Source organism: Callorhinchus milii, unplaced genomic scaffold, assembly GCF_018977255.1.
Source record: "Callorhinchus milii isolate IMCB2004 unplaced genomic scaffold, IMCB_Cmil_1.0 Scaffold10, whole genome shotgun sequence".
In the NCBI taxonomy this organism is placed as follows: Eukaryota; Metazoa; Chordata; class Chondrichthyes; order Chimaeriformes; family Callorhinchidae; genus Callorhinchus; species Callorhinchus milii.
Window position 1 is genome coordinate 13,340,161 of NW_024704751.1, and position 130,713 is coordinate 13,470,873.

At 44.9% G+C, this 130,713-nt stretch overlaps 2 protein-coding genes across 2 annotated transcripts; one reads left to right on the forward strand and one right to left on the reverse strand.

Moving 5' to 3' along the window:
• Positions 1-8,981: 8,981 nt before the first annotated feature.
• ahdc1 (AT hook, DNA binding motif, containing 1) lies at positions 8,982-99,265 on the forward strand. Its single transcript, XM_042338847.1, has 6 exons — positions 8,982-9,067; positions 10,868-10,956; positions 83,970-84,007; positions 91,357-95,237; positions 97,813-98,201; positions 98,746-99,265. Exon 4 carries the CDS (start codon positions 91,419-91,421, stop codon positions 95,199-95,201), a length of 3,783 nt encoding a protein of 1,260 aa, XP_042194781.1. The 5' UTR covers positions 8,982-9,067; positions 10,868-10,956; positions 83,970-84,007; positions 91,357-91,418; the 3' UTR covers positions 95,202-95,237; positions 97,813-98,201; positions 98,746-99,265.
• Positions 99,266-108,657: 9,392 nt separating this feature from the next.
• Positions 108,658-129,734, reverse strand: LOC103179450 (S-adenosylmethionine decarboxylase proenzyme-like). The gene is made up of 9 exons (XM_007894745.2): positions 129,155-129,734; positions 124,500-124,586; positions 121,489-121,615; positions 118,748-118,850; positions 118,357-118,399; positions 116,046-116,190; positions 113,641-113,733; positions 111,324-111,479; positions 108,658-109,031 (listed from the first exon to the last, which is right to left on the reverse strand). The coding sequence occupies exons 1-9, from the start codon at positions 129,259-129,261 to the stop codon at positions 108,861-108,863; spliced, it is 1,032 nt and encodes a 343-aa protein (XP_007892936.1). The 5' UTR covers positions 129,262-129,734; the 3' UTR covers positions 108,658-108,860.
• Between the last annotated feature and the right edge of the window lie 979 nt (positions 129,735-130,713).

A 130,713-nucleotide genomic window follows, 5' to 3' on the forward strand; every position in this document is an offset into this window, starting at 1 on the left:
GTCCCAAACACAGCAATAAGATTCAACAACTTGCACTTACACAGCACCCTCCACGCAGGGTAGCATCTCAGAGCGTTTAACAGTGGTGGAGCCTGACTCCGACTAATTCATGGTTAATGGCCAATTATTGGCTCTCTATTGTCACCAAACATTGTATTGGGAGGTTGCACGTTGTATTTATCGCATTACTGTTTGAAGGAGGTTCCACATGAGATTAGCTTCTGCATTTATCTATCTTTAAATCCCACCTTAAACCCTCTCGGTCCTATGGTCATATCCCTATTGCCCCTTTGTTCGGAGTCTATCCCACAACTGTGAAAGAGACAAATCAGCAAGAATGTCTAATATGCCAGTGGTGTCAGAGATAGCTTGAATGAACTGGGCATTATTAATAGTACTAACAATTCATTTGATATATAGTGCCTTTCATATCAGGAAGATATCACAAAGCACTTTACAGGATTGCTGCAAAGTGTAGCGACTTGTATTTTGAGCTGAAAGCAGCAGCCAATTTGCACACAGCAATGTGACACAAAGTGAATGACCAATTTTTTGCTCCTTTCACTTTTTGAATTTCGTGGGATTTTTAACATCAACCCAAACAGGCAGACGGGACTTGGTTTAATATCTCGCCTAAAGAACGGCACCTCCAACCACGCAGTATTGCCTTGGAGTGTCAGCCTTGACTGATTTGCCGCGTTTCGCCCACAAAATATGCTGTCAATTCACTTTACAATATATTCTGTGAAGCGCTTTGAGCTGTCTCAAAGATGTAAAAAGGCATTATATCAAATCCAAGGATTATTTTTATTACTCCAGTGGTAAAGTAGACCCAGTTTAGAAAAGGTGCTTGCGAAAAGACTACTCAGTAGAAAAGGTATTGGACAATTAATGTTTTGATTCCTGATCTTAAGGAAAAAAGACAAGGTCTTGGACAAGAATTCGCCAACACCTCGGTGCTTAAATCTATTACCATCAACTCTGGGGGAAAACCTGTTTCTGAAAATAAAAACTGTGACAGTCATTTGATGCTACAGATAAAAGGCTTTTAAAAGTTGCAAGAGCACTTTTCATTCTGGAACAAGGCTGCTGTGTGCTTGTGGTGTCATTATTTCTGACAAATCGTGGCTCATTCTTTCATTAAAAGATTCAGTAGGGGGGTTCCAGGAGTTTCCGTGCAGCAAAGTTCACGATGAATGAATAGCAGACGGCAATGTCTCCATTTAAAATATCTTTTTTTACTCTGTATTCCAACGGCATTTGAGCTTTGAAAACCACAGCGCCAGTGACTTGCTGGTCTGTTAACAGTTAACTCGCATAAGGAACCATAAGGTACTTTATTCAACACGATTGCCCAGACCAGTGATTTGTAACCTTTGAATCTTTGACACTTTCAAAGCAAAACCACTAAGAAAAGGATAGGATGGGGGTTGGAGTGACTTCACAACGTTGCTCTCCAGAAAATTCCTGTAGCATTGCTTTATCAAGATTAGGCTTTTTAAGACTTTATCCGTGCCTAGAGATACCAGGTTTGGAGAGGACGAACAGTTATGTAATAATAATAATAATAATAAAGCAATCCCTGCATTTAATATCATGCCTTATCATATCTCAAAGCGCTTCACAGAATATACTGTAAAGCGAATTGACTGTACAGATATTTTGTGGGCGAAACGCGGCAGCCAATTGCGCACAGCAGTGTCCTACAAACAGTCGTGGATTGAGTGACTGCTTTTTTTTGTATCAAACACATTATTTTCTTCATAGTTAATGGAAAATATTTTTTATTACCTCCCTGATGGCTTTCACATCAATTCCGAGATTCGTGTTTGAGAGAAAGCTAGCCGGAAGCTATCTGCAGCTTGATTCCTTGTGTCGTGTTTAAGCTGTGAAACGCAGACTCGTGGAGCCACTTTAAGCTGGGGAAAATGGGAGAAGAACTCTCATTGCTTTGTTTGACAGCTCTGGGTGCCACAGCCTGTCCGACATTTATCAGAGTACCTTAAACTATTATAGTCTGACATTTGGCCTTCAGGATTTATCACAGCTGAGTTCGATCATGCTGTTCGCCAGTGACTTGGCTAAGCTGGATTCTGCGTGGTAACAGGAAAAGGACCCACTATTTACTATCCACCTCTTACCACTGATTTTCCTCATTCAGAGAATGTACTGCATCTCAAAATGTTGTTTGAAACAAATCACCGACAACTGTCAAGTTACTTGTCGAGTTGGTGGAATCCTGTAGCTCAGTGGTTAGAGCACTCGCCTCGCAAGCGAGAGGATCGGGTTTGATTCCCGGGCAGGGCGAAATGTTAGGCAAGTTTCCTTATTCCCCACGCCTCTGTTTATCTGGCAGTAAGTCAGAACCAGGGATAATAATCTCTTAAAAAAAAATGTAAATAATAATAGTCTGGTCACTCGATCCACGACTGTTTGTGGGTCACTGCTGTGCGCAATTGGCTGTTGCGTTTTACCCACAAAATATAAAGTCGATTCACTTACCAGTATATTCTGTGATGCTATCACTTTCACATTCATTGCTTACTGAAATCCTACTCATTTGCTTCCTCGAGCCAGTTGACTGGGTAAGCAGGTTTAATTTTTGCTCCTTATTTCAGTGGCTCAAATATATTCAAGAAACGGTAGAAATGATGAGAAATCCTGGAATCCGAAAACAGCCTCGACAGTAGAATGGGGACGAATCTGGTGTTCAACTCCCCCCCCCCCACCCCCCCCCACGTTGCTGGACTGAGAGCAAAAAGATGTGAATTCACGTGTTTAAGTTTTCAAGGAAATTGTCTAGATATTTGGTTAGGGCCTCTCCGTGAGAAGCATCTTGTGCGCTTGTGTTATTTCAAGGCAGATAGCTTGATTGCTTCAACCAAATTATATTTTGATCCAAGACAAGATCAAAACAAACTCAAAGGGATTTTTTTTGTGTGTGTCTCTACAAAACTATATTTGCGCCACGAGAAACCCACTGGGTATTTTAGATTCAGTTGTTCTCGCTGGCGGGTCTAAACAGATTACCACAACAACAACTTGCATTTATACAGCGCTCGACAGTGAGGGGTATGATGCCGAGCCGGGGAGAAGGGGGACGTGACCGTAGGCACGGTCGAATAGGATGGTCATCAGATGCAACCTGAAGGTGGGGAAGGAAGGGGCGAGTGGGAGGGATAGTGGAAGAGTGTTCCGGAATTGTGTGGCTGAAAGCACTACACAACTGCTTTGGAATGAAAACAGCATTGCTTTCTTCAGCCAGAAATGAAGCACTGTGATCTTGCTGCCTTGTCAATTAAGAGAGTCGCAATATAACCTGCATTTTGTCAATTTTCCTTCCATGCAGTCTGATACACTTTCGTTTGCAAACATCCTCTTCCCCAATCATTATTTCGTGAATGTCAACGACTGAAGGAATATTAGGGAGTCACCACTGTTGTGTGTGATTTCCTAGCACTTTGCGATGTACTGTACGACACATGACAAATCTTTCAGAGAATTGGCATTTATGTTTGAAGGCTGTGGTTGGATTTTCCTTTGATGGGGCCATAAATTTGCAACTACCACTGGAATAAATTCAAGCGTGTTTCGTTTGTAAAGACAAAAGTTTCAAAGCAAACGTATGCGCTGTGCTCAATCTTGAGAAGGTGAACTTGTTGCGCTTTCTATGCATTCAGAACTGGGGCAATTTCATCAACTTTGAAGTTCTGGGCTACCACGCAGGGTTTGAAACTTGAAAATCATACAGTCTCACCAAATATGGTAATCAGCATGAGTTTTGAAGGAAGGAAATAACCTGGCGTGTTACTGTTATGCGGCAACACATAGTACCAAATAGCTTTCTTCTCTAAAAAAATGGTCTACACTATGATCAAAGACATTTTGATTGGCGGATCGCTTTCCAGGGGTAACAATCCCTGAAAAAAATACCCTGGATTTTTTGGTCCTTTTCAATTCCCAGCAGACGCTGAAAAGGTGCGGCAGCCGACGGAAAAGATGCATTCATATTGATTGGGACAATCAATGAAAGTATATCAAGAGATTATCAACATCTCTTGATATACAGCACAAGATCAGACTAGATGAAGAGTCCCAATGTCCAGGCCTTGACAACCTTTCCTTAGCAACCTGTTCCGATCATTAATTATCCATCTGGTAAAGAAAAACTTCCTAGTATCTGTGCTGAACTTGTCCTTTGCAGCTCTAAACTCTTGTGGTGCTGCCTTAGTGCATCCAAAGCTACAGCTCTCCATTTACTTTCAGAATCCAATACAAAATGTTAACTCACACCAAACATATTCAATTAAATTTAATGAACACATTAAAATGAAATAAAATGTTTAAGAGTTTTTCTTTCCCAACAGAACTTCTGCCTTTAGGAGTTGGAAGAAGGCATTTAGCCAGTTCACTGTGTCACCCATATCTAAGCCTTGGCTCTTGCCAACCTGCGCCTAATACTTTCCGGAATTAGGTATGCAGGATGCAACCCTCCAGGGAAGAGATTGCGCATTCCATTCCAATAAACTATCTCTGGAATTCCCGCGTGTAGGTGGGATGCATGGAATTCTCAGCTTGGTTTGGATACTCTTAAGCACGGTAGTGGTCAGACACCCGGCTGACCCCCAAAAAATCATCTTGTTTTAGGACTCAATCAATCTGCCCCTTTTTTCTCCTCTTTCCACTCCAACATGAAACTCTTTGGTCAGTCAGTGATTGATTTAAGTCTCTGTTGAGAATGCTACAACTGAGTCAATATTTACTACACTAGGTGGCAGTCTATTCATAAGTCAACAAAAAACAAGCGCTCAGCAAGCTTGGGGCTACAATAGTTTTTAATTGTGTCCTGATTCCAGGCAAAATACCTCTGATGTATTCCCACACTACATTTTGCCACAATGTGGAAACAAACTCCTCAAATTAGTTTATAAATGATAAATCTTTAAGCATTAGAGCAAATATTGGCTTTGACAGCGACAATTGCATTCTAAATTAACAATCCTTACTGAGTCTAAGTAAGAAAAAAAANTCCAATACTTCAGGAATTGTTGCACATTAGTAAGAGCACTTGGTATTACAAATGCATCTTTTCTTCTTGTATGTACAGTGCTACATTCAAGCGTGTTTTCTTAACCAATGTGAGAAAACAACGCAATGTTTACCTTTGAAGAGATCTACATTCCTTTTGTTATGTGTCAATTCCAAACACAATATCTCACGTAGAGGGTTTGTGCTCTCAGCTGACTATAGAGCAGATACTGAGAAAGAGCAAGGAGGTGAACTGAAGATCGACTCATCCAGGAACACACTTGGTCTCTTGGGTCTTCACAGTGCTATTGGAAGACGTTTCGTTACAGGGTCCATCTGTCTCCCTTCTCCGTCTTTCATTTTAGAAAAAAAAGAGTAGAATTTATCAAAAAATATTATTGTGCTGAACTTTAACAAATGCAGCAGCAACAATAAATTACATTTGCTTACCACCTTTCACATGGGTAGGACATCCCAAGGTGCTGGACAGTTAGGGATTTGGACCTGAGCTGAGGGTTGGGATCAGGAGGGGTGGAATATTTCTGGAAAAATAGCCTTGAATGACCCACAGAAGGTGCGATGGTAAATATACTTACAATAAACAAATGTCTGGCCAAAGGTATGAAAATTCAACCCCTGAGGGTGCTTTGGGTTATTACATACATCATTTGGTAAATTTTGATTCACTGTTTCATTCACATTTACGGTGTTTCATTTTCTTCTCTTGTTCTTACAGATGTAAGTGGTGATTGTAGCATATTCATTGGAGCACTCGACCCACAAACAAGAGGACCTGGGTTCGATTCCCAGGCAGTGTGAGATGTTGGGCAACTTTCCTTACTCCATACGCCTGTTCACCTATCAATAAATAGGAATCTGGTTGTTTGTCAATTGGCGGATCGCTTTTCCGGGGCTCACAAACCCATCAAAAAGATAAATAAATAAAATAATAATAATGTGGTCACTCAATCCACAATTGTTTGTGGGACACTGCTATGCGCAATTGGCTGCCGCGTTTCACCCACAAACTACACAGTCAATTCACTTTACAGTGTATTCTGTGAAGTGCTTTGAGACGTCTCAAAGACCGATAAGGCACTATTTTTCATCAATTGCAAAGATTATTCTGATTATTAGTGTAAAAAATGAGAACCAAGATACATATTCGTCTTCCTTTGCGTTTTCTTTTTTGCAGTTAATCTCATTCTGTGCTGTTCTGGATGGAAGTGGCTATAACTCCCATTGTTTTTTTTTGGCACATTTCAGAATCGAGTACTTAGAGGTTATTGTGCTCTGTTCCTTCAAGGTGGCAAATTGATTGTTGTGGGTTTTTCTGCCCTAACAAATATGTGCATGCACATATATAAAAAAACAGTAATGTCATTTTAAATTCAAAATGAAATTGGATTAAACGTAAAATTAAACTCGACAATAACATTCTCGGCCTCTCTATCTCAAAGTCAAATCGTTACATCTCCTCCATCTCTAAGGCACTCGCCAGGAGATACATAATAGGTACATGAGCTTACGTCCATACATTACTACATAATAATCCCGACAATGTTGAAATCAAAATCCATCCAACGTATGACTCCTACTCTAAGTCTCCCATCCACCCATTACCCCTTAGTACCTCTAGATTGTGGAATTATTTGTCTCTTTTCCACTTTCCTCCCTCAAACAATCTATAGGCTTTAACGTGCAAACTTACGATCGTCCATCCTACTGGTTCTTGACTTATCTTATTTCACTGTAACTCTTTGTTCAGCTTTACTGCTGCACTGTTCTATGAACCCATCCCTCGCCTTTGTGGCCGAGCAACATGAAGCTAAGTATTTCCGATTGCGCTCATCATTAAACATTAGAAGTTCCGTGTAAAGATTTCGAATTTATAACCTGGTTCTCTCAAAGCCATTTCAACACCAACAACAAGTGGCGTTGAACATAACGCGCCTTTCACGTCGGGAGGATGTCCCCAGGCGCTGATTTCAGCTAGGGTTGCCAGCATCTGGTTGGATGTATTGTATTCTCGGAGGTGTCATCAGATGACGCAATTCCGTGTAAGTTCTGAGCTATTCCGAAACAAATTCACCGCGGAGCATTTCAAAAATCGTCCATTTAAAAAAAAAAAACGGTTCTGTTCCTATCGAGGGTGTAAAATGCTGGTGATCGCTCACGAGCCCGGGTTACATTCGGTCACTGTTGTGAAGTGAGACAACGCTGACTTTAAGGCCGTTAGATCTAAGTTGCAGAACTAGTTGACCAACAAGATGGTTGAGAGAGAGGGAGAAGTGCACGTTTCCTTGACATTTTCGACACGGGCTGGATTGTAGAATCTCCGAATGTGGATGGCTAATAATGATAATAATAATCCTTGCGTTTGATACGGCGCCTTATCACATCTTCGAGACGTCTCAAAGCGCTTCACAGAATATACTGTAAAGTGTAGTGCTTGTACATTTTGCGGGCGAAACAAATGAGAGGCTGGTACAGAGATGAATCCGATTCACGGTTCGATATTCGTGTTGAGAATTCCCTACGATTGTTCTCCCGGGTCGCCCACGGCAGCGTCTGTGCCATTAACCTCTAACTCCTCGAGACACCATGACAATGCTGGAGCGTTGGCGATGTTAATTTCAGCCCTGTTGACGGAATTGCGTGACAAACACACCACAATGGCTGCACGTCAGCTCCGGGAGTGACTCGGAATTCGACGGCTGGAAATTCAAGCGCTCCGAGGCACTGCCCCGCAAGTTGTCGTGACCGTTAACTCACTGGAGGACCCCGAGCATTGATTCTTTCACCCCGCTGCTCAATTCCACGCAGCAGGGAATTACTTGCTCCCAAAAAAAACACAGGGAATAATGCAGGATAAATTAGGTTCATTCGGGAGTTGTCTGCTGAACAGAAAAAAAAAGCCCTTAAGCTTTCCGTGTCACTTGGAGCAAAACAATGCTCGTGGGCACGAAGCTGTTGATGAATTTCCAATCTCGCCGTTTGTGGGGCTGTTGCCGCAAGAAATTTCGGGAGGGGAAATGTTTCTGAGGGAAACTACTCTGTAAATTGCTGTATTGGTATTAAGGTTTACTTGGAAGTTGCCGGCAGCCTATTGCTTGAATTTGCATCGAAAAATGATTAAGTGCGCGGTTTTCCTGCCGTTTGGTACTCAGTTAAAGAGTTCAACGGACTCGTAATAGCCGCTAGTAATGATCTGTGGCAGTCAATGGGACTTATTGTGGATCATGCCTTTGACAAACTGTGACGTTTAAGGAGACAAATGTAATTTTTTTCCCCCCAATATCCTTCTTTCTCTGTCCCTCTTTCCTTCCTCTTCTCTTCGCTCCCTCCATGTCCTTTCTTTGCCTCCTCCCTCAATTTCCCTTGCCCCGATCTTCCTCTTTTCGTATCTCCTTCCTTCTTCTGCTCTTCCGCACCCTCCCGTTCCTTCGCTTCTCTCCTTCCATTTCCTCTCCTTACCCCCCACCGTGGCCTCGCTTTCCCTCTCTCCGCCTCCTCTTCTTCTCTTTCCCTCCCTCCGTGTCCTTTCCTTGTCCCTCTCTGCCTCTCCCTCCCCCTTCCCTCTCTCTTCATCTTCCCCATCTTCCTCCCCCGCCCTCCTTCCCTCCATCCCCCTCCTCCTCTTTCCTTCCCCTCTTCCCCCTTCCTCTTTCTTCCCCCTTCTTCTTTCTTCCCCTCTCCTCTTTCCTTCCCCTCTTCCCCCTTCCCCTTTCTTCTTTCTTCCCCTCTTCCCTCCTCCATTCTTCCCCTCTTCCCCCTCCTCTTTCCTCCCCCTCTTCCCCCTCCTCTTTCCTTCCCCTCTTCCCTCCTCCCTCCTTTCCTCCCTCTTTCCCTCCAATTGACAGCGACACGTGCCTTGACATGGGGAGGGGAGGGGAGGGAGCGAGGGAGCAGTGCGCATGCGCTGGGGGCGGAGCGGGGGGCGGGGCGTGCGGTGTGGGGGGCGGGGCGACGCGGCGCATGCGCGGTGCGGGGGGAGACGGCTGCAACACTGTATCGGGAGGCTGGGGAGCAGCAGCAGGTAAGGGCTCACCCCCCACACCAACCCCCCCCCCCCCCACACACACCCCCCACCACCCACACCACCCCCCCACACACCAACCCCCCACACCACCCCCCACACACACCCCCCACCACCACCCCCCACACACCACCCCCACCCCCCCCACACACCACCCACACCCCCCCCACACACCAACCCCCACCACCCACACACCAACCCCCCCCCACACACCAACCCACACACACACCACCCCCCCCACCACCACCCCACACACCACCACCCTCCACACCACACACCACCCCACACACCACCCCCCCACACCACCACCCCCCACACCACCACCCCACACACACCCCACACCACCCACACCACCCCACACACCAACCCCCCCACACACCACCCCACACACACACCAACCCCCCCCACCACCCCACACACAAACCCCCCCACACCAACCCCCCCCACCACCCCACACACAAACCCCCCCACACCACCCCCCCCCCCACCACCACACCACCACCACCCCCCCCACCACCACCCCACACACAAACCCCCCCCCACCACCACCCCACACACACAAACCCCCCCACCACCACCCCCCCACACCAACCCCACCCCACACCAACCCCCCCACCACCCCACACACAAACCCCCCACACACACCAACCCCCCCCACCACCACCCCCCCACACACACACCCCCCACACCACCCCCCACCACCCCACACACAAACCCCCCACCACCCCACACACAAACCCCCCCACACACACCAACCCCCCCCCACCACCACCCCCCCACACACACACACCCCCACACCAACCCCCCCACACACACACACACCCACACACACTCACCACCCCCACACACCCTCCCCACACACACACTCACCACCCCCCACACCCCCTCCCCACACACACACACACCACCCCGGGGGGGGGGAACGGGACATGTGTGTGAGTGTCACTGTCATCCATAGGAAGGGGGAAAAAATACACAGCAGCAAAAGGGGGGGAAGGGAGGGTGAGTGGGGGGGTTCTCTCTCCAGGGTTTTTATTTATTTTTATTTATTGGTGTCACGTTATGGTATATAATATACAACATAGGTTTTTTTTATATAAAAAATAATCCTGGAGAGAAACGAACCCCTTTTTAATCCTCCTCCTCTGTTCCAGCTGCCCTTAGATATATATACCATGTATATATATATATACATATAGTATATACAATGTATATGTATATATAGTATAGATAACGTATGTGTATATAGTATATACAATGTATACATATATATTTAGTATATACAATGTATGTGTGTACATAATGTATGTATATATATTTAGTATATACAATGTGTGTGTATATATATTGTATATACAATGTGTGTATTATATATATATACATTTTATATATATGTGTGTGTGTATTTATTTAAGGGCAGTTAGAACAGAGAGCTATGTCAGTGTGGGCATCACCTTATATCTGTTGTTGGGGGAAAGAAAAATGAGCAGCTTTTCAATAGGAGAAAGGACGTTAAAATGGGCTGATTCCAGGGGTGGGGGGGGTTGAAAAAAAATTCTATCCATGTATGTGAATAATATATATATATGTGTGTGTGTGTGTATATGTTTTAAGTTTAAGAGCAGGGAGATGTTCGTGTGAGCCTTTTATCTGTGGGAGGGGGGAGAAATACAGCAGCAAAGGCGAAGGACTAGGAGGAGGGAGGGTACAATGCAATGGGTTTCTCTCTCCAGGGTTTTTTTTTAGACTATTTTAAATTATATATATATATATATATATGTGTTTATATATGTGTTTGAGGACAGCACAGCTAAAGCAGAGAGATGTCAGTGCGAGCACTGTATCCGTGGGAGGAAAAAGCAACAGCAGCAGAGGGATGGGAGAGGGAGGTTAGTTTGCAGGTTTTTTTTAATATATTTTACATTTTTTTTTAGAAAAAAATGATGTTTTAAGGGCAGTGAGACGTCAGTGCACATCACTGTAATCTGTGGGCGCAAAAAAAAATCACACACAGCAGCCAATGCAAAGGAGAAGGGGTTATTTTTTTTTAAAAAAAAGGGTTTAAGGTTTAATCTTAAGGGTTTAATTTTAATTCAGATTTTAAATTAATTAATGCATATATATATATATATGTGTGTGTGTGTGTGTGTTTGAGGGCAGCTGACAGTCAAGATGCAAATGATATTTTTTAAGGTGAAATGTGCCATCCCAGTAGGTATTTTGTGTTGAAAAAAAATGCCACAAGTCAAAGGGTTGGGTTAGTTATAGCGACCAGAGAGCTCCAGACACTGCAAATTCTCTCTCTCTCTCTCCCTCTCTTACACACTCCCCCTCTCCCCCCTCTTCCTTGCCTGTAATGGGTAGCAGATTTCACTGAGCTGGATCTCTCTCTCTCTCTCTCTCTCTCTCTCTCAATCTCTCTTCCCCCCCCCCCCAAAAAAAAAAAAAATTTATATATGAGAGGCGTAGGCTGCAGCTCCCCATCAGCTCAGCTCGATTTCCTCAATGTTATTACGTTTTGCAGCTTTGAAACTGCAATTACATAAAAGTTAAAAGACGCCATGTCTCTGAATGGTGACTTCCCATTCAATGCAGAGCTTCTCTTTCCACTCTGTCTCCCCCCCCACCCACCCACTCTGTCTCCCCCCACCCACCCACTCTGTCTCCCCCACCCACTCTGTGTCCCCCCCCACCCACCCACTCTGTCTCCACCCCCCCCTACACACCCACCCACTTTGTCTCCCCACACCCACCCTGTCTTCCCCACCCACCTCCTCTGTCTCTCCCTCTCCCTCTCCCCCACCCACTTCCTCTTTCCCCACCCCCTCCTTTTTCCCCACACCCCTCTTCTCCCCCACCCACAGCCTTTGTCTCTCCCAATCACCCCCCCCCTCCTCTCCCCCAGCCCCCTACAGTCCTCCCCTAACCACACACACACCCCCCACCCTGTGCTCCCCCCACCCCCAGCCACACCCACCTTCCCTCTCACCCACACCCACCCCCCCCCTCTCAGTGTGTTTCAGTGACACTGACCACAAACCCTTTTATGGGAGGCATAGAGTAAAACAAATGAAGCTATTCAAGCAACAGGACACTTCTGGCGTGATCATTTATACATGCAACTTTTCTGTGCGTGGGGGTGGGGGGGGGGGGGGAGGCAGTGGGGGAGAGGGGAAAGAAAGGGAGCGAGAGAGAGAATCGACTTAAAAATGCAGTGATCAAGCCTATAAGCTTTGAGCTTTACCTGCAAGGCTTGGCTCGCTTCGTGCTGTTTCAAGAAGGTGTTTTATTATGCGTGACAAACCGAAACAAGAAAAAAATATTCCAGTGAAACCCTGCAAACGGCAACCTTGCAGTATCCCAATGGCATCTCTCACCAGAAGCCGTCTCGTTTTGGTCACTCGGGGCCATATCTTTGCCTCCCCCTCTTCTCTCCCCCACCGCCTCATTCCCTCCCCGTGCTGTCAGGTTTGGCAGAACTTGACAAGATGGGAACCCTGAACAGGTTGGGGGAATTAGCAGCGATAGCATAAAAGCACGGACCTGGAGAGTGCTATAGACTAGAGTGTTGCTGGTGCATGCAGACAGCTACATAGGAAGCTGCAGTTGTAGTTGGGGAGATCTGAAGCTATTGCAGCAAAGTAAAGCATGTGAAGGTTGGGAAGGATTGTGGCCAATGCAGGGAAATGTTGACCCACACGTTAGGTTTCAGATGACTTTTGTTTCTTAACTAACCAGTTCTTCACACTAGTGTTGTCAGAACCTCTTAATTGTGTGCGGGGGATGGGGGTTGTGGTGGGATGGAGAAGAGGGGAAGGACTGGTAGTTTGCACTCTTTTCTCCCCCCCCCCCCCCCCCCCCCCCACCCTCCACGCACACCCACGACTCAACCAAGCAGCTATACTCTGTACATAGCGAATGGATCAATTCCAGCAGAATCAGTTACATGGAATGTTACATTCCCTCCATCCCCCTCCCTCGCACTCTCTGCCCACTCCCACCCCCCTCACTCTCTCTGCCCCCTCCCCCCCCCCCCCCCATCTTCCTTTGATCTGTAATTTAACTGGTGCATCGGAACGACCAGCAACACAGCTGGACTTCTCATTTTGTCCTTGCTGTACTTTGCATTACATTAGAAAGGTTCAGAATGGTGGCGTTCGTTTAGTGCTTCCAGGTAGGTTACTGAAGGTTACATGTCTTGACGGTCACTCACCACCACAGGATCTGAAAGAGTCCACAATATTTGTGCAAAGCGATGACACACAAGGGTTATGTGAGTTGAGACATTTCAGCCATTATTAGCAAAAGCAAAGCTTGAGTTCCACATTGATTGTGTGTGTGCAAAGATCTCTTGTCTGCTGCTGGTTGGTGATTTTTCAGGATATTCATTTTATTCCGGTGTTTTGCCCAGTAACTGTTCCAACTGAAAATCGAAGTGGAAATTAATTAAGCTGCAGCTTCCTCCATACGCTGTGTTTTTCTTCAGCTCGGATTTGTTCAGTGTGTTTTGTTGTTGAGAGGGGTGGTGGTGGGTGGGGGGAGAGGAAAATTCAGTAGATGGCTTTGTTTAAAGCAGCAAATGTACATTTTTTATTTCATTTTTAATTCTCAGCAGCACACTCCGGAGTATAATTGGAAAAACGTTTTAGTTTCGAGGCGTTTGGCCTTTTTGTGAAACACTGAAATGGGGGAATCGATTGATCGTGGTGGAATGATATAAAACTGTGCCAATCGGCTGCCGGGTTTTGCCCACAAAATATACAGTTCATTCACTTTACAGTATATGCTGCGATGCGCTTTGAGGCGTGATGAGGCGCTATATCAAATGCAAGGATTATTATTATCATCAGAATGTTGACCAGCTGGAGGATGCGTTTGGGTGTTGAGGGATCGCACTTTAACACGTAAACATTTGCTATCCATAATCAGCAATTTAGTCTGTTCAATTGAATATACCCAGTGTAAAGTTGAGCCCTTTTTGCATGCTTCCATCGCAGTCAAGATCAATCAGTTTTGTTAAGTAAAAATCTGAATTTTATTATGTTAAACTCTGAGAACAGTATGTGCACCAGCTTTGCCAGATGAACCAAATTGACTGCAGAACAGGGTTCGACATCGGCTGTGGTGAAGTCTGTGGTCTAGACTGTACTGGCTTCCTGACTGAGGGTGGAAAAATGTATACCAGGGGGCAGCATTCATAGAGGAAGCAAAATGTTTGTTTGTATTTATTTAACGGAATATCCAACGTCCAAAGCCAATCTCTCGACGGGACCAAATTATTATTTTTTTTTTGAAGGGATTATTGAGCCTGGAAAAGCGATCCGCCAATCGACTAAGAACTGGGTTCCTACTAACTGCTCGGTAACCAGAGAAGTTTGGAGTAAGGAAACTTGTCTAACGTTTCTCCCTGCTGGGGAATGGAAGCCAAGTCCTCCCACTTGCTAGACGAGTGCTCTAACCCCTAAGGTATAGATGCTTTGACTTGCAGTGTCCTCAGATGTTGTGGTGTGAGTCCATTCAGTCGGGCAGTTGCCAAACTGATAAGTGTGAGAGAGTCTCCTGCATCTGGCCAGTTGCAGAGAAACTATGGCAGAAAATCCTTTTTTAATTTAATTTAGGCAACGGTATATCAGTTGTAATATCAGAAAAGTGAGAAAATGAATTTCAAAGCAGTAAGAGGGTAATAATCCTTGCATTTGATATAGTGCCCTATTATGTCATAGAGAAGTCTCAAAGCACTTCCCAGAATATACTGTCAAATGGATTGACTGAATATTATGTGGGCAAAACGCAGCAGCCCATTGCGCACAGCAGTGTCCCACAAACAGGCGTGAATTCGGTGATATTATTATTTTAGAAGATTATTACCCCCCAGAAAGCGATCCGCCAATCAACTGACAGCCAGGTTCCTATTTACTGCTAGGTAAACTGAGTATAACAGTACCAACTTGCATTTGTATAGCACCCTTCACGTGGGGCAGCGTCTTGGGTAGAAACTGAGTTGAGACGGATCGAGTTGCCAATGGCTTTAGAAATTCACAGGTGTTTGTTTCTCTGTGTGCGTGGTGCAATTGATGATAAGGGAACGTTGCCTTGTTATTTATTTATTCTAAGTTTCCATGTTTGTGTGTTTCCTCTTTTGAGGGTGGGGGTGGTGGTGGGGGGGAGGTAAATTTGAATGCTGTTGGTATTAAAGTAAGCCCATTGTTCTGAAAGTCGTGCAGAGATGCAGGAACAAATTGTTCCTTTAATACTCCCACTGACTGAGTATGTAAATGTCCCAGGAACTGAACTGTAGTGCATCATTCCTCACACGTCCCCGCGCGGTACATGTGTCTGGATATCATTACATCAGCTCTCCACAGAGGAAGCTTTGGAGAGAAGAAAAGAATCTTGTTTTTACTTAAGTGGCGCTTTGAATTTTTTTTTTCCCCTGGAATTGTTTCTGGAGAAAATCTGCAAATAACACTGTGGCATATCTGGCTGGAACCACATGCAGTTGTGTGGGGGTGTGGAGGTGGGGGTGGGGGGGGGATGAGAACTATTCTTTCAGAGATGAATGGACTCTAATTGGGCTCCAATTCCAATCGAGTCCTATTCAGCGTTTGCCTGGTTCCAACTTCGAATGGACGCCGTTTTTCATTGCGCTCCTTTTTTTTTTGTTAAACCCTCCTTTATTCGTGTCCGTACGTGGAAAGTGGAAAGGTGGGGGAAGTTGCGTGGTGGAACATTAGCAGATGTTAATGGCATATGCACCCAGCTGGTGTAAAGCCAGCCTTGAGTGCTTTAGGCTTTTTCCCAATGGGTGGTCTTTTTTTTCCCCCATTCCTCCTGCTGCCTGGCCTAACCCACCTGATGTGCCTCCTAGTCCCCTCTCTCCGCGAGGCTCCGACTTGCACCTCACAAAGAACTTGACACAGCAGGAAAGTTCAGCTGGGAAGAAAGCTGTGACACCTTCTCGCCGAAATGAAACCGACTTAGGTAGGCGTCAGTCAACCGAATTCGCCCGTGTAAATATTTAACAACGGCAGCAACAAAATGACATGAATTTACACATTGCATTCCAATACAAAATTGCATTTAACAGGCCGCAGCGCACATTTCGGATACCATTTCAATGACCGCAGACTTCGAAACAATATGAAGATTGATTATTCGTGTTCGCGCTGTGCTGGGCAAAACATACGGTATCTCTCTTGTGAACGGGCCGAGGATTTCTGAATGCTTTCTGATACGTTGTAATTACGGTTGTAGCTTGATGTGTGCAACGTCAATAAATTATGTTATTCCGAGCAGCCACTGGTGACTCAGCAGGTTTTCGCGTCGTGTGGTGGTGGAACCAGGGAGGATTGGGTTTGAATTGCTAACTCGCTGATATCCCGCAATAGAACTTCTGTCAGATAATGTGTTGCAGCTTCTTGATGGCTCAGCAACTTTATCCGGTGAGTAGCTTAGCTGTACAGATCAGAGAGGTCTCCGGGTTGATTGCTTTGTATCGAGTTAGCTGATCTTTCAGATCGTGGTAGTTAAGAAAGGGAGAGTCATTTTTTTTTTTTTGCCCTCTCCCGATGCCAGTCCAAGTACAAAACACAACTCAAAATGACATTTGGATCGCGCCTTTCACGTCCCGAGGAGCTGGGTCCAAATCCCTGACTGTCCGGCCCGTTGGAATGTCCTCCCAACGTGGAATGCGCTGTACCGGTGTCATTTGTTGCTGCTGTTGTTGCTGACCGTTCAGAGATCCTCCTGCTGGTGGACATTGGACAAAGACAGGATTGGGTTTAACACTGATGTTCTTTGTGATCACACTGCAGGAACCTGGCTTTAATGATGCCAAATGATCCAGCCCCCGTGCAACTGGTTATAATAATAATAATAATATTCCAGGCATTTGATAGAGTGCCTTATGTTGTTGATAAGCAGGATATACTGTAACGTGAATTGACTTTATATTTTGTGGGCGAACCGCGGCAGCAGTGTCCCACAAACAGGTCCTGGATTGAGTGACCAAATTTTTTTTTTGAAGGGACTATTGCCCCGAGAAAGCGATCCGCCAATCGACTATCATCCGGGTTCCTACTTTTGCTCGGTAAACAGAGTGGAGTAAGGAAACTTGCCTCAGGTTTTGCCCTGCCTGGGAATCGAACCCAGGACCTCTCGCCTGCGAGGTGAGTGCTCTAACCAATACCCTACAGGACTCGAACTACCGGTCGACAGGCTGTTGCAGTGATTTCCCACCACATCCTGGGTCAGCCTTTATACTTCCTCTCTAAATCAACTTTCACTGAAATATCCATATTTTTGTGGAGAGAGAGAATTTCTTTTAATTTGCCGCTCCAGTTTCGCTGGGAGTAAAGTGTGTGAGGGAGGACAAAGTGATGACGAGAGGGCAGGGGGGAGTTGTGAATCTGGCAGCTCTCCACCCCCACCCCCCCTCCTCCCTCCCCCCTTCTTAAGTTCACGATATTGGCTGGAGCATAAATCTGGAGCTTGCAGCAGCAGATGGTTGGTGTTGAACGCTGAGACATTTATTTCAGCTCCAGGTCTCAGCACAGAGTTAGTTGTACGTGACTCCATTTTAAGCAGAATTTCTACAAGCTGAGCCCAGTGAGTGCGGTCTCTGTGGTTGCCAGCCTTTACCGTTCTCAACATTTTAAACCAATTTTCTGATCGTAATCTTACCCTGTTTTGCCCTTCACGCTTTTCCCCATTTCCCCCTTTTTTTCCCCTTTTCTTTTCCCCTCGTGCTGCTCCCCCCCCCCCCCCCCCCAACCCCCAATATGCAGAGCAGGAAATCTATCTCGCAAAGGTGGGTAGATTGCAGGTGTCATTCTTTGCTGGTGTCACTACTAATTTAGTGAGCCTGTTTAATTGAATGGAGGGAGAAGAGATTTTAATCTGCGTGTGTGCGAATGTGTACATTATACACATAATTTATATAATAACAACACTTGCATTTGATACAGCGCCTTATCACATTTTGCGATGTCTCAAAGCACTTCACAAAATATACTGTGAAGTGATTTGACTGTATATACACGGAGAGAGACAGTATATAGCTCTTGAGTTTTTTTTGACAATTTTCTGCTTACAACAACAGAAATTGCAGGCTTATGCGGTCTTCATTTTAGATACACTCAGAATTAACCTAAATTCCAATCTCAGTTTGTTCCTTATCTCGATGCTCAAATCCTCCTTTAGTATCAGAAAGGTTCCAAAAGTTTTTTTTCTTTCCGCGCTACTTTATATTTTCAAAGCTTTGTTTATAATCCTGTTAGCCACTCCGCCATGGTCTTTTCTTCCTTCCGCGTCAACTTGTGAAGACATTTGCAACTTCCTGCACACCACAGAATTTTTGTCAGTGTTCTGTCATTTTTTAAAATGCTTTAATTGCTTTTTATTATGACTGTAAAAATTAGTTTCACAAGAAACATGATTGCAGAAATGCATAATTTGTGGCAGTGAGTTACTTGAGGCACCTGGGTGGGTACTGATAAGCCGAGACCATCGATTTACCCTCAAGCATTTAAGTCTGATGTGCTGTGAATAAATATTTTTTTAATATAACTGGAGCTTTTGTTAAGGTTACAGCACTTTATGGAATCTGCATTGTGCAAGAACCTTGTAAAACAAGGTTAATAAAAAGAATCCGAGCCGTTAATAGAAAAACGCGCATTTTCATGCACGGCGGTATGAATTATTTCGTGCTTTATTGGATCTGAATAAATATTTTCCGAGCAGTCAGCTTGCACGTCCAGTAAAATGTTAAGCAGAGTCAGAGCTTTCAGTTGGACTTTGGCTGTGGGCAGTTCCTTGGTTGGGTTAAGAGCTATGACTGCAAATATTGGTACAATGGAGTTCTGTAGCGCAGTGGTTAAAGGACTCGCTTAGCAAGTGAGAGGACCTGGGCTCGATCCCTGGGAAGGTTGAAACGACAGGCAGGATTCCTTACTCCACACACACATGCCTCTGTTTACCTTGCAATTAGTGGGAACCTGGTCGTTAGTCGATTGGCGGCCTTTCCGGGGATAATAATCCCTTAAAAAAATAATTTGGTCATTCAATCCACGACTGTTTGTGGGACACTGCTATGCGCAATTGGCTGTCATGTTTCGCTCACAAAATATGCAGTCAATTCACTTTACAATATATTCAGTGAAATGTCTCGAAGACGTGATAAGGCACTTTGTCAAACACAAAGATTATTATTATTACAAGTTTGAGAAGAGTACTGTAGTCTTAAGCACCAGAGTTGACGATGTCCACTTTCACATTTTCAAACTACTGTGACCCTTCCATCCTTTATTTCCCACGTGTTTATGTGCTTGAATGTATTTCAATAGTGCATCGACTTTACAAGAGAATGGCTGGCTCTGAACACAGCAGTATTTCATAAATATAAAAGAGCTGTCACCCAATGCCATTATGTTTCATAGAATTGTTTTGAAATGTGGCGCCTCAACTTTTTTTTCAGGGCTTTTCATAAATACCTTGTATGCTTTAGATTTGCTGCCAGAAGAGATTTTTAAAAATATTTTCATGCATATATCTATATTAAAAAAAAGGGTATGAGCCTTTGGTCTTGACCTCTGAAAGGACCACTGCTCTTCAGGTATTCAGTGCTGGCAAATCATCCTCTAAATCTTGGCTACTGCACTCATCTACAAATACAGTCACTACATTTTGCAGTGAATCCTGCGAGACATTGTCCTTTTCGACCACCAACACCACAACTTGCATTTATATAGCACTCTTCACATGGGGCAATGTCTCGGAGCGCTTAGCACACAGGGCAGTGGAACTCTGGAACACTCTTCCCCCGCCCTCCACACCACGCCCTGCAAAAGGCTGTGGATGCTGGATCAATTAAAATTTTCGAGACTGAGCTTGATAGCTTTTAGGGTATCCCTGATAGGGTATCAGGAGATATGGAGCAAAGGAGTTGAGGTGCGGATCAGCCATGGTCTAATAGGATGGCAGAACAGGCTCGAGCCTCTATTTGTGTTCCTGTGTCCTGCCGTGAAAGGCACTCTGCCAAATGCAAGGATGATTATTTATGATCTGCATAGGACAGTGGGGGTGGGTGGTTCCTGTAGAAATTTTGACTAGTGAGCACAATCAGTGCATTTTAGGCCACACAGGAACTGAAAATAAGATGATAAGTAATCAGGTTAGTCCACAGCTTTTACTTGGCCTTTATTTTGGTCCTGATAATATTTGTGTTGTTGCAGAGGATTTTGAAGCAGCCAGAAGTGATTTATTGGTACTAGCCAGTCTAGGACCTTAATTCTCTTCCTCCCGGCATAATACTGGGCCAGAGTTCCAGTTTCCCCCCTAAACCTGAGTATCTGTGTCGGGGTGGGAGACGGGCAAACGTATTGTCGATTTAGTTACCTTATTTTATTTTGTTTTATTTTGCCAGGTTCTTGCTGTCAGGCAGCTGGTTGTCATAGTCAGGACTTGCTCTCGCCCACAGGCCAAAATTCTTAATGTTTGAAATTTATATTGAAGTCTTCTAGCAAAATGCTTGATGCTCAGGTGGACGCGTATTGCTAATATGTTGTGGATAACTGAGCAAAATAGCCACTTTCAGTGGATATGTAGCCTGGCTCAGTGGAAGCGCTCTCACCTCTGAGTCAGAAGATTGTGGGTTCAAACCCCACGTGGGGACTTGGAGTCACATTGGTATATCCTGTGAAGCGCTTTTGAGATGTCTGGATGACACGATAAGGAGCTATAACAAGTGCAAGGATTATTATTATTATTCTTTAGAATGCGTGCATAGATTCCGTTTGTGCCAGTTTGGGGAAAACAATTACGTGGGATAGAAATTAATGATTAATAATGACGCTTGCATTTAATACCAAACCTTTCATGCTGGGAGGATGTCTCAAAGTGCTTCACAGGATTTAGTGTAAACTGTGTGTGACTGTAAATGTATTTTGTAGGCAAATTTACGGCATTCTTACCTGGTAGTAAATCCATAAAGGCCCTCCCTGGGAAAATGTACCTCTGGATTCCATCATTGACTGTTGAACTGAAACACCACAGAATTACAAAGAATACCGAGAGGGCTTGAAATGCTGCTTTCTTATTAATCATTTACAAACCGAATAAGCAGCAGTTCCACACAGTTTGTGCTTCTATCGTTAATTAACTACATCGGAGGTAGAAACAGAACTTGCATTTGTAATGGCTGGCCCTGGTATTGGGAATCGGGACAAAGGCACAATATTAGTATCATGCCCTACGCTCGACTGCCACTTGCACATGTGTGAGCATATATTTGTAACGTGCCCGCAGGCAAAGTACACCTCTGTTCACCCTCTGCACTTCATTTTCTTTCATTCACTGTACCTCGGCTCACGAGCAGTGCAGGACAGCTACAGGGGAGTCCTGTGGCTCAGTGGTTAGAGCACTCGCTTTGCAAGTGAGAGACCTGAGTTCAATCCCAGGCAGAGGGCGAAACCTTGGGCAAGTTTCCTTACTCCACACAGAGCCTAATAATAATCCCTCCAAAAAAACAAAACAATAATAAATTGGTCATTTTCAATCTACGACTGTTTGTGGGACATTGCTGTGCGCAATTGGCTGCCGCGTTCGCCCACAAATATACAGTCAATTCACTTTACAGTGTGTTCTGTGAAGCGCTTTGGGACGTCCTCCTGACGTGAAAAGCGCTATATCAAAATGCAAGTATTATTATTATTATAGGTGTCAGCCTGGCTCACTCACGCCTCTCGAGTCAGAAGGTTCTGGGTTCGTGGAGACCTTTTGAGTTCCATAATCCAAGCTGATAGTCCAGTGCACTGCTGGGAGGAGGGGGTGTGAGGGGTAGCGCTGCATTGTCAGAGGTGCCGTCCTTTGCAGAAAATGTTAAACCCACATTTTGTCTGCCTTTTTAGGTGGGTGTTAGAGATCCCGTGGTTCTTTTCAAAGAGAGAAGGGACTTTCCCCCCCCCCCCCCCCTCCTGACGTCCTCCTGCCCAACAATAGTTCAGGCAGCAGAAGTGGTCATTAACCTTGTGGCTGTCTGTGGGCCGCTGCTGTGTGCAAATTTGCTCCCGCATTTGCCAACAAATACACGCACACTACACTTTATGGAAAAACTGAAGTACTTTTGAGAAGACCTTCTGACTCCTTTTTCATAAGATGCCGCATGAAATGCAAGTGTGTGGGTGGGCGTGGATGGGGTGGGGTGGTGGTGGTGGGGGGGCGGGCGGGCGGGGAGGAGTGTGGTTGGGTAGGTTCCCTGTTTTTAATTTAAATTTGTTTTGAAAAACTTGCCTGTAAATTCCTGCCAGTCAATTGGAACCAGACTTAAATAAGGAGCGAGACCTGAGATGAGCCCACTTCAGATTGGGTTCTGGGTGGCACAGAAGGTTCGCGTATTGTTCCTTCATATCTGGGACCCGAGTTCACATCCGAGCCAAGCTGGTAGGGTTGATTGGCTATCGGGAAAGACAGCTTAAGCAACGCGTCGATGCCTCATGCTGAGGCTGCTGGCAGCAGTCATTATGAGTACATTTGGTTGCCAGATTTGCGATTCCTAATTTTGCGCCCACAAAACATACGCCGTCCACTCACGTTACCGTATATCCTGTGAAGCGCTTTGAGACGTCTCGAAGACGCGATGAGGCGCTGTATCAACTACAAGGATTGTTGTTATTATTTATTTCCATTATGGCCGTGGCTGCTAATTAGTGGAGTTTGATGAGGCTGATCTGTAACAGGCAGAGGAGCTGCAGCTGAGATTGGAAATGTCATGTGGGTACAAATGCGCCTCTTTGGCACGACAGGGTGGTGCAATTTAGTGTCATTGGGTTCCTCCAGCTGCCCATGTCATTAAAATGCCATTCTTTCCCTTGTTGCACACACGAGGTAAGAGGCAAGGCAGGGTAGGTAAGGGGAATAGGACTAGGGGCTTGGGTGGAGTTTAAACACAGGACGGAACAGGCTGATTTTCATGCTGTGCAACTCTGTAAACCATGAATAAATGGAATACAAATCATTGCACAAAAGATTGCATGGTACATAAGGAACAATCTCTGGGCTCAAATCATCATCGGAGGCTCTTGCAAACACTAACCCTAATTGGCAGAGGTGTAAACCTCCTCTCCCTTTCCCCCAATCACTTCTCCCTAAACCCCCCTCTCCCTTTCCCCCTTCTGCCTCTTCCATATACTTTTTAAAAAAATGTTATCAGCCTTTTTGTGTGAACTATGTAAAAAACACATTTTGGTAATTATAATAATCCTTGCATTTGATACAGAGTCTTATCACGTCCTTGAGACGTCTCAAAGCGCTTTACAGGATACTAATAGCTCAGTACCAAATGCAATGGCAGTTTCAGCAAATGGTGTAACGTTTTTGCTGTCAGAAAAATATTTGTGGATGGCACCAGCAAGCTGTTTAACTGTCTGGGATCATCTCGCAGTACGCATTCTTTGGTGGTAACAGTCTATGAAGCCCTGTTGTGTTGGATTGAGAACCAGTCTCTTGCATAAAAGTTTTTATGTTTAATTCCTCCGTGATTCCAATGGTAATAGATGGTATTAAAAGGCTTGTGGATTGTCAGATGAACAATAACACTCAATTCTCGTCTCTCTCTCTCTTCCCCCCCCCCACCCACTTTAGCAGAGTATGTTTGGTACCTGTCTGCCGCTGTAAGCTTTCATGTGCAGAATGATAATGGCACAATGTTCCAATTACACCAGTGTCTCTCACTGGTTGCACTAAAAACACTGCGAGTCAAATTTAGCCGACCGCATAAAAAGTGCACAAAAGAACTGTTGGTCCTGTGGCTGGCTTTGTGGTGGAGGGCAAAAAACATGAACTAGCTGAGTCAGGAGTATTGAGTTTAGCCATTAAAGCTTTCTTGTTCTGTCTTAGACAATGGGAAAGTGTTTTTCTAAAAGTAAAATCAAGCTTCGGACGGAGCAGTGGCTCAGTCGTGGTTTATTGTGTTTAAAATAACAAATGGTTTTGATAGGGTAGCTACAGAGAATGGTGGGGGGGGGATCCAGAACAAGGGGACATCATTTTAAATTAGAGCAAGGCCATTTAGGAGTGAAATCAAGAAGCATTTTTTCATCCAAAGGGTAGTGGAAATCTGGACCTCTCTCCCCCAAATGGCTGGATCCATTCACATTTTCAAGACTGAGGTGGATAGATTTTTGTTAGGTCAGGGGATCAAGGGATATGGGGCAAAGGTGGGTAATTTCAGCTGAGGTACAGATCAGCCATGATGTACTAGAATGGCAGAACAGGCTCGAGGAGCTGAATGGCCTTCTCCTGGTCCTATGGTCTCTTTGTGACTTCCCTTCTCTCTGAGAACACAAACGGCACAATTGTACGTTTCTGTCGGGGGACATTCCAAAACATTAATTTTTTGCTGTGTGTGTATATGTATAGAATTATTATAGTTTCGATAATTATTTGGGGAGGACAAGTTTGCAGGGCTTATGGGGAGAAGCAGGGGAATGGGATTGATTTGGAAAAGCTCTTTTCAAAGAGCCAGCACAGACACAATGGGACCGAATGGCCTCCTCCTTTACTGTATAATTCTATGATTCTATATTTAGATTTTTAAAGACGAGAGGCCGGCCTCGTGTTTAAGTTCTGCTGCGCCCAACAGAATATGCCCAAGCAAACGCATTCCTTTAATTAATAGCAGCCGCACTAGATTTAGTGCACTTGTCCGTTCGCTCAGCGGTACTGCCCCAGATTAGCCACTGTGCACCTCAAAGTAACTCGTGGTGTGAAGCACTCCCAGATACTTTGACGGGATATGACGCTATCAATCCAGCGCAAATATTACATTGTAAACAATACTTCCCAATATACCAAAATTTGGAGGGCGGCGGGGGGGGTAAGAGCGGGGGAGTGGGACTAATTGGATGTCTCTTTCAAAGAGCTGGCACAGGCACGATGGCCCAAATTACCTTCTTCTGTATATAATATTCTATGATCCTTCATGTTCATTCACCCCATTGCCAAGTGGCATCAGCTTCACACTAAGACAGCAGTAGCCCCCCCACCCGCCCCACCCAGCCCCCCACAAAGCAACGCCTGTTAATGTGAGTGAACGTTCCCATCTTCGTGTCAAAGTGAAGTTAGACGACCGACCAAACCGCCCGTAAATCGCAGGCGGTTTCTATCATTTGATCCCTTTTGAAACGAAACTGTCTCGTTTGTTTTCCTTTTTTTTGATGGTGGGGGGCGTGCGGGGGGGAGCTGGGGGTTTCACACGGGCTCGTTATTTTAACTCGCACAGTTTAGAAAAAATTGTGGCGGTGAGGTCTTGTGGCTTCAAAAGCTTTTCCATTGCCTTGCTGTATTTTAATCAGGTTCAAATCAGATGAGTGGCTGTGGACTGCATTGTCAGCAACACTACAGCACTGTGACAATCTGGCCTCCGTTTTTTTTTGTGAAGAGATTGATTTCTGAGCCTAACGTGATGTATTGTTGGCTTCTCCTTCGGAACAGTTAGAGGCTGCGTTAAACAGATGTACAGCAAAGTGCCCGAGCCATTAGGGCTCGGAGGAGACATTTGAATTCAGGTTCAGACTCTTGATCTCCTTTACGTATCAAAAAATGTTCGCAGGGATTTTTCTCAGCACAGATCAGGCCCTGTAAAATAATGCAACATTACCTTTTATGAAACAAATCTGCAATGGAAGGAGGTTTCATTGAACAGGGATGTGGAACCGGGAAAAATACTGAAATCTGGATGAATTTGGATCTTCAAACTCTGTCAAGCAGCACGGCTGAAATGAAGGCAGAACCTCAGTCTTACTTATGATAATGATCCTAGCAATTGATATAATGGGAGGACATCTCAAAGCACTTCACGAGATGTTTCAGGAAAAGTGTAGTGAGTGTGTGTTTTGGGCAAACCCATCAGTTGATGAAATCAAATGGACTGGTGACACATCAACCGCAGGGCCAGCAGACAGCCCCCACCCCCACCTCTCCCCCCCCCCCCCGCCACCACCAAAATCCTGATCAATGCTTCCAACAACCTACTTGGAATAAGTGATCAAAAATTCGTCAGGTTTGCAAAGCAACATTCAGAGCAAATAGTGAACACACAGCATTTAAATGTTAGTCTCAGACGTTTCACATAACCCTCTTTGCAATTCCCGTCTCCCGTGCTTAAGCGTCCGCAAACATTGAGATGGGGATAAATGAGTGTGACTGTGTTGCTCGCACACTGTATGGTCAAGCCTGTCAATTTACAGAGCTTAAAACTAACTGCATCAGAGCAATCAAAATATATTTTGCAGCAAAGTCAATAAACTCTGCAGTCTGTTACCAGACCGGAGTCCAGCGAGTCAGTTAAACAACGTTAATGCGAACTGGAGATTTATTTATTTACATTTGTAGCATTTTACCACACACACTAACACCTGAAATAAAAGTGCAGTCAGTGGAGCTTGGCGGCAGGCTAAGGCTATTATGAGTGGTTCTGTCTTACACCCAGCTCTGAATTCTTCAGTATTGCCACAAGAAATGGCAACGTTATAAAAATAAAACTTGGTAGATTCTGAATTTTTAGATTTGTACCAATTTCAATGAGGTGCGTTACCATTGTTGACTTTGCACAATGTTAAAAGGTAATTTCTTGTGGCTTCCCAAATGCAATGAAATAGGAGTTGGTCTGAGTTGCACTTTATTACTTTTATACTTTTATAACACTTGTGATCGATGATGGTTCTGAATGTGTCGCATTGGATCTTGGTGTCAGTTTGGCTCAATTGGTAATGGTCTTTTTCCATTCATCTATCTCTGGACTTCCCACGTGTAGGTGAGATGCATGGAATTCTCAGCTTGGTTTGGGTACTCTTAAGCAACGGTGATGGGTTTCCGCATGTGTCAGACACCCGCTCTTCAAAAACCGAAAGTCCCAATAAACCCCCCGGTTTAAATTGGTCATTCACCTCCTTGCCGTTTGTGGGACGTTGTTGTGCGTTCACTTAGAAATACACAATCACCACACTAAACAAACAAGCAAAATGAAGCACTTTGAGACATTTTGCTATAAGGCAATATATCAAATGCAAGTTTTTAATATTGGATCATGCTGGATGGACATATGTTCTGAATGCTCTTTCGGAATTTGTTTGTATGTAGGTAAGTAAATAGCTGTGATTTCCATGAAGGTGCCAAAATGCAGTGAATCCGCTAATGATTAGTCTGTCGGGACAAATGGTGAATTGGAGAAAGTTTTCAATCCAATTCAACTGTTATTCGCAAGATAGATGACAGATTCTGTAAATGAGGGACTGTTAATTGATAGCTTGCAGAGATTGGGCACTGTATTTGTTACCTGTATTTACAGAGTTGTCTAATAATTATGGAATATGTTCCAAATGTTCCAGATCATGTATTATGAAAAGCGTCAGCCTGGCTCAGTTGGTAACCACTCTCTCCTCTCAGGCAGAAGGTTGTGGGTTCAAGTCCAGTTGGGGCTTTGAGCTCACACTTTAGGCTGATATTCCAATGCACACTGTAAAGTGAATTGACCTTATATTTGTGGGTGAAATTTTATGGCTGTTTGTGGGACATTACTGTGTTGGCTAGTACATTAGCCGAGGCTTTCCAAGTGAATCGTCTGAAGTGCTTCAAGATACCTCAAAGGCATTGTATCAAATGCAGATCTAATTTATTATTATTTCAGAGCAAAACATCTTTATTCTACATCATGTTCTTTGAATTCCTCAAAACAGGAAGGAATAGATGTGTTTGTGTGGTGTTACAGAATTACCTGTGGAAGAAGGAAATCAACGGAGATTACAAAGTATGTACATAATATCCTCTGCTAATGCCAGTGTGACTTCAGAGATTTGCTTTGCTGCTGGTCTCCTGGTTGGAGACTGAATCCAGTGGGATGCAGCCTTGACATTTCCAGAATTGTAAATAGTTTTTGAAACAAGCCAACAAAACAACAACAAATTACAGTTACACAGCGCCTTTCACGTCAAGATGACGTCCCAAGGTGCTGGACAGTCAGGGATCCGCAGACGAGCTGGTGGTTGCGATCGGGAGGATGGAGGGTAGGGGTAGGAGAGTGACCGAAGGCACGGTCAAAGAGGAGGGTCCTGAGATGGGGAGGCAAGGGAGGGGGCGATGCGGAGGGACTGTGGGATGGAGTTCCAGACATCAAACTTAGCGGCAAAGAATATCCAAGCAGGGGAGGCAACTGTGACAAGTTCAAACTGATTGACCACCCGAGGTTGACCAGTGAGGTGACACTGGTGCCGTCAAGTCAGCGTACCCTCACTCGATTTCCCCCTCCTCCGTGTCATCATCAATGAGCAGTTTCTCCCTCTGACCCAACGGAGCAGTTGATTTTTTTTTTAAAAATGACCAAAAAAAAGTCACCACTTCTCTGTAAACAAACGAATGCTCCGAAGACAAACTTGAAAACCCAGGCAAATGTTTTTTTTGTTGAAACTTGCCAAAGACCAATAAAGAGCATGCCTGTGCGTCATACCGAGGAATAGCCCTAGACTAGGTGAAGGACTGGGATGGCCTTATTTGCCTCAGTGCACTGTTCAAGGCCAGTTAACTCCAGCTGTTCAGTGTAACAAGCGCATGCTTGCAATACTCTGGTATCAATTATTTTCACCGAGTGCATTGGATGCCTTTTTTTTAAAAACACAAATTACATCGGGAAGACATGTCAACGACTGCCGGAATAGCGGAAGGCGAACTGGATGGAACCTGGGTCTTCCTTCGCCCAGCAGCAGCAACAACAACAACAACAAGATTACATTTGTATAGCGCCTTTCACGTCGGGAGGACCTCCCAAGGCGCTGCAGCAAATTCTTATGTTCTTCTATAACGTCTCGCCCACAAAATCTACAGTCAATTTACTTTACAGTGCATTCTGTGAAGCGCTTTGAGACGTCTCGAAGACGTGACAAGGCGCTGTATCAAATGCGAGGATTATCATGATTATAAGGCTGATTTGGAAAGAGCCACAACCCTATATATATATTTATATCACAGATTTCTGGTGGGCTTTATTTTCCCTGCAATCTATTACGCCACGTTTTTTACGACGCAACTCCCTGTTGTGCCAGCATGTTGAATTGTTTGCTTCTCCGGGGTATACATGACGTGTAGTGGGAGTCTGACTGACTGACGAGGAGCTCGCTGCAACAGTGCGAGTGAGAGTGAGTTTCAACCGAGCAGCCATTTTACAGAATAGTTGTGAACAAATTCGCTGTGGGTTTTTTTTTGCTGTATTTCTACAGGCACCTCTTGTGTCGTCAGGGCAACCGATGAGTACAGTACCATTTTGGGTTTTTGGCTTTGATTCAGGTTCAGAGCTGTGTGTGGTTAGAGCTTGATTTTTTTTTTGTTACTTGCACTTTGTGTTGTGGGTTGATTTGCTCGGCACCATCTGGTCTTGTTGCAGGAGAAACCGTGTCAAACCCCTGCAAAGGAGGTCCGTATTCTTTTTCGATAAAGCTTATGGTTTTTGCCGTTTGCACGCTTTGGATACCGTAAGAATAATTATCATATTTTATCAACCAACAACTCTGCAGAGGACACGGTCTTGCAACTGGAGGGGAAATGGGCCCACCTATTCTGCAGTGATTACCAGCGGGAAAGACAGTCGTTGTAAGACAAGTAACAGGAGTACACTGTAGAGGACTAATTATCTGTAGTGCCTGGGGAATGCAGGAGACAAGGACAAAGGTGAGGTCGAATTCGTAGAGTAAGCATTTTACATGCTGGAGACGTGCATTCAGATTGCGAGGGGTTGAAGTGCTCACAAGTTTCACAGACGCCTGTTCCAGTAATGGTGCCTCTTCCCTTCAGCAAGCTTTTAAGCCTCGGGACACCGCTGTGCGCAACTGTCTGCCACGTCTCGCCCACAAAATATCCAATCAATTCACTTTGAAGTATCTTCTGTGAAGCGCTTTGAGGCGCTCAAAGACGTGATCAGGCGCCATGTAAAATGCAAGCACTGCATTATAATTATTATCTCCCTCCGCACGTGCGGAAACAGTAAATTGCAAACAAACCGCTCAGGACATAAGATTGTACGGAATCACGGCAAATAAATCCTTAGAATTTGGTCTTAATTTGGATAGTTTTCTTTTCTTGGTTAAGAATGGCAGAACAAGTCATCCCGCATTTTAAGGCAGTGTTCCCATAAAAGACTCAAGATTAAGTGGAATTTCAGACCTAGGGTTTGTTAGGTGTCAGCTTGGCTCATTTGGTACCACACTCGCCCACGAGTCAAGGTTGTGGGTTCAAGCCCCACGTTGGATCTTTGAGCAAGCTCACTGTCCAGGGTGACACGTTGGATCTGAAAAGAGAGCGGAGTTTCATCTGGTGTTCTGGGAACATGGGAACAAGAGGAGGCTATTCAGCTCCTCGAGGCTGTTCTGCCATTCTATAAGGTCATGGCTGATTTGGATCTGAACTCCAAATCCTGGCCAACAATCCTCCAGATAAAATTGGGCATTCCCTTCATAGCTGTTTGTGGGGCATTGCTGTGTGCTAATTGGCCACCTTGTCTGTCTACAAAATACGATCATTGCATTTTACAGTCAATCCGTGAAACTGTTTGGGACATTAACAACCAGACGGGGAATTATATTTGAGCTGGAGGATTATTATTGTGTTATTACAGAGTTTATATAACCTTCTGAATGTTGTGAGTTTTTATTCATCTTTCAACATTTCTTGTCCCATCAGAGACATCTAAATGTGAGGGAGACGGCGTAATGGGCCAGGACTGAATGTTCTAGTGTAGAATTCAAGAATCTCACACTTCCCTTAACTCCTAGCAACGAACATGGAGCGTTCCAGAGAAGTGTTGCCTCGCTGCATAATTGCTTTACTCTGGCGCGGTAGTCTGCAAAGGGTTAATCTTTTGTGGTGCGTCCCCTAGTTTCAGTGGTGATTGCAACGGATTTACTGGATACTGTGACTGTAGCGAAGAGATGTCACAATGTAATCAGCAACTGCAGCCGTTTGTGTACACATATTTGTTTGTTGTTAATACCCTGACCTGATATTTAGAAAGCGTTTATAAATTGGACGAGACCAAACGGACTATAAAAGGACACATTTCTCATGAGGATAGCTTGGGCTTCTCAGAACGGAGCGGCAAATTCATGATATTGCATAATATTGTGCTTATTGATTTGCGTTCAATGCTTTATTGGCTATCCCTCTCCACCTCACTGTATTTCATGTGACTGCTATTATGCAAATGAAACGCAGGTTGACAGAACAAGCAGGCACCTTAAAGTGATGCATTAAAACCAATATCTCAAAGAAATTGAAGTAATGACTCTGTTCAGACATGTAATCTTCCAATTTGCACAATGTGGCGTTTAATTACGTACTAAGTTTTGAGCCACGTATTTGACCCACAGGAATTTGTAGGCGAAACGCCTTTCTGTGGGAAACAAAGCTTGTTTTTCCACCCACTGCCCCCACCTCCCCACCCCCCCGTTAATTTGCCAGGGGAACAAAAAAGTGTTTTATGTAGAATTTTCATGAAGATTATCCAATATATGTAATTCAGTAAAGTAAGTATTTGAAACTTTTACAAATAATAAAAGCCTTTGCAATTGATCACTAGTAACCTGGCAATTATTACACTGCTGGTAATAATTGTGTTTGTAATCATATTTCTGTGATGTGCTAACATTACCTTGATTTTTTTGATTATCTTTTTTTCCTGCCTTGATCTTCGTGACCTTTCTCCACAGGCATAAGGCACTGGACTTATTTTAAGAAGCAGCCTTGATGCCTTGATGGGGTGGGGGGTGGTAGGGTGTGTGCTCTGGAAGGGTGAGATCAATTGGGCCGAAGGGCCTTCTTCATCCGAACCAATCTTGTAATCTTGTCACTTCTAAAATAACTAAGGAATCTCATTTCTGCCGTCTCGATTTCCAGATCCTCTCACCCTTCTAAAAATCCCTTCACGTCCTGGCACCTCCCTACCTCTCTGACCTGCTTACTCCCCATTCCACCACCTGCCACCTCCGGTCAGCTGGCTCTGACCTCCTGCTTGTCCGTCGTCCCCTCTTCTCCATCATCGGCAGTCGTGCTTTCAGCCACTGTGCCCCCAAAGCTTTGGAAATCTCTCCCTCAATCCCTCTGCCTTGCCGCCTCCTTCCCCTCTTTTAGATAATGACAGAAGACCTTATAGTCACCTCCTCCTTCCCCCGGCTTGGCATCAGGCTCCGCCACTGTTAAGTGCTTCGAGACGTTGCCCTGTTGTTGTCGTCGGGGTGGGAATGAGGAGGGTAATCAGGAAACTTAACCAAATTGGTTTCCTTCACGTTTTTCTTTTTAGAGTCTCTACAGCTGCCGCTAAGCCTTATAAACACCTGCTAGAAAAAGGACAAATAGTTCCACATAATGGCACCTCGCAATTGGCAGAGCAATATCAGTTAATCTTATTAACACATTAACAAACATAAATCTAATTAACGGGATTAATGGGAATAAATTGTTAAACACAGTAGCCTTTGAAAGCGGAGCACTCGCTGCCAGATGAAAGGTGGAATGAAATAGAAACAGAATGTGCTGGAAATCCACAGCTGGCCAGTCAGTCAACAACACCACCAACAAAATTACATTTGTATAGCGCCTTTTACGTCGGAAGGTCGTCCCAAGGCGCTGGGAGTCAGTTGAAGGAGAGAAAGAGCTGTTCAATGTTTCAGGCAGAGCACTTCATCAATACTGAGACTTTGGGCTTGGGGAGCATGAATATAGGAACAATAAGTCTCGCCGTTTGATTTAGTGCCTTAAGAGGAGCGGTGCAGGAAAGAAGTAAGTCATGGTGGTGGTGGGGTGGGGGGGGAATTAACAGATGGATGTGGAGAGGCCTTTCTGAACATTGTGGAATGCTGTTAAATTAATTATTATTATCAATATTATTATTAATAAAGGAGAAAAGTGGATGAAACAGCAGTGAAAAGTTGGGAGGTAAAGGTATAATGTGGAACTAAAACGAGAGGGGTTGGCCTGAGGGATGGAGGAGACAGCTAAACTTCGAGAATGTCAAAGTATCTATCCAGGCTTGTGGGGCAAAGGGTGTCTGCAAAGAGATTGAGCTTCTGAAGGAGGAGAGGTTGGGAACGTGTTTACAAACAGAGGAGAAATGGTTATTAAGATGCTCTCCTTGTGTGATCAGTTCAGGACTTCCTAAACCACCTCCTTAATCCGTGCTCCCGAGTTACTTTCAGGTTACAAACAGCAACGCTATCAAAGACTGAGGCAGAAAGACTCACCTGGGCAATTAAGTTGACCTGGCCAACAATTCCCTCAGATAACATCGGTCATTCATTTTCATGGCTGCTCGTGGGATTAGCTGCGCAGAAATTGACTACAAAATACATTCACTCCACTTTACAGTTTTGCCCACAAAATATACAGTCAATTCACCGTACAGTATATTCTGTGAAGCTCTTCAAGACGTTGCGAAGATGTGATAAGGCGTTATATCAAATGCAAGAAATATTATTTTTATTATTATTACATAACTGTTTGTCCTCTCCAGACCTGGTATTATTATTATCCATTACCCGAATGGGATGAATATTGACCAATAGGTGTTTCAATCCGCTTTTGCCACTGCATCCATCTATCTTCAACCACTTGAGCTGTGTTTCTGAAGGGCTATTAGGCGTTCTTTGGAAAGGCTTGGAAAATGTTGACGGATATTGTTGAGTTTTATTCAACTTTTTTTTGATGTACGGCAGTTTTTTTTTNAAACAACATTTCCTATTTAGGCTAAATGGGTAACGCAAGCTCCACAGTACATTACGGTGGGCAGCGCTGTACAAATAAATGTTGCTTATAAATATTTCAGAAGTTGGCGAAGAAAGGTTTGAGGTTTTTATAGTCTGCTATATAAAAAAAATCTGAAATTTCCACTAAATTATTGACAATAGTAAAATGCTCTGTATAGAAATGTACTTACACTACGTTATTACTGTATATTTTTAAATTGTGACTTGTGGGGATTTTGAATCTGTAACAGACTCCTGTACATGAATTATAAATTAGTCAACAATAAATACTGTTCCTTTCATGTACCAGAGCCCTTTAACAGTGTGACTGATCCCATTAAGAGTGCACCTTATTTTGTGGCCCACACATTTTTGCTACATCAGGAGATTGCCAACATCAGAAGTCCCAAATTCCATACAGTCTTAGCCTGAAAGACCTCTTGCCTTATCATTTAAAATCGTGCAGAATTGTGGAAAATGCTTAATTTCCTTCTTCAACCGCGAAGCCTATTTTCCGCATTACTTAAAAAGATATATTAAATAATATATATTGGGGTATGGTATAGAGTTTGGGACACAAAATGTCATGCGACTGCCAAGATGGTGGGAGGTGAACTGGATTGACCTTGGTCTTCTTTTGCCCAACAAATTCTTACATTCTTATGAACCACCTTTCGAGTTGAGATTTGATTCAAGAAGTTTTTCACAATTTAGCACGATCTTAAATTGTAAGATGTAAAGGTGGAATTTCGGGCCTCACTCCAGCTTCAAATTGCATTTATATTAAAATTAATTTTAATATAAAATTAATATAAATGACTGTATATAATTTATATCAATTTAAAATCTATATAAAATATATATGACTGCTGTGCGCAATTGACTGACGCGTTCCGCCCACAAAGTATACAGTCAATCCTCTTGATTAGTCTACAACAGAGTTGAAAGCTTTGGGAACCTTAGATCCAAAGTCAGTCTCAACAATGCTCACGCACAGGTAAAAGGAATATCCCACTGAACCTTATTGCCCGCGGGAATATTTAAATAAAGTGCAAGAGATAAAAATAGCTGTTTGTCTTTCTTGAAAGGGCCAGCACTGGAGGCGAAACTCAGTTTGCATTTAACGTCAAGAATATTTTTTTTTGCAGTGTATCAATTGAAATCTCCCTCCCCCTCGCAAACCAACAACAAATTTGGACAAATGCACTTCTGGAACTGCCCGAAGTTTATTTGCTATTTGCTATTTGGTATCCTTCACGGGGGTAGCGTCTCAGAGCGCTAAGGCTCAAACTTACTCAACAAACACGGCTATTAAAGCAAGTTACCAATTCTCTTCACAGTATATTCTGCGAAGCGCTTTGAGACGTCTCAACGTTGTGATAAGGTGTTATATTAAATGCAAGGGTTATTATCATTAATCTGAAGACATCATTAGCGGGCGATCACCTACTCGATTGGAGGCGTGATTCGGAGTCTAATCCGAATGGCATACGCCTTGCTCTGCTGCTTCAGGTAGTGGATCCTGACCCGTGTTTGACTGCACACATCTCCGGAATAATTTATCTGAGCACTGTGTTCGAGCCTGTGATTACGCCGGCTTCTGTCATCTCTTCATGCTCGAGCGACCTTGGAAGAACGATGGGCGCCAGATGGGATCCTCACTATGGGCAGTGTATCCGAATGGGCTTTTTATTTTGACGCTTTTTCTGTGTTAGCTGGTTTCGGTCCCAAGTTATAACTTTCTCTCGCTTTCCCTATCATGTCAACGTGCCCTCCTCACTGTTTGCGGGGCTTGGTGAGGTGACAGGGATGAAGGCCTCATGTGTTAAGAGATCCAGTCAATGCGGTAATTAGTGAGTTTTCCCACTGATTCTGGCATCACCACTGGACAAGGGGTAGGCTGAGCCAGGCAGCATTGCAAGGTCAGAGACTCACCATAACAGGTGGTTTACATCTGTCTGCGCTTTTCAAGATAGTTTCCATCTCCACTGACGATGTTGGCCTTAAATGATACCTGTGTAGCTGCTTTTCTGCTGTTGCTGTGCAACAGAACAAGGCTGATTTCTGCAGCAATCCAGATCCTCTGTATAAGCACATTACAATACAAGTTTTTATGACCAGAAATGACTGACTTTATTGATCTTGGAGTTGCATTTCCGATGCTCCTAATGGGCTAAACGTGGAGTCCTGTAGCTCAGTGGTTAGAGCACTCGCTTTTGCAAGCGAGAGACCTGAGTTCAATTCCAGGCAGAGGGCGAAACCTTGGGCAAGTTTCCTTACTCCACACAGAGCCTAATAATAATCCCTCCAAAAAACCAAAAACAATAATTAAATTGGTCATTTTCAATCTACGACTGTTTGTGGGACATTGCTGTGCGCAATTGGCTGCCGCGTTCGCCCACAAATATACAGTCAATTCACTTTACAGTGTGTTCTGTGAAGCGCTTTGGGACGTCCTCCTGACGTGAAAAGCGCTATATCAAATGCAAGGATTATTATTATTATTATTATTATTATAGGCCAGTGATCAAACCTTCACAGTTACCAAACAGCTAAGTTGATTATAATCACAAGTGAGGTCCCCTCTCACCTGCATGTATTTTGTATATTATAAGTCAGATTTTACTGGACCCACGCTTGCTTTGAGCACAGTTCCACAGTGTTTGCCTGAACTGAATTAGGATGCTTTGAGGACTTTGTAATTTGGTGGAAAACATGATGTTATAATAATAATAATCCTTGCATTTGATATAGCGCCTTATCACATTTTTGAGACAACAACATTACATCTGTATAACGCCTTTCACGTCGGGAAGACGTCCCAAGGCACTGGATCATCTCAAAGTGCTTCACAGAATATACTGTCAAGTGAATTGACTGTATTTTGTGGGCAAAACAAGATAAAATCTTGCACAGAAGGGCTGGGAATGAGACTGGAGCTGTGCAGGCACATGTGCATTAGCATAGCTGCAGCCTAGTGTGCCAGAGACTCATCAAAGTGCTTGCTATTCCACAGAGTCATGGTGCAAAAATGTTCCCAACCTTTTTTTCAGGGTGGAGTAATGAGGTTTTTTTTTGCCCGGAGCTGGCTGCATGCTGAGTGTGCATGTGTATCAACCACTGGTAATTATTCCCAACTCTGAGATGTTCCCTATATATCTTCCCCCGAGTTGCGAGTGTGCACACTGAGCTCAGCACAGCCCTGTGGCACAGTCTGTGTCAAATCAGACATCAATATGGAAGCAATCGTATTTTTTTTACCCCAATCTTCCGATAAACTGCAGGCCTCGTCTTTGTTTCAGCAGAAACACATTGCTGTGACGTCTGTAGGTGTGAGAGACGTTTGTGTCCAGCAAGTGGTTTAAGTTGCATTTGATTATAGCGCCTTTCACTTCAGGAGGACGTCTCAAAACACTTCATAGAAATTTATTGCGAAGTGTGGGTGGGGGGGTGGGGTGGGTGGGTTTGTAACCAGAGTGCACACAGCAACATCTCGCAAACAGAATAAAGTGAAGGACCATTTCTATTTGGGGGACTTATAACCAGGATATTCAGAGAAACTCCCTTCTCTTTTTTGAACAGTGCCGTTGGTATCTTTTAACAGCCATCTGTTGGAGCTCCAGTTCGGTGCTCAGTGGGTGGGGGTGGGGAATGCTGGTATTGTCGGAGCTGCCGTCCCTTTCGATGAGACGTTAAAACTCCCACGGCACTATTCACATAGAGAAGGGAGTTTCTCCCAAGTGCCCTGGCTCCCAAAAATTGATCACACACCTCCTGCATGGTTGCTTGTGGGTCATCACTGTGCACACATTGACTGTAATGTTAACCCTCAAATATGCAGCCACTGCACAAAAACAGTGTGAAGCACTTTGCCATGAATTGGAATGATAATTCTCCGTGTCGGATTTTTACAGTATGTCTTATACCTTTGTCGGTCCGAATGCAGCACAGAGTTTAAGGCTTTGTTCTACCTGCTGCGTTATATTATCATTGCTTCTGCTTTAACCAAACACATTTTTTTTTCTCTCTCTCTTCAACGAAATAGCTGAAACCGGCCCAAATGTCCACAATTGCGTGGCTATAGTTCTGTGCACAAAAAGCATTCCTCTCTCCAACCTCGGTTGGAACCTGCTAGGAAATGCTAGGAACCTTGGCCTTTTTACCTGGGTTTGCCGGTCTAAAAATCAATGGGGATGATAACGGTTTGCATTGTGTAGATAAAGTGCTGATTAAATCAAATGAAACTTTGAAACAAAAGGGGGCGGAGGCATTTTGTAAGGGGATTGATTCATTTTAATTGCCCTTCGCAGACTGCGATGCGGCTAACCGTAGAGCTAGACTCTGCATTTAATAATCCTTGGATTTGATATAGCGCCTTTTCACATCTCCGAGACTTCTTTGGGACCAACCCCTGACGTGAAAGACGCTAGACAAATGTATTTTGTTGTTGTTGTTGTCTCAAAGTGCTTCGCAGAATATACTGTAAAGTCGAGTGACTGTACCTTCTGTGGGCGAAACGCAGCAGACACTTGCGCACGCACGGCAGTGTCCCACAGACAGTCGTGGATCGAGTGACCAAATCATCAAATGATTAACGGGAGCACTGAGCTCCGGATTACTGCATTTAAAATGAGTTTACGATGAGTACGAGAGGTGATAGTAGAGAAGGAGGGAAGGCAAAGTTCACAGGTTTGAATCCCAGGGCTGGCTGTCACTTACCTCTGCCAGTTCAGTGCTGATGGCTTTTAGCAGCTCTGTTCTGCCAGGCACTCAACTAAGATGCTGCTCAGAAATTATGCATCTCGCATCAGGTCTTTGGAAAACCTGACAGCCTCACAGCAGCTGACTGTACAGAGGAAGTGATGGGGGTTGGGGAGTAAGCTGCAGCCCTGACTGCCCCACCTCTCTCTTCAGCTGCGGGAGAAATTTGGTCTGTGTGCGCGCGTGCGTGTGTTTGAGCTGGATGTATATTTGTGTAAGGCACTTTGTTTAACTGAAGTTTGCATGCTTTGCCTGGTCTCTGTATAATGCAGAGTACATGTTGAATTAACACAAAAGTACATAAATACATGCAGATGCAGTACAGCGTATACAGTCTTCCAATAATAATGATAATAATAATCCTTGCATTTGGTACAGCGCCTTATCACGTCTTCGAGACGTCTCAAAGCCCTTCACAGAATATACTGTAAAGTGAATTGACTGAATATTTTGTGGGCGAAACATATTATTTGATAGAGAGAGACTCGATGTGTTAGGGTGATGTCACTCATTTGCAAGGCACAATCTCTGCCTGGCTTATTAGAACGTGGAAAATGCACTTCTGTTGATTTGACATGATATCTTCGAGCAAGTAAGGCAATTATATTGTCCAAAAAAAAAAGAATTGGGAATCTACATCCTCCTTGGAATCTCTGTGGGTTTGGAGAAATTGAGTGATGAGGGGTATTTTGTGTCGGAAGAAAGTTCAAACTCACCTTTCAGATGCGCTGTGACTATTGCCCAATGCTTGATCATTTTGTGCAGCAGAAGTCAGATTCTCAGTGTTCTCGAAATGATCTAACGACAGCAACTTTAAAACCGTGGGGACCCAAGTGTCTGTAACCCATCACCCGTTGTCGGTCTGCGTGCGGAGGGGTGGGGGGCGGGGGGTGAGACGGCTAGAGAAACCAGCTACTGGGAAAGTTGAGGGAGGAAGGATCCTGTTGTGGCTTTTCTTCCACGAAGCAATAGAAAAACTAGCGATGTTTCAGCAATCTGAGAAGTCATGACAGTCATTAAGTCAACCTGTTTGACAGTCACTGTGGTTGAGTTGCTGTTCTTCCTATACCAGCAAATGAGAATAAAATATTAATCCTTGCATTTGATACAGTGCCCTATCATGTCGTTGAGATGTCTCAAAGCTTCACAGAATATATTGTAAAGTGGATTGACTATGTATTTTGTGGACGAAACGCGGCAGCCAATTGCGCACAGCAGCGTTCCACAAACAGTCTATATATTTTTTAAAATGGCCGTAAACAGCCGCTGGTGACCTCTGAGCTCCTGGGATCTAAAGTCACCTCCCCCGAGGCCCCTGCTCTCATCTTTCGGGGCTTAACCCAGGGGTCTCCTCGGCTCCCGGGGGAGGGTTGGGTGGAAGGTCTCGAGGAACGAGTTCAGCAACCTGTGTCCCAGAGCATTGCCGGTTCGAATGCCTAGACACTTGCCTTTGGAGAGCTTATATTGTGAGCACAATGTAAAGTGCGGTATTGTTATATACCTTACTCTAATACTTTACTCCAATGCCAGTGAGTTTGTCTTTTATTTGCTAAAGTGTACATCCATTGTGTGCCTCGTCCCGCCACCCCCCACCGTTCAAAGTAATCATCTTGAGACATGTCTCTTTGACTGCGCTTTTAGTTGTAATAATAATCTCCTTGCATTTGATATAGTGCCTTATCACGTTGTTGAGACGTTTCGAAGCGCCAACATTGTTGAGGACTTTCAGAGGTCCTCCGCTGTCTAAATGTATATTGTATTGCGCTGATGCTGTTTGTGTGCTCAGATAAATCTAATTCAACTAAGAATCTCCCCAAAAGAATAAGCAGTGCCAGGATAATATATAGCCTGTGAACTCCTTGCTACAGCTTTGCTTTAATGTCAGATACCCACTATTGCATCGATATTTGTCAAAATAATGAATGAATGAATGTAGTACATCTCAAAGGCACAGCAGTTTGCAGTTGCCTTGTGTTCTGTAATGTACGCAGTATATATACATTTGAAAGCACTTTTGTGGCTCTGCTACTCTTTGAGTGTGTTTCTGAATGGTGTTTCTCTGAATAAGCAGGCTGCCAAGCTCAGGTGAGCAGATGGTGATGTCTACAATTAAAAGCAATTAATATATTGACGTTGAGTGATTAAAATCGGAGGTTTCATACCGGGCAAGTTGACGATGTCAGCATAAAAAATGCCCAGGTTCCTCCCACTTCCCTCAGACGAGACAGCGAAAGATCTTGTACCCCACCCTTTGTAAGGCTTCCGGTTCTAACACTACCTTTGTTGCAAAGCTGCTTTTCATGTTCCATTAATGCTGTGTACGGTATGCTCACTGCAGCACAGGTTCTAGTGGGTCCTGCTTTTTTCTCCCTTCCCCCCGCCCCACCCCCTCTCTCTCTCTCTCTTCATTCACACTCTCTCTCTCGACATTTTTTTCCCTTCCTCTGCGGAAACCCATCCACTCTTATTCTTTTTGTTCCACTGCAGTGTGGTTTCACGATGGCTGATTACTTTCCACTTCCTCGTCCATTAATGACTATTGTCTGTTGTAGTCTCCAGGTCAGTGGTTGGAGCACTCGCCTCGCAAGCGAGAGTACCTGGGTTTGATTCCCGAGCAGGGCAGAACCTTGGGCAAGTTTCCTTACGCCACACGCCTCTGTTTACCTAGCAGTAAGTAGGAACCCAGTGGTTAGTCGAAGTGGTAGATCGCTTTCCAGGGGTAATAATCCCTTAACAAAAATTTGATGACTCAATCCACGACTGTTTGTGGGACACTGCTGTGGCCAATTGGCAGCTGTGCTTCGTCCATAAATTATACAGTCAATTCACTTTTCAGTATATTCTGTGAAGCGCTTTTGAGATGTTCAATGATGTGATAAGGTGCTATAAGAAATGCAAGAATAATTATTATCGATGCCGTTTGGCCGATGAACCCCGACCGCAGAAGAGGCCATTGAATGTCGAGCCCGTGGGTGAAATTCCACTTGGGTCTCGATTTCAGTGAGTCCAGAATTTGGCAGATACTTGAACTTGAACTTCTTTGAAGCCGGCTGCTGTGAAGTTTGGTTAAAAAGAACTTGCAACAGAAAATGCTTCAGAATTATTTAAGGTATTTGCCAAATTCTAGATGAAATCTACGGTCTAGGAAGATAAAAGAAAGCTCGCCTCTGGCGATAATTTCTACCCTCTTATCCAAAACTGGCCCAGAACACTTTCAGGAGGTGTCTGGGTAGCAAACTGGAGCAGGGACTCTCGCTGATTTTCTCCTTCCTCACCCCGGGGGGCATTAAAGCCAATGCACGAGCACCCTCCACCCCGCTAACTGAAATCTGTTAACGTCAATAGATGATGGATTGAACCTGTGAACCTCCTAGTCCGTATGGCTCAACTATTCACTGATGTTTTAAAAAATCCTTGCATTTATTATAGCGCAGGATGCCTCAAAGCGCTTCCACGGTATTGACTGCGACTGTGCATTTGCAGATGAACACGGCAGCTAATATAGCACGGAGCTCATCAGCGGAAATTTAAAGGTCTTGGGTATTTTAATAAGACTGGAATTTATTCCCTGAACAAAAAAAAACTCTCTTCAGTTCTTTAAGTGCTGCAATTAAAACAGGAAGACAAAGTCTAACTAAAGCTAAAATGACGGAGCATTCACTGGTTGCAAAGGCAGCCAAAGCAGTATTGATGGGGCTGCTGGAGAGAGTAATGTGGGACTGACTGCCTGACTATAACACGAGCTGTTTCAATGATGGTGTCAGACTATTGTGCATTGAGGCACAAGTGTTGGGGCTTTTTTTTTCCCCGCTGCATCAGCAATCATCCGTTCTGAGCATTTTCAGGCTCTCCGTAGGGTTCCCGGCTAAATACAGCACTTTCATTAGTTGTAGAATTCTGCAGCACACTGCAAACGGGTGCTTTTTACGCAGCTGCAAAATTGAGCGCTGACTCCGTTAGCAGAAAGGATCTGGAAGAATAATAGGGTAGGTTTATCCCCCGCCTTCTAGGAAACAAATTGTTCAAATAACTAATGGAAATGGAGGGTCTGACTGGTAGGATCTACAGCCGGAGTGATTCAGCCTCTCACTATTTATCTGCAACACAAGCTTTTGTTCTCCACCAGTTTGTCAGGGAATAGCTGTGGATGGTATTTAGGTGGGAAAAGCGCATCTGACACAGTAAATGTTGGTTAACCTGGGCTGCTTGTTTTAGAGAGAGGTGGAAGAAATTTTAGCTACTTGCAGGTGTTTTTTTTAAAAACCACAAAAAACATTTAAAAACTCCTCCCGAAATTAACCCTGCAGACACACGGTCACTGCACTCAGCAATTCCCCCTCTGCGAAGCGCTTTGAGAAGTTTCGATGGAGTGGCATCAAAAAATGCAAGGAGCAGGGCCCTTAGTGTTTTTTTTTGCAAACGCCCGAATGATTAAGAAGTGGCAAGAAATCTTTGCTTCCTGCTCTGGGACATGAAATTTGCTGCAATAAGCAGGACATGGACAGAGCTGAGAGCCCTCCATCGATCACCACAGTGTCATTTGGACACCTCAGCCTGTAGGCAGCAGACAGACTGCGGGCTGGCTTTCTCTTAACTGTATCCTCAGTCAGGTCTCCCTCCGCCCGCGACTGAGCATCAGTCTCCAGTGCAATCATGCCATGCTTCACCGCAAGAGCAAGCCGCATTTAAAGGGTTAACTCGCGCCCTATGCTTAGCTGTTGGCTATCTTCGTGAGGTGTCGCTCATTCGCAACTCTTGTCTGTGACTGAGGGCTGACTCACAGCTCGGGCCTGAGGATGTTAACTTGAAGAGGTTCAATACCCAGAATCGTATATTTTTTAAGCAGTGGCCTGTTTAACCATTTCCCCTTTCACTCGTGTCACCCTCTCTGTTGACTGGTTTTAGACCATGGTGAGCGAACTTCCCGGAATCCCTTCGCCTCGCCTCCTTCGAGGCCTGTCTCTAGACCTTCCTCCTTGACCATTGCTTGGGTCATCCAACCACCTCCACCTCTCCTTGCCGTCCACTCCACTTGAGTCCAACCCACAGCTCAAGTACAAACCCTTGACTGTCCAGCACCTTGGAACATCCTCCTGACTTGAAAGGTTCCGGGGGTGGAGGAGGGAGGAAGATAGGGAGGGAAGGAGACTTGCCTGCTGCTTGAAAGGCCGTGGTGAGAGTAAAGATTTGTAAACTAAGTTGTCGTCCAAATTCAGTCGGTTTCCACGGCTGCTCTGCTTTGCTCTGAGACACGACAGCTGCCTCACTCAGTGATCTGGGAACTCGCTCCCACAAAGTTCAGGAAGAGTGGGTGGATCAGTGGTCCCGATCACACATTCCTGAAATGGAAAGCGAGAGAGAACATCAGAACATAAGCACATAAGAATTTGCTGGGAAAAAGAAGACCAAGGTCCGACTAGTTCACCTCCTACCATCCTGGCAGTCGCTTGACATGTCATATCCCAAACTATGTACTGTATCCCCAGATATTATTTTCGAGCAGAAATCTATCTTAATTTGTTCTTGAAACAAACGGCATTTTCTGCTTCCACCGTCTGTCTCCCTAAGGAGCCTGTTCCATAAGTTTGGAATAACGCTCACTGAAGTAGTGTTTCCGCAGCTTTGTTCTGAATTTACCCCTCCCTCCCGCGCCCCCCCCCCCCCCCCCCCCCCCATCCCCCTTCATTCGCAGGCCAAGTCCTCTGGTTCTTGCAGTCCAGTGCAAGATAAAACAGAACAAGAGAAAACGAGAATCTTCACAAAAGATGGGAGCTGGGAAGAATTTGTTGCCAGTGATTTGTCTTTTCTTCTTGAAAAGCCCACTGCCTTGCCCGCACTTCCCATTCGGAGAAGGAGTAGAGTTTCCTTCACACGCAGGCTCTCTGCTTCCTTCCTTTTGTTTAATTGACTGCGGAGTAATGCGGTAAACTTATTCAATAAGCTTCAGTCTTTTAAAGGCGAGTCGTGCTAATGCGGAGCAACAGAGTACTGAGCTAAGCAGTTGTAGGATATTTTTGCGCCTGTTTTTATTCTGTTTGCAGTTCATTCCTCACCCCCACCGTCCCTCCTTAAATACATGTTCCTTGCAGCAAAATAAGATTCCCCACAAAAGTGAGCCATGGAGCAAATTGTAAATTTTGGTTTCAACAATAACAACATTTACACAGCGCCTTTCACGTCAGGAGGACGTCCAAAGCCGCTGGACAGTCAGGGACCCACACCCGAGCTGGTGGTTGGGATCCGGATGGGTGGAGGGCAGGTGTGGGTAGGGGTAGAAGGCTGACCGAAGGCGCAGTCGAAGAGGAGGGTCTTGAGACAAGTCCTGAAGGCGGCAGAGGAGGGGGCGAGGCGGGAGCAGAGAGGCTGAAGGCCAATGAAACACAAAGAAGAGTGAAACATTTTCAAGATTTTTGGCTTTTATCTCTCGTCCCCCGCCTCGCCCCCCCACCCCCCAAACACATTTTTTCCTCCTTCCCCAAACGATACCTTGCTGCACACAGTTCCAATAAGCCAGACTGTCCCTGAGCAGAACCAGGTGGTTGGCTGTTTCAGGCTGGCCTATATATAACGGGTGTTAATGGAAACCTGCTTTGGTGCTTGAGGCGTTGTGTGGCTCAAGACATTCCAAGATTGCTGAATGCAGCCACTGTTACAAGAAGCAATGAACAAAAGAAAGCAAATGGCCAAAAAAAGGGATGGAGGATAGTGGAGGGTGTGGGGCGATTGAAACCAGGACCAGGATAGATAATAATAATGATAATACCTTGCATTTGAAACAGCGCCTTATCAGGTCTTCGGATCGTCTCAAAACACTTCATAGTATATACTGTAAAAGTGAATTGACTGTATATTTTGTGGGCGAAACGCGGCAGCCAATTGCGCACAGTAGTGTCCCACAAACATATCGTGGGTTGAGCGACCGCATTTTTTTTGTGTGGGAAGTCGTTGGTTTAAGATATTTTCAGTAAGTAGCAACTCAGTTATCAGAGAGTAAAGGGTGATATTGGCAAGTGTGTTATTGGATTGTAGGCGGAAAACAGAATTTTCCAACACAGTGGATAACAGCCCTTTGCACCCTATGCTCTTTTGTGGGGGAAATATACCCCAACAGAAGTCTTGAGTTGAGTTGCAATGCAACATTAAGCCACAGCCTATCTGTCCCTTTCAGGTGCTGTTACAACAGCTGTGTTTTTCCAGCGTTTCCTAAGCTTTGATCGTTAGTTATGTTTCTTCACAACTCTGATGTGCAGTTGCCACCTTAAAGTACGTTTTGATTTTTTTCCCTTTTTTCTTTTGTTTTAAAAAAAACCTTTGTTTCCATCCTAACTCGCGCATTTAATATAACGCCTTATCACGCCAGCGAAATGTCTCAAACGCTTCACAGGATTTACTGTACAGTGTAACGACTGCGTGTGTAGATTTGAAGGCGAACGGGGCAGCCAACGTGCACACAGCAATATCCCATCCACAGCCACTAATTGAATGGACAATTTTGTCTGGGGATTATTGGCCATGTTTTACGTGAAATAACAGATGTTGGGGGCGAATGAGAGGTTGTGATTCAATTGGTTGGCGTCTTCGGACTTCACAAACCAGTCCAGCTTCGTTCTCACACTTTATAATATGGCTGGAACACCTGGATTGAATTGCAGCTTCATTGTGGAGTCCTCTTAAGCGTATTGGTTAGAGCACTCGCCTCGCAAGTGAGAGGATCTCGGTTTGATTCCCGGGCAGGGTGAAATGTTGGGCAAGTTTCCTTACTCCCCACGCCTCTGTTTACCCAGCAGTAAGTAGGAAGTTAGTCAATTGGCGGATCCAGGGGGGTAATAATCCTTCACAAAATAGATTTAAAAAAATGATTTGGTCACTCAATCCACGACTGTTTGTGGGGACACTGCTGTGTTCAATTGGCTGCCGCGTTTCACCCACAAAATATACAGTGAATACACTTTACGATATATTCTGTGAAGCGCTTTGAGACGTCTCGACGAGGTGATAAAGCGCTGTGTCAAATGCAAGGATTATTATTATAATATGGTCGGAACCCCTGGATTGAATTGGAGCTTCATAGCTATCTCCCAAGTAGCAATTTGTCTGTATGTCTGTCAATAAGTTACCCAGGCTTTTTATCCCTGAGACTGGCATTTTCCAAAATAAAACACACACAAATCCAAGCTCGAATTGTTTCGTCAAAGTGTGACATTGTGCTTGTGTGTGTGTTTTTTTTAAATAAAATTTAAAAAAAAACTCCGAGCCCTAATTAGTTTGAGGATTGTAAATTTTTTTTTGGAACCTGGCAAATAAAACGGGTGTTGTGACACAATAACGAGCAAATATTTTCTGTGCAAACATCAGCAGTGTTACAGTACAAATGTTAAGAGCTGGGTTTCATTGACGTTGCAGTGTTTTATACACACGCACACTCACACACACACACACACACACACACAAAGGAAAAATAAAGCTTTGAGCACATAGAGCTGTATGTCAGCAACAGCTGTTGCTCCCAGTTGACAACCACCATTCCCAGTCTCACTCATTTTATTTTGTGCACAGGATTATTTTTCTCGTGCATCGCCCCTCTAAAGCAAGTCTACAACGTTAGGTTATTTGCCTGTATATCTGTTTCTGGCAGGGCTGATGATCGGACACGTTTTCTCTCCGCTGCCTGTGCAATGGTGGCAAATGTGCGCGCGCGTGTGTGTGTGTGTGTGTGTGTGCACCATTCAGGTTCACTGAGTATTAACCACAGCCCCGAATCCAAATTCGGCGAATGGAACTGTCGTGTATGTCACATCCGCGCACACATAGTGGATGCACACCAAGTGCTGTTTGCTGGCCAAGACTGGAAAGAGTTGTTAGTCTCTAATGATCGAGCAGCTTTCTTGCTCACAAGTAGTTGGGGATGTTAGGTACTGAGTGAGGGTAGGGGGGGGGGTGGGGAGGGGGTTGGCACGTGACTTCTGCACAGCAGGAAGCTGTCAGCAGAGAGAGACCTGGCTTTTAGCCAAGGAAACCAGCAAACATGAAAGCCAATTCAAGGCTTTAAACGACAACCTGATATAATAAAAATGTAACGGCTAATTGGACGAAAATGGGCACCTGTGGAGAGATGGGCTATTTGTGATTCTGGTCACCCTTTCTGCAGCGTGCCTGGCGTTCTCCTTCTCGTGTGAGATACGGTGGAAGGCGCAGGTTTAGGGAAACAGGATTTAAGAGCAAGGCAGGAGGATTGCAAGCGTGCAATGTGTGCAGAATGTTCAACATATGTCCTTTTGGGTAGGCTTGGCAGGAAAGGATTTTCTCTCTCTCCCCCTCTCTCTCTCTCTCTCTCCATCTCTTTCTCTCTTTCTCTCTCTCTCTCTCTCTGAGCACATGATGAAGATCATTAGGAATTTCCTGTAAAGGGAAGCACGGTTTGCAGGCCAGAAAGCTGTTGTTAAGAGCGACGAAGGGTTTTTACAATGCCTGCGCCCTGTTTGCACCTAAAAGGCCAGGTTTGCACACAAAGTAAGACACCCTCCTCTTTAATTTGCAGGAGCGTCCTCTTGAAATGCACTTCCCAACCCACACAGGTGTTCATCAACCTGTCCCCTGTCTGTACCGGAAGCTGCTGAATAAATCTTAAATCTGTTGGGTTTTAAAATTGCAGGTTCAAGTTGTCCACAGGGCCCACTGTAATGCAGCGAATCAATACTTTTTAACTTAAGTCTTTATTGTCATTAAAACAATATTCCGATATCAAGCAAGGATGAGTTTCGCAGAAGGCATGTTCCAGCAGTCAAGATGTTAACCAACTGGACAATTCTCAGGGTAGGGCGAAAGGGACGAGAAAGAGTCGACAATCTCGCCAGTGCAGTGCTGTGGAAGGCTGTATTGTCAGAGGTGTTGTCCTATAGAATCTGATGTTAAACCCAGGTCCCGTCTGTGCCTATTCAGGAGAACATCAAAGATCCCATGGTAGCTATTCTGAAAGAGAAGGCAGTTTCTCTCTCTCGGTATCCTGGCCAACAATCCCCGCTCCCTGCAACCCCACCACCACCACCACCGAGCCAAAGCAGTCGTTGACTTCACAGCTGTTTGTGGGACATGGCTGTGCGCAAATTTACAGTAAAATCTTGCGAAGTGCTTTGAGGCGTCTCGACGACGCGATAAGGCGCTGATATCAAGGATTCTCCTTGTCTCACCATCAGCGGAGTTAAAAGGCTAAATTGTGGTCGGAATGGAGCTGCCGAGAAGCCGATTGGCGCACAGTGTTGGCATGAAGTGAATGAGCAAAAGGTGCAGAGGGTTAGCCTGTATCATAAATCGTAGCTCAGTTCAATTCAGTTGGGAGAGTTGGAAAGAGACTGCGGAAGCCTTTACATAACATCTTCTGTTGTAGCTCACTGGCAGCTGTACAGAAAGCGAGTTGTAATGAAGTGGTACCTATTTTTTTATATATACACATGTTAACATGGTTTCTCTGTACTGTTTAGAGTTATGAGCGCTGGATGATTTATTGGGGGTAACAAACTATTGCTGAGCATTGCGAAAGGGCTAGTGAACGTGAACTGCATTTAAAGGGAGTGTGTGGTTCAGATTGCATTCTTCCCCTTGTCCATTACCCCACCCACACATACACATGCCCGCGCGCACACACACACCCGCACACACACACACACGCGCGCACACGTACACGCACCACACACACACTTTCTAATATTTGTAACCCAAAGTGGCTTGAAAAATCTGAGCAGAATTACAGACTCGCACCTCCCTTGGTCAAATTTTAAAACGTGAAGTTCGTTTCGGACATGCTTTTGCCAGCGTTAAATCTTCCAAAAGGTGAACAGCCCAATTTTCATCTGTCTTTTGAAACCACTGAGGTATACGTGAAAATTTGGTGGGATTAGGTAGGGTTTTTGGGGGGGTGGGGGGGGTGAAATTGGTTATTATGCAAGCAACTACAGTCTCTTTTGGAAAATAAAATTCAGCGTTTGTTTTTGAATCCCCAAATTTAAAAAAACAAGTGGCTGATCCGCGCTGTACCAGATGAAAGGGATTTTTTTGTATTATTCGGAGCTGGTCTGTCGAATGTTTGGCTGAATGCTTTCTCCTTGTAAACTACTGATATTTACCTAGAAAAACACAGTCACTGCACCTGACAGCAATTACTTGTGAAACACTTAGAGATATTTTGACATAATAGATGCCAAGTCAAATGCAAGGAGTATTACAAATAGTGTCATGCGCAATAATGGGTTAAAGAGTCCTCTTTCTTGGCACACGCATATTCTATATATTATTTTAGGTGTACACTATCATCGCTCTTAAAGTTTTACCTTGTAAGTTGAGCCTTTGCGGAACACCTGCTCGTTCAACCTGTTTTATATTTATTTGGCCATGGTGGGTGGGGGAAGGGGGCGAGACGGGAAAGACATTTCACACAGTATTGAGGCTTTGGAATTGGAACGATTGTGAAAGGGACCTGAATAGGTGGTTGTTAGCGAAGCTTCATCTCCAATATGTGTCTCGGTAAAGCACTGGGAAATTGAATAATTTCATAGAAATTAATAGCACGGACTAAGGCTGTGCAGCTCATTGTGTCTGCTCTTTCAGAGAGCGAACCGTTCAGTATCGTTCACCTCCCTTTCCCACAACCTCCCCACTCCCCTACCCACCCCACCCCCCCCCCCCCCCCCACCATACACAAATTATTTCAGCGGTCAGAGTCTTTCATAGATTGTACAGTAAATCAGTAAGTCCTGTGCTGTGTGTGTATATATAATATATATATAGGAACAGGAATAGGCCATTCAGCCCCTCCAGCCTGTTCCACCCATCTATTAGATCATGGCTGATCTGTAGTACCTCCACTAAAAAAAAATGTTTCAGCTAAAGTGTTTCGAGACGTCCTCCCGGTGTGAAAGGCACTATATCAGACGCGAGGAAGATTATTATTATTACGACATGGTTTGGGGGGGGGGGGGCGAGAAGATATTGACCCCTGATCGTGGCTGCTTTTCTCCACTTGGGTAGCCACAATGTTTTTTTTCCTGGCTTGCCAGCTGACTTCATTGTGGGCTGGTTTCCCAGGCAGAACGGTCCCAGTTGTGATGTATTATTCAAAGGAGTTTTTTTCACTCCCATATATTTTTTTAAAAAAAAGGGTCTGCCATCTGTGAACAACTTCGGGAATTGTTTTTTCAGCCCAAAGGAAAAGGGTTAACGGTGTTGAGAGAAAGCGAGAGAGTGAGAGAGACGGCATGACTCTTTTCGAACATTGGGTGTCAGAAATCTGGTGATTTTCAGCTTGTAGTATTGCAATAATAACCCTTGCAATTTGATATAGCTAGCACCTTATCACGCCATTGAAATATCTCGAAGGGCTTCATAGGATGTACAGGATATCAAGTGAATTGACTGTGTATTTTGTAGGCGAAACAGCAATGAGCGAAAGAGGCTGTGTTTTTCTGCCTTCCATCAGTGTCTGCAGAAGAAACATTTAGATGGGTTTCCCGGCATTTCTTTTAAATAAAAGCACACACGCTATATATGCACCAGAAATTATACGTTATTAAGATATCTTGGTTGCATGATTCCGCCCTGCGTTCTCTTAATAGGAACAATATTTTTCAAACTAACACAGTACTCTTGGTAATTGGTCCCACCTGAGCAGTGATTGTGTTTGGTGTCGCCTCCTGTTGAGTTTGCCCTTCCTCAGCAAAGAGTGGCTGAGATTATTGGACGGACAGACCGTTCTGCTGGTGCAATGTCAAAGGCGTCAGGAACCTCAAACAGCCTCACGCCTTGTTGAGGTCTCACTTGCAGCTGTCTGAAGGGCACAGCATTTAATGCTCGCTCAATGCAAGGTAAGATTGCGATATTTGAGAAATAACTTCTCGGGATGAAATGAGGTCCAGGTGAGTGGAAGCCTGCGGTGGAAGATAAGAGGATCACCGTAAATGCTGATCATTTGATGCATCAGAATCCCATAAACATGTTTTTTTGATCAGTGACCGGTTGTTACAGAGAGGTAGCTTTTATTTATGACCAGCTTGGCCCAAAATCCTACTGAGCGAGTAAAAGTAGCAAGAGTGAGTTCTACAGAGAGGAAGAATTCACTGGTATCATAAAAATAATAATGATAATCCTTGCATAGTCACTACACTTCACAGTGAAATCCTGTGAGGCGCTTTGAGACATCTCAACAGCAACAACAAAAATAATCCTTGCATTTCATATAGCGCTTTTCACGTCTTCTAGACGTCTCAAAGCGCTTCACAGGATATACTGTAAAGTGAATTGACTGTACATTTTGTGGGCGAAACGCGGCAGCCAACTGCGCACAGCAGCGTCCCACAAATAGTCATGCATTGAAGTGACCGATTTATTATTTTTTTTCTTGAGGGATTATTATCAGGCGTGTGGAGTAAGGGAAACTTGCCCAAGGTTTCGCCCTGCCGGGAATCAAACCCAGGTCTCTCGCTTGCAAGGCGAGTGATCTAACTACTGAGCTGCAGGGTTCCACACACGGGAGTCGTGTAGATATACTGTAAAGCGACTTGGTAACTTGCTTTAAGGGCCGTGTTTGTTAACTAAGTTTGAGCCTCAGTGCTCTGAGACTGTAGCCCCATGAAGGACACACTAAATGAATGCAAGCCGTTGTGGTTTGTGTAAATCTGACAAATAGTAATAAACTTCGGACAGTTTCGGAAGCGCATTTGTCCTAATTCGTTGTTGGTTTGCGAGGGGGAGGGAGATTTCAATTGATACGCTGCAAAAAAATATTCTTGACGTTTAATCAAACTGAGTTTCGCCTCCAGTGCTGGGCCTTTCAAGAAAGACAAACAGCTATTTTTATCTCTTGCACTTTATTTAAATATTCCCGCGGGCAATAAAGTTCAGTGGCATATTCCTTGTACCTGTGTAGGAGCATTGTTGAGACCGACTTTAAATCTGAGGTTCCCAAAGCTTTTCACTCTGTTGTAGACTGATCCATACAGAATTAGTTGCTATCAACATCTCCATTATTGTTGCATATGACTACTAGGAAGGTAGAAGGCGAACTGGTCTTTTCCTTCTAGCAATTCTTATGTTCCTGATGGCGGCTCTATCTAATATTTATCATTCATTGCAAACTTCGAGAGAAAAATGAATACTTTTTTGGGGGCGACGTTCCACTGAACTGGCTGATTTCAGGAGGTAGATTGTTGGGTTTATCTGTTTATTAAAAGTTCAGGGAGCAGAAAGTTGCATTAACCTTAAAATCCCATACCTTACCTGTCTGTGCCTCTTGCATTCACTGTCATTAGGATTTGCAAAGATTCCAATTTGTTGGGAGGATTAGGAAGCCAGGCAAATTGGTCCTTTGGCCTTTCACCTCTGCTACATGGGTTTCAGTCCAACTCGCATTGAAGGGATGCAATCTCTCGTCTCTCTATGCCAGCTTTGAAATGGCTTTGGATCATCTCAACTCTGTTACCAGTGGGTGCTTGTCCAACGCACAGAATGGCTTGTAACTTGGCCACCTCAGTTATAGGCCTTGAATGGTTACTGAGTGAGAAATGCCCAGTTTGTCCTAAAATTGGGATTCAAGCCATATTATTGTGCACAGTAAAGAGTACACTATACATTGCAGTTGAGCCAGACTAATAATAATAGCAATATATGCATTTTATATAGCACCTTATTGCCTGGCCCACAAAACGAACAGTCAATTCACTTTGCAGTATATTCTGTGAAGCGCTTTGAGACTTCTCGAAGACGTGATAAGGTGCTATATCAAATGCAAGGATTATTATTTATTATATCATCCCCAACATCTCAAAGCTCTTCACAGGTTTTTATTGTCAAGCGTAGTGTTTTATTTGGGAGGGCCTGTTGGCCAGGAGAGAGAAACTCCCTTGCCTTTTCAAATAGTGCTGTGGGCTCTTTAACGTCCACCTGAGTAGACCTCTGTTCGAGCGTCTCACCCGAAGGACTCCACCTCCAGCAATGTCGCACACACCCAGCGCTGCACTGGAGCGTCAATTTAGACTGTATAAGTTCCAAGTCCTGAGGTGGGGCTTGGACCCACAACCTTCTGACTCAGAGGTGAGCGTGGCTCCAAATGAGCCAGCATTCTGAGCTTGTGGTGGGTTTGCGTGTATGAGCTATAAGCCAGTAGTGGATTAAAGATCCTGCTCAGTGCCAGGAAAGATATTTGTGCATTGCACATTTGAAGAGAAAAGTTAGTTGATCTCAACCCATTCCTACATTCATCCTTTTTGAGAAAGGTCCCAATTTGGAAATGGAAATGCTCGTCAAATCACAAGTTGGGTGACCACACGTGCGCTATAATAAGAGACATAATTAAAAGCTTGTTGCCGTGTGTCATTTTAGTAATTGAATATTCTGGCTGTTAATAAGATGATTTATTGAACATTCGAATACAGTAAATCTTTGAAAAGGGTTGATTACATTTGCATTTAGGAATGTGTGAGTATTTGTGACGTCAGGTGAAGCTCAGTGTGTTGATTACTCAGGTTAATTCGTCAACCAACCAACGCGTTGTTGGAGATGGGTTTTCAGGGTTTGTATTGCAGTGTTACTGCGTTTGGAGAAGGATTCCAACCTCTGTTCCTTTCGAGGGCTCTTTAAGGTGTATATTCAATGATAGCTTTCAAAAGGTACTTAAAAAGCAAACATTTGCAGGTCTATGGGGTAAGAGCGGGAAGAGTGTGACTAGTCGGTAGCTCTTTCAAAGAACCAGCACAGGTGCGATGGGCCAAATGGCCTCCTTCTCTGCTTTAAGATTCCCTGATTCTATGAATGAAGTTGAAACAGTGAGTTGGGAGAGAAGGGGCACAGGTGAAACGGCAAACTGGATTAAAATTGCAACTGGGGATATTGTGTGCGTTTTGATTTGCTCCTGTTCCTCAGCAGTAGTTGCAGTCAGTGCCTATTCTGTATTCAGTTCTGTCATCCCCACAGCTCAGCTTCTCCTGAGCAGCAGTTCAGTCGCTAGTCTTTTTGTGTAGTCTAGTGTAGAGCGTCCTTATCATTCCAAATTCTTTGCCATTGTGCGCACACATTTCTGGTACTTCTTTGGCTAACCAAATACCTTCATGTACAAGAAACACATCACTGATTTCCCTCAGCCAAGTGCCAACACCCTTCTCTAACCCTGTTCCCCCACCATGTAAATATATACACACACACATACATATTGCTGGCAGTAAACGCAGCAGGGCCTATATGTAGACTGACGAGAAATCTTGCCTTAAGACATTAGGCTGTATTTGTATCTCACCACTAATTGCCACACATTTTACAGATCGCGAAATGAGACGTCCAGATTAGTGTACTCTGCTCCTAATAGGGTGAAGGCACAACTGTCAAAATTAATCAGAATCGGGAGGTGGCTGAATGGGAGCAAGCGATTGATTTAATGTGGGATGACCTTTAGTGCATGTCATTGCGAGGAACCTTTTCATATTGATGGGAACTTGATAGGGGGGGAACTGCATGATTGTCCCAGGAAATTTCAAATTGGGTTTAAAGTAAAAGTACGATGCATCTATGAAGCTACACCCGCGCGCGTGCGCGTGTGTGTATGTGTTCCAAACGCTCTGATGCTACCCGGCGCGAGAGGCGCTATACAAACACAAGTTGTTGTTGTTTTTGCGGATTTTTGAAGAACTCGTGAAATTATTTTTTGCGTCATAGTGATTGCTTGGATCTTTTCTGTTTGGTCTGCCGGATCTCTGACACACGCGGAAACCCATCACTGTGCTTAAGATCTTAATTTAGTACACAGCGCTGCCTCAAAAGACAATTAAGAATTTTCCCAGGGAGCCAACAGCAGTTAATGTCTGAAATAAACCCTGGTGCAAACTTCAATAAACACTCAGTACTCCAACTGCAGCTTACAGTCGAGGCAATAAATATTAAAGGGGATTTAGATCTATGTCTTAACAGCTGCATGGTTGGAGAAGCACACTATCTCTCTGCAGGTTTACTGACCCATTTCCATTTCCAATGCCAGTTGTATCTTAGCAACTAGAATCGTCCCTACAGAGAAAAACACAGGCTCGGTGCTGTTCGAGTCTAAGTAGTGTACAGCGAGTCTGTCAAGGTTATGCTTATTTTGAAGAGAATGGGTGTAATGGCAATTTTATAAGAGTAAGTAATGAGCGCAGTTGATACTCGAGTATCTGTTGAATATTTTCCCAACATATGAAAAGTGGGGGTCGGGGGGGGGGGGGGGAGGAGAGGGGAGGGCTTGTTGTGTAGCTTATAAATGTGTCAATCGATTTCACACTTGCATTTCAGGGCACCGTGTATGACATCTGGAGTCAATTTAGCCGTCTTTTAAGTGTGGGTTACATTAAAACGCATGGACTGTGGCTTGCAGGAAACAGTGTAATCTGCTCGTGACATCATAGGCTTTTTTGAGCCTTTGCTGGGTAATTGCCATTTCTGCCGAGGACTCAGTGCGTGGCTGGCTGTCTGTCTGTCTGTCTGTCTGTCTCTCTCTCTCTGTGTGTCTGTCTGTCTGTGTATGTGTGTCTGTCTGTCTGTGTATGTGTGTCTGTCTGTCTGTGTGCGTGTGCCCGGGCAGAGGGGAGGAGTGCTGTTTGCGGGGCTGTGCTGGGGAGAGTGGAGTGGAATGCCATCGAGCAGTTCACGAAATAATACACTAAACGTATTAAAGGCTAAAGAGGAATCCGCAGCTCACAGCTCTCCCCCTGCAGGGCTGGAATCCTCGTCCACATGACTTGGCATCTGACTGAACGCGAATCCCTCCCTCGCTCCCTCCCTCCCTCGCTCGCTCGCTCCCTCGCCGGCTGGCTGGGCAGGCTGGAGGGGGTGGAGAAAGTGGGGAGGTAGGGGGTGGGTGGTGGGGGGGGGGGGTTATTTTTAATATTTGAGGTGCGACTGGTGCAGGCGGTTTCCCAGTGAGGATTCTGACCCCGCGTTGCCGTGGCGACGGGATCCAAAGCAGGGTTGGCGATGTCAGAGGAATAAAAGCTGCATTTACGGAATATTGATTGAAAGGGCTGCGCACAGTAACCCTCTTATGCACCGCAGCCCCCCGAAATGTCTAGACATTCTGAGAGCGATTGCATTCAGCGTCGCTGTGGTTTGCTGACGCTGAGGCCCACAAACTGCCTGTGTTGTCATGTCTGCCTTGACAGTGTGGGTGTCGCTGTGTGCAAGTGACACTGTGTATGTGAGACGCTGTGTATGTGTGTGTGTGTGTGTGTCTGCTCAGAGAGTGGGTTCATGAATTCCTAGGTCTGTGTGTTCATATGTCTCCACTCCCTTGGGTTAATAATAATAATAATCCTTGCATTTGATATAGCGCTGTTCACGTCTTCTCGACGTCTCAAAGCGCTTCACAGAATATACTGTAAAGTGAATTGACTGTATATTTGTGGGTGAAACGCGGCGGCCAATTGCGCACAGCAGCGTCCCACACACAGTCGTGGATTGAAAATGACCAATTTATTATTGTTTTGTTTTGGAGGGATTATTATTAGGCATTGGGTTGGGTGTTACGGGCGGGCGGGCGGTGGGGGGAACTGGACAGGACGATGTTTGTTTGGGGTCAGCCTGTCTTTTATCACTGCTAGATTTGATTACTTGACGGTGAGCTGAGAGCGAGTATTAAATTGCTGTTAGCTCACCGGAAATAAACTGATAGAGTCGAGAAGAGCCTGGTTTTAATTGCTCTCAACTTCTCCATTCATCGTGAACAAACAAACAGTCCTGTTTTCCCACTGACCGCAGAATGTCACATACATGTTTCTGGCAGCTCCAGTTCCCATTGAAACATCCTTTCAGTCCACTGCCCTCTGCAGCTTAACGCAGAATGCATCTTGGTCAACATTAACATGTGTTTCTGTTGTGTTTGCTCATTATCTTTATATACAGTATAATCATTTATATTTCGGGTGGGGTGGGGGGGGCGGCGGAGGAGAGGTTGGGGGTGTGGTGCTCGTGATTTGGGGGTGGGAGGGGGTTTAATACCGTTTCACGTCTACGTAGCGTTTGGGAATTAACAACGTCAACTTGAGTTTTATATTGCGCTCCTGATGTAGGTTGATGTCTTCAGAGCACTTCGAACAACAACAGCAACAACTTGCATTTACATGGCCCGCGGGGCAGCACTTACTCAGAATGACGGATTCTAATGCCGGCGGGGAGTGAGGGGGAGTTTTTAAGGTGGGATTTGAAGACGAAAGAGGGGCCAAGGTGGAGTTGGAGGCAGAGGGCTGGGGGGGTGCTGCAATGAGTAAAGGCTCGGCCAACGATGGTGGAGTGATGGGTAAGGAGGTGGGGGTGAGGGGGGGCAGATCCTACAGGTGAGTGGGTACGTGTAGATCGAGAGCTGTCAGGGTATGAATGAGGCCAGAGGACCTTGCGAGTAAGGCATCGAGTGAGGAGTTCAGGGTAACTCTGCTTCGGAACACTTTGCAGAAATGGTTGAAGAAAAAAGTAAATTGCGTGCAGTCGTGGGACGGAACAAGAGAGGCACATGCGTTTAAACCTGAATATATTTGACCTGTAATAATCCTTGCATTTTGATACAGCGCCTTATCGCGCCATTCGAGGCGTCTCAAAGCGCTTCGCAGAATATACTGTAAAATGAATCGACTCTAGATTTTGTGGGCGAAACCCGGCAGCCGATTGCGCACAGAAGTGTCTCCACAAACAGTCGTGGATTGAGTGACCAATTTTTTTTCCAGGGATTGTTACTCCGGAAAAGCGATCCGACAATCGACTAACTGGGTTCCTACTTACTGCTGAGTAAACCGAGGCGTGTGGAGTAAGGAAACTTGCCTAACATTTTGCCCTGCCCAGGAATCAAACCCAGGTCCTCTCGCTTGCGAGGCGAGTGCTCTGACCACTGAGCTACAGGTCTCCATCTGTAATTGAAGGGTTAAGAGGTTTGGACCCTTAAGGACTTGATAGCAATTTCAGATGGGCTGTGGTTATTAGCAGTGAAAGACAGACCTGCTATTGTTCACCTGACCTGTGCAGGTATCTCTGAGGAACAAATGGGAGACTTGTTTCTCCAGTTCTCCCACCCAGTCCTTGTGTGTTTATCCACAGGTTTGTACTTGTTCCTTTTACAGTCACAAATTAGTCTTTTAGGTGATCTCCCTCTCTCTCTCTCTCTCTCTCTCTCTCTCTCAGTCCATGAAGAGTGTTTTGCTTTGAAATAATGCTACGAATGCCAACCATAATAATAATATTAATCCTCGCGTTTGATATAGCGCCTTATCACGTCGTTGAGAATATAACTGTAAAGAATATACTGGAAAGTGAATTGACAGCATATTTTCTGGACGAAATGCGGCAGCCAGTTGCACACAGTAGTGTCCCACAAACAGTTGTGGATTGGGTTGACTAATTTTTAATTTATTTTATCTTGAAGGGATTATTATCCCCAGGAAAGCGATCAGCCAATCGACTAACAACTGGGTTTCTACTTACTGCTAGGTAAACAGAGGTGTGTGGAGTAAGGCAACTTGCCCAACGTTTCGCCCTGCCGGGAATCGAAACTAAGTCTGCGAGGCGAGTGCTCTAACCACTGAGCTACAGGACCCCACAGAATAGCAGCAACAACAACAACTTGCATTTATATCGCGCCCCTCACTCGGGGTAGCGTCTCGGAGCGTAGAATAGAGAACAGCACGAAGAATAGCATGGAAGCACAGTTCCTCCTACTCTGTTTGAGTTGTGGAAAGAAGCAGCGAGGTACAATTAGCATTTTTCTGACTTGGTTTCTCTCTGATCTCTCTATCTTTTTTCTTTCTCTCTTTCTCTCGCTCTCTGCGTTGTGTCTCGCTGCTTCTCTTGATGCCTGTCGTGTCTCTGGACATAACAATGAATGTGATTAGCTGAACGAAATCCCCCTGGTGAAAATAGCCCACCTCTCATTCTCTCTCTCTCTATCTCTTTCGCTCGCATCACTGTGCAGTGAGTGGCATTGAGCACCAACACACACCAGCTCGCTAGATCATGAAATGCTCATGTCATCTCACCCAGAACCTTTGATGTTTCTTCTAATGCATCAAATGCATTGAGATCCGAGCTGCAGCACACCCATATCATGAGTTTCGAAGGGAGCGAATGGGAATTTACACAAATTACCTTCAGTGTAATAACACCCGCCCGTATTCAGGGTTTTATTGGAAAGTCGAACATTCTTGGTTAAAGTGCTTTGCTTTTAACCAGCGTTTTCTTGATATAAACGTCACTTTTCGATTGCTTTTCTAAAGGAAAATTGCCCATCGCTGCGAAGGGAGTTAATTAACTATTTGCCTTCAGGAGCCTCTGTGCCGGGCTGTCAGTTGATTGTGTTCTGAGGCCCTCGCTCACTTGCTTTCAAAACAACAACAACTTGTATCTATATAGCGCCTTTATGTACGAGAGGTAGTGCACTGGAACACTTTTCCCTTGTGGCATTTTTAGCCCCGCCTTTGATCATGGGAGACATTTCTCTATTAATGTCTACCATCACCAAAACAGCCTTCACTTTCGGAGCTTGGCTGTTTCGGGACATGGAAAGTGTTTTACTTTACCAGCGATCCGATCCGTCCCTTTGATTCAGCGCCTTTGAATCCGGGAGGACCTCTCCAAAGGTGTCACAAGGAAGTCCTGTGACTGTGTTTTGCAGCAGTTTGTGTTTGTATTGCAAAATGCCCCGTCGCAGTAAAATCCTACAAAGAGGCATCTTTCCGACATGAAAGGTCCTGTATCAAATGCAAGGATTATTATTATTATTGTTAATACTTTTTGAGAGTTGTCTGTTATTTGCAGCTTACCAAAGCCGTGAACGCAGATGGTCTTTTGCACTCATTTTGGTCTTTTACAAGTTGTGATAATGTCGCTCTGTCTATTGGTTCAACAACTGAAACACGTGGAAGAATGATGGTAATTGTATTGAGAAACTACTTAATTGTATCCAGGACAAGTGTTTAACTGTATTTAGACGTCCAGAGGATCAGTGCGTGCGAGAGTGTGTGAGCGCCATCATTTTCACAGCAGGTAATGATCCGTCGCCATGTTCGGTTGTGGCAGCTTCTGCAACATGGATGGAGTGAGGAGGTGAAATGCATCTCTGACAGCTTGTTTCAACTCCTCAGTCGTTTCGTATCGCTGGATGGGGTAAGAGGACTTTGTGGACAACCTGTACATCTTGCAGCCATATTTCAATAAGCCAGGAATGTGTTACTCTATCCCGAGTTGACTAAGCTGCATATTTATGAGGTGGAGTTAAGTCTGTTTTTACAGAGCTAAAAGATAACTCGTAAGACTATTTTAAATCTGCAGAGATCGGATTATTTATTTTACGTGGTGGATTCCCAGTGGGATTAATTGGCATGCAGAAGAGTAAGCAGTCTCCTGAGGTTGTATTAACATGCAGACACACTGGCCCCGGGTCTCAGTCGACTGATGTACACCATAAAAGCATTGTGTTTAGACCACACGTAATGAGGTACGTTTGCAGAAGCGTAAGGTCTGAAAAGTGTGCAGGAGTTTTTGCATCAAATAGGCCACCTGAGGTGTGTGCAAGGTAGCTAACTGGAGGCACGAGATGCATTTGAGTCTTGTCCTCGTGTTCACATCCCACCATGGCCTTCCCTTACAATACCGCTATCACCGCCTGTAACCCTCTGCCCAGCAAACACTAGCTTACGTGCGGAGTAAAGAAACTTGCCTAAGGTTTCGCCCCGCCCGGGAATCAAACCCGGGTCCTCTCGCTTGTGAGGCGAGCGCTCTAACCACTCCCCTAAATATATTTTCGCCCACAAAATATGCAGCCAATTTACTTTACAGTATATCCCGTGAAGCGCTTTCAGACATCTCGAAGGCGTGATAAGGGCTGTATCAAATGCGAGGATTATTTATTATTTTTACAGTACAGGACTTCTCTTCTAAGAACCTCCAATTGTGGCATGGGTGGGGTGGGGAGAGGAAACTGAGAAAGCACAGTTGTCCCCACCCTCTCCCTCCCCCCCCCCAAACCCCCTATCCTTGCTTTCCTTTCAAAGGAACGAGCTGTGTTTATTCACTATCGAGACAGCCGTGGGCAAAGGCTGACATCTAGAGTTGTGCCAGAAAAGGCAGGGGTGGGGGCTGGGTTTACTTTTAATTTTTTTTAAAAAGTGTCATTAAAGAGAGACGCTCTTTACGTAGACGGATTGACTATTTCATCTATTTTATTTAATTATGTTTTTTCTCCCCCCTCCCGTTCTTGTTTATTTTCTTCCTTCTTTGTGTCTGTTTCGGAGAGATGCACCATTTTCCCCTGGGTCTCCCCATCAATGCTCTGCTCTCTCTCCGACTGCCGGGAGGTGTAATAATGAGGCCTTGGATGTTGCATCTTGGCGATTTTTCCCCCCCTCTCTCTCTCTATCTCTCTCTCTCTCTCACACACTGCAATGCCGCAGCTGATACCAGGAGCACTGGCATGAAATGTGAGACATCGTTGGGGGTCTGTGATGTTTCGCACACCGATGTGCTTTACCTTAGTAAACCCTCCATTGCACACCTCCCTGAGTGTTTTGGGAAGGGCTCCGTTGCTGCTCACTCCTTCTGGGTTTAACAATAGAAGACTTGCATTCAGACTGCAGCTCCAGGCAGACAGGCAGGAGTTTAATGTTCGGTTTGGCAAGTGGTTGCAACTCGCTCGATAGCGAGCTCTGTTTTATTTGTGTCCCTTGGCAAATGTGTTTTTTGGTGGCAACGCTCGCCTTTTCCCCTTTTTTTAATAACGAGGCATTAAGCGTAAGAGGAATGCGCTTTTCTTTTAAAAATAATTGTTTGTGAGATTGTTTTATGGATCAATTATCTGAACAGACACAAAATCACCCTTTAATTAGGGAACAAAACATGCGTTCGCCTACAAAATACACAATTACACTTCAGTGTATCCTAGAGAAGCACTTTGAGGCATCTTGATGACGTGATAAAACACTATATCAAGACCTGGATTTGGTACATACATTAACCCATCTCCATGTATTAAATATACATAATATACTGTAGGGTTTTGTGGCCAAAGTACTTGAATTTTAGGCAAAGGAATTTGATCTTCAGTATGTTTCACACTGTAATCTTCCTTCAAAGAACTTTCAAGACTGAGCATGACTCCTTCAGCCATAGAGAGGGGAATGTCAACAGTCGGAGTAGGTTATTAAGAAGGATAGGCAAGCAGAGGCCAGGACACTGGAGTCATTTAAGTAATGGCTGGATTCTATAATGGGAAGACAGCGGGATTAGGGGCAAGTTGGAGAGATGAGATCAAATGGACCGAAGAGCCTTTTTCATCCCAAACCTCTCTCTCCGTCCCCCGTCCCCCCCTCTCTCTCTCTCTCTCTCTCTCTCTCGTGATTTCAGCTGCAAAATAAGCTGTCTCTCCGATCACTGGGGATGCATGTAGTTACAGCTCACTGCTTTTGCACTGATGAGAACAGTTGTAATTGAAAAGGTGAAGCATTCCAGTTGGTAACTATCGGAAGGATCATTTGTTAGTAAACAGAATCCGCACTCTCTCTCTTTCTCTCCACCCCCACCCCCCCCCACCCTCCCACTTCCCTCCCAACCCCCCTCCCTCCCCACAACCCGGATCCGAATGGCTGATGCAGCAATTGGGAATCGCACAAGATGACAGTTTCCGCAACACAATTTTTAATCGATCAAAAAAAAAAGCAAACCGTCAGCAAACCTTGGTTAGAACATCTCTGTGCGCAATTGGGCTGCTGCGTTTGCCTACAAACACATAGTCACTCGCTCCACTTCACAGTGAATCACGTGAAGTGCTTTGCGAAGTCCTCCCGATGTGAGAGACTCCTTATATACACCAAACGCAAGGATTAATATTAATCCCCTGTCCGCTACGCAGAGTTTGATGCACTACTGATCTTTGAATCTCTGTCCCTCCTCTCCCCTACACACCTCCAAAAATGCATTGAATAATGGTTGAAAGTATGCGCTGGACAAATACTCCCTGCTCTCTCCCCCCCTCCCCCCCAAAAAAAAAGCGTGTGGGGAGAGAGGGCAGAGTATAGTGAGCCTGAGGCAGAGGAGTGGGACTGAATGAGCTCACAGAGATAGGATGAGATAAGGCTGCAGAGGTAGGCCAGCCAACGCATCTTCCTTCCAAGACATCATTTCGTTAACGGCTCTCATTCTCGCTCAATTAGGATTAATTTCATTACGTTTTTAATCTACATTATCTGATTCCCTAATTGTTTTTAAATCCCAAATTGAATCTCCCCTTCCCTCTCCTCCCACCCCACCTTTTTTTTGCTAAATAACATGTCAGTCGTCAGAGAACAGTTATCAAATTTCAGGTAATTCTCTAGTAAATTAAGTTCTTTAGGTCGTACAATGATCAAACCTGAACTCTGCCCCCTCAGCCTGTGGTCGGATCAATACATTTTAGTATTGCAATCCGGAACGCTAGTTCTGGCAATGCCGGATGATATTCTCTTTCAGTCCACGCTCAATAAGGCTTGTGGAGTCCTGTAGCATATTGGTTGGAGCACTCGCCTCGCAAGCGAGAGGACCTGGGTTTGATTCTGTAGGGTAGGGTGAAACGTTAGGAAGGTTTCTTTACTCCAGGCGCCTCGGTTTACCTTAGCAGCAAGTAGGAACCCAGTTGTTGTAGTGAATCCATACTCGTTTTCCCGTGTCCTTCCTTTATTTTAAGCACTTTGGGACGTCCCCCTGACCTGAAAGGCGTTATACAAATGTTAATTTGTATTGTATTGTGCTTAATGAGTTAAACAGAGATCAATAACGTGACACCCCGTAAGACATGCAATTCAGCGCATGCAAAAAATTCAGGTTATTTCGGATTTAAAGCTGGTTTGTTTATTGGCGATCTGTATTTTATAGAGACGTTTCCTAGGAAGGGGGAGTGAACGAATGGTCAGGCTGTGAAAATACGCTTGTATTTTGTTAGAGGAGGAAACCATTGCAAAGTAAAGCAACTTACGAAAAAGCTTAAAGGTCAACCATTCATTTTGTTGCGTTCCCCCCTGGCCCCCATAACCCCGCGTCTTATCATAACCTCTGTTGTCAAATATTATGAAAAGCTAGCAAAAAGCTAAGCTTTCCATTGTTCTGAAGGTCTTGATGTCACTGAGATGCTTGGACTAACGAGAATTGGCTGCCAAGCTTTTGAAGACGGATTAAAATCATTCAGTGTGAGAAATAGGGCGGGCGGCAACTTGTAAACATTTGTGTTTTTGCAGCGTTTCTGACGTACAAAGAGCTTTGAGCTCGAGCCCCCTGTAAAGTACTTTCCGCCCAATGCTTTGTTTGAAACTTCGTATGGGGCGGCTGAACTCTGAGCGGGAGCCCCGAGACAACACATGTTTCCAATGATAGCGGGTCGCAACTTTTAGGGAGTTTTCGAGCAAACAGTGTGCCTCGGAACAGCAAGCACCAGGTTCTCTGCTGGCTGCCAGGGTGAGTTCACCCTCCGCAGGATGTTCAGTCCACAGTGGATGGAGGCTTCTGCAACGCAACCCGAGGCAAATAATTGATGATAATAATCCTTGCATTTGATAGTCCGCCTCGTCGCCTCTTCGAGTCGTCTCAAAGCGCTTCACGGAAAGTGAATCGCTGTTGCAACGAAAGGGAGAAAACTGTTCCGTTAAAATTCCGCCTGGAAGCTTTCAGGTGACGTGTGCCACAGTAATTTCCAGCGGAGTCTGAAGTATTTCGTCCCTCGTCCCTCAGACCAGTTCACTTGCACCTCACTCGAAGTATGTTAAGCGTTTCACCTTCAAAGGAAAGTAAGGATTTTGAGCATATTTAGAAGATGCCGCGGAAAACAAGTCCCATAATAATTTTTATTTGTTAATTTTGTGGCCCTATGTACTTATTATCTCGGGATACAGTATATAGTTTGGGCACACGACATGTCAAGCGACTTCCAGGTTGGTGGATGGCAAACTAGGTGGACCTCGGTCTTCTTTCGCCCAGCAAATTCTTATGTTCTTATAATCTGAGGAAATTGAGATTTGTAAACCAGGAGGTAGGAGTGAATAGTAATAAAGTAATATACTTGGATGTGTGTTGCCTGGGTGAAATTTAAGTAATGTATCCTGAACTCTATCCGAGAGTACACACAGCTGGAGAGAAAATTCCACCCAGGTCACACTTTCCTCTATTTCTCTAGCCTTTCAGAGTGTCCAGAATTTGGCAAATTCTTCTTAAATGTAGCCTCAATTTTCAAGCGAGTTTCCTGTAAGTTTCCTTTAAGTACTAAAAGAAAAACTGACTTCGAACTTAAAGCTGAACTCAACAATTTGCCAAATTCGGCGCGCTCTGAAATGCTACATTAATAGAGTAATATTAATAATAACCCTTGTATTTTGATCCAACGCCTTATCACGCCTTCAAGACATCTCAAAGCTCTTCACAGAATGTACTGTAAAGGGAACTGACAGTATATTTTGTGGGCGAAACGCGGCAGCCAATTGGGTGGAGTAAATCTGGGCCCCGGTGGAATTTCTCTCATTGTCTCTTTACTTCGCTGTTTAGAACGCTTTTGAATGAATGCATGTCTTTAGCTGGGTGTTTGGGGATGGGGATCACATTCTCACAAGTCTAACCAATACCCACTGCTTCCTGTCTGTCGTGGATCTCGATTTCATCCTTTTCCACCTGGTGACGCTCCCGAGACAGATTGTTGGAACGCAATGCCCGCTGTCGCTCCCTGGAGGGACACACGCTGCTTGCCCCTAGTTCCAGAGAGTATTCGGCGCAGGTTGCCATTGGCTGAGCGGTTAGAGTTACCCGTGCGGCCTCGAAATCTGGAGACTGTTTTCGGGCAAATGGCACCAGTGTTGAGCTTGGCTGGAACCTGGTTGAACGTACCATTGAAGAAAAACACGGATGGGGTGGGTGTTTGTTCGGTTCGTATTAGTAACGAGTGCCTGAGTTTAAACGTGCGCAGGGCGATCTGCGAGGAATAAAGAAAAAACTGTGTGTGTTATTGCACAGTTGCAACTTGAACGCCGGTTGGTTGTCATTATGATTATTGGTGGTATCCCAAATGAGCTTTGGCGGTGACCTCGCGAAGCTTCCTGTGCGCAGGCAGCCGTTTACCGTACATTAATGCCCGCGCTGTCAGGCAACTGGGTTGTTCCCTTTGATTAATCTGCCCGCTAATGAGCATTAATACTAATTAATTACCGCTTCCTATCAAACGCTGAGCTCTTGGGCAGCGCAGTGTTGCTCTGTGTTTCTTTCCCGTGCCTTGCATTGTATTTAAATTCACTTATGGTATTACTGTATGCACTAAATGTATAAAATAACTTGTATTGAAACAAAGCGGGTGGGGTGAGTGGGGTGGGGGGGTGGGGTGCACAGGCGGGAGGGAGGGTGGGCGGGAGGGAGGGAGGGAGGGAGGGAGAGTGGGCAGACAGACCTGCCCTGCCCTACCCTGCCCGGGAACCACATGAAGACACTTCACCAGAGCGATCAGGGTACAAAGCAAGACTGTGTGTACAACTTCATGCATCATAGCCCATTGCCACGCATCAATGCCTCTGCATATGTCATTATGTTGGGTTGCTGAAAGATGGGCGGGGGGTGGGGGGGGGTGGGTAGGAGAATGTGGGGTGGGGGGGAGAGAGAGTAAGTGGGGGGAGGGTTCGATTTCCCTTTGCTGAAATCGCCCCATTTTCTGAGGGAGGGTGGAAATATCGATGGGGGGGGGGGGGGGAATCACTCTCCAGTTTATCCCCAATGAAAAACAATGCGTGCGCAGTATTTTTGGGGGGAATGTGCACGACAGCATTTGTGCAGCAAACAGCACATATGGCATATAGCAAGCCCGAGCTCCATGCTGAATTATTTATTCCCGTTTGACTGTACTTTATTGTAGTCGAAACACAGAGCATTTGGTAGGGGAAAAAAAGCGGGGGTGTGGGGGTGGGGGGGGGGAACGACTGGTTCAGGTTGTTAAAATCCAAGGCCTAACAGAATGCAGATGTGACTTAAAACATTGTACTTTGCATGTTACTGTAGCTTGGCGCGTATAATGCGGAGGTTGGGTTGAAATGTCACAACGTTACAGGAAACTAATTCAATCTTCTGTTTCAGAAAAAGCTCCTCGTTACTTTAAGGGTTAATCTTTACACCGTAACAACAGTCTGTCTGTGTGCATCTCGTTGGCCGCTCTCGTGTATTTTTTTTTTAAAAAAGGAGTCATAAACGCCTTGTTTTCAGTGTTTCGAGCCAGATTAAGCGGCGTACCGTTACACTCCAGTGCCCCGTTTGCGAAACCTGCGGCAAGTTCGGGGAACGCCGTTAAAACAATGGCCCTCGCATTTGATGTCAGCGGCTTTCATGTCGGGAGGACGCTCTCAAAGCACTTTGCAGGCTGCGCTGTAAAGTGGAGCGACTGTGTGTTTTGCGGGCAGACTCTCGGCAGCCGATTGGCGCACAGCGACATTCCCCACAAACACGGCCCTGACTTGGAATGACCAGTTGCGTCCTGCGCACACTTTGATCATTACTGTGGTTAGCAACGACCTGCTTAGGAAACGGGGGCAGCGGAACCCGCTCTCGCTCACACTCAGCGCAGTCACACTTGCACAGCGTTTCTCACATCGGGAAACCAGGGTGTAAGTGCGAACAGTTCCCTGACCGAATGCAGACTGTATTAGCAGCTCGTCACGTCGAGCACGTTTCCTGAGACGAGTGGTCTGCACGCAAACGAGGGTCTTTGCATCGCGAGACCGCCCGAGAGAGCAGCAACCGCAAACTCGCTGAGGGCGGCCTCCTCTCTCCAGTGGCTTCTCCCAACATTCACGGGCGAAACAACGAAGCAGCTCGCGTAATGCAAAAAAAAACCTTAAAAATGCAAATGTGTGATATGGGATACTGCGCTCAGCCCCTTGGCCACTGCAACGAGGAGCTGGAATTGCAAACCTTGGTCTCTCTCTCCCTCTCTCTCTCTCCATTTCACTGCGTTTACTTTACTTTCCTGCTGGAAGCAGAGTCACGCTTGTTCCTACGGTACGAGCAGCCCGCTCTCTGGAACACCATTCCCAGATCGTCCCGCCTCGCTCCCTCCGCTCTTTTAAGGTGCATTCTCAAAATGTACCTCTCTCTCTCTCTGTCTCTCTGTCTCTCTCTCGCTCTCTCGCTCTCTCTATCAATTACCTGCCAAAACAATATGTTGGTCCAAACAGATTCCCCGTCGAAACATTGGGTGTGATATCTGTGAAAGATCACAGCCCAGCTCAGGAATACGGCAATAGCAGTAATAAAGTTGGTGAATATTTTCATGATGATGTATAAGCTTTCATTCGATTGGACTATGCTAGGCAAGATTACAGCGGGAGCAGCCTTGCTTGCGCTGTGTTTCCCAGCACACAGTCAATCCAAATAAATCTCTGCCCATATCCTACAGCTCCCACAGTGACCGTGGATCCATCATTTGATGGATTAATGGATTTTCGTGGCTGACACGGTGTCAGCCTGACTCTGTTCGTAGAACCTCTTGCCTCCGAGTTAGAAGGTTGTGGGTTCAAACCCACGTCGGGACTTTGAAGCCGCAAGATCCAGGCTGACACTTCAACACAGTGCTGGGGGAGCGCTGTTTGATGAAGTTGTCGCCATTCAGATGAGACTTTAAACCCAAGGTCCCCATCCGTGCCTACTTGGATGGGTGTTAAAGATCCCATGACCCAACTCCAAAAGAGAGGGGAATTTCTCCGGATGTCCTGGCCAACAATTCCCCCCCCTCTCCCCCACCCAGGTAAAACTTAGCACTCACTTCATGGCTGTTTGAGGGATGGGACGGATTATTGCTGTGTGCACAAATCGGCAACCACATTCGCCTACAAAACACAGTGTTGCTTACTTCACAGGAAGATCTTGAGGCGGTCTTGTCGACGCGATAAGGCTCCACCACCACCGTAAAAACAACAACTTGCATTTATACAGCGCCCTTCAAGCCAGACGGAGTCTCGGAGCGCTTAGGTGAGATTACAGCAATCAATTGCAAGGATTAATTGATATTGTTGGCAGCCGTACCGGAACTGATGTGATTGACTATGCCTTCTCTCTCCCACCCCTGAACCCCCCCCCCCCCACCCCGTTGGTGTGAGCTGTCATCACAATTCCACTGCAGGTTCAGAGTTTAAGCGGCAGGGGGCGCAGCTCATGCAGACGACAACAACACGGGCAGCGAGTTCACTGCCCGGTGCCCAGAAAACGCCAGTTCAGTTTTGTAACGTTAATGCGGAGGACTGCTTGCACGGTGTTTGTGTGTGTGGCCGGAGGCGAGGCTGGCCCTGAGGTGCTGGCAGCTCAGGGTTCCACTCAGGACGCAGCGCTGGCTTCTCCAGAGGCTCCGTATTGCACCGCCAAACCGTGCCGCCCAACGCGGACCGTGCAAAGGGAGCGTTGGTTCGTCCTAAACCATCTCTCCAAAACGGGGACGAGCACTTTTGGACAGATTGGTTATATCCGTCAAGCGCACCGGGGCACTGCCCCGCGTGAAAGGCGCTATATAAATGCAAGTTGTTGTTGTTGAGCGAGAATGGGATGGAGTAGAGAGAGGGTATTAGAATGGGTGTTGTGTAAAGGTCGGCACGGATTGGTGGACCCGAATGGCCTTTTTCTATCCCGTAACTCGCAATCCAGAAAGTAATCCAGACCCGGATTTTACACTGAAACGTGTCGCGATACTTGATAAAACTTTGCGAGTGTCCGTTCTTCCTCTGTGTAGCCGGCAATCTTATCAGCATCGTTCTTTTTAATAAAAAAAAATTAAAAACTTAGTAATATCCAATTTCTTTCACATTGACGGAGGGACCCTTTGCACGCTTCACTGCCTCTCAGGGCCTTTATGCCCTTTTACTCCATCACTTGCCATTAGTCAATCGAGCGAAATGTGCTCCCAACTACTTGTTCCGTTCAGTTGGCGGGCAGGGCAGTAAGTTAGCTGGATTCTAATTAAAAAAATAAATCTTAAATAGTACGTGCAGTATTACACAGTACCGTTGAGGGGAGGAAGGCCCGAAACCCAATCTCAAAGCTCCAGATATTGTTCATAAACTGCTGGAGCTCCACTGTCCTGGTTTATGACATTATCTGAGTGTCTCGATTGGGTTACAGTGCTTTCAAACCCTCCCAGGTATCTGTTATTCTTTCTGTAATCATCAAAACATTGGCTTGATGACAGCTTGGTGCCTCCAGTACGCTCACAGCTGGACTGTACGCTACCTGTGTAATCCATTCTGCGTTCAGCTGGATTTGGGATTTGAACAAAATGGCTTTTTGAGAACTGCTCGCAGTCAAGAGTGCCGTACGGTGTTTGCCGAGCGAGTTCCTGTTTCCCGTTTCGCCCACAAAAATACACAGTCAATTCACTTCACACTATGTTCTGAGGAGCGCTTTGTGTCGTATCAAAGACGTGATGACAATAATAATAATAATCCAGCGTCTTATCGCGTCTTCGAGACGTCTCAAAGCGCTTCACAGAATATACTGTAATGCGAATTGACTGTATGCGTTGTGAGCGAAACAGGCGCTATATCACATGCAAGCAATATTATTGTCTTGTGTGTGTATTTATGAGTGTGTGTGTGTGTTTGTGTGTGCGTGTGTATGTTTACGTGTGTGTGTTTATTTGTTGATCGTATTTGTGTTGCATTGTAATGATAATCACGTAACAGCCTCCGTTTGCGATCTCTAGGCTCAGGCGAACGAGAAGCAGAGATCACTTTGCCATAGGCTCCCCTCCCTCCCCCCCCCCCCCCCCCCACCCCAACCCCCTCCCCATCTGCTCAGATTTCTGTTGCCATTGCAACATTGCTGTTCTCGCCCCACGCACACACGCACGCACAGCGGCAGACTGTCGGGAGGGCATTACCACGTGCTTGGGCTTCTTCAAGCACATCAACAATAAATTAAACAAACTGGGAATTGGAGGGAGTTGAAAGTTGGTTGCGATTTCTGGAGGATTTTTTTTTATATATATATATATAAATAAAAATCTTCAACCAGCGTGCCTTCAATCAATCGCCTCTTGCACACATGCTGAGCCTCTGTGGCAGTATAGAAGCGAATCTCCAGCATAATTCAGCAATGTCCTCATTATTGGAGCAGCTGGTTTGCTTGTAACCTGAAGTCACATTGCAACTCGCCTCTCTCTTCATCAGCCGGGTTAGCCTGGCCCCAACGGGATCAGTTTTGATCCAGAACTGGCACAGTTATTGCTGTGCGAAGAAACCGTACAACCGGCTGCCGCGTTTGCCTGCAAAGCAAAACAGGCACCGGACACAAATAATGATAATAATATCGATGATAATAATCCTTGCGTTTGATACAGTGCCTTGATCACGTCATTGAGACGTCTCAAAGCCCTTCACAGGGTATACTGTATTTCGTGGGCGAAACGCGGCAGCCAATTGCGCACAGCAGTGTCCCACAAACAGTGAGTGACCAAGTTATTATTATTTTTTTGAGAGGATTATTACCCCCGGAACTGTACCCTGGGAAGTGCTTTTAGATATCCTCCTTCCATGGAAAGTGCTGTATCAATGGAACTGTTATTAGCTACGGTCACCCGACATCCTTCAGTATTTTTGTACGGCAGACAAGAGGGAAGTTTTAATAATAATAATGTGTATCTTTACATTTAACGTAGCACCTTTCATGTCGAGCGGAAGTCTTGAGGGGCTTCACAGGATTATATTGTAAGGTGTAGTGACTGTGTTTCTGTCTGTCAGTCATGAATCAATGGTGGGCTTGCCTTGATCACAATGTGTCGCTTTTAAATTTAGTGTGGATCTTCATTAACAAATGGCTGGTGACAACAGGAAAACATCCTCAATTAATCCACAAATTGCACAAAATGTCGCCCTCTCTTCTCTTCCACCGCCTCTCCTCTCATGGTTCTGCCCTTGCCTGTCCGCTCCACTTTGTATCCACCAACGGCTTCTCCTCCAGCCCTCGCCTAGTCATGTGCGGTGTTCCTCAGGGCTCTGTCCTTGGCCCTCTCCTCTTTCATATTGACGCACTTGCACCTAGCAACGACCCACAAACAGGCACGCAGTGAACGACCAATTTTTATTTGGGGGTGTTAACGGCCGGGAAACTTTTGTTCGATCGGCCAAGAAAGAATGCATTGGGGCTTCAAAACCCTTAATTTAGTGGACCAGAACAATATAGTTTTCCTTTTGTGTGTTGCATGTCTGTTGTTCCTGTACATGGCGCGCACAAGGACACAGGATTGTGAGCGTCTGAAAGAGTGTCGGCTCAGAGATCAAAGCAGGGCTTTTCAGAACCGAAGGCAGAGAGCGTACGGTGCAGTACAATAGCCCAAAACAGCTGGAGAAAGATTGAGTTGGAGACATCCCTCGTCCATTACTGTTCCTGAATTTCTGTGCCAGATCCTTTGCTCCCCACTCCCTCACACTCTCAACCCCCTACGATTTCCACGTGCTGGCAGTTTTGTAATTGATTCACTGTGTCTGGGTGCAGGCATGCAGACGCCTCTTGTTTGCGCACAGGTGAGCATTTCCGGCGACTGAGCCTTTTGTCACAACTGAACCTTGCTAAGTGTTGAAATAACCTGCGCGCAATTAAAAACGACAGAGCGTAATCTCTTGTTAACAGCAAATAAACCTAATACGGATCTCGTGGAGGGGAGAGAACTTTGGTTACGCCATAGAGACAAGGTATTTAACAATAATAATAATAATTACATTTCCTTTTAATCCTGCGGGAGTTAACTGCAGGTTTTACGTATAGGAATTAAATCTCTTTTGCTTGAGCTGGAGTGGACAGGTGAATGGTATTTGAGTGCGATGTCTTTGTGACGTACCCGCTATTTCACAATGTCCTAACGAGATGTTAGACATTCATGTGTTAAGTTAGGATATTAGCTAAAAATATCTATGGTCAAAAGGGTGTCCACTCATTTGCAATCTATTGACTGGGAAAGTTTGACTTTGCTTTGAAACCTTGGCATGCTTAAAAAGGTGACAAAATTAGTTGGCACAAGGGACGTGACTGTAATAAATAATCCTTGCATATGAAGTTGCGCCTCATCACGTCGTTGAGACGTCCCAAAGCGCTTTACGGAGTATATTGTAAAATGGATTGACTGTGTGTTTTGTGGGCGAAATGCGGCAGCCAAGAGCGCACGGCAGCGTCCCACAAACAGCCGTGGATTGAATGACCACATTTTGGGGTGGGGTGGGGGTGAGGGATTATTGCCCCCTGGGAATCGAACCCTGGTCCTCTGGCTTGCGGGGCGATCGAGCTAACCCCTGCGCCAGGTTTCTGGCTAAAAGGGGTGGTGGGGGGGGGGGGAGAGGCAAGGCAGGCTAGGAAGGAGCAGAGAAGGAGTTTCAAAGGTTCATTTTTTGCCCTCGAGGCTTAAAGATTATATTTTAAAGTTTGCCGTCAACCCATAAAACGCTGCTCTGAGTATGAATTACAAAGTGTATCTGGCAAAACAGACGGGTCCCATTTTCTTATTCAGAAAAAAAAGGTCCGACTTCAAGAAGGGAAGGGAGTCGGGGGGGGGTGGGGGGAGGTGGGGGGTTGGGGGAATTAAACCTCGGCGCTGTATTCTCAAAGGTGTATGGAATTACATACTTACTCCCAAAGTAGTGTACAGATATTAAACTATTAATGGACTCTTTTGTTCGTGAACATGTTGCGTGTTTGAATGCTTTGTACAAGAGAACTGAGGTTTTGTGTGTTGTGTGCTCTGCATGTCATCTTCAATAACATCAACTCACCCACACTCTCAGGCAGGCGATGGGGACTGGAGGCAGCCAACAGTATGTGGCACAGCCTTACAGCTTCTCCACCCCACCCCCTACCCTCCACATGCCTCCCCTCCCCAGGAGGACCACAGGCTACCAATCCACACAGCTCTGGCTTCCCACACATGTGACTGCGGAGGAGGTGGAGGGGGGGGGTGGGGGGAGAGAGAGAGAGAGAGCTCTGAATCCCAATTCAGTCGTGCAAATTGATGCTGTCGGCCTCTTGAATTATTGCAACAAGCAACAGAAGAGTTGGACTGGGCATATCTCGCTATCTGTGGAGCATCATGTCAGAATTGATGCTCTTTCATAGTCACAGGCTCCAGTCTCTCTCTCTCTCTCTCTCTCTCTCACTCTCTGGGTTGTGATGGTGTTGAGATGCAATGGTTGCTTTGACAGTACATTGATCAACTGGGTGTGGGCACAACATCATTAATCCTTTTTTAAAAAAAAACACCCACAAATGTAACTTTGCGACCTTGCGATCTGCTTTAACCCTTTCTCAGTTGACACAGCACTGAATTGGTATGACGGTGCTTGAGTCGAAATGTTTTGCTTTTAGGTTATGTGAATATTTGGGGATTCCAAAGGTACTCAATCCCTCCGCCTCCCACCCTCCTCCTTCCCCATCTTCAGGTCTCCGCTGAAGGCCATCCTCTTCGACTGTGCCTACGGTTATCTCCCCCCCCCGCCCCCGCTCTCGGCCTCGGGCTCCGCCATTGTCAAGCGCTCTGGGATGCTATCCCGTGTGATGGACACTATGTGAATGCAAGTTGTTGTTGATTTATTTGAAGGTCTTAATAAACCAAGATTATTAATAAATGAGAGTTTATTAAGGAGCTGTAACTTGAACTCCCTCCCAGGCATTTGTTTATATGAAGCACATTTTCATGTCATTTATTATTTGGATGTGTATTGCCTCCTTTAGCTCCAGAGGTTTGCCATTGGCATGCCTGGTTCTCCTAACTTTCACCATATATAATGTGTAATATATAATAATCCTTGCATTTGATATTCCACCTTGTTCCGATTTTACTGTGAAGGGTTTAACCCCAATCACCAATTGATGTTACATTCCAAACTCTCTCTGAGTGGAGAGGGCGGATGGATCGAGGGGGGGATATCACAAGAGAAATTATGTAAGAATATCAAAGTTCTGTGTCTGCTGGGTTATCTCCCCACAAATACAAGAGTGGTCGGATCTCATCCTTCCAGAACCTCCCCTCCTTCCATCACAGCACTGAGCTGTTCTTTAATCGAAGCCCAGTGTCCTGGGCTGAACCACAATTCCTGGCAACCTGTTCCACTTGTTAATTAGCTCTCCGGGTGAAGAAAATCTTCCCAGGATGTGCGTCCTGAAAATTAGCAACTGGAAACCCGTTTCCTGTTGTTCTACGGTCTCGGTACATCCCAAAGTATCGCTTTGGATTCACTTTTTTCCCCCCATCCTCTCTTTGATATTTCGGATCCATTTTAAAGATGCGAAACAAAACGGGCGTTCGAAACAACAACAGCTACAACATGCGTTTGTATCGTGTCGCTCACGCAGAGTTGCGTCTCGGAGCGCTTGACAGTGGGGGAGCCTGGCAACCGAGCCGGTGCGTGGGTACGTGTGACTGTAAGCGCAGTCGAAGAGGAAGGTCTTCAGGCACGACCTGAAGATGGGAAAGGAAGGGGCAAGGCAGAGGGATCACATTTCTGGGAGTTAATGGATTCCCGGCCAGCCAGCCAGCTGACATATTGGCAAGTTGTCTGTCCTTGATGCGGCATTGTGTGAATTCTCTGTGGCAAGAATGACAGAGCCCCTTTAAGAAGCCTGGAGTCAGTGTTCTTTAAGTGAGTCATTGAAAAACAAATAATTAAATGTGACTGCCTTAACCACATCCATTTCTGTTGGGCTAATTTTAAGCATTGATGCCCTTGCAATAATTGGCTAAAGGGTCGGAACTAAATATTTAACCCTGTCCCATCTGGAGCTCTCTTCTGATGACTTGTGATGCCGTCCGCGGCTGTGTGACTGAATGGGGAGGCTGAAAGCGCACATCAATGAATAATCCCACTCTGTATGCCTTGTCTGAAATGACTTCATCGTCCATTGCCTCGTTTGTTGTTGCATCGCATTTGTGTGACAGATTGTAGCGGGAAGTTTATTATTAGAAGCTGTTTCGAGGGGGATAGAGCCTTTTTTTTTTGTCAGCCTTTGTCCCATTTTCAGGGTGAAAGCGATGGGAAGGGATGGATTGTTAACGTTAGGTGCTGCAGGAATGTGGTGTGAGATGCTGTCATGCCCTTCTGTTTTTTGTGTGGTCTGTGTGAGCCGTGTGTGCATTTTAATGGCTGTGTCTTAGGAACAACAACAGGAAAATTGTGGTGTTTTTAAAATGTTGGCAGTGCTCAGCGACCTAAAATTAAAAGCATACCCTACCTCTGGGAGAGTGGATAGAGGTGGGGGAGGCTAGGCAAGGCTAGGACTTTAATTGCAGTCTTTTCCTGCCTGTCTGGCTCCAATGTCACATAACAAATATCACATGCAGGGAAAAAAAATGCATTTAAAAAAAATCCCAGGTTTGTACTAATTGATGGAGGTGCAATGTGAGTGTGCTGCAGTGACTGAGAGTGTGTGTGTGTGTGTGTGAGTGGGTGTGAGTGTAGGTGGGGGGCGTTGCAGTGTGATTAATCTGTCTAAAAGCCCGTGTGGAATTTTGTAGTTGTGAAACACAGTCTCTTTAACACTGGCCATTGCATGAGTTCAGAGTTTCTTTCTCCCAGAAGGGGAAATAAAACAGAGACAGACCCAGGCTCCTCACAGAAACCACAGTCAGTCTTTCTCGCCTCTAACCAATGTACTTTTTCTCTCTTTTTTTTTAAAAAAAAAACCACAGAATTCTCCTCTGTAATACTTTGTAGAGCCAGATGGCTGGGATCTTAATGATCACCCTTTCGTGCCAGTGTGTTTTTTTTTCACAGAACAGAACAAATAGTACTGTAGCTCAAGGTAATGAAACCTTTAAAAATATATATTTTTGCAATACCTTTTGTTAGTGGGCCTGATTGCTGATTATTGGATTGTCATGAAGCGGTTGCAAGGTTTTTTTGACATGTTAAGCAAGAGAGAGAGTGTGTGTGTGTGTGTGAGGGAGGTTAGGTAAATAGTGAATTGTATTTAGAATCTGCTACATGCAGTACACAGATAAATAATGGATTTAGATCTATATTTTGGTGAGTGCGGCAATGCAGGAAATTGATCTCAGATGTCTTATTGATGTGCTTTGAATGAATCCTTTTATTTTACTCCTTAAGTTTTTATGCCAAACTGCATTCTATTCCCCCATCCTGACCGACCTTAATTCCCACCTCCTCTTCTGTTTCTCCTTCGAGTCTCGGCTTTCTCCATCCAAGGGGGGAGTTAGTTGGTTAGTGAGTGAGTGAGTGAGTTAGGTTGGGTTGTGAGTGAGCTTAGCTTGCCTGGATGATCACACTTGCCAACGCAGATCCATCATGTTCAGTGAAAATTGCTCCCTGCAAAGGGGAAAACACACACTGCACACATCCTTGCTGTCCTCTGCTGTCCACTGACGTGCCTGGCTGATAGACCAGCCAGTCTGGCTCATCGGCAGGACTTAGGGAGGGGGCAGACCAGTCACTGGGAGCAGGGGTTCACATTTGGCGTACAAAAATACACAGTCAATCCACTTTACAATGTATTCTGTGAAGCGCCTGTCTTGTGTAGCGAGAGAGAGAGAGAGAGAGAACAGTCAGGGTCTGTGTTGTTCAGCTAGCTAGCTTAGCTGGCTGTCTTGCGGAGGGGAATGATGGAAAATATCCCGGCTCCTGTGTGTTCCAGCACCGCTGTGATGATTGAGGAGACGCTGCACGTCAGAAAACCTTGCAGGGCAGCGATTTTTTAACTTGCAGAACAAATGGATCGGGGAGAAGGTAATAATTAATATACAAGCGAGAGAGAAACAGCACAGCACAGGCCGAGCGAGCCTTGTATTCAGACAGCGAGCAGTTTTCTGCTGTGTCTAGTGACAAGACTTACATAACCAGAACCACCTATAGCACACCAGAGGACAAAGAGAGAGAGAGAGAGAGCAAGAGAAGGGGAGAAAAATTCACTTTTTTTAAAAAAGAAAAACACTCTCTTCCCCCTCCCCAGTATTGAATGGTTAAAGCAGAGAGACATGTAAACCAGCTACACAGTGCAGCACTCACTCGCTCGCTCGCTCACTCACTCACTCAGTGTCTCGTCCAGGCTGTAAAATGTCACGGCTGCATGTTTTCACAGATGTTTTCACAGGGTTAAAACTAATCAGCTGAGAAAAGGTTAGTTGCTGCGCTTTCTATGATATATGTTTCAAAGCATTTTGTTTCTCCTTTATTTTGCCATGAAAGTATCCTCATTATTCTTCCCCCCACCCACCCCCACATCCACCCACCACCACCCCCTTCGCCCCCACTCCCCGTTTGCTGTTCCCATCATTTTTTTTAAACAAAATGCACAATTTAAAAAAAAACATTTTTAAAAAGATTTTTTTTGCCCCCTCTAACCCCCACCCCCCCACCTCGCTCGCTTGTTTCAACCCTTATGCGTGTATGTGTGTGTGGGGTTTTGTTTTCTCTCTGAAGACGGTGACCAAAACTCAACCGCCTCCACCAAGCAATTCTGGAAGCATTGACTGATCTGCTCATAAAAAGTCCGCGCCTTAACCCTTTGAATAATGAATTTGCTTTGCAGCTTTCCAAGCGTGTTCCGAGCTGCATAAGTTGTGCGCTGCAAAGTGCTGACACAGAACGTTAGTTATTGCAGAACACAACCCAGGAAAGATTGCCTCTTTGCAATATTTCAGTGATACGATTTTTCAATCTTGTGGGAGGGAGGCAGAGAGAGAGCGAGAGAGAGAGGGGGGGGCGCGAGGAAGGATGGGGGGTGGGGAGAGAGAGGCAGAAAGTGAGAGAGAGGGAGTTGGGGGAAGCTTCATGTGTAAGGGGTTTATTGCTAGGTGTTTGATGCAGAGACGTTCAGAGCTTTTACAGGCTGCATATTGAACATTAGAAGCATTTGCGAACCTTAATCAATTCACTAATGCCATTCCACATTACAAGCTGTTTGGGAATTTAACAGACAATTGTATTTGCGGATGTGGTACGCGATGAGAAGATTTATCTGTGGAGTTGGAATTGTGGCTCTATGCAACAAGAGTTAGTCATAGACCGTATCCTTGCCTGGACTCCTTTGGTGGTTGGGTGGGGAGGGGGGCATGAAATACAGTATTAAAAATTGCCGGAGCTTCAATAATCAAAGGACAAGTCACGTACTGTTTGAATTGAAGCTAAGCTGAGCTCATGAACCTCTTTGTGAATGTGATGGAGCTTTGATAATGCGCCGGGTCCCCAGTGACAGAAAGAAAGATTCCCCCTCTTAGTCAGGTATTGTGTGCAGTTTGTCAGTACCATTAGTTACTACTCTGGCTTTGTTCCGGGAACAGAACATTAATTTAACGCCCGCCTCCACTCCAATTTTTACATTTGTGAATCCGGGATCTCGAGAGATTATTCTTCCTGGCTCCGCGAGCACGTGCATGCCTTGTAAGATACCTGACGGAGAGGGTTTTCCTCCGGTTGGGACGTTTGTGACCTGTTTGAAAGCGACACGGAAGTTAGCACGCAACAACGACATCAACTCGCATTTATATAGCGCCCTTCAACACGGAGCGCTCACCCTAACCTCCCTCTCCTTGCTGGTGGCAAGCAGTGGGTTGCTTCTATGGATAAAAAGCGGAGCTGATATGTATGCTCTGGTGAGGGCGCACGTCCAAAACAACGGCACGATAGACAAGATGCTGGGCCATCTTCTCCGACCACCGCCCACAACAACTTGCACTTATATAGCACCCCTCACGCAGGGTAGAAGAGAAGCGTTCCACTGGTGGGCCAGCCCGTTGCTAGACGACATGACCTTTACAGTTGGGACCGAAACGGTTTAGGAGCGAAGTTACATTGCCTCCCGCTTGCGGAGAGCGACGGGAAGTTTGCACTCTCTGCCCCCCCCCATCCCCCCACCCCCGGAAAAAAAAAATGCACGAGGAGAATCCAGTGAAGGATCCAAAGGCAGAGCCGGACGGTCGGGTGGATACCCGGGAAGTAGAATCCTGAAGAATAGGACGAAAGGTTGGAAAAGTGGCAATTGAGGATGTAGGTACACGGAGCCCAGGGCACTATCTCATAGGTTTGCATTGCTGCGACATGGTGTTTCGGATACTGTGGCACTTAATAATCCTTGCGTTTGATGCATCTCACGTCGTTGAGACATCTCCGAGCGCTTCACAGAATATACTGCAAAGTGAATTGACTGTGGGCCACGCGTGGCGGTCGACGGCGTGCAGCAGCGTCCCACAAACGGTCGCGGATTGAGTGACCGAGTTATAATTATTTTTTTTTGCGCTCGTGCGCGTACGTTCCTAATTATAACAAGCGCGGCAGGAGATCACGCGATGGGACCTCATTGCTGGTGGTGCTTCCGTTTGCTTCAGTCTCCGGGGTTTGAAGGGGGAAAGGGAGTAGGATCAGGCTCCAGTTTATACACAGAATATACCGTGTATATTGTACTAACCGTGTAGCCCGGTGTTGGCTTGGAGCGGGAGGTGGGGAGAGGGGGGAGAACAATAGAATACCACATCCAAGGTGCACTCAACCTGACAGACAGGAGCAGAACCCACCAGAGGGCACTGCGGTAATCTCTGGCACAGCAGGCACTTCCTTCTCTTACCATTTAATCTTGAACAAGGGAAGAAGCCAGACTCTGCGTTAAGAGCAATCACTGGGTTTACTTTCTCCCCACCCACCCGCGCCCCCACCACACACACAAGCGCACCCCTCCCTCTCCATCCTTAGGGCCCCAAGCTTTTTGACCTCGGCTTTCTCAGCCGGCCACCCCTTTTTGGAGCCGTGTTTGGCGGCTGAAGTTACTCTCGGCTGTTCAAATAAACAAACACACAAAAAGAAGTCGCGTCGCAGAGCTCCGCGCTGAGGTTGCAGTCTGGAACCGTTCAAATAACCATGGCAACCCCAATTCCAGTTCCAATTGCAAGGCCGTTTGGTCTTTGAGGGTAGGAAGAGACCCTTGGTTGCACGCGGGGCTGAAAGGGTTTGGATATGAGTGGTTTGGCAGCGTTCCTGAGGTCCCTGGGCATGTAACATAATACTTGTTGATGGCTTATCAGCAGACACCAGGGTAGCAGTGTTGTACACTCCCACAAGCGAACGGCTTGATGATTGTTGAGCTGCTATTATTATTCAGCCTCACTCCCTCCCTCCCTCGCTCGCACACAGTGCCAAACCCCCAACATTCTTCCCCGCTGGACGTCAACTCCCTTCAGCTCCAGCTCACGAGCAGAGGGAAGGGCGGGAACAAGTTTCAAACACATGACCCATCGCCACTGACTACCTCCTTTACTTCCGACTCGAACAGTTTCCACGCCCTGGAAAGAAGGAAAATAAACAAGCAAAAGACCCCACCCCACCCGGCTGCATCACCCCTGGTGTTTTTATTTTGGTCAGTCAGGTGTCTGCCACGTGCCGAAACCCATTACTGTGCTTAAGAGTATCCAAACCAAGCGGAGCATTCCATGGCTTCCACCTACACATGGAGATCCCAGAGGTAGAATGGATGTTGGAATGGAATGTGCTCTCTCTCTCTCTCTCTCTGCCCGGAGCGACGCATCCTGCTTACCTAATTCCAGAGAGTATTAGGTGCAGGTTGGCAAGAGCCAGGACTTGAGGGGGAGCCCAGAGTGTGCTTTGAGGGTAACTGCTGGAGTCCAATCGGCTAATAGCCCACAGCTTGCCCATTGCGAGGTCAGACCTCACATTCTAAATGTTCGCTGTCCATGGTCACATTTCAGCAAACGCACAGACGTGATGGGCTGTTTGGCCCTATTTCCCTCACGGTATCATTCTGTGACTTGTCAGCCAATGCTGTTTCGTTAACGCTGGATACCACAGCGCTTTGTTGTCGTAGGCAAGCGATTATTGAAATAAAAATGAGCAAAAGCAAGCTTTTAGGTATGAAACTTCTCTTAAACAAGCCATAGTACCCACCGAGGGAAGATCATATCAACGAGTATATCTGAGTGTCAATAATAGATGCCTCCAGCTTTTTTCCTCAGTGTTTGTTTGCACAGCCTAATGTTACTGCCTTGTGTAACACAGTGATTGTTATCATAATATCTGTACAATGTAGGTACAAAGGTAAATATTGACGTGACGGTGAGTTGTAAGGGAGTGTTACAAGAAGGATTTCTTATTGGGTGCGGGAAAGAGCACCGTGAGCTTTCTAGTTTAAATATTAAAGTGTGTGAATCGAAAATTAAGGCACTATATCAAATGCGAGTTTATTATCATTATTATTATTATTATTCTCTTCATATTTGATATCTCGCCTTACCATGTCAAGGAGTCCTGTAGCTACAGTGGTTAGAGCGCTCGCCTCACAAGCGAGAGACTTGGTTCGATTCCCGGCAGGTGAAACCTTGGGCAAGTTTCCTTACTCCACACGCCTGATAATAATAATAATAATAATAATCCTTGCATTTGATATAGCGCTTTTCACGTCGGGAGGACGTCCCAAAGCGCTTCACAGAACACACTGTAAAGTGAATTGACTGTATATTTGTGGGTGAACGCGGCAGCCAATTGCGCACAGCAATGTCCCACAAACAGACGTAGATTGAAAATGACCAATTTATTATTGTTTTTGGTTTTGGAGGGATTATTATTAGGCTCTGTGTGGAGTAAGGAAACTTGCCCAAGGTTTCGCCCTCTGCCTGGAATTGAACTCAGGTCTCTCACTTGCAAAGCGAGTGCTCTAACCACTGAGCTACAGGACTCCACTGTAATCCCTCAAGAAAAAAACAGTAAAAATTGGTCACTTCAATCCACGACTGTTTGTGGGGACGCCGCTGTGCACAATTGGCTGCCGCGTTTCACCCACAAATATACAGTCAGTTCACTTTACAGTATATGCTGTGAAGCGCTTTGAGACATCGAAAAAAGATGTGAAAAGCGCTATATCAAATACAAGGATTATTTTTGTTGTTGTCGTTGAGATGTCTCGAAGCGCCTCACAGGATTTCACTGTGAAGTGTAGTGACTGTGGTTGTGTATTTTGTAGGCAGCCGCTCTTTGCACACAGCAAATGTTCCACAAACAGCCATGAAGTGCATGAGCAATTTTATTTTATCTGGGGGATTTTTGAGTCGTGCCACAGGATCTTTAACGTCCACCTGAGCAAGCAGATGGGACCTCAGTTTAACGTCTCTTCCAAAGGATGGCACCTCCGACCATACCGAGCTTCACTGGGGGAGGTGTGGGAGCAGGAGGGGTGACCCTTTGACAGTCAATTAAATAGTTTAGTTAAAATAATCCATCCTTGATCCATCTTAGACCATAAACAGAATTGGTCCTTATGTAAACCACCTTGAAGTAACTTTGACAGCTGTGTTGAGAATTCAGACTTGAACAAACATACTAAAACTCTCTCTCTCTGTGTCTTTCTTTATTCCTTAGGAATGTCTTGAACAAGAGGAGCAATGTCACAGCTAAAGGTAGGTGTCTATGGCCTCTCAGCCACACCTCTGCTTCCACATTTAGTGCTTTAGTGAGAGTTGCCGTGACATTGGTAAACAAATGAAACCCCACCTTTAGCAGTTGTTTGTTCAGATGCACAATAAGTTTAGGCTCTTTACAGACTGAGAAACTGTTATGAAGTTACAAACCAAACTATCCACTAGGTCTCAGTTTTCACAGATATTATTATTATTATATTTCTGCTTGACATCTGAGGGTAAATAGACACAAATATGTACTTAACGACAGACCACACTCAATTGACCTTGCTGCTTAAGTTGTTCAATTGGGTTCCTTAAAGCCACCACAAGTAGTAAAACTGCAGTCACCTCCGAGGGATGCGAGTATATTTAATTCTATCCTGCCTTACTTTGTTAGGCTTCCGACACCTTTGCATCGGTAAACACTGTAAGTCTGACACCAAATATCAGAGCCGATGCCAAAATACATATCAAGTCAGAAAGTTGTGTGACTTTATTCCAGATGTTTTCAATGTTAATGCCTTATTCAAATTTTAAAAAAATAATAAAGCATTAACTTTTATTATATTGATCAATGAAATTTGGACTGAAAATAGTATTTATTAACACAAAATACACAGTATACAATATATTCTATGAAGCAATTTGAGACATTTCAACGACGTGATAAGGTGCAATATCAAATACAAGGGTAATTATTATTATTATTTGTTCAAGGAGGCACGTTTTTAAACCAGTTACATTATTATTTGACTTGAGAGCTCTCTATATATATATATATATAAAATGTAAGGATTATTATATATCATCTATTATTAGATGTCTCCTGTTTGGGAGAGAGGGAGAGAGTCTTATTTCAGATGCATTTTCCCATCTCTCCAGTCCATAAAGATAATTAAATCTATAAATAATGGAAACATTAGCTTTGAAAGATGTACAAGTGGCGTAAAAATGAAATACTTCGGCTTTTGGGCCCTTCTCCCCATCGCGGGAAAGCGATTGAGCGAGAGGAGAGAGTGCGATCGGTGAATCAATGTATCATAGACCCAGGACGTCTGATCGTTGCCGAATTTCCAATTTACCACCAGTCGTGTCTGCTTTTAGTTGATCAGCGCATTAATCAAAGCTACCCAACAAACGAGAGGCAAAACAGAAAGCAACTGCGACAGAATGCGAGATGGTGATTGGATAAATTGGGCATCGCACTTCAGCATTTAAAGCAATGAAGCATCCATTGGCATCCCACTCGAGCGTTTTAAATGAAATTTTAAATGAAATGGACCGTTGTTTTCGCTCAATGAAACGTAGACCTAAAATCGTATTGTGCCTTTGAGAGGCCGATGGCTTGGCGTACAACTGCACTCACTGCTTGAGGTTGGCCAGTACAGAGTTGGGCGATCTCATCCATCCCAGCAGTAGGAACGCTGCAATTGCCCTGAGCATTGATGGGAGACAGAGTGACCGAGGTCTTGTTCCGATCCAGTGACTCACGACGCAATGTGCTAATTTGGGTTGGGCACAAGTGGGCATGACCTCCCCCCGACTACCAAAGCCTTCCCATCATGGGATTACTGTTCATGGGACACTGCTGTGTGCAATTGGCTGCCGCGGTTCGCCCAGAAAATACACAGTCAATCCAATTCGCAATATATTCTGTGAAGCGCTTTGAGACGTCTGAACGACGTGCTAAGGGGCTATATCGAATGCAACGATTATTTACTACCTGCAGATAATCCCAGACACAAATTCCCATCACCTCCATGGAAACATTTCAAGTAAAGAATCCAATTTGGGCGAATTCCTAAAAACGTATTTTGTATTAAAATATTATTTAATATTAAATATACTTTTATATTAAATACTACGATTCTACTCACTCCTCTCTCCTTCCACCCACCCAGAACCTCTCCCAACACAAACCTATATGAAAAAATCACATCTTCATGAAGGAAGGTTAGATCCAAGTCAATGGAGAAATAATCATCTTGGAAATTTAGGAGCAACGTGACACTTGGTGATGAATTAAAGTAACTTACAACTTTTAATTGCAGCTTTGCAAAGAGAATGCAATAGGTGATTTGTCCTTCACTTCCGATCTCTGTGTTTTGATCTCTCCACCTTCTGTTAGTAGTATCCATGCTCATGTAATACACAGTCACAGACGCACGATCAATTCACGTTACAGTGTATTCTGTGAAGCATTTTGAAACGCCTCGAAGACATGAAAAGGCGTTAAATCAAATGTAAGGATTATTATTATTATTATTTCCCAAGTTTGAAGACTATCCACTGATATCAGCCGAGCTGGTGACTTTTAAAGTCTCTCGCTAGTTTGGCCTCGAGCTAAGATAAGATAAGGCCGGTGACACTTCAGTAAGCTTGCCTGCTACCGGCTGGCAGATTTCTTTCTGCTCTTGACTTGAACCCCTGAACGGAGCACGTCTCTCTGGCAGGACACTGCAGTTTTCTTCCCTCCGGGGAGAGCAAAAGGCTGAGAAAAGGTCTGGAATGCTAACCTCATTCAGCTTGCACTGCTGGAGTTGCCCCCCAGAGCGGCATTGACGATGGAATGAGGACCAGCTCTTGGCCTTTTTTTGCTTGGCATTGTTGAATTGCGTTGGGTCAGTCACAGCCCAGTTTCCCACCGGGGATGAGTCTGCAGCTGAAAAAGTCAGCACAGATAACAATAACGTGGAAAGCTCCCATCCGAGAGCTCGGTGACTCAGCCGCAGGTTTCAGACATGGAGAGTTACACAGGAGCAGCAGAGAGTTTGCTTCTGAGGCGAGAGTTGTTGGGAGCAGATCGATGGAAGTTCCTCTTCTCCCATTTGACCTGAGCTGTACCCAAACTGGGCACGCTTGAGGCCCGGGCAATTTATAAGCCTGAGTGAGAGCTGGTGTGGACTGAATGGGTTGAACAACCTCTCACTGAGCTGTTAATTTCTATGATTCGGTGAAGCAGCATCTCAAGCCTGATAACCAGTGGAGAAGAATTATCAGAAGGTGGAGGGTGCTGTATAACCAGCAGACATCCAGTCAAGTTTCACCCTTATACTCGTTCGATAGCTGCCGTTTATGAAAACCCTGATTCAATCTTTTCCGAACTAATTGCTTGGTGACATGGGCAGTTTTCTCCAGGAATCCGCATAATTTTTTTTCTCGCCTCCTTATCGGATGTGTTGTAATTTGCAAGAAGATAGATACGAAGATCGATACCGTAACTGCCGCCAGTGACCTTGTGCAATGAGGCGTGAGTTTCGGTCCTCGTTTCCACGCGTAATGAGTTCTTGGTTTTGGACCGCCTGTTAAGGAGAGACACTTGAGCGAAGTCTAGGCACCTACCCACAGAGAGAGGGGAGAAATTGGAGGAGACATCATCTGAGCAACTGTCACACGTCCCCCTCTGTGAGCAGGTTATCTGACTGCACTTGTGTCTAGAAAATAACATCCCACGTGGATCGAAATGACACCTAGAGCAGGATAAACAGTGGGAAGCAATTTTTTGTTCAGTCGAGAAAGACTCCAGGTTAAAAAAAAGGTGGCTCCTGTAAGGTTTTCTCGAGACTTCCTCAGGAAGATTTCTGAGGTTCAAGGCTGCCGGAAATACGGCACCAATTCAGACCGTTCCCGTTCGGAATGACTTCAACCCGCTATTCACACAGTCGGCCCATTATGACGTCTCTTAGCACACATTGTGATGTCTGTGCCACTCTCACATTCAGTATACCATCGTCACGTCACGGTGTATTAAAGTAAGAATTTATTTCGCCCACAAATTACACAGTCACTCCACTTTCAGTATATCCTGTGAAGCGCTTTGAGACATCTCAAAGACGTGATAAGGCGCTATATCAAATGCAAGGATTATTATCATGATTATTTTGTGTGCGAGGTAACAGAACAGAAATGCTTTGTTTTGGGAGATCTCTGTTTTTCTCTCCCACTGTAAGTTCTATTTCCTGCCAGCCGGCTCTGACAATCCTTGTTCAACAAACCTCCGCTCATTTGGCCAAGACAGTCTCTTACTTGACTCCTCTGCCTTGCTGTCCATCATTCTGTTGCTTGCAGACATCTTGTCTGTCTCTAGGCTCTTAAAAGCTCTCTGGAGTCTCTGCTGTTTTTTTCACCCCCTTCTCTCCACCTCCATCACCACCCCGCACCCACCCCCCGCACCCCCCCCCCTTCAGAGACTGAAGACGCAAAAATAAAATGAAAGCGAAAGATTCTGAAGGAAATCCTGGGAGAGAAGGAATAGACTGAGAGGATTTTTTTTAATATATATAGTGTGTATCGTGCTCCCCAACAATAGTTCATTTAATATTCCACCCTTTCAACAGGAGTTTTTCTTTAAACCCCTTTCAATTGAATCCTCACACGGGTCTGGCTGGTGTTGTGAGATGACGATTGATGCCTCCGCATTGACGGAGAATGAAGAGAAGAGAAGAAGGAGCTGTGTAGTATCCCCAGTGTGTGGGTGTTTGTCACTGATGCAGATGTCAATGAACATAATAATAGTAATGATCTTTGCATTTGTTGCAGCAATTTTTATCACGTCTTCGAGACGTCTCAAAGCGCTTCATCGAATGTACTGTAACGTGAATCGACTGTATATTTTGCGGGTGAAAAGCAGCAGCCAATTGCGCACAGCAGCGTCCCACAAACAGTCGTGGATCGATTGGCCAAATGTTTTTTTAAGGGATTATTACCCCCAGAAAAGCGATCCGACAATCGACTAACAACCGGGTTCCCGCTTACTGCTCGGTAAACAGAGGCGTGTGGAGTAGGGAAATTTGCCCAGTGTTTCGCCCCGCCGGGAATCGAACCCAGGTCCCCTCGCTTGTGAGGCCAGTGCTCTTAACCACTGAGTTAAAGGACTCCAAAATAATGTCAATCTTCGATGCATAGCAGGGAGGGGACAGAGTGTGCTGACATTGTCCCTTCATGGCACACACCCAGTTGAGTTGCTTTTCTATCAGAGACTTCCCTTTCCCTCGGAGCTATGAGGGTTTCCAGAGCTGGATTCCTTCATGACGGGAGAAGGACACAGCTGCATCGCTTCTGCTCTCGCATGTCGGCCCCTGGGTGGTCCTCAACTGATGTGGTGGGAACTGTGGTTCCATTTTTTTTCGGTCCCTTCAACCTTAAACTATCCCCCAACGTTCCTTAATTCCCAGAGTGTGGTGTGACCCCTGTCTGCCTTCTTTACTAAGAAATGCTTCGGATAACGTGCTTTCTACGCAGAGAAAGATCTGAAGTGAAGGAAAAGGATTATTCACCAAACTCGTAGGGTCTGTCCCGCTCTTTTGTTTCCAGGTTCTTTGTAGTTTCAGTTGACTTGGAATAATTGGTTCAAAGTATAACTAAGGTGATGAACCGCAGCCAAATTACACGTCGCATCAACGGGGAGGACACATTTTCTGTGAGAACATAGTTTCACACCGAATTGGAACAATTTTACACAAGTGAAGCGTGTTTTTCCTGTTGCCTTAGGGGACACACTATTATCGCTAGGCAAGTGTTTGAGAAGGAACAAAACATTTTCACGTACAGCAGTGCCTAATGCAGAAGCATTTGAGTTTGGATCGCTGAACTTATTCAAAAAGGTTCCAAACCAGGCGGGGCAACAGGAGTGAAAGTTACACAGATAGGAATAGGCCGATGTGGTCAAATACTCAACGTGACCCAACGTATTCCCTTATTAATGGGTGGCGAGTAACAAGTTTCCTTACAATTGGGGCTGGGGAGGTGACAGGCTAAAGGTGAAGAGTTGAGACTAGTTGGATATTTTGGACTTTTACTTGGTGGAATAATAAATAACCTTTGCATTTGATGTAGCACCTTTCACGCCGGGAGGACGTCTCAAAGCGCTTCATGGGATTTACCGTGTAGTGTGGAGACCGTGAATTTTGCTGGCAAATGGGCTGGATGGTCACCTCCGTTTCCTTTTCTCTGTTTTAATTATTGACAGTCAGGGACTCTTTATACAGAACTTTCCCTCGGGTGACTCAATATGCGTTCGGTCGATTGCACAAGGCTTGCGGAAGGAGCAAGCAAATTCATACGGTTAATTTCCATTCCTCCGTTCAACATCTCCATACCACAGGAGCATATCGGGTGAACAGTGAAACTTGTTCTGCCTGGGGTCGATGGTCTTCTGATAAATCATATTTCATCTAAAATTGTTCTATTAAATTAGTTTTGAAAATGGAAGTCAGTTACTCTGATAATGGCATCAAATTAACACCACAGGGTTTTTCCTCTTGACGTGTTGTACCTAAAATACCACAATATATGATCAAACGTGCTTCACTTTCTTTCGGCTGAATAAATAAAAATTAAACTCCGGGGATTTAAGCCATAATCAGATAAACAATCCAGATTTGTGCTTTCGTAGATTTTATTTGGTTTGTGCAATACTCTATTGGTTAACCCAATACTGTACAAGATATTCTGTTTTTTCTCTCTCAGTTAAGAAGCGTTTATATTTGCCACCCCAGCATAGCTTAAGTTATTTGTGCTGCATAAAATCGGTGTACATATAAGAGTGCCATATAAGATCAAATTCAGGTAATTTAAAGCAACAAAACAAAAAGCCGTGTCCTTTATTTTATTTTATTTTTAATTTGTTTTAATCTTAGGTACTTCCATAAACTATAGGAGCTCACAAACCAACACCTACCTACCTATTCCAATGCTGCTAACATTAACACTCAAAGTGTAAACCATTTCAACTGCACTAAAGGAGAACACACATTTCACCGGCCCTAATAAAACAATGTCTTCTCCTAAGGAACCTTGTAATGGCTCTGAAGATACCGAAGGTGTTCCTTTACCCAATGGGTCTCTAGGTGTAAAAGATGGTCAGTGTTCAAATGCATACACTTATAATGAACCAGATACTATGATTCAAATGGATTCGGTTGGTATTTGTCAGACTAGAGAAACAAAAAGCTATTGTAAGGAGGAAAATCTTAAGTCAGACATAAACTCAGACCAGACCAGCACTGGTAGAGCTGAAAAAGATGGAGTGCCAAAAGGAAAAATGGCCACTGATACACTCCATAGAAGTTTTCCAAATGCTACTACATTGGGAACTGGGAAAAGAAACTTAAACAGCATTGTGGCATTGCTGAAAAAGAAATGCGGCAATGGCAAAAGTAATTTGAATCCCGTAGTAACCTTAAGAGATATCATGAAAGACTTAAACCTCTTGTCTGATATGCAAAATAATGGCATCAAGCTCAGTTGTGGTACCCTTAAAATTGACTCCAGCGTCTTGCAAAGTAATGGAAGCAAAGTAGCAAAAAATGAAAAGACAGGATTACAGTATAGTTTCTTTTCTTCAGTTGTGCTTGCTAGCAGCATTAGAAGCCCAGAGGAAAGCCTGTGTGTAAGATCTAAACCTCAGATGGCGGGCAGAAGGCAAGCAATGGATAGGACGCAAAGGAAGGAGAACGCTGATCGTTGCGAACACAGGGACGTGGGGTTTGAGAAGTTTGATCCGGCCGCCTCCGATTCCAAAATCCAAGCTCTCATCTCGTCGGCGGTATCGTCCAACAGTAGCTTCTTCGAAAACGCGTCTTCGCTGTACGGCGTGTCGGAGCGCAGACACGACCTCAACTGCGGCGGCTCTAAAGCAGGGCTCCTCAAGCACGCTCAGAATGAGGCGGGGGAGATTAACGCCGGGCTGCTTCTGTCCGAAACCACGTGCAAGAAATACGCGCTAAGGAAAAAGACTCTCATACAGTACAACCAGGAGAACAGCTTCGAGCAGATCGATTGGGCGGCATTTTGCAAGGATGAGCCGAATACCTCAACGTCGACCGAAAGATGCCAGGATTACGCCGTGGCCTCTCGATTGCACCTCAAAAGCAGCCTGTTCGACAAGAACCTGAAATCGAAATGCAAAGGGAGTCGGAAGATGTTGGTTAAAATCGCGAAACTCAATCTCCAGAAGTACCTGGTCCACACGGAACGAAAGTCAAAACTGTGCCAAAAGCTTTTAACGCCCAACAATCTGGGCGCTGGCGTCCGAATCCACTCGCTCCCTGTGCCCGGGCAAAGTGTTGCGGCGGCGCCACCCGTGAAGAAGGGGAGGCGAAGCAAGGTAATGGTCTTGCCCACGGGCGAGATGCCCGTAGTCATCAAAAGGAAACGGGGACGGCCAAGAAAGGTGCTGCCGGAAGGGACCAGCGAAACCCCCAACCACGTCAAACGAAAGCCGAGGCATCACAAACTGTCTCCGCCACAGCCCTCCTACATTGCTGGCTCCAACGACAGTGCGACAGACTATGCAGATGTTTTGTCCAAATTGGCCTTTTTAACGAAACAAAGCCTGATCCTCGGCAGGTGCTCACCGCCCAGGTGTTGGTCGCCCAGCGACCCTGGTTCCTTCCACAGGTCGGCATCCATCCATCAGGACATGTCTCAGTTCTACCGGACTCTAGCCGGCACCCGCAGGAGGGGGGGGAAAGCGGGCTGTCCGAGGGGCAGGCAGATAGGCCAGCTGACCGAATCGTCCACCTTCAGCGACTTCTTCGAGGGCATCGGCAAGAAGAAAAGGATATTCTTGGGCGAGACCAAACTGCATGCGCGCAAATGCAAGTGGGGGACGGAGATGAGAGAGAAGCCCGTGCAGAGGAGGAAACCGTACAAACGTGCAACTCCCTTTCCGGAGCAAGGACGCTTTCAAGGCGTGAACCCCGACAATTCGGAATGGGCGAGGCAAGGGGATAGTTGCTGGACGGCCAACCAAGGGTATCCTTCAAAGCAGCAAGTCAGGAATGGTCTGTATCCATCCTACAGTCACCTGGGCATGTCCACGCAGTCCTTTCCTACCACTGTGTGGGAGTCGAGTTCCGCGTCCAGAAACGGCTACTTGATGGGTCGTCTATCTTCCGGCCAAAGCAACGTCGCTCAGCAAAGTCCCGGGTGCATCGCTGGCTATTTTCGCTCTCTCCTCGACTCAGACGATTCTTCGGATTTGATGGATCTGTCCTTCTCCCAGGCCGGGCAAGAGTCGTGCAGCATCGCCGGGGGTTACGGAGTCAATAACTCGACACAAACCCAAACCTCGAGGCAAGCCACGCATTACCAGGACGGCTTCGACAAAACCAGCTCTCCCAGTTGCTCTGGCGGCCAGCAGCACATAAATCAAATGGGACAGACGTACCCACAGATGATCCCAGATAATTCCGACGCTGTGGATTTTGGTTCTTCTTACTCGTCGGACACTGAAACTTTCCAAAGAATCGCTCCTCAATCATCTCTATCTAGACACGCTGCGCTGTCGTGTCAGCAGGCCGCGGATAGCTACTGTCAGTACAGCAGCTACAGAGCCAAAACCCAGAGCTTCAGCAGCTCGGAGGTAATACAGCCGCCGAGAGAGTACCCTGCTCTCGACTTTCTGGGCAACCGAGATTGTACATATGGGTACGACTCAAGCAATAATGGTACGTCCGCCCAAGGCACTTCTACTGATAACACGTACAGCCAGCGTGGAATAGGTACGAGCCTACACTTTAACAAGGCCTCGTCTTCATTCAATTCTTTCAGAGCAGACCGCAGTCCTCACGCTTTGCACGCGTCCTTGACCTGCGAAGGTTACTCGGACGCCATTTGTTCCATGGATCACGTGTCTCAGAAGTACTTCAGTTCTTTACAGTCGGCAGCGGCGGCGGGCGATCCCACCAGGATGGCATTTGCCCGGGGCCTTCAGCTGAGCTGCAAGTCGGGCTTTAACCTTTGCGATGGGAACATGGGGTGTTTTGGCCACCATTACACCCCAGTGTTGGACTATCACCTGAATGAGTCGAAGGACATCTTGGACATTTCAAACTACACGCCTCAAAAGGCAAAGCAGAGGCCGTTTCCGGAGGCTTTTGCCGATTCCTCGTCCCACTTTAGCACCTCTTTCGACAACTCCGAAGCTGCCGTCAACGCAGGCGGTAACCTGGGAACTGAAGAAAAATCCAGTCTCTCGAGTCTGGAGAAACTAATGATGGACTGGGATGAAACAACGCCTCTTGACAGAACGATGCCCAAAGTTGGTGCCAGGCGTCAGTGGAACCATCACATCCCTTTCCCCAGTGATTCGAAAACTACCTACGGAAGGCGTAGGAGAGTTGACATCTCCAGCCCGTCTCATTTGGTTTTCCCTTCATCTCCTCCCTTTCCCGCTAGAAAGGCGACAACGCCAAGGCAGCCCAGGAACACCAGAAGCCCCTGCGCGTCCAATAAAAAAGAACAGTCGGCCAGGAAATCAAAGCTGTCACAGAGATCTCAAGGCACGAATCCTGTATTCTCCGAGAGCTCAGAATGCAGTTTGGATTATGGCTACGGCGGAGAGAACAGCAGGCAGACAATTCTCTCTCACCCCCAAAACTTCAACCCTCAGAAAAGCGATCAGAAAGAATATTGTAGCATGTTTTCTGCCGGTTGTACTACACCCATGCCCGATGACAATTTTCCTCAAAGGTTCCCTGGTAATGATATTCAAGAGGCTGTTTCTATGTTCCCAGACTTGAAGCCGTCAGCGTTAGAAACAGAAACCTTCCAAAGCCCTTCACGGCAACTCTCTGCCCAAACGCTACAACACTCGATCAGTCAAGACCAAGAGAGATTGCTGTCTGACAGCCCGGACCTTTTTAGTTTGCCGACCTCAGGATACGTCGAGAATCTACCGTCGAACGAAGGGAAGAAGCACCCAGCTTTTTACGACTCGTTGGATAATAGCACAGGGTCGGACATTGCTCAAAGCAGCGTGGTACCCAACAGAGATTTGCCCTTGTCCCAACTCCAATATGAAACTGATAGTGCGTCTGCTTTGGAAACGAACACAAGGTATTTGCAGAATTCTGCTCCTTACGGCTCGCTGGATGAGAACAGGAAGGAAGCTGAAATGTCGCTGTTAGGAATGCAAGGAAGGAACAACATCCCCAGTATCGCCTCCCAGATCATCCACCTGAACGCCGTAGCACAAATAGACAAAGAAACGCAGAAACTCGGGTTAGATCACGGCGGTTCTGCTTACGCTGCTGCCGTGGCAAACGCCTCGCCCGCCTCCAGCGATTCCTCATTACACGTGGACAATAATTATAGTGACGTACAAGGAAACCATAGACAGGCAACACTGGGTTTACTACTCGACCAAAATCTGCATGAGGTGTACACAGGAGGTGCTTCGCAGTGACTCCTAACAGCAATGCAGGAAAGCCAATGCAAATAGGTAAGGGATCACCCGGTTTGACCCACAGCCAGCAAAAAAAAATGTTTCTCATTCTCAATGATAAAATCCGCCTTGTGCTCGTTTCGCTCCCCAAAAGTTGTGTCAAGGCCCAGTTGCTTTGCTTTGTAAATCTATCTCGGTTCTGGTGATCATTCGTGTGTGCACAAGTTCCACTGCTGATTTACTGTATCGTGTGTGTGTGTGTGTGTGTGTGCGAGGGAATTTGTTCTCTTCCACTTACCATTGGTAGGTGAAAGAGAACAGACTGCATCACGGTGTCTATCATAGGATTGGGGCACTTTATTTCCTGCGTAACCACTATCATATGCAGTTCATTCTTGGTCAAGCTAGGTGGTGTCAGCTAGACTCCAGCAGTCACCCCCAAGCAACACTCCCCCAGGCCTTGGGTCTTGCCAACCTACGCCTAAACCCTTCCGGAATTAGGTGAGCAGGATGCTTCCCTCCAGGGAAAGAGTATACATTCTATTCCAACAATCTTATCTCTGGGATTTCCATGGGATGCATGAAAATCTCTGTTTGGTTTGGATATTCCGCATTGGTCAGACACTCAAACAAATCATCCCACTCCTGTAACCCTGCAAGCCAAAGCCCTCACGGGTCAGGCGGTGCTAACTGGACGAGCAGCGGGAAAGCTTACCAGACAGGGATATTAATGGCAAGCTGTGCTGTTTTAGCTGGTTAGACTCTAGCAGTACCCCAACGCACACTCTTGAGCATGGCAATGGGTTACTGCGTGTGTCAGACACCCGGCTGACCAAAAAAATGGTCAAGTGTATGTTGAACTGCACCCTCTCTGTTCATAATGATGACGCCCTACCCCCCACCCAAACTAACTGAACCTTGCCAAGACTTTACATCTTTGTCATGTGGCTAAATTGAATGACAACTTATCTTTAAAACCTTAAGATAGATCTTAAATTCCCGATAATACAGAACACTAATCTTGTAATTACCGGATTGCGATGATCTCAGTGACTACCCCGTTATTGCGTACGAATACTTTGCAGATTATGTGAGGATTATTTTAGACGTCTGGGTTTATGAAAATATTTTTGATGGAAAGAAAAAAATGAACAAATTAGCACCGACAAACATTATTTAAAAAAAAAAGCATTATTGCCTCATTCTCCTTCTAACGCTGTAAGATGTCTCATGAATAAACAGCTATTGTGCTTTACTGAAGTATACCATAAATTTCTAAATGCTGAGGAATCCGGAAACTCCGACCTTTCAATTTGGCAGTCGAATATGCCAAGAAGGCAAAAAAAAANGAATGTCTGGGAGATTCACATTTACTTTTTGTAAATTAATTTTACATTTAAATGTTTTTAGTATAAAACGAGTGGCATTCAATGGATGTGAAGGTGTAATTCTGTGGAGCGTTGGGCCTCTTCCATTCTGAATGTTAGTTCACAAAGTGGCACATTGCAGCTTTCTGCGAGGCCATGGAGGGAGAGGCGCTGATTGAAAGCAAGTTGCTTCACTGCAGGGAGTGCACATGATAACACTGAAGGCTGACTCAACTGGCGCGCAGCCAGAAACTGCCTCGAACAGACTGCATGTCCAACCCTCAGGGTTCCTGTGTGACCTGTGGGGCGTGAGGAGGGGGAGAGACAGAAATCATGCTCCAAATTGCTGGCCGGTCTGTCTCCAGGGATAATGTAACCAACTACAATCAACTTAGTGATCTTAAAACCCTCATCGGTGAGACTGACAGGGAAATTTGGGGGTATATCTCTTCACCCAGTGTTCAAAGCGCAACACTGACTGACAACTGATTCATTTCTAATTGTCTTGCAAGGAAACAGTCGGATTTCTTTTTCCTGCCCAAAGGTTCCATTTCTCCCAGTTTATTCCCAAGGTTAAGTGGACGAGAGCATTTCAGAACTTACAAAGCAAAAATGGTTTTGTACACGGCAATCAAATATGCCATCGTATTCTAGTTAATTCCAGATTGGAAAAGACCCTCTCTCTATCCGGAGTAGCAAAGAGCAACCTCAACCTCAGCAACGTTGCCAAAGTGCTCAAATCAGTGGCATAACAAGTTAAGCCGGACAGCACAGTAAAGTACAGCTGTAGAATTTGGACATTCTTTTTTTTGTGGTTGATAGCCTGTGATTTGCGTTCTGTACTGAGCTCAGTTGTATTTTTTTTGGAATCGAGGAGACATGGGGAGGAAAAATGACCCAGTGGCATTGGGAGCATGTTAGACGTCTATGTGTCTGGAAAGAAAATGAGGTCAACTGGGAATGAGTAATGTTAGGAAAGTGAGTGTCGACTTGCAACGTTGACACTGAACGGGTTGCATTGGATCATTGAAATCTGTATAGGACTTGTAGCCCCAGTTCAACCTAGCGATCCGCAGTGCAGTACTTCTGTCTAATCTGTTTGCCCCGTTGTTACTTCTGTTGTTGCATGCAATGTCCCTGCCAGAATAATGATCTCTGATGCATTTCAAAGAGGGTTCGCAAACAAAAACTGTAGCCTTCCACTGTTCGTTGCTCATGGGATGCTATACATTATCCAGTAAAAAAAAAATCATTAATTTTTTCAGGAATGGTTGGATCAAGGTTTTTTTTTCCGCGGAGCAATTAAGAATGCGTAAAAAGCCCTGCGTGAAATCATTGGGAGAGTTTTATTGTGAGCTGACTGTTTTCAGGAAAACCACATTTTCGACTTCCGAGATTAATGTAAAATGGACTCCTGCAAAGACAATCACACAGAATTGTGGGGAAAGATGAGCAGAAAAGACGCAGACATTTTTTTTTAGAAGAAAAAAGGACATTGCACTTTGAGAACTGCGGCGAAGAAGCTCTTGTTTATAATCCACCTTTGAAAAGTACCCGGAATCGGACCCAAAATGCTGACTCTTTGCTCATTTACACAATCCATCTTTTAGACGGCTACAAACATGGGGTAGAGTTGGACCCAGCTGTTCAGCTGGTAGGTATAACATTTGTACAGTGTAAATATCATTTCTGTTCCTCTTTCTGTGATCGATCATTTTAATGCTTTCCAAAAAAAACAGAATGGTTCGTTCCGATTTTTAAGCAGTGTACCGTGGTAAAGCTCTCTCTAAAAAAAAAAACCTGTATTGAGTTTCCGATACTGTACAAATTGCCGTCAACGCACATAACACATGCTTAAAAAGCAAGTTCCTTGTTTTTTTTTCTCTCTTCCGAGGATTGTGAGATATCGGTGAAATCTTAAAAGTTTCAAGCCCAAGTTTTAAAGCCGTTTTTTTTCAATATAAAAAAAAATGCCACTTGAAAATGAAACTTTTGTACTTGCCCGGCTGGTTTGATGCAAAACGACGAATGCACAGAAACCTTTTTGTGCGTGCGTGCGTGTGCGTGTGTGTGTGTGTGCGTGTGCGCGCGTGTGTGTGTGAGTGCGTGTGATGACAGGAGTGGCAAAATTTAGTGGTAATTGAGGGGCGGACAAAAAAATGGTAATCGCACTAATTTTTCACTCATTTTTCCTTCAGAAAACAAGAACCGCACAAGAAACATGGTACTGATGTGCCATACAATGTGTATTTTGGCAGCTCTTTAATTGCTTGGAGTCAGCAATGCTGTCGAGAGCTCATGATCCTTTTTTTTTCCCCCCCGTTTGTCACCCCATTACACAGTGACAATACATGTTGTTTTATTATAAATACATATGTTTTTTTTAAAAGCGAAATGTACAGTTTTTATAAACAGTATTTAACCGAGGACAGAATTAGATGTGTCACGTGGGCACCAGCAGTTCTTTTACTGTACAAATATATCTGTAAATTCTTTATATCGATTATAGCTAGTGCTTCGAATATGCACTGAAATGTTTTGCCTGACGAATGACAGAAAAAGGTTATAACGTATTTAATGTATATAATGTTTTATTTAAGATGTGTTTTTATTGTACTCTGTACCTACCTGTAGTGATTATTGTGAGGTTGCAAGGTTGGTTTTTAGCACATTTTTTTGCCTCCATGCAGTGTGCACCCAAAGATATATCTTTGTAAAACAATTTCGTATGGACTTTTTATTTGTAAGATGCAGTATTATATGATGAATTTCGGAGTACACATGATTCTAAGCTCAGGGTGTCATTTCTGTTGACTTGCCTGAATTCAATCTGTTTATTGAGTGGTTTGTGTGTACGTGTGTGTGTGTGGGGGGAAAAAAAGGAACATTGCTAACCATTTCTTTTTAAACAAACGTCCTTCACAATTATGTGTTCTCCAAGATGCACTCCATGGCTTCCTGATTGTTTAGTTCATATCAAACACAATCAGTATTTTTGCAGACCATCTCGTGACCAGAGAAACCTGGAACTCTCTCCCCCAAAAGGCTGGATCCATTCAAATATTCAAGACTGAGGTGGATAGATGTTTGTTGGATTAGGGTATCAAGGGATATGGGCCAAAGGTGGGTAATTGGAGGTGAAGTACAGATCAGGTATAATCTAATAGAATGGTGGAACGGGCTCGAGGGGCTGATACTCCTGTTCTCCTGTTCCTATGTCTTTGATTGACCAGATTTCCCCAATTGCAGGAATCTTAGCATCACCAAAATGTGAAGTATAGGATTAAATCTGTAGGCTCCCCGGTCTACTCAAGGGGGAAGTAAGTAGGAGGTTGATTTTGACAGTATCCGTGTCATTCTGCCGACAGAATGAATGAGACCAGCATTGTGTTACCACGATTCCATTGGATTTTAATCTATCGTAGAACACTCTCCCTTCCCAGAACAAGTAATCTCCACTAATACCTCTAAATATTTTAGGATAAACCAGGCTGGAGCATTCATTATTTTATTAGTGTCTATACCAGGCAGACCCTCCATTGGGAGTTGCAGCAGATGAGAATAGATTAGCTGTTCATTTGATTCCTATGGTTCCTCAGATTCATTCTTATCTGATTCTCTCTTGTGCCTTGCACTCGGGAGAAATTCTGATTATAATGGGAAATCCCATTTGTGGCCTTTGTCACCGCAAGTGATGTGCGTAAAGTTCACTGGTATTTTTCCCCAAAGACCTGATCTCTGAACCACCTGATTTCTATTATTTACATCACATTTTCATCAAGGAGTGCAGTTTCTTGAACCTGTTCCTCAAAATATTGTGGGAGCTAAGAAAATGTTCCGTTACCACCCAACGGGAAGGGCACCTTATAAATGCAAGTCTAAGATGTCGCTCCAATGCAATGCTGGGGACGTATTGCATTGTTGGAGACACCGTCCTTCCGATGAGACGTTGAACCAAGTTCCCGCCTGCCTTTTCAGGTGGATGTTAAAGATCCCGCTGCGCTATTTGAAAAGAGAAGGGAGTTTCTCTCTCCCGGTGTCCCGGTCGACAATCCCCCAAATAAAATTGGTCGCTCACTCCAAGGCTATTTGTGTGACGCTGCTGTGCATAATTGGCTGCCACGTTTCACCCACAAAATACACAGTCACTCCACTTTACAGTATATCCTGTGAAGCGCTTCGAGACATTTCAACAATGTGATAAGGCGCTATATCAAATATAAGGATTATTAAGTTATTGTAACTAGTTCAAAACACCTTTCATGTATATATATATACACACACACACACGTTAATTCATATCCCAAAATGTTCTCAATAAGCATCACTCAGATGCCCGACTCCCAACAAAATACCTTATTTATTCCAAAAATCAATTAATAGTCATTTTAAAAGTCTGCTAAATTAATATGAAAATCTCTTAATGAAGAATAAACGTATGATCATTCTGTGCATATAATAAATCTACATGGACACGAATTCCTTCCCCCTAATTTTTTCAAAGACCGATAATGAATTGAATCAACAATTTAGCCACACAATGAATTGATTACCATTAAAAGATTACATTGAACAGATGTTTGCAATCCCAAACATGCCGAATTTAATGCTTTGCAGATTTTGTATTGAGCAGTACCTATGTAGGGATTTTGTGTGACAAATTGTAAATTGATATGGAGAAAAACTGCCCCTTTTCGAGAGTAATGATGCAATTTAATAACTTTCACTTCTGGGTTTTATTGCAAAGCCGTAAATTAACCTTTGCATTTCAGTCTTCTAGCTGAAGAGAGAAGACTCAAACCTTGAATGCGCATCCTATCCTAGTGACTCACTGGGGGTTAGGATTCTTCCCACTCAGCTCCTGTTAACCCTAAAAGCCGAAGCTCCTCATGTGGTTGTGTTCCTAGTTGGACAAAGCAGTGCCATGTTGGCAGTCGGTGCTTTCAAGACAAGCCATGCGATTTTAACTAGTTAAACTCCAGCAATTAACCCTCACTCACACTCTGGGGTGCCTAACTCTTGGCTCTCAGGAACATACGCCTACTACTGCCTGGAATTAGGTAAGCAGGTTGCATCCCTCCAGGGAGAGAGTGCGGATTCCATACCAGGCGCAGCAACAACCGCAAGTGTAGGTGGCACACACACGTGGATCTCAGTCTGGTTTGGGGTCATGGGTTTTTCCCACATATCAATCTTGCTGCTGACCTCCAAAAAACTAATGATGGTGAGTTGCTATTGGTAAGAGAATAACTTGATTTTTTTCCCCCCAGGTTTTTATTTGATTATCAGGAACGTATATCTAACTGGAATACATGGACTGCACAGCAACGGGAGGATTTAGCAGTGCAAAAGCAATTTGGAAAATACTGCATTAAATTTAACAGTAAATTGGTATATTCACCTGTGGGGATTGTATCTTCTTGGAGGCTAAGTCATTGTATTCACTCTACATTGCATCTTCCACTGGCGCAAGGTACACGGACTTAAAGTCTGAAAGCAATGACCTTTCCAGAGTGAGTTGCAGCTCTGACTGCAACCATGTCTGTTTTACCATAAAGGGTTTTCCCATAACACCAGGCATCCCTAAAAAACCTACCTTTGCTCCCCACCAACCAAGCTCACGGCCCTCAAGTGAAGAAACACATTGTCAACACGGACCGTTTGCAGTTAAGGTACGTCAATGCGGAAAGCGTGTCGATAGATTGTGCGTCTGTCTGTGTTTGTAAAAGAGGTTTCTCTCATTCCCTCCTTCACGATGCTAAGCCGCGGGGAGTGGAGAGGTGACTGTATCTGAATATAATATACATACAATAGTATCTGAAGGTGGTGAAGCAGAGAGGGCAAGGCAGAGGGAGAGAGGGCAAGGCAGAGGGAGAGAGGGCAAGGCAGAGGAAGAGAGGGCAAGGCAGAGGGAGAGAGGGCAAGGCAGAGGGATAGAAGAGTGTTCCAGAGTTTCGGGGTGTTGTGGCTGAAAATACAATCCGATTTACATTTAGATAATGCCTTTAACTGGGCTTCCAAACTGCTTCAGACTCGGAGATGAGATGCGTCAAACTCATGTTCTGCATGAATAACTTTTGCCCAAATCGGAACAGATGGATTGCTTTTGCCTGAAAGTATGATTCGCCCTCAGCGTCTCGTCTGTGCTGTGGGTTCCTAATTAAAAGGCAGCACTGTGCAAAACAAACTGCTTGCAAGACTCACCAACCCATCTCGATTCGGACACTCTTTTGTGCGCTGAACATTCAAGTCCTGACGTTTGAAAAGTTACAGAGCGTTAATTCGGATTGCAATTTAAGTCTTAATAATAATAATAATAATCATGCATTTGACGTAGCGCCTTATCAGGTCGTTGAGACGTCTCAAAGCGCTTCACAGAATATACTGTAAAGTATATGTTTGTGGGCGAAACACAGCAAGCCAATTGCTTAGATCAGAAAATACATGCGTGCAATGAAACGGAGAATAATATCGAATCACAAAAGTGTAAGTGAGCAATGAGACGATTCATTAGAATTACGCCCTGGCATCGGATATGTATTCATTTGCAGTCGACTGCAGGATACCCTTTCATTTAATATTACATTGATTCATTCCTGTTGCTTCACATTTTAAAAGTTATTTGCACTCCAACAGAAAATATCCCCATGACTGCACTTCCATCAAGATCTCACAGTGTCAAGCTCAGCATAGCAATTGCATAAACTCTGGCTATTTTGAGGCTGCATCTGCAGGTTTAGTACGGGTCAGCCCCTTTGAAATATCCCCCTTGACATCTGTACCTGCTGGAGCAAAAGTATTGTGAGTAGGAACATCTGTATGTCCTAACAGGTAGAATTCCAGGTGTTGGGACCACATTGTTAAAGTCGCCAAATTGCAATATGAGGAACTGTTCATCCTTGTGATGATAATAATAATAATGATAATAATCCTTTGCATTTGGTGCGGCGCTTTTCACGTCTTCTAGACGTGGCAAGTGATCGATGTACTCCCAACAATGGAGCGTTGGAAACAACTTGCACTTATACAGCGCCCTCCACGTAGGGTAGCATCTCGGAGCGCTTAACGGTGGCGGAGCCCGACTCTGAGCCGGTGGTGGGTGGAAGGAGGTGACCGTAAGCACGGCCGAAAAGCAAGGCTCACAGGCGGGACTTGAAAAAGGGGAGAGAGGAGGGGGCAAGGCGGAGGGACTGAGGGAGAGGGTTCCAGAGTTTTGGAGTGTAGTGGCTGAATGCCAATGATGGGGCGGAGGGTGCGAGGGATGAGCAGAAAGCTGGTGCCAGTCAAACGGAGGCACCGGGTGGTGGATTGGGGAGTGAGGAGGTTGGAGAGGGAGGGAGGGAGGTGCCAGGAGTGAAGGGTTTTGAACACAAGAGTGAGGATCTTGAAGTCGATCTGTTCGGCGATGGGGAGCCAGTGGAGCCTGGGCCAGAACTGGTGAGATGGGGAGGTACAGAGTTTGGTCCGGGTCAGTATGTGAGCGGCAGAGTTCTGAATGAGCTGGATTTTTTGGAGCTGGAGAGATTGGCCAAGGAGTGCGTTTGAGAAAACCGGTTAATCAACAGTGATTGACAGCCAACGTACAAATTGAGAGCCCCATAACAACTTGCGCTGACGTGAAACGATCTAAAAAATAATGTAACAGATAAACGTTGGGAAGATTCTCTCTTCACGCATGAGCTGTGAGTTACAACTCATCAATTTCTTCTCCACCCATTCACAGAATGACTTAATGCTGCTATAATGTCTAACGTGTTTGTGAGCGTGGTGGTGTGACCGTGACTTCCAGAGATATGTAAATCCCAATGTAGATGGTTGCTGAGGTGACCCTGTGTGCTTTTAAATTTTTAATGATCCAACAGGCTTGTAATCAAGTTGAGACCTCGAGCTAATTAAAGCACTCGTCACTCAACACCACAGTTTAATTAGCTCTCTCTCTTCCAGCATAAAACCCACCAGGCCATTCTCCGCTGCCTTGTTTGTTGATGCCATTGCTAGCATTCAACAACCTGTTCGGTTCGAACTGGCAAACTGAACGTTAACTGTTGGTAAGAGTCAATATTCTTCGAATGTGGTTCATTAACTACAGCTGAATAGTCACAGTAATGGTCAAACAAATTTTGCTGCATGTTTCATGTTGAAATTCTGAACTCGAAGCTGATTAAAAGTGTTTGTGTGAGCGCCCTACCTCGCAGTTATCTCGCCCTATTTTACTGCCAAACCCACTGGAATGTTTCATTAAAACTTTTAACAATGGTGCAATTGCACATCACAAATAATGACCAGTCACAAGACTGTCTTTATAAAAGTTACTTCTTGTTAAATATGAAATGATCTTTGACTCAGGGCGGCCGTGATTTGGGATAATTCCCAACCCCTATTTAAAGTTTGATGACACGATGCAATTTGTATCTGTTTCGGATGCTCTTAAGCCGGTGATGGGTTTCTGCGTGTGTCAACCACCCGGCTGATTGAATAACTATCATGTGTTGCCCATTTGCTATGATCACCGAAACATGCCGTTAAAGGTACTGTAGCGCATCATTACTGCACTCCCGCAAAGCATGAATATTTTTACATGTGAAAATCAGCAAAAACAACTAGAGCATGAAATATGTTGCAAAAATATGTTTTCATCGAATTTGGACACCTCAGTTAGCGGATCATGCTGTGGGTTGAAAACTACAAGGTCTTGAGTGAAACCAGAGAGACTGGTAGATTTGTTTTGGTGGTGGGTAAATGTATCACAAGTTGTGAAGATCACAGGATCAGTTTGGATGAAGAAAGCTCTTCGGCCCATCCAATCTCATCCTTCCAGAACACCCAACCTACTGCTCCCCACCCCATCACAGCATCAAGCTGTTTCTTATGAGTCCCAGTGTCACCTCTCCCAGTAACCTGTTCCAGTCGTTGATTAACCTCTTGAGTAAAGAAAAGACTTCTGCCGGATGGGCTTTCAGCTATTCTGCCTCTGCTCTCTGGAACTCTGTCCCTCCGACTCACTCCCTCCCTCACCTCAATGTAGGTCCATCTCAAGACCTACCTCTTTGACGTGGCTTTCTCACATCTCTCCCCACCTCTCGCCCTTTGGCTCCTTCCCCAACTCGAGCACTTTGAGACGTCCTCTCAACGTGAAAGGCGCTGGGTAAAATGTACGTTATATCTGACGTTGGCGTTTTACAGGCAGCTTTATGGAATATCTGCACTGTAGATTATTAATATTACTTCTCACCTCACTCTGTGTCCAACCCTGTCCCTCTGAAGCACAACAACAACAAACAACAAGAAAATTACATTTTGATAGCACCTTTCACGTCGGGTCGACATCCCAAGACCTTATCCTACGTGAAGGGCACTCTATAAATGTAAGCTGTCGTGGTTGTTGCAGATTATTCTCAGGGTAACAGAAACCTCACATCACCAAGTCACTTCCTAAAGGAATGTGTGTATCACCAAAAGAGAGTTGTAAGTATCGCAACGATGCCCGTACTTTGAGTTTCAAAGAGTTTATTTTTTTGAAACGAGGGATAAACCATCGTTACTCTTCGTGACTTTGCTCATCACAAAACCAACACAGAAATCGAGGAGATACAGTGTGTTTATTTTCACATGCTTTCCAAAGTAAAGCATTCATAATAATAAGGATTCTTATTATTATCATTCAGTACAGTACCAATCGGCTACTTTATTGCTGTGTACACGTTTGTGTTTGTAGACTTCAGTGAACAATCTGCATTGATTTGTGCATTTTCCAAAAAATTGAGTTCATTTAGAATTGAAAATTCAAACATTTTGTGGGGGGTGGGGGAGAGGCGTGGGGAAAAAAAGCAACTTTCATTTATATAGCGCCCTCCACTCTGGGCAGCGTCTCGCTCGGAGTGCTTAACAATGGCGGAGCCTGAGGCCAAGCCGGGGAGAGGGGGAAGGTGACCGTAGGCGCGATCGAAGAGGAAGGTCTTCAGGCGCGATCTGCAGATTGGGGAAGGAGGGGGCGAGACGAAGGGGTTGAGGGAGGGAGTTCCAAAATTTGGGGGCGTAGTGGCTGAAGGCACTGCCGCCGATGGTGGAGCGGAGGATTCAGACGGACACGGAGGAGGTTGGACCCAGTAGAGCAGAGCCAGCGGGGGGGGGAAGAGGAGGTTAGAGAGATAGGAGGTTGCCAAGGAATGGAAGGAAATATACACTAGAGTGAGGATCTTGAAGTCGATCCGCTCTGTGACAGGAGCCAGTGGAGTTTGGGGAAATCGGGGCATGAAGTTTGGTGCGGGTGAGAATGCAGGCGGCGGAGTTTTGAATGAATAGAAAAAAAAGAGAATATTTCTGCGTAGTATATTCCTGTAGTGTTCACATCATGTGTCATATCAATGCTTATTGTCACACAGTGAAACTTAGATATGTGTCAAGTGTTTAACCTTTGGATGTATTGTACAATCATTTCCTTATGGTTTGCAGCAATGCAAAGCATTAGAATAGAGTATTGTACTGTAAGTTAACACTAAACCTTTACAATCTCTGTTACCAGGAACAGGGTACAGTGCACAGACTGAAACATATTAGGAGGCACTTAAATGGTTAAACAGGTACATCAAAACTGGCAAATATTAACCTTTTGCGATAAAAAATATATTATCTAAATACACAAAAATGCTTTATACTTTAAGAAACCCATTTTTCTGACTTTAAAGAGTCTGAATTATAATTTCATTGGCCTGCAGATTAAATCTCAGTTGAATTGCCCTATAAATAAATATTTAACTCTTTGATATGCTTTGGATGATTTTCAAGGGGAAACATTTAATTTTCTCTTAATTAAAAATAAACATCAAAATGGTTGATTTGATCAGTTCAGGCACCAACACGTAGTTCTGTGATTATGTCATTCAAAAGCTATAAACCTTTCGAGCTTTTCAATAATTTCTCCTCCACACCTGGCACTAGTTATCCCCTCCAGCTATTCACACACTCACTCCCCCATCCTCTGATGCAGGGCAGGACAATATAGCCGCATTCCCATGGCAGCATCGCTCTCTGTCATGGCTTGAACCAACAGACTATCCAGTTGGTAGAAAGGAATGTATCCTTTCACATGCCTCAACGAGCTCAATCTAGTAAACTCCCTCACGCCCAAGAGAAACTGGATGCTGGATTGGGGTTTGAAAGCTGTGATTAGTGGGGTAACCCTGTCATGTCCTGCACCAACTAACATCTCACAACAACCTTTGTATCTCAGTGCTTTTGAAACTCTTGAACACTCTTCCTCTATCCCTCCGTTTTGTCCCCTCCTTCCCCATCTTCAGGTCGTGCCTGAACACCTTATCTCTTTGACCGGGAATTGGATAGGTATTTATTTGATAAGGAACAATTTGCAGGGGGTAAGGGATAAGAGCGGGGGAGTGAGACTAGTTGGATTCCTCTTGCACAGGCACAGTGGGCCGAATGGTCTCCTTCTGTGCTATAGCTATAAGATTCTGTGAATGCTGTGTTGGTGAGCAAGCTGTCAAAAAGTACCACTTGCTGAAAGCGGGTTGAGATTCCCTTTAAAATCACTAAAAAACAAACACAGGCAATTAGTCCCATGGTAAACTTTTTGGGGGGAATGGTAAACAGCGAGCAAAGCTAAATGCATGTTTAAGCACCGAGGTACAATTGATTGTAATACTTTTTAGCATCTATTGATGTTCTTCACGCATCCCAGTCAATTCATTTACAAGATGCCCATTTGCCTTTTTTTTATATCTTGTGTACGTTACCTATAAGGTAAGGAAACATATTCCACACTAGCTGTTTTAAGACTAGTTTTTTTTGGTCCATTTAGTGGGGTGTAAGGATTTAACTTACTTTTATTGGCACGGAAACCTGCCATTTATTGTGTAAAGCCTGACAGTAAAAAAAAATGTACACACCTAAATGGTACATATTTTACAAAGCTGCTTCTTATTATAATATTGCACCGTATAACTTGGGTGAGCTGTGATATTTTTACAACGTAAGAGATCTGGGACGCCCCCTCGAAATTTCTCACGTCCTCAGACTTAAGGCCGTTGTCTTAAAAGTTTTAAGATTAAAGTGAAAGAAACTGGGTTAAAAATTCAGTCCACAGTTTTTTCAGGCGCTGGAGGAAAATCAGATTCCAAGTGGAAAGTGAATCCAAGAGTGTTTTGCGAAAACTCCTCTCTGCCTTTTCGTCTGAGGAAAATGAGGGATTTCAGGCCCTGGTGAACGTCAGCAAAAACAACAACTGCTACTTCACCCGAGTTGTGACTCATCTGACATTCCAGCTGTGACAAAAAATGAATGTAATCGACGCGCTGATTCACGCTTCATTCCTCTCATCCGCGTGTTCTCTCCTCTGCTGCAAGCCAGAATGCTTGATGTAGCTGGCGAACACAAAGCTGTAGTTGTTGAACTGAGCGTACTGCAAGTCCTTGCGCTTGAATCCATCCACTTCGGGAGGTGGCGAGCAGGAGATGTGACATTTCGAACTCTGCGTGGAATCGTCAGGATTAATTATCCTGTCCGAATCTTCCCAGTGAGCCATCGCCATCAATTAATAAAGCGAGTTATTATCCAGTGCTGTATATGCCCATCAAAAGGAAGGTAGGAAATAGGCACGTTCCATTGTGTCAGGGAGTTTCTCTCTCCCCAGTGTCCTGGCCAACAAATTCCACCACCCCTCACCCCCCCCCACCCTTCCGCTCCCACACAAAAAAAACGGTCGCTTACTCCATGGCTGTTTGTGGGACATTGCTGTGCGCAAAAATACACGGTCACACTTTAGAATATATCCTGTGAAGCGCTTTGAGACATCTCGGTGACGTGACAAGGCGCTATACCAAATGCAAGGATTATTATCATCATTATTATTAAGGGGATACAACGAGCACCACTCGTACCTAAAAAAAAAGAGTCATGAGGGCTGTGTGGAGCTGACCTGGCTTCAACAACAACTTGCATTTATGTAGCGCCCTTCACATGGGGGTAGCGTCCTAAACGAAGCCAGGCAGAGCCACAGTAATCCAAGGCAGTCTAGCAGGTTTGGACACGTGCTTCAGGCCAGAACCCTGAAGGAACCATTAACGCAATGAGTTAAGGATCCACAATATTCTAACCCAACCCTTTGACCATTCATGGTTACGGAAGAAAGGTTTAAAAAAAAAATTTCTGTTTTCTTGAAATATACAAATCACAATTTTAAAAAGAAAATGTCTCTCATTGAAAGGAAAAAGCAATTTCAGAACATCGCGAAGGGATGGAATGCAGCCGGAGCTCCAGGTTTAAGGTTTAAGCAGTGCGAGGATTTAAGAAATGTCACTTTTTTTTTTCGCTTGTGAAAAATCACACCAAATGAGTGAGCGAGCAAGTGAGTGAGTGGGGGAGGAACGAGACAGGAAGGGGGTTGGAGGCATTCAGAAAGGCTAACCTCCCCCACGAGTTTGGACCCAGGTTCAAGACCTGTGCAAGCTCATTTTGTTTCAAATCGGAGTGGGGGTGGGGGGGGGGGAATTCATGCAGACAGGGAGACGCAGATTAAATAAGTGTCTCGGTTTACGCCAGCATAACACAAACCAGCTGGTTTCTTTGGGCAAAGAGATCCCTTGCGGCAGGTACGATCTACAAGCAGGGAATCGACACACTGTGCACCTCCTTGCATTTGATAAAGCGCCTGATCACATCCTCGAGACATCTCGAGAGTGCTTCACAGAATATACCGTAAGGGGAACTGTAAAATTCCAGCGTGGCTCAGGCCCCAAAGTCCACCTGGTCTTTTAGCCTTAGAATATTTAAAATTGTTGAGTAAAAAGAATCCTCCAGATCAGCCCTGGTTTGTAAAGTCGGTGTTTATAAAAGGGAGGGACTGGTTTCTAAATCCGGGCTGTTTCTACACGTTCGTTCAGACAGCCTGAAACAATATGGCCTTGAGGCTAAGATCGTGAGAAATTTCAGGCCTCTGGGGTGCACATAGCGTGCCTGAGAGCCCTTATGCCCTTTCGAAAACAAATTTAAGAAGAACGCAGATCTGACTCAATAAGAGTAAAGGCCCAGGCTGTTTGCATCTGGTTTTCCTGGCTCTGCTCACTGTGCGAAAGGCAGATTTACTGCACAGCCCCAAGTTCACCACAACGAACGAGCTCACGCGGTGATTTTTTTTAAGGTTTGCAAAGCTAACTGACCGCGTGTTACACGTCTCCCAGATCTGTCTACATCTTGGCAGCGAACTGCATCTCGTTATTGGAGGTGACTTAAACCCAGAGTCCCGGGACCTTAAAAGCTCTCCCGAGACTTCTCCTCGCGTGAAGGGCGCAATATAAATGCAAGTTGTTGTTGAAAAGCGACTTGAATTTTTGTTGTTGTTGTAACGAGACCTTAGGCTAAATGCGCTAAATACTGGTCCCAATGAAGGCTGGGGGTGAAGGTAACCCAAAAGCACAGTCAAAATGCTTTCGGACGGGTTTTACCGCTGGGGAGGGATTGGGCGTGAGGTGGACTCTGGGATGGAGTTCCAGGGATTGGGGAGAGAATGGCTGAAAATTCACACGGCGATGATGGGGTGGATGGGAGAAGGGGCTGGCGGGGGTGGGTGGGGGAGTGGGGAGGGAAAGCGGATATGGAGCAGGTTGTTGTCCGTTGAGTAAAGAGACCGGTCGGGGGGTGGGGGGGAGGAGACGTTTCTGGTCAGGGCAGGTTGCTTCTGGATCCTTTGGATGCTCACACAAGCCAAGTCACCAACGACCCTTTTTGTTGTAATGGAAAGTCTCCTCTGCGGGAACTCACTCACCTGATTAGCAAACAGAGTTGTTACAAACGCTCCAGGCTTGAAGATGTCCACAACCTCGCTAATCAGTTCAGTGAAGGAATTCAAGGCGAGGTTAGTCTCGAAGCTGACATAGGAGAAGTCAGGCTCTGGGGTGATGTGAATGGTCCAATATGTTCCCTGTAGTTATGGCAGAGACAAAGAAAGAAGAGCTGTGGAAATATGGTATAATAACATACATACAATTATTATGGGGGCCTTACCATACAAAGAGCAGCCAGACAAGAGAACAGAGACCGGTCGTAGAAAATATCAGCCCGGCACTTTTTTTAAATGTACAGTGTAATATACGATTAGATTTTGGGCAACTTGAAAATTTAGATTTTTTTTTCTGGATTGTGTGCGAGTGTGAACATTCGTTTTAAAGTAACTTTTTTACAAAAAAAAACTGATTTACGATATTGCCAATTTGAGAACTGTTACATACATATATATATACACACACACACACACACATTACAAATTTACATTCATTATAGCGCCTTTCACGTCAGGAGGACGTCTCAAGACACTTAACAGCACTGGCCGGGCAACTGAGTCTGGGTTTGAGACGGATCTTGAATGAGGTGAGGAAGATAGCGAGTTGGAGGGATGGATGGAGTTAATAATAATAATAATAATAATAATCCTTGCATTTGATATAGCGCTTTTCACGTCGGGAGGACGTCCCAAAGCGCTTCCAGAGTTCCAGAGAGTAGGGACAGATAGCCCGAAAACTTTTATATATACATTATATTATATATGTGTTTGTGTGTGTGTATATATAACAATTTTATGCATGCAAACCAGAAATTCCCAATTAGCCAAACTCACTCTTAACAGATGAAAGAATTTTATTTAACGGTTACGTTGGCAGCAAATGCCCTGTGAAAGCGCTTTGACAAGTTTACGTTGTTGCGGGCACGGATAGCGAGTGCAATGATTATTCCCCTGAATTTCGATACTGCGTTGACAAAATAAAACCGTTAAATAACTACGGTAATAAAAAATAATAAATGTAACATTAATCGCGAGAATAACAACCACCACCGAAATCTTATCCTGAGGAAGAGAGCAACTTTGGGTGGAAACCCTGTAATATTCCAAGTAGGAAAATTGCAAATATAGCGCATTAAAATATATACAATGTATAAGCAAATCCATATATTCTACTCCGAAGCACATATATAAAGCAGCGCAGATGTGCTAATGAAATACTTATGCTGCACGCGGGGAAATGTCATGATCTGTTCTGCCGGGGAACATTTGGAATATAATATTTTTAAATCCCCAGGACAGATTCAATAAGGGCTCCTTCGTTAGTTACAGCTCCGGTTTATGCTGCCGCTTCTGCCCTGCATATCCCACGGATAAAGTAATAAGCGACTTGCAGTTAGAAAATAAAATCCGAGTCTGTCCCTTTAAGCTTTTTCTCTCAAACGACCACAGTGTGATGAATACTCGCTGAGACAGCGAGACTGCCCTCTCTTTGTCCTGTGTACTTTCAGTTCATTTCCGCCCCCCCCCCCCCCCCCCGCAATCTCTCCCCCTCCCTTCCCCACTGCTGGCAACAGCTGCACATGAAATGATGCACTGCTTTAGACGTCAGCAATGCAGAAACTCGCTGCAGACGTATTCCTCGCCAGACTCTTGTCATTTCACAGCTCCTCCTGCTGTCATAAGGCTACAAAGGGCGCAGCAAGGCATTGCTGACGGGCGGAATATGTACACAGTACCTCTCGCTAACCTTGTGAAATTTGCCAGGGATTGTATGTGTGTGGGAGCGGTGGTTGGTGGGGAGGGGGAAGGACAAAGAAAGAGCAGCCTCTAGTGGTGTTATGGTTCTGCCCAGCTGGACACAGCTGGCTGCCTCTGGGGTGGAAATTGGACTGATTAATAATAAAATAAGAATCCCTGCATTTGACAGAGCGCCTTGTCAAACCTACGAGACGTCTGTCTCACAACGCTTTGTGAATTGACTGCGTATTCTGCGGGCGAAATGATCTCGAAAGCGCGCCCCAGTTTCTCAGCTCAGTGTACCAGAAACGAGCCTGCAAGGAAACGCTCTCCCAAGTCACGTTTTAATGCCCATCTTCTCAGACTCGTCAGACTCCGGCGCTGCGAAGCTCTACCCCACGTGAAGGGCGCGATATAAATGCAAGTCGTCGTCCTCGAGCTCGACAGGGAAATCGATCTGGAGATACAGCCTTTCAACAAACTGCAGGTTCCTAAAAGGGAACCTCTTGCTGCCAAACAAAAACCGCTGGCGTTTTCGGGTTGTCAAGGGCTGTTGATGACTTACATCTGCTTTCAATCCGTTCATTGAATAGCCGCATGGATCAAACATCGTGGCATCAATAACCGAGCCTGGGATCAGGTTACATATTCCGCTCATCTGAGAAAACAAACACATTATTTCAGAGAAGCTTAAGCCACATTAAATCCAGCTGGGCATAGATTCTTCAGGCCCCAGAGACTGTCAGATGCTTCGTCAAAGTCCGAGCTCTGGCATTCCAAGTATTCGCCGAAAATATTAAAAGTTATTCTGTAAAAATTGATTGCGTTCCAAAAAAGTACAGAGTAATTTTAATGAAAGAATGCGTCTCAGGCCTATTCTGGGTTTGTAACGTGAAACTAATACGCAGAAATTGCATCTATTCTGGAGATCACTGTGTCTAAATGCCTTATAATTATGCCTTTAGCTTGTGTTTTATGGGGTTATTTAAAACCACATTCTTTAAGGAGGCTGAGAAAGTATTCTTCAAAGTCCCTTTGTCTAGAAATTACATTGTCTGAAGCAAAGAGAGCTTGAGTTTCACCAACTGGCAATACTCTTTCAAAGAACCATTTGATTCTGAACAACTGATTGAGACATAAGGTATATTTTATTTCTAGCGATGAATTTACAGAGCCTCACAGTGTAGCACAATCAACAGGAACACATCGATTCTTAATGTTTATCTATACTGCAGTTTGAAAGAGTATTTATTGGTGATTTTTTTTCAAAAATGACACTTTTTCACCAAACGTTGCCCCAAGTTCAATTCACATCATTCACATTTGACTGCTTCACTCCTTTTAAGTTTTTCGCACACTTATGATTGAAAACTGCATCAAATGTAGATTGTTTTGCAGAAAGCACGGGTGGGAGTGTGAAAATACACTACAGCAAGCTGGAAACTTAAGCCAACATCCGTCCACTCAGACAAGCACGGCTGCTGAGGACACACCGCGATGTTGGCAGCTCAGTCCACTGTCACCCATGAAAGACCAGCAGTTTGCTGCGGGCAGCCATCACTGAGAGACACCTCATCTCACGTAAGGAGGCCATGACCAGCAATAAAGTGGGTGAGAATTGAGAGCTAAGCCCCTTAAACAGTAACCTGTCCTCCTAACTGCCTATGCGTTTCGCTAAAGTATTTGTCAGCCAATGCAAAAATGGCAAATGATGTGCGATGTGTCCACATGGCAACCTCAGTGTTAGGATTGATTAGTTGTGAGGCCTTTTAAGAAGTACGGTAATACATTCTGTTAAAATATTAACTTAGCCCTTGCAAGTAATTTGCGGTGGCTGACTGGCTCAGTCGGTTGCACTTTGCTTCTGTGAGTCAGAAGAATAATAAGAAGGGTGTTAGTCCCAGCAGAAGGAGGGGTGCGGGTTGCAACTCAACTCAGTTCACAAATAGGAGGGAGGAAAAGCCTGATTCTACAAAGCAAGTTTAGCTCAGCGAGATGCAATGAAGATGGGGTGTGTTTCTGGTAATAATAATGTAAGGATTTTTCATTATTATTATTTTATTAGTAGGAATGAAGTAGTGGCTCTCTTTTTGTGGGATTGTTATTCCTTAAGGGAGGTAAAATTTCAAAATGAAACAGTCAATTTACTTTAAATTTTATTCTGTGAAGGACTTTGAGACATTTCAATGTTATAATAAGGCGCTGTATGTACCAAATGCAAGTATCATTACTTCACAATTTCAAATGTCCTCCAATACTTTCTCTCTACTTAGAACTATAGAGGATATCCCTTTTTCCTTCACAATCCGATAAAGATTGATGAATATATGTTCCGAAGCAGTGTGCAATGCAGACTGATCTGTTCTTGGTGTACTGTAAAAGTAGTGATTGATATATATTTAAACTTTTAGTGTGTGGGTCTCTCTCTTTCTCTCTCTCTCTCGACTTGATGGAAAAAGCCACTGAGGAATGACTATGAAATGAACTAACAGCCTGAGAATCGAGGCTAGCATTTTTTGTCATTGCTCAATACATAAGTGGCTTTTTGTCACATCATCAATACAGCCTACATTACTATGCATTAACCTCTGGCACGGATAAGCCTTGTGGAAACACTACTTGATATCCATTATGGATCCAGCAATATTGTTCCGCGATCGTGAAGCGAGATGTAATCTGAACTGAGGTTCAACAGTTTTCTGAAATCGCAACTTGTTGGCGTAAAACACAAGCTGTTTACTTTTTTTGTACGAGATTTGGGATTTGGGTAGAATCCCTTGAACACTTTCATTCTCTCTTTCCCCGCCTGCCCTCCTCCCACGATTTCCCCCCCCCAAGGAGCAAGAGTGGGTGTAGTTCATATATAATAATAATAATAACAACATAACAATCCTACTACAATTGACCTCGCAGGACAGGCAGCTTCTTATCGATGTGGATTATCCTCAAATTGGGTTGCAAAATGGGTACCTGAGTGACATCATCAGCAATAACACCGTCTTTCAGGAAGAATTGGGTCATGACGTCAGGGTCCAGCTGCTTCATTAAGATTTCCAGAGTTTGGTCAGGCTGTCGGATGCCACAGCCCTCGTTGACATCCAGTGTGTACAGATACCTGGGGGATCATTAAACACATAATATGATAATAATAATAATCCTTACATTTGATACAGCGTCTTATCACGTCGTCGAGACGTCTCAAAGCGCTTCACAGAATATACTGTAGAGTGAATTGACTGGATATTTTGTGAGTGAAACGCGGGAGCCAACTGCGCACTGCAGCGTCCCCACAAACAGCCGTGGATTGAGTGACCAAATCATTGTTATTTTTATTTATTGATTGATTTATTTGAAGGGATTATTACCCATGGAAAGCGACCCACCAAATGACAAACAACAGAGACTTGCCTCAGGTTTTGTTCTGCCCAGGGCACGTACAATTCACACAAATCTGCAAGGAGGGAAGAGGGCGTGTGTTTCATCCAGCGTCCCTCGAAATGATTCACTCACACCACAAACTGTTACTTTCCACTTGCAAATAATGGACTCCTTTTAAGAAATCAATCTCACAATGGTCAAGGAACCTTGAAGCTTTTTCAGCTCTCATATGTGTTTTTTTTGTGCTTGTGCAAAGGACTCTTTCTGGACTTTCTAACCTACAAAAGATGAAATCGGGCTTTATCTCCCGACCTTGGTTTTGCCTCTGCTTTGTGAATTGAGAGTAGGTCTCAGCTTGAATTCCCACTCCGGGACAAGAAGACCACAGCAAATTCTCTCTACTTCCTGGTGTCTCCCTGTCCTCTCCTCGTTCCTGTACCCGGAGAAGAGACTTCTCTCTCTCGGGAGTAGGAAAGCACACCGCGCCTGTTGGGCCTCACTATGCCTTGGAGACCCTTGTGGTTTCTGAACGTCCTCGCTTCTGGCTGAAGAGCATTGAAGGACGTCTCGATGACGTGATAAGGCAATATATCAAATGCATGGGTTATTAACATTATTACTAAGGTGGCAGTTGGTTGCGCTCTCACCTCTTGCGTGTTGATTTAAAAAATAAGACCAAGAGAGAGAACTGAAGTGAAACCAGGACCAGGAGAAGCGGAGTTTTATGCTTATTGAAACTTCATGCGTATTTATTTCCGTGGGCTCAAGTTAATGTTGCAGCAGTGAAGTCACGGGTGATAACCTGAGGCAGCTTAATTACTGTCATTTTCACCAGCTCGGTGCGTAGGTCGAAAACTGTCTCACCTGGAGACTGGAGTCTCTCTCTGGACTGAGTTGCCGGCACTCCCAAGGGTTAACCCAAACGCCACAGAAGGAGCTTAAATGTGGGGGTGGTAAATGGCCCGTGGATATTTTTTTTACTGGAGCAGACTGTTGTGCCTGCCATTTAGGCAGCCCTGATTAGGCTTAAGTCGTGTTTAATTAATATATATTTGCACTGTTATGTGCTGTGCATGCATAATGTGCAAAAGTAGCACAGGCGCACGTCAAGTCCACAGCCACATCATTTGCCTCGATAGGGATGGGTGGGTGTGTGGTTGGGGAGGGGGGGTTCCTGCTCGCAGTGTCAAAGCCTGGCTTGGTCGGTAACACTCTCGTCTCTGAGTCAGAAGGTCGTGCGTTCAAGCCCCACGTCGGGACGTTAAGCTCACAGGTGCCGTCCTTCAGGTGAACTGTTGCAATACAATAACATTTATTAAACATTTATTTATTAACATTTTCAAACCTTAGGCAAGTTTCCTTATTCCACACGCCTAACAATAATCCCTCCAAAATAATAATCCCTCCAAAAACAAAACAATAATAAAAATTGGTCATTTTCAATCCACGACTGTTTGTGGGGACGCTGCTGTGCGCAATTGGCTGCCGCGTTTCGCCCACAAATATACGGTCAATTCACTTTACAGTATGTTCTGTGAAGTGCTTTGAGACATCTCAATGATGTGATGAAGCGCTGTATCAAATGCAAGGATTATTATTATTATTACTATTATTTTGTAGCGCTTCACATTGCCCGAGAGTGGGAGCTGAAGAGAGTTGGCGGGGTAAGGGGCGGGGAGGGGGGGGGTAAAGATGACCAAAAGTGTGGTCAAAGAGGCAAGTCATGAGATGGGCTAAAACCCCAGGGAGGGAGGGAGGGAGGGAGGGAGGGAGGATGTTTACGAGCATAGATCGCTCTATGTGGCTCATTTGCAAACACTGTATTGCCCGCCAAAGTCTTATTGCGTCTTACCATTACTAGCTACCCAGTGCTTCAACCCTAATCATTCCCAGTTCAACATACCAGCAATCTGAATTAATGCGTCCCATACAGTAAGCCACGCCATCTGAAACGGAAACAAAAGAAGGGCGGGAAAACTCTAGATTTCTGTCTTTTTCCATTGTAGAACCCAACAGCACAGAACAAGGCCATTCGGCCCATCGTGCTTGTGCTGGTTCTTTGCGAGAGCTATTTAATTAGTCCCACATCCCCTGCTCTATCCCCATAGCCTTGCAGGTTTTTTTTTCTTTTCAAGTAAATGTCCAGTTCCCTTTTGAAAGTTATTATTGGATGTGCTTTCATCTCCTCATTTCCCCTCTGCTCCTTTTGCCGGTTATCTTGAACCCGTGTCCTAAACGTAAGCTATAAAAGTGCAGGACTTTTTTTTCGGGGGGTGGGGAGAGAATCCACTTACTTGGAAACAACTTGTCCAGAAACTCCACTTCCTCCTCAAAGCTCCTGTGAGGGAATTCCTGGCTTCTTGGTTTGATAAAGTTTTTCCGAGAATAAAAGATATCCTGGTGAGGAGGGGGGGAGGGAGGAGAAAGAAAGGGACAAAGTAAAATCACTGCCTGCGTCCACTGCTTATCACCTGCTTCTGTGAGTTGTACTCCCCACCCCACCCTCTCCCCCGCCCTTTTTGTTGTGTCTGGTTGACGAGGTTAGCCTCCGCCCGGCTCGGAGTTAGGCTCTGCCACTGTTAAGCGCTCTGAGACGCTACCCCATGCGAAGGGAATGCAAGTTGTTGTTGTTAATGCAAGTTGTTGTTGTTGATGCCATCCCCTTACATGGCTGTCAATCACAAGAGTATGTCAGTTGCTTTGTGTGTTGTGTGTGTGTTTGTGTTGTTGTGATTGTGTGTGGGTGTGTGGGTGTGTGTGGGTGGGTGGGGGTGAATTGGGTTGAAGCTTGATGCATCCAATTCATCCTTCGCTCTCTTTCACCCCACCCACACACCCCCGCCCCCCACCTTCCCCTCACACAACTAGTTGCTTTTAACCTTGGCACAAAAGTGCGTCTTCAATTTTTCTGCATTGCTCTTTCAAAGACGCTTCCCATCAGCTGATTTTCTCTCTCTCTCTCTCTCTCTGCCATTGTTTTCAGCCGCATTTCTGTCCTCAAACCAAAGCCTGTTTTATTCTGAAGGTTTATGTAACAATAGGAACCACTTTGGCTGCCACGATTGTGTTTATAATAATAATAATAATAATCCTTGCATTTGATATAGCGCTCTTCACGTCTTCTAGACGTCCCAAAGCGCTTCACAGAATAGACTGTAAAGTGAACTGACGGTATATTTGTGGGCGAACGCAGCAGTCAATTGCGCACAGCAATGTCCCACAAACAGTCGTGGATTGAAAATGACCAATTTATTATTGTGTTTGCGCCTGACAAACACAGAAGTGTTCCTCTTAGCTCCTTTGTATTTTCCCCCCTCTCTCCCCCACACCCCCACCCCCCCCTCCCCACCCCTTCATCAACACCAACACTAAATGCCCGACCTCCAGCCCTGATCTCTCTGCTGTCAAACACTGCTGTGGGGTTAGTTGGCTCAACATTGATTACGCGCAAGTAACGCTAAATATAACTGTGTAAATGGGCTGCTATAATAGGTGCAACTTTATATCTTGTTTTGAAATGGATTGCTCTCCCCCAAAACGAGGGGCTGCATCGCGGGAGACGGCGCTGTACGTAATGTCAAGGTGTATTGTCATGGTGTTGTGTTGTGGAGAGGGAGGGAAGCCAGCTGTAGCGGCCAGTGATGAGACATTTCATCTAGATCCTAACCCTTGTGTTTCACGCAGGGCCTTGTCACGTCCCAGAGACGTCTCAGAGTGCCTCGCACGTCTTTACTGTGAAGTGTAGTGACTGTATTTTGTAGGCACAACAACAACTTGCACTTCTATAGCGCCCTCCACGCGATGCAGCGTCCCAGAGAGTTGAGACACAGACAACAGAAGTGAATGACTGGGGATTGTTGGCCAGGACTCTGGGAGTAACTCCCTTCTCTTTTCAAACAGTGCCATGGGATCTTTATGCCTAAATGCTTATTTAAAAGCACATGAGCTTCCTAAAAACCTCTGTTAAAACGTACTTGTGTTTTGTATTTTCCGCCTGTGCGTTAATCCGTAACAACTGCGAATTTAATATGCATTCAATTACGCTATTTCCCTGATCTAAGCTCTAGTGTTGTGGATTTGCTGTAAAGCTGTAACCGGCACAAGCCGCTAATCGCTACAAATGTCAAGGTTTTTCAACAAAGTAAGGAAATATTTTTATTCCTTTGCTGCCCTGAAGGGAACTCCATTGAATCGCCCGGCTCCGAAACCTTTAGAATTCATTGTGTTTTAAGTAACTGTGGAAGCTGGAACAAAAAGTCAATCCCATTCCCCCAGTCGCCTCATTTCCTCCCGCTGTAGCAGCTCCCAGGAACGCCTCGTCAGTTAAAAATTGTATTGTCCTGTTTCTACAGACCGCCCAAGTTACCACAGACTGAAGTCTGGTAGCTCAGTGGCTAGAGCACTCGCCTCGCAAGCGAGAGACATGGGTTCGATTCCCGGCAGGGCAAATTGATATACCGTTGCCTAAATTAAAATTAAATTTAAAAAGGACTTTCTGCCGTAGTTTCTCTGCAACTGGCCAGATGCAGGAGACTCTCTCACACTTATCAGTTTGGCAACTGCCCGACTGAATGGACTCACACCAAAACACTCCATCTTGAGGACACGGCAAGTCAGAGAATCTGTACCTTAGGGGTTAGAGCACTCGCCTAGCAAGTGGGAGGACTTGGCTTCAATTCCCCAGCAGGGAGAAACGTTAGATAAATTTCTTTACTCCAAACGCCTCTGTTTACCCAGCAGTAAGTAGGAACCCGGTTGTCAGTCAGTTGGCGGATCGCTTTTCTGGGGGTAATAATCCCTTCAAAAAAATATAATAATAATAAATTGGTCACTTCAATGTGGGACACTGCTGTGCGTAATTGGCTGCTGCGTTTCGTCCACAAAATATACAGTCAATTCGCTTTACGGTATATCCTGTGAAGGACTTTGAGACGTCTCGAAGACATGGTAAGGCGCTGTATCAAATGCAAGGATTATTATTATTATCGTCATCATAGACTGTCCCCACGCCCCCTGTCTATTGCCAGCTCCCTACCTCAATGGTGTCAAAGCCACAGTATTTCTGCGCGAGTTCCAGAAGGGGTCCCATCGCTTGCAGTAAGAGGGTGGTCCCGCATGTCTTCAGAATGTAACGTCGCTTAGAGACAAACATGCTGCTCTCGCTGTGAAGAAACCACATCACGTCAGGCTGAGATTACCCCCGCGCTAGGAAAACTGACACAAATATCTCACCGAGTTTTGAAAGAGTTGGATTTTCCTCTGGTGCCAGTTCATATTTTGCTTTCAGTAAAGCTAATAACATTCATCCTACCAACATTCTTGCCCTAATTTTATTTTTAAGAAACACTTCAGCTTTCTTCCCTGATTTCCGCAATACTGCACTGAACTGGTGACTGGATGGTGCCTGGGAGTGACTGCTAATAAGCAACTAAAGGAAAAAAAAAGTAACGCATTTAGGAGAAACCCTGATAATATAATAATAATCCTTGCATTTGATACAGCGCCTTATCACGACGTCGAGACGTCTCAAAGGGCTTCGTGGAATTTACCGTAAAGTGAATTGACTGTATATTTGGTGGGCAAAACTACACACTTCGATGCAGACACAAGATGTGGAGGCTCATGTGAAGTAATAAACCCCGGCACAGACGGATTGGGCCAAATGTCCTGCTCTGTGTAATTCTAGGAATGTGCGTGTTTCTTTTGTAGACACTGTGTACGTGCATCACTCCATGAGTCCTACCATCCACTGTCCTCTGCAATCAGTAAGCTGCTTTGATGGGTGTCAACTGAGGTTGAATGTAATTTTCCCAGTATCACCCAGTTGTACAAAAGGAGCACAAATTGATGACTTCTGTGTACTGACTCCCTCCCCACCCCCTCACCAAGCGCTTTGGGATGTCTAGAAGACGTGAAAAGCGCTATATCAAATGCAAGGATTATTATTATTATTATTATTATTATCACCCATTATTGGCGTATGAGGTTAAAATGGACGCTCAGAATACAAAAGATATGTTGATCGCCCATTCGTGTACATTTTTTTGAGTGGGAAATTGTTACGTTTTAAAATTGCAATACAATTTCCATTGATAATCAGCAACTCCCAAATAACATTGGTCACTCAATCCTTAGCTGTTATTGCGCGACTGGCTGCTGCGTTTCACCCACAAAATACACAGTCACTCCACTTTACAGTAAATCCTGTGAAGCGCTTTGAAACGTCTCAATGACCTGATAAGGCGCTATATCAAATACAAGGATTATTATTATTATTATAGTGCCTTGCGCATCAGTAGGACGTCCCAAAGCATTTGCTGATTGGTTACCCCATCTGAGGGAGTGGGGGGGGGGGGGCTGAAGGCAATGGGGGTGTGGGGGGGAGAAGATGACCAAAAGCCCGGTCGAAGAGGCACATCTCCTTGTTGTCTGTTGCTGCAGTGCTCCACTGACCTCGCTTAACTGAGGGTAATAATATGATTTCTTTTCAGTTTAATTTGCTTGTATAATTTTTATTAAGATTCATCTGCACTGACTGCCACAGTTTGCCTGGGGTTGTGGAAAATCTATACACTTTCATTTCCATCCTTTTATCCTAAGAGTTCACTTCATTTCACAGGAATGATCTGGACTCGAATAAATCATTCGAGGTGTTGGAAATAAAGCGATGAATTCTCCTGTTAATTAAGATCTCTCAAGTCCCCGCACATCAGCCCCCACCTCCCTCTGTGATTCTTTGTTGTTCCTTTCTTTGGAGATAACGGCCCGTGTCCCCATTTTGGGTGATGTTTGTCTCCCAGCTTTTTTTTGCTCCGTCTTCGTGCAGTACAGCTTTCATCTTGCACTGCCTGACTGTGCTGTCCTGGTATAAACCCCACAATCAACAGCAAAAGTGCCAAAATAATTGGGTCCTATTTTGGAGAGGCTGACATAAATACACACACACACATACACAAACCCTGCATCCACGTAACTTTTCTTATTGAGTTCGGTCACTATTCGCTTGGTTTTGCCCACAAAATATACAGTCAATTCATTTTACGGTATGTCCCGTGAGACGTCTCGAAGACGTGATAAGGCGCTGTATCAAATGCAAGGATTATTATTATTTTTATTATTATCGTCATGAAATCTTTGTCACGGACATTTCATCCCCATCTTCTTCCCACCTTCTCTCTCCTCCCTATGCCTCCACCTTCCAGGACTTATTCATTTATTATTATTTATTATTATTATGATCTCTAATCCTAATGCACCTAAACACTGCAACACATCCAGAAGCATCGGAACCCAATGAATTAAAATCTGTGCATTTTATCAGTAATTAATTCTACAGGAAAGTGATAGCCATTTTATTAATTAATTGCGATAAAGTTAATTTTGAACACTGAAGGGAATCTGTAGTCATAATTAGCTGCACTGTGATCAGTTAATACTGTATAATGGTTTTCATTTTCACTTGTAATTAGTGATATTTTTAAGAAAAAGGATTTCCAGAGTGGGATAATACTGGAATCAAGCTTGTTTGTTTTTAAATCGTCTTAAGTCCTGTCACTTGAACCATGATAGGTTCCCACAATAAGGGAGCTAATTCATTTTTGCAAGAGAACCATTGCTGACGCACTCCAAGGGAATTAGCATCCAATTAACTATATTGTTCTTATCTCTTCATTATAAAAGTGATTGCACCCATTGTGTGAGGAACATCTGTATATGAAACGTGTTGCCTTGAAAGAAACATCAAAGCAAGTACAGGGAACACTAGGGGTCCTGTCGCTCAGTGGTTAGACCGCTCGCCTCGCAAGCGAGAGACCTGGGTTCGATTCCCGGCAGGGCGTTGGGCTGTGGCGTTTCGCCAGCACTTGACGTGCCTTTTATTTCCGGCAGCAGTGAGGGAAAACAGGAATGGGTCCTTTTGTGGTGTTCACTCTGCGTTGGCTGATCCCTACAATGGCGATCGGTCGGTGTAGGACAGGCGTAAAACCTCGGGTCCTAAAATAGCCCAAACTATCACACGTACATTGCGCCCTTTGGCTGTCACGTTACCTGAGCACGTATGCATCTTGCCAGTCTGTTCTTGTCACGCTGATGATCAAACAGTGCACGTTCTTCAGCAGCTTGTCCCATTCAAACCTGTTGAAGTGCAAACCGTGACAGCATTTACTGACTGCAGCATTGAGCACCATTTCCACTTCGAGTATCTGTTCGGTTATTAAAATGTGTTGTGTGTCGTGTTGTGTGTGTTGTCTGTGTGTGTCGTGTGTGTTTGTGTCGTGTGTGTGTGTGTGTGTGTTTGTGTCGTGTGTGTGTGTCGTATGTGTGTGCGCGCATGTTGCGTGTGTGTGTCATGTGTGTGATACCGACTCTGTCACAGTTAAACGCTCTGAGATGCTGTCCCGCGTGAAAAGGGCGCTGTATAAATGCAAGTTCTTGTTGACAAAGACCGAATTTTATTAGTTGCTTAGCAATTCAGTTGCTAACGATCCAGCATCGAGTGGTAAACATGAACGACAACTGCAATTTCAATTGCAGGTGTGTGACTGGGTTACTCTAGCTTAACCGCGAAGCAGAAAGGTCCGTCCAGGCTCGGATATTATACCCAGTCTCTCTTGGGAGCAGAGCCACTTCTTGCCAACGTTAGTTCAGTTGACTGTAAATCATCTCCTCTTTCCTCTCTCTGCCGAGTCCTTTCTGAAACCAATGCCAATAATTCCGTGAGCAGCAATGGTCAGGTTCTCACTGACACCAGGGATGGATTCCAAAGCAATGTGTTGCTTTATCTCGCCTGAGCACACACCTGCTGCGCTGGTCTGGAGCAGTGGCGGTCAACCTCTTATTTATAATATCTTCAATTTAAGTCAAATCACGTGTATTCCACATGATGCACGTCTTGCCATTTGCTATAAAACCTGCTCGCCCATCACGCAGGTAACTTGGGCTCCTAATTTTGCCCTCCATTCCTGACGATAGTACCTCATGCTGTGGTACAGTTCCATGGGTAACAAAAGCCTCTCAACATGATTCTTAATGGATGGTGAGTGAGTGTTTACACGTGGGACATAATATTCTTTTTATTTAACCGAGCAGCTTAAACATCCAAAGAGCTCAATGACCTTTGAAGTATTACTGTTACGTGCAGAGACTGTGCATTTGTAGGCAAGCCAATTTGCGCAGAGCAATGTCTCACAAACGGCCATTGATGTAAGTGACCAATTGTATCTGGAAAAGGATATCAGGAGCAACTCCCTTCTCTTTTCAAATAGTGCCAGGGAATCTTTAAAGCCCACCGAACTGGCAGATGGGACATGTCAGTTCAATGTCTCAGCCAAAGGGCAGCACCTCAAGAAAGGGCAATGCTCCCCCTAGCACCGCAATGAAATGTCAACCCAGACTATCAGCAAAAAGTCCTCATTGTGGGGCAAATTTTAAAAAAAATGATTGCTGCATATTTAACGGTGCAATACTGACAATAAAGAGTGAAATAGGGCTGTCATTTTTTTTTTCCAGATTAATTTTGTTAATAGGATGCATTACTCATAACATCTTCCACTTCAAGGGAACAATGGCTTTCATTTAATTTTTGCCGTGCTTGCCAAGACATAACTACGGGCTCTAGGCATCCAGTCTCGGACTTAAAATTAATACAGTACAAGCTATTCTGCTTTCTTTTCTCACACACACACACACACGGACACTCACTCTCTCTCTCCGTCTCTCTCTTTCACAGCAACTTTGTGTTGGCGAGGCCCAAGTAAATGTTCCCTTTCAATAATACACTTTGTTCCCAATTACAACAGTGCTTAAACATCAGTTTCAAATTACCAATAGGAGTCTGTCGGCTGCTAATCTGCTCTGGATGTTTTAATGAATCTGCAATGCAGGTCTGGCTATTAATTTTACACTGGTGTACTTGCATTAAGAGCGCCTCACGTGCACAGTAAAGCAGGTTACTCTCAACCAGCTAAATATAAAGGTGGCGTAATCCTCTTCCATGCAGTATATGTGCTGATACCAGGCATCTGTTCCTGCTACGAAAGGTTTTATTTCAAAACGCTTATTTTACATCCGTCAAGACCGATTTTGACTTAATATAGTTTGATCTTTTTCCTACTGGAAATCTCTCATTTCCAAGCAATTGTGCCGTGTCAGTTTTAAAATGTTTATTTCAAATCCTTCCATTTTAATTCCCTGGCTAAATAGGAACAGGAGGAGGCCATTCAGTCCCTCAAGTCTGTTCCGCCCTTCTATTAGATCATGGCTGATCTGTACCTCAACTCCAATTAACCACCTTTGCCCCATGTCCCTTGATATCCTGACCTAACAAATATCTATCCACCTCAGTCTTGAAAATTTGAATGGATCCTGGCCATAATCCACAGCCTTTTGGGGAGAGATTTCCACTACCTTTTGCGGGAAAAATGTCTCAACCAAACTCATCACCGTTCACATTAAATAACATGTACACACCGCCCTTCAAAGAGTAGTCAAGTAACAGGCGTTATTTCAAAACGCAAAGATTATTATTACAGTATTATAAAATTCTGCTTTGAAGACGCGATAAGGGGACTGTCTCAAATTCAAGGAATAGTATTTATTAGAATATCAGGAAAGGATGGGAAGGGTGTGGGAGGTATTTAAAGAGATTTACGCCAACCCAAACAGTGAAGGAATAATGCAGCTTCCTCAAAGTGACATTCGAACAATGTCAGGTTGAAGTTGATGAATTGTTTAGTGGGGTGGGGGGACGGGGGAACGGGGGGTTAAAAGAATCTCAGGAAATGAGTCGTCAAAAGGGGCTGGAGCCCCGACCCAGAGGAGGGTGATCGATCCTATTAATTACTGGATAATCGATAAAAGGCAACTCAACTCACACAGCAACCTATAAGTGGTTTCTCTCTCTCAACACAATGTTTGGACAGAGGTATACAGCAGAGCCGCACTGATAAACTCAAGCGATATTAATAATAATAAGAAGACTTGCATTTGATACAGCGCCTTCTCACGTCATTGGGACGTCTCAAAGCGCTTCGCAGAATAACCTGTAAAGTGGAGTGACCGTGTATTTTGTGGGCGAAAACATAAAGAAAAGCGATCAAGAAAGAGAGAGAGAGAGAGAGATTCTCGGCTACGCCTCTTAAAGAAGTAGCTCCTGGAACCTTACAAATCAAATCTGTGGCATAAAAATGCTTTCCCCTTCAACGCAACCGAACAACTTCAGCAATTGTTTAAAGGGACCAACCAGACAAGACAGCCAGACAGCCAGACAGCAGACACACACACACATACATACATTACATACATACATACATACATACATGGCACAGACCAACACATTGCAGGATTTTAAATAGCTCGAATCTTCTGCCCTGTTTCACTGCTACAAACGCAGACAAATTGCCACAGTTCGAGACATAGAGGTTGCAAAATACTATTCAGCAATGAAATACAGCTGTGAGTGTGTGTATATGTGTGTGTGTGTGTTTGTGTATATGTGTGTGTGTTTGTGTATGTGTGTATATGTGTGTGTGTGTTTGTGTATATGTGTGTGTGTGTGTGTTTGTGTATATGTGTGTGTGTTTGTGTATGTGTGTATATGTGTGTGTGTATGTGTGTGTGTGTATATGTGTATGTGTGTGTGTACATGTGTGTGTGTTTGTGTATATGTGTTTGTGTGTGTTTGTGTATGTGTGTGTATGTGTGTGTATATGTGTATGTGTGTGTGTACATGTGTGTGTGTTTGTGTATATGTGTTTGTGTGTGTGTTTGTGTATGTGTTTGTGTGTGTGTGTATATGTGTGTGTTTTTCACTCATTGCTGATATATTGTGTGGATTTAAAGCCCCTTTTCTGCAGCAATTCACATCCAGAAGTTGATTCCCTTTAAACCCCCTTTGCCACTTGTTAGTGTCCCCCTCTCCCCCTCTCCCCCACCCCCCAATTTGGCTGTTTGACACTCAAATTCTAATAGCGATGGTGGAGAAGGTTCAGAGCAAAGCGAAGGTTAGTGTTGTTAAAGCAGCGAATCCTTCGCATTTTATCCAAGTGGTGCGTCTGTGTGTATCTGTGTCTGTGTGTGTGTATCTGTCTGTGTGTGTGTCTGAGTGTGTGTGTATCTGTCTGTGTGTGTGTGTGTCTGTGTATGTGTCTGAGTGTGTGTGTATCTGTGTATGTGTCTGTCTGTGTGTGTATCTGTGTGTGTGTGTGTGTCTGTGTGTATCTCTGTGTCTGTGTGTGTGTCTGTGTGTGTATATCTGTTTGTGTGTGTGTATCTGTGTGTGTGTGTGTCTCTGTCTGTGTATCTGTCTGTATGTGTATCTGTGTATGTATGTGTATCTGTGTATGTATGTGTGTGTCTGTGTGTGTATATCTGTGAGTGTGTGTGTGTATCTGTGTGTGTACCTGTTAGTGTGTGTGTTTGTTTCTGTGTGTGTATCTGTTTGTGTGTGTCTGTGTGTATGTGTGTGTGTCTGTATCTGTCTGTGTATGTGTATGTATGTGTCTGTGTGTGTGTATCTGTGTGCATCTGTGAGTGTGTGTCTGTGTGTGTATCTGTATGTATCTGTGTGTGTGTATCTGTGTGTATCTGTGTGTGTGTGTATATACAGTGTATATATGAATGTCTATTCCCTAATGGATCACTGTTGGCTGTTTTTTTTTGCCTTCAGCTCTCTCTGTATCTCTCTCTATCTCTCTCTCTCTTACCTGGGGATAGTGCGAAGGTCTTCTGTTCCTCTCTTCTCGTCTTTGCGTGAGAACCACAGCTCAAGCAGTTTCTCAGTACCTTCAAAAAAGTGGGCAGCCTCCTCCATCACGACTTATTATTATTATTCTTTTTTGGGTGGTGGGGTTTGGTGGTAGTGGGGGTGTAATTCTCCTTTTCAAGGTAATTTACAAGTTCCTGATTTGTTTCTTGCAGAGTTAATTTTGGTTAAGTTTTAAAAAAAAATCTCTTTTTAATATATATATATATGTGTGTGTGTGTGTATATATGTGTGTGCGTGTAATAAAAAATATGCTGATGTATGAATGGTGCAGGAGGTTTTGCTAGCTGATGTCTCCTGCCATGCTGGGAGCTCAGCAGCTGTAAAGTGACAGACTGGTGTGTGTGTGTGTATGTGTGTATGGTGTGTGTGTGTGTGTGTGTGTATTTTTGAGCTATGTAGATTTCAGATGGTTGTCGAACGTATTCTGGGAGTTGTAGTCCAGCATTGGTTATACTTATGCCAAGAAGAATCCTTTCATTTGATACGTCGCCTCATCGCGTCTTCGAAACGTCTCAAAGCGTCCCACAGAAATATTCCGCAAAGCGAATTAACTGTACTTTGTGGGCGAACCGTGGCAGCCCAATTGCGCACAGCAGCGTCCCACAAACAAGCAGTGGTGGATTGACTTTCAGCAAGTAACTAAGAAGGGAGGACCCTTTTTGAAGGTTTTGCCTCGGTGTGTTGTTTGGAGCGCTCAACTGGCAAACGAGAGGACACAGATTGGATTCCCGGGCAGGGCGAAACCTTAGGCAAGTTTGCTTACTCCACACGCCTGTTTACTTAGCAGTAAATAGGAACCCGGTTGTCAGTCGATCGGTGGATTGCTTTCTGTGAGTAATAATCCCTTTACAAATAATAATAAATTGGTCATTCAATCCACAAGTATGGGCAATTGGCTGCCACATTTCTCCCACAAAATATATAGTCAATTTACTTTACAGTTTATTCCGTGAGGTGCTTTAAGACATCTCTACGACGTGATAAGGTGCTATATTAAATACAAGGATTATTATTATTATTATTATCGGAGAATTGTGGCAGAAGACATTGCTCGGAGCTGGGGAAAGTTCTCAGCACAGAGTAAGCAGAGAGCATTACAGTCGTATTCATTAAAAACATATCCTCAGTAAATTTCCAGTGTGCAGTAGGGCCAGTAGCGTCTGGAAACATAAAGGGAATATAATAATAAGTGGCTCTTCAGGGCTCTCACAATTAGAAGAGAGCATTTTCTTTCAAGTGCTACTTTACTATCGGCTGATGTGCCTCACCAGAGTGCACTTCTAAAGACATTCATTCAGTTGAATGGAACTTTCTATTCATTCAGCGATGATTTGCTTCAAGAGGATGTGAAGAAGCACATAACGAGGCTTAAGCCAACATTAAACTGCTTTGTAATTAGGCTTTGGTGAAACGTGGCCTTTTTTTTTAATGTTATCCCGCGATTTATGTGTGTTTGTTTTATAAACTCACCGCAGAAACTGATCTGAGGCTGGACCG

What these genes read in the sequence shown, in the direction of transcription:
- ahdc1 (XM_042338847.1), top strand. Translation starts at nt 91,419, where the DNA reads ATGGCGGGCAGAAGGCAAGCAATGGATAGGACGCAAAGGAAGGAGAAC.
- LOC103179450 (XM_007894745.2), bottom strand. Translation starts at nt 129,261, where the DNA reads ATGGAGGAGGCTGCCCACTTTTTTGAAGGTACTGAGAAACTGCTTGAG. An exon ending in GACCTTCGCACTATCCCCAG is followed by an intron (nt 124,587 to 129,154) that starts GTAAGAGAGAGA and finishes GCACTTCAACAG; the next exon opens with GTTTGAATGGGACAAGCTGC. An exon ending in GTGGCTTTGACACCATTGAG is followed by an intron (nt 118,851 to 121,488) that starts GTAGGGAGCTGG and finishes CCTCCTCACCAG; the next exon opens with GATATCTTTTATTCTCGGAA.